The following is a 144179-nucleotide window of genomic DNA, read 5'->3' on the forward strand; positions in this document are numbered from 1 at the left end:
GAGCTAGCCAGATATGAGAGCAAGCGAGCGAGCCAGATTTGAAAGCGAGCGAGCCAGATATGCGAGCGAGCCAGATAAGAGAGCGAGCCAGACAAGAGAGCAAGCGAGCGAGCCAGATATGAGAGAAAGCGAGCGTGCCGGATATGAGAGCAAGCGAACAAGCCAGATATGAGAGCAAGCGAACGAGCCAGATTTGAGAGCGAGCAAGCCAGATATGCAAGCGAGCCATAAAAGAGAGCGAGACAGACAAGAGAGCAAGCGAGAGAGCAAGATATGAGAGCAAGCTAGCAAGCCAGATATGAGAGCGAGCCAGACAAGCGAGCGAGCCTGATATGAGAGCAAGCGAGCGAGCCAGATATGAGAGCAAGCAAGCCAGCCAGATGTGAGAGCGAGCGAGCCAGATATGTGAGCAAGCCATATAAGAGAGCGAGCCAAATATGAGAGCAAGAGAGCAAGCCAAATATGAGAGCAAGCGAGCGAGCCAGATTTGAGAGCAAGCGAGCAAGCCAGATATAAGAGCAAGCGAGCGAGCCAGATATAAGAGCGAGCCAGATAAGAGAGCGAGCCAGACAAGAAAGCAATCGAGCGAGCCAGATATGAGAGATAGCGAGCGAGCCAGATATGAGAGCAAGCGAGCAAGCCAGATATGAGAGCGAGCGAGCCAGACATGAGAGCGAGCCAGCCAGATATACGAGCGAGTGAGCCAGATAAGAGAGCGAGCCAGACAAGAGAGCAAGCGAGCGAGCCAGATGTGAGAGCGAGCGAGCCAGATATGCGAGCGAGCCATAAAAGAGAGCGAGACAGACAAGAGAGCAAGCGAGCGAGCCAGATATGAGAGCAAGCTAGCAAGCCAGATATGAGAGTGAGCCAGATAAGAGAGCGAGCCAGACAAGAGAGCAAGTGAGCGAGCCAGATATGAGAGCAAGTGAGCCAGCTAGATGTGAGAGCGAGCGAGCCAGGTATGCGAGCGAGCCAGATAAGAGAGCGTGCCAGACAAGAGAGCAAGCGAGCGAGACAGATATGAGAGCAAGCGAGCGAGCCAGATATGAGAGCAAGCGAGCGAGCCAGAAATGAGAGCAAGCGAGCCAGCCAGAAATGAGAGCAAGCGAGCCAGCCAGATGTGAGAGCGAGCGAGCCAGATATGCGAGCGAGCCAGATAACAGAGCGAGCCAGACAAGAGAGCAAGCGAGAAAGCCAGATATGAGAGCGAGCGAGCCAGACATGAGAGCAAGCGATCGAGCCAGATATGAGAGCGAGCGAGCCAGATAAGAGAGCAAGCCAGACAAGAGAGCAAGCGTGCGAGCCAGATATGCTAACGAGCAAGCCAGATAAGAGAGCGAGCTAGACAAGAGAGCAAGCGAGCGAGCCAGATATGAGAGCAAGCGAGCCAGCCACATATGAGAGCGAGCGAGCCAGATAAGAGAGCGAGCAAGACAAGAGAGCAAGCGAGCTAGCCAGATATGAGAGCAAGCGAGCGAGCCAGATATGAGAGCAAGCGAGCAAGCCAGATATGAGAGCAAGCGAGCGAGCCAGATTTGAGAGCGAGCAAGCCAGATATGCGAGCGAGCCATAAAAGAGAGCGAGACAGACAAGAGAGCAAGCGAGAGAGCCAGATATGAGAGCAAGCTAGCAAGCCAGATATGAGAGCGAACCAGACAAGTGAGCAAGCGAGCGAGCCAGATATGAGAGCAAGCAAGCCAGCCAGATGTGAGAGCGAGCGAGCCAGATATGCGAGCGAGCCAGATAAGAGAGCGAGCCAGACAAGAGAGCAAGCGAGCGTGCCAGATATGAGAGCAAGCGAGCGAGCCAGATGTGAGAGTGAGCGAGCCAGACATGAGCGCAAGCGAGCGAGCCAGATATGAGAGCAAGCGAGTGATCCAGATATGCGAGCGAGCCAGACAAGAGCGCAAGCGAGCAAGCCAGATATGAGAGCAAGCGAGTGAGCCAGATGTGAGAGCGAGCGAGCCAGATATGCGAGCGAGCCAGGTAAGAGAGCGAGCCAGACAAGAGGGCAAGCGAGCAAGCCAGATATGAGAGCAAGCGAGCGAGCCAGATGTGAGAGCGAGCGAGCCAGATATGCGAGCGAGCCAGATAAGAGAGCGAGCCAGACAAGAGAGCAAGCGAGCAAGCCAGATATGAGAGCAAGCGAGCGAGCCAGATGTGAGAGCGAGCGAGCCAGATAGGCGAGCGAGCAAATAAGAGAGCGAGCCAGACAAGAGAGCAAGTGAGCGAGCCAGATATGAGAGCAAGTGAGCGAGCCAGATGTGAGAGCGAGCGAGCCAGATATGCGAGCGAGCCAAATAAGAGAGCGAACCAGACAAGAGAGCAAGCGAGCGAGCCAGATATGAGAGCAAGCGAGCGAGACAGATATGAGAGCAAGCAAGCGAGCCAGATATGAGAGCGAGCTAGCCAAATATGCGAGCGAGCCAGATAAGATATGCGAGTGAGCCAGGCAAAAGAGAAAACGAGCTAGCCAGATATGAAAACAAGCGAGCAAACCAGATGTGAGAGCAAGCGAGCCAGATATGCGAGCGAGCCAGATATGCCAGCGAGCCAGATAAGAGAGCGAGCCAGACAAGAGAGCAAGCGAGCGAGCCAGATATGAGAGCAGGCGAGCGAGCCAGATATGAGTGCAAGCGAGCAAGCCAGATATGAGAGCGAGCCAGATAAGAGAGCGAACCAGACAAGAAAGCAAGCGAGCGAGACAGATATGTGAGCGAGCGATCCAGATATGAGAGCGAGCCAGACATGAGAGCAAGCGAGTGAGACAGATATGAGAGCGAGCTAGCCAGATATGCAAGCGAGCGAGCCAGATAAGAGAGCGAGCCAGACAAGAGCGCAAGCGAGCGAGCTAGTTATGAGAGCAAGCGAGTGAGCCAGATATGCGAGCGAGCGAGCAATTTAAGAGAGCGAGCTAGACAAGAGAGCAATCGAGCGAGCCAGATATGAGAGCAAGTGAGCAAGAAATGAGAGCAAGCGAGCGAACCAGATCTGAGAGCGAGCGAGCCAGACATGAGAGCAAGCGAGCGAGCCAGATATGAGAGCGAGCGAGCCAGACATGAGAGCAAGCGAGCGAGCCAGATATGAGAGTGAGCGGGCCAGACATGAGCGCAAGCGAGCGAGCCAGATATGAGAGCGAGCGAGCCAGACATGAGAGCAAGCGAGCGAGCCAGATATGAGAGTGAGCGAGCCAGATAAGAGAACAAGCCAAACAAGAGAGCAAGCGAGCGAGCCAGATATGCTAGCGAGCAAGCTAGATAAGAGAGCAAGCCAGATATGAGAGCAAGCGAGCGAGCCAGATGTGAGAGCAAGCAAGTGAGCCAGATGTGAGAGCAAGCGAGCAATTCAGATATGAGAGCGAGACAAATAAGAGAGCGAGCCAGACAAGAGAGCAAGCGAGCGAGCCAGATATGAGAGCAAGCGAGTGAGCCAGATGTGAGAGCAAGCGAGCAAGTCAGATATGAGAGCGAGACAGATAAGAGAGCGAACCAGACAAGAGAGCAAGCGAGCGAGCCAGATATGAGAGCGAGCGAGCCAGACATGAGAGCAAGCGAGCGAGCCAGATATGAGAGCGAGCGAGCTAGGCATGAGAGTAAGTGAGCGAGCCAGATATGAGAGCGAGCGAGCAAGATATGAGAGCGAGCGAGCCAGATATGCGAGCGAGCCACATAAGAGAGCGAGCCAGACAAGAGAGCAAGCGAGCGAGCCAGATGTGAGAGCGAGCGAGCCAGATATGCGAGTGAGCCATAAAAGAGAGCGAGACAGATAAGAGAGCAAGCGAGCGAGCCAGATATGAGAGCAAGATAGCAAGCCAGATATGAGAGCGAGCCAGATAAGAGAGCGAGCCAGATAAGAGAGCAAGCAAGCGAGCCAGATATGAGAGCAAGCGAGCCAGCCAAATGTGAGAGCGAGTGAGCCATATATGCGAGCGGGCCAGATAAGAGAGCGAGCCAGACAAGAGAGCAAGCGAGCGAGCCAGATGTGAGAGCGAGCGAGCCAGATATGCGAGCGAGCCATAAAAGAGAGCGAGACAGACAAGAGAGCAAGCGAGCGAGCCAGATATGAGAGCAAGCTAGCAAGCCAGATATGAGACCGAGCCAGATAAGAGAGCGAACCAGACAAGAGAGCAAGCAAGCGAGCAAGATAAGAGAGCGAGCGAGCCAGACATAAGAGCAAGCGAGCGATCCAGATATGAGAGCGAGCCAGACATGAGAGCAAGCGAGCGAGCCAGATATGAGAGCGAACGAGCCAGATAAGAGAGCAAGCCACACAAGAGAGCAAGCGAGCCAGATATGAGAGCAAGCGAGCGAGCCAGATGTGAGAGCGAGACAGACAAGAGAGCGAGTCAGACAAGAGAGCAAGCGAGCGAGCCAGATATGAGAACAAGAGAGCGAGCCAGATGTGAGAGCTAGCGAGCAAGATATGCGAGCCAGCCAGATAAGAGAGCGAGCCAGACAAGAGAGCAGCGAGCGAGCCAGATATTAGAGAGAGCGAGGCAGATAAGAGAGCGAGCCAGACAATTAAGCAAGCGAGCGAGCCAGATATGCGAGCCAGACATGAGAGTGAGCGAGCCAGATATGAGAGCAAGCGAGCGAGCCAGATATGAGAGCAAGAGAGCAAGCCAGATATGAGAGCGAGCGAGCCAGATAAGAGAGCGAGCAAGACAAGAGAGCAAGCGAGCTAGCCAGATAGAAGAGCAAGCGAGCGAGCCAGATTTGAGAGCGAGCGAGCCAGATATGCCAGTGAACCAGATAAGAGAGCGAGCAAGACAAGAGAGCAAGCGAGCGAGCCAGATATGAGAGCGAGCGAGAAAGATATGAGAGCAAGTGAGCAAGCCAGATATGAGAGCGAGCCAGATAAGAGAGCGAACCAGACAAGAGAGCAAGCGAGCGAGGCAGATATGAGAGCGAGCGAGCCAGATATTAGAGCAAGCGAGCGAGCCAGATATGTGAGCGAGCGAGCCAAACATGAGAGCAAGCGAGCGAGCCAGATTTGAGAGTGAGCGAGCCAGATATGCGAGTGAACCAGATAAGAGAGCAAGCCAGACAAGAGAGCAAGCGAGCGAGCCAGATATGAGAGCAAGCGAGCGAGACAGATATGAGAGCAAGTGAGCAAGCCAGATATGAAAGCATGCCAGATAAGAGAGCGAACCAGACAAGATAGCAAGCGAGCGAGACAGATATGAGAGCGAGCGAGCCAGACATGAGAGCAAGCGAGCAAGCCAGATATGTGAGCGAGCGAGCCAGATATGAGAGCAAGCGAGCGAGCCACATGTGAGAGCGAGACTGATAAGAGAGCAAGACAGACAAGAGAGCAAGCGAGCGAGACAGATATGAGAGCAAGCGAGCGAGCCAGATGTGAGAGCGAGCGAGCAAGATATGCGAGCGAGCCAGATAAGAGAGCAAGCCAGACTAGAGAGCAGCTAGTGAGCCAGATATGAGAGCAAGCGAGCAAGCCAGATGTGAGAGAGAGCGAGGCAGATAAGAGAGCGAGCCAGACAATTAAGCAAGCGAGCGAGCTAGATATGAGAGCAAGCGAGCGATCCAGATATGCGAGCGAGCCAGACATGAGAGCGAGCGAGCCAGATATGAGAGCAAGCGATCGAGCCAGATATTAGAGCAAGCGAGCCAGCCAGATATTAGAGCAAGCGAGCCAGCCAGATATGAGAGCAAGCGAGCCAGATAAGAGAGCGAGCCAGACAACAGAGCAAGCGAGCGAGCCAGATATGAGAGCGAGCGAGCCAGACATGAGAGCAAGCGAGCGAGCCAGATATGAGAGCGAGCGAGCCAGACATGAGAGCAAGCGAGCGAGCCAGATATGAGAGCGAGCGAGCCAGATAAGAGAACAAGCCAGACAAGAGAGCAAGCGAGCGAGCCAGATATGCTAGCGAGCAAGCCAGATAAGAGAGCGAGCCAGATATGAGAGCAAGCGAGCGAGCCAGATGTGAGAGCAAGCGAGTGAGCCAGATGTGAGAGCAAGCGAGCAATTCAGATATGAGAGTGAGACAGATAAGAGAGCGAGCAAGACAAGAGAGCAAGCGAGCGAGCCAGATATGAGAGCAAGCGAGTGAGCCAGATGTGAGAGCAAGCGAGCAAGTCAGATATGAGAGCGAGACAGATAAGAGAGCGAACCAGACAAGAGAGCAAGCGAGCGAGCCAGATATGAGAGCGAGCGAGCCAGACATGAGAGCAAGCGAGCGAGCCAGATATGAGAGCGAGCGAGCCAGGCATGAGAGTAAGTGAGCAAGCCAGATATGAGAGCGAGCGAGCAAGATATGAGAGCGAGCGAGCCAGATATGCGAGCGAGCCAGATAAGAGAGCGAGCCAGAGAAGAGAGCAAGCGAGCGAGCCAGATGTGAGAGCGAACGAGCCAGATATGCGAGTGAGCCATAAAAGAGAGCGAGACAGACAAGAGAGCAAGCGAGCGAGCCAGATATGAGAGCAAGCGAGCAAGTCAGATATGAGAGCGAGACAGATAAGAGAGCGAACCAGACAAGAGAGCAAGCGAGCGAGCCAGATATGAGAGCGAGCGAGCCAGACATGAGAGCAAGCGAGCGAGCCAGATATGAGAGCGAGCGAGCCAGGCATGAGAGTAAGTGAGCAAGCCAGATATGAGAGCGAGCGAGCAAGATATGAGAGCGAGCGAGCCAGATATGCGAGCGAGCCACATAAGAGAGCGAGCCAGACAAGAGAGCAAGCGAGCGAGCCAGATGTGAGAGCGAGCGAGCCAGATATGCGAGTGAGCCATAAAAGAGAGCGAGACAGACAAGAGAGCAAGCGAGCGAGCCAGATATGAGAGCAAGCTAGCAAGCCAGATATGAGAGCGAGCCAGATAAGAGAGCGAGCCAGACAAGAAAGCAAGCAAGCGAGCCAGATATGAGAGCAAGCGAGCCAGCCAGATGTGAGAGCGAGTGAGCCATATATTCAAGCGGGCCAGATAAGAGAGCGAGCCAGACAAGAGAGCAAGCGAGCGAGCCAGATGTGAGAGCGAGCGAGCCAGATATGCGAGCGAGCCATAAAAGAGAGCGAGACAGACAAGAGAGCAAGAGAGCGAGCCAGATATGAGAGCAAGCTAGCAAGCCAGATATGAGACCGAGCCAGATAAGAGAGCGAACCAGACAAGAGAGCAAGCGAGCGAGCAAGATAAGAGAGCGAGCGAGCCAGACATGAGAGCAAGCGAGTGATCCAGATATGAGAGCGAGCGAGCCAGACATGAGAGCAAGCGAGCGAGCCAGATATAAGAGCGAGCGAGCCAGATAAGAGAGCAAGCCACACAAGAGAGCAAGCGAGCCAGATATGAGAGCAAGCGAGCGAGCCAGATGTGAGAGCGAGACAGACAAGAGAGCGAGTCAGACAAGAGAGCAAGCGAGCGAGCCAGATATGAGAACAAGAGAGCGAGCCAGATGTGAGAGCTAGCGAGCAAGATATGCGAGCCAGCCAGATAAGAGAGCGAGCCAGACAAGAGAGCAGCGAGACAGCCAGATATTAGAGCAAATGAGCAAGCCAGATTTGAGAGAGAGTGAGGCAGATAAGAGAGCGAGCCAGACAATTAAGCAAGCGAGCGAGCCAGATATGCGAGCCAGACATGAGAGCGAGCGAGCCAGATATGAGAGCAAGCGAGCGAGCCAGATATGAGAGCAAGCGAGCCAGCCAGATATGAGAGCGAGCGAGCCAGACATGAGAGCGAGCAAGACAAGAGAGCAAGCGAGCTAGCCAGATAGAAGAGCAAGCGAGCGATCCAGATTTGAGAGCGAGCCAGCCAGATATGCCAGTGAACCAGATAAGAGAGCGAGCAAGACAAGAGAGCAAGCGAGCGAGCCAGATATGAGAGCGAGTGAGACAGATATGAGAGCAAGTGAGCAAGCCAGATATGAGAGCGAGCCAGATAAGAGAGCGAACCAGACAAGAGAGCAAGCGAGCGAGGCAGATATGAGAGCGAGCGAGCCAGACATTAGAGCAAGCGAGCAAGCTAGATATGTGAGCGAGCGAGCGAGCCCGATATGCGAGCAAGCGAGCCAAACATGAGAGCAAGCGAGCGAGCCAGATTTGAGAGTGAGCGAGCCAGATATGCGAGTGAACCAGATAAGAGAGCGAGCCAGACAAGAGAGCAAGCGAGCGAGCCAGATATGAGAGCAAGCGAGCGAGACAGATATGAGAGCAAGCGAGCAAGCCAGATATGAAAGCGTGCCAGATAAGAGAGCGAACCAGACAAGATAGCAAGCGAGCGAGACAGATATGAGAGCGAGCGAGCCAGACATGAGAGCAAGCGAGCAAGCCAGATATGTGAGCGAGCGAGCCAGATATGAGAGCAAGCGAGTGAGGCAGATATGAGAGCAAGCTAACGAGCCACATGTGAGAGCGAGACTGATAAGAGAGCGAGCCAGACAAGAGAGCAAGCGAGCGAGCCAGATATGAGAGTAAGCGAGCGAGCCAGATGTGAGAGCGAGCGAGCAAGATATGCGAGCGAGCCAGATAAGAGAGCAAGCCAGACTAGAGAGCAGCTAGTGAGAAAGATATGAGAGCAAGCGAGCAAGCCAGATGTGAGAGAGAGCGAGGCAGATAAGAGAGCGAGCCAGACAATTAAGCAAGCGAGCGAGCCAGATATGAGAGCAAGCGAGCGATCCAGATATGCGAGCGAGCCAGACATGAGAGCGAGCGAGCCAGACATGAGAGCAAGTGATCGAGCCAGATATTAGAGCAAGCGAGCCAGCCAGATATTAGAGCAAGCGAGCCAGCCAGATATGAGAGCAAGCGAGCCAGATAAGAGAGCGAGCCAGACAAGAGAGCAAGCGAGCGAGCCAGATATGAGAGCGAGCGAGCCAGACATGAGAGCAAGCGAGCGAGCCAGATATGAGAGCGAGCGAGCCAGACATGAGAGCAAGCGAGCGAGCCAGATATGAGAGCGAGCGAGCCAGATAAGAGAACAAGCCAGACAAGAGAGCAAGCGAGCGAGCCAGATATGCTAGCGAGCAAGCCAGATAAGAGAGCGAGCCAGATATGAGAGCAAGCGAGCGAGCCAGATGTGAGAGCAAGCGAGTGAGCCAGATGTGAGAGCAAGCGAGCAATTCAGATATGAGAGCGAGACAGATAAGAGAGCGAGCAAGACAAGAGAGCAAGCGAGCGAGCGAGCCAGATATGAGAGCAAGCGAGTGAGCCAGATGTGAGAGCAAGCGAGCAAGTCAGATATGAGAGCGAGACAGATAAGAGAGCGAACCAGACAAGAGAGCAAGCGAGCGAGCCAGATATGAGAGCGAGCCAGCCAGACATGAGAGCAAGCGAGCGAGCCAGATATGAGAGCGAGAGAGCCAGGCATGAGAGTAAGTGAGCAAGCCAGATATGAGAGCGAGCGAGCAAGATATGAGAGCGAGCGAGCCAGATATGCGAGCGAGCCAGATAAGAGAGCGAGCCAGACAAGAGAGCAAGCGAGCGAGCCAGATGTGAGAGCGAGCGAGCCAGATATGCGAGTGAGCCATAAAAGAGGGGGAGACAGACAAGAGAGCAAGCGAGCGAGCCAGATATGAGAGCAAGATAGCAAGCCAGATATGAGAGCGAGCCAGATAAGAGAGCGAGCCAGACAAGAGAGCAAGCAAGCGAGCCAGATATGAGAGCAAGCGAGCCAGCCAGATGTGAGAGCGAGTGAGCCATATATTCAAGCGGGCCAGATAAGAGAGCGAGCCAGACAAGAGAGCAAGCGAGCGAGCCAGATGTGAGAGCGAGCGAGCCAGATATGCGAGCGAGCCATAAAAGAGAGCGAGACAGACAAGAGAGCAAGCGAGCGAGCCAGATATGAGAGCAAGCTAGCAAGCCAGATATGATACCAAGCCAGATAAGAGAGCGAACCAGACAAGAGAGCAAGCGAGCGAGCAAGATAAGAGAGCGAGCGAGCCAGACATGAGAGCAAGCGAGTGATCCAGATATGAGAGCGAGCGAGCCAGACATGAGAGCAAGCGAGCGAGCCAGATATGAGAGCGAGTGAGCCAGATAAGAGAGCAAGCCACACAAGAGAGCAAGCGAGCCAGATATGAGAGCAAGCGAGCGAGCCAGATGTGAGAGCGAGACAGACAAGAGAGCGAGTCAGACAAGAGAGCAAGCGAGCGAGCCAGATATGAGAACAAGAGAGCGAGCCAGATGTGAGAGCTAGCGAGCAAGATATGCGAGCCAGCCAGACAAGAGAGCGAGCCAGACAAGAGCGCAAGCGAGCCAGATATGAGAGCAAACGAGCAAGCCAGATATGAAAGCGTGCCAGATAAGAGAGCGAACCAGACAAGATAGCAAGCGAGCGAGACAGATATGAGAGCGAGCGAGCCAGACATGAGAGCAAGCGAGCAAGCCAGATATGTGAGCGAGCGAGCCAGATATGAGAGCAAGCGAGTGAGCCAGATATGAGAGCAAGCGAGCGAGCCATATGTGAGAGCGAGACTGATAAGAGAGCAAGCCAGACAAGAGAGCAAGCGAGCGAGCCAGATATGAGAGCAAGCGAGCGAGCCAGATGTGAGAGAGAGCGAGCAAGATATGCGAGCAAGCCAGACTAGAGAGCAGCTAGTGAGCCAGATATGAGAGCAAGCGAGCAAGCCAGATGTGAGAGAGAGCGAGGCAGATAAGAGAGCGAGCCAGACAATTAAGCAAGCGAGCGAGCCAGATATGAGAGCAAGCGAGCGATCCAGATATGCGAGCGAGCCAGACATGAGAGCGAGCGAGCCAGATATGAGAGCAAGCGATCGAGCCAGATATTAGAGCAAGCGAGCCAGCCAGATATTAGAGCAAGCGAGCCAGCCAGATATGAGAGCAAGCGAGCCAGATAAGAGAGCGAGCCAGACAAGAGAGCAAGCGAGCGAGCCAGATATGAGAGCGAGCGAGCCAGACATGAGAGCAAGCGAGCGAGCCAGATATGAGAGCGAGCGAGCCAGACATGACAGCAAGCGAGCGCGCCAGATATGAGAGCGAGCGAGCCAGATAAGAGAACAAGCCAGACAAGAGAGCAAGCGAGCAAGCCAGATAAGAGAGCGAGCCAGATATGAGAGCAAGCGAGCGAGCCAGATGTGAGAGCAAGCGAGTGAGCCAGATGTGAGAGGAAGCGAGTGAGCCAGATGTGAGAGCAAGCGAGCAAGTCAGATATGAGAGCGAGACAGATAAGAGAGCGAACCAGACAAGAGAGCAAGCGAGCGAGCCAGATATGTGAGCGAGCGAGCCAGACATGAGAGCAAGCGAGCGAGCCAGATATGAGAGCGAGCGAGCCAGGCATGAGAGTAAGTGAGCAAGCCAGATATGAGAGCGAGCGAGCAAGATATGAGAGCGAGCGAGCCAGATATGCGAGCGAGCCAGATAAGAGAGCGAGCCAGACAAGAGAGCAAGCGAGCGAGCCAGATGTGAGAGCGAGCGAGCCAGATATGCGAGTGAGCCATAAAAGAGAGCGAGCCAGACAAGAGAGCAAGCGAGCGAGCCAGATATGAGAGCAAGCTAGCAAGCCAGATATGAGAGCGAGCCAGATAAGAGAGCGGGCCAGACAAGAGAGCAAGCAAGCGAGCCAGATATGAGAGCAAGCGAGCCAGCCAGATGTGAGAGCGAGTGAGCCAAATATTCAAGCGGGCCAGATAAGAGAGCGAGCCAGACAAGAGAGCAAGCGAGCGAGCCAGATGTGAGAGCGAGCGAGCCAGATATGCGAGCGAGCCATAAAAGAGAGCGAGACAGACAAGAGAGCAAGCGAGCGAGCCAGATATGAGAGCAAGCTAGCAAGCCAGATATGAGACCGAGCCAGATAAGAGAGCGAACCAGACAAGAGAGCAAGCGAGCGAGCAAGATAAGAGAGCGAGCGAGCCAGACATGAGAGCAAGCGAGTGATCCAGATATGAGAGCGAGCGAGCCAGACATGAGAGCAAGCGAGCGAGCCAGATATGAGAGCGAGCGAGCCAGATAAGAGAGCAAGCCACACAAGAGAGCAAGCGAGCCAGATATGAGAGCAAGCGAGCGAGCCAGATGTGAGAGCGAGACAGACAAGAGAGCGAGTCAGACAAGAGAGCAAGCGAGCGAGCCAGATATGAGAACAAGAGAGCGAGCCAGATGTGAGAGCTAGCGAGCAAGATATGCGAGCCAGCCAGATAAGAGAGCGAGCCAGACAAGAGCGCAAGCGAGCCAGATATGAGAGCAAACGAGCGAGCCAGATGTGAGAGCGAGCTTGCCAGATAGAAGAGCGAGCCAGATAGAAGAGCGAGCCAGACAAGAGAGCAAGCGAGTGAGCCAGATATGAGAGCAAGCGAGCGAGCCAGATATGAGAGCAAGCGAGCAAGCCAGATATGAGAGCGAGCCAAATAAGAGAGCGAACCAAACAAGAGAGCAAGCGAGCGAGCCAGATATGAGAGCAAGCTAGCAAGCCAGATGTGAGAGCGAGCGAGCCAGATATGCGAGCGAGCCAGATAAGAGAGCGAGCCAGACAAGGAAGCAAGCGAGCGAGCCAGATATGAGAGCAAGCGAGCAATCCAGATATGAGAGCGAGCGAGCCAGACATGAGAGCGAGCGAGCCAGATATGAGAGCAAGCGAGCGAGCCAGATATGAGAGCGAGCCAGATATGAGAGCGAGCGAGCCAGATTTGTGAGCGAGCGAGCCAGATATGAGAGCGAGCGAGACATGAGAGCAAGCGAGCGAGACATGAGAGTATGCGAGCGAGTCAGATATGAAAGCGAGCGAGCCAGATATGAAAGCAAGCGAGCCAGATATGCGTGCGAGCAAGCCAGATATGCGAGCGAGCGAGCCAAGTATGAGCGAGTCTGTGGAGGAGCATTGCTCGGGGCAACGGATCGAGATTTTTTTCCTGGAAAAAGGACATTGGCAGGCCGTTGCTGGGGGCAACCGACGTGGGCCACAACTGGTGGTCGCCAGAATGAAGCCGAGGTCCCGTGAGTTGTTGGTGGGCGGAATCCCACTGTGGGTGAACTTGGATTGTTGCCAGACTGTATCTCTGATTATGCCAGAAATAATTCCATTTGTGAAGTCCCGCTCGGAGCCCAGTAAGACTGTTCAAATTACCTTTGATACATGTTTTGGTAAGCCATATGATGGAGGTATGTGCGGAACTTACAGTGGAAATTGCACTGGGCAGAGACTTTCCGTATTTCTGGCAGCTGTGGGATGCTGAGAGTGCACCTCAGAGTTCACGCACAAAGGTTCCGGAAGTAGTAAGGACTGGGGGGGTCTCTACTGGACTGTGTGAATGGTGCTGTATATTGTGAACCCATGCAGGCTGATCATGTTTTTCTTGAAGCACTTATGTTAATGTGTTCCGATGTAAAGAGTACTGTCGCCACCTCGCACAGGACAAAAGAAAACCTTTGTGAGCTGGAAATAGAAGGTAAAAAGATGATGGTTTTGTTAGATCCAAAATTTGTAATAACTCTGGTAAAGACCAGCGGCAGAAAGCCAGACCCTGCTGTAGTGTATATACAAGCCGGTATCTGGGGTTATAAAACAGTTAATGTGTGTATTTCTACTCCCTATGGTACCATAAGTCATAAGGTTGCAATTGAGCCTACCTAAGAGTATGAAGCAGTGCTGGGGAAGGATTTTCCATTTTTTCCGCAGTTGTGGGAAGATAGTCAGGTGACTAGAGCAGGAACACCTGATAGGCTCACAACACTTGATTTACACCACATAGCAGGGGACAGTAACTCCACAGAGGCTGAGGACGGGGAGTGTCAGCAGACCCTAGGTATATCTCAGGTGGGAGTGTGCCAGACCACTAGGGGAGCTGAAGAACAGTCCGCGAGTCAAGATAAAGAGGTGACTGGAAAAGAAGCTACAGAGATGGCTGTGGAGAAACCAAAACTCCGGAAAAGAGTACCGGTGGAGCTGGGGGGCTGCACTTACGGTCACAGACAGAGTCCTAAGGTGAAAAAGATGTGGTGTCTGAACTAGAGAGAGGTCGTAACCAGGAGGGTCGAACCACTGGACCACATATTGTTGCAGACCCAGGAGCCCTACTAGTTTTTTCCAGGCCATGAAGAGACTGTGACAAGACAAAAGAAAAGTCAAGGCCAAGGAGCCAAGAGACAGTTCAGAGGAACTGTTTGGGAATCACCCGGATTCGCTGGTGCCCAGAGTCATTGAACAAACTTACCACAAAGGGATTGCCAGTCCGACGGGAGTGTTTAGCAAGAGTCTCCTGAGTTGCCAACGTGGTGGGAGAGGAAGAGGGCCAGGTGTCAGTGGCACCTGTTGTTGATGATAATAATGAGGCACAAGTGGCCACAACCCCGAAAAAGGGGGAGACTTCATCTAGAGATGGAGAAGAGCTGGGTCGAGTGTCTGACAGAGGACCAGAGGGTGTCTCAAGGTCTAACAGCGAGAATGAGGAGACAGCTGTCAGTAAAAGGTCTCGGAAAAGACGAGCTGGCCTTGAAAAAAAACTGGAGCAGATCCAGAATCTGGAAGAAACCCTGCAGATGGTTTCTGTGAAGTTGATGGAAAAAGAAAAAGAGGTACATTGCTTGACAGAGGAGAAGGACAAATCACTTGCTGACTTTAAGAAAGAGAAAGAAGCGAGGCTTCAGCTGGAAAAAGTCATGGATCACCACAGAAGTGAGTTTGTGGCTCTGCAGGATGAACTGTCCTTCTCCCAGGGTCTTGTGACCAGCAAGGAGAGTGAAGTGGAGAGTCTGGCCAAGCGGATGTCATTCCAGGAAGAAGAAGTGAGTCTTCTACATGGTGCATATCAGGCTCTGTGGAGTGATCACAAGGCTAGGCTGGTAGCCATGAAAAAAATAGAAAAAACGAAGAATGAAATGAAGATGGAAGTTGAGGCTCTTGCCAGCAATCTGGAGAAAGTCTCTAAAGCTAAGAGACAACTTGAGGAGGAAGTCAAGGCGAAGAATGCCCTTGCACATGCTCTTCAATCTGCTCGTCATGACAATGACTTGCTCCGTGAGCAGTATGAGGAGGCCCTGAAACAAGTTGAGACTCTGAAACATGAAAACAAGAACTTGCAACAGGAGATCTCAGATCTATCTGAACAGATTGGTGAGAGTGGAAAATGTATCAATGAGTTAGAGAAAACCAAGAAACAGTTGCTGGGCAGTGAGAAGATGAACTCTGCTAAACTCAAGAGTGAGCAGCTGAAATATATAAAGCTGGAAGATGACATGAAGATCTTAAAAGAGAGCCTGGAAGTGCAGAACGAAATGCGCAGAAGGTCCCACGTAGCTGCCTTGGTTTTGCTGGGAGCGCCACTCTACGAGCATGTGGCTGTTCTGGCGGACAATGAACAGTTGAGGAAACAATTGCTGTCTTCGGAAGATACTGTCAGGGACTTGAGAGAGTTACTTGACAGTGAGAGGATGAAGTCCGCTAAGCTCCAGTGTAAGCAGCGAAAATGTGAGAAAAAGGAAGAGGACCAGGAAGTCCTAAAAGAGAGCAGAGACCAAGCTATGGGGGAATTGGCTCAAGAAAGGCTTCTGGGGCAGAAGTTACGGGATACAGGGATGCTTTCTCTGAAGCCCGGTAAAAAGTCCTCTAATGCTAAGATTGAGGTGAAGCCCTGTAAGAAGTCCCCTGAAGCTAGGACTGAGCAGAAACCTGGTGTGAAATCCTCTGAAGTGGAGACTAAGGAGGAGTCAGGCGGGAAATCCTCTGAACCTGAGCAGACCAAAAATTCTGAAGGTAATGCTGAGGCAGAGAAATCTTCTGAAGCAGAAGCTAAACCAGAGTCAACCTCAAAAGCTATGAGTAAAGAGAATGGCACAACTGAAGCTACAGGTGAAGAGAAGAGTAATCCTGAAGAAGCTGCAGAGAAGAGCCAAACAGTAGGAGAAGCTGATTCTAGACAAGAATCTGAAGGAGCCAAAGACTCTGAAGCCAAACATGAGGAAGCTGGTGCCACTGAAGAGAAAGCTGGAAGGGATGAGGTGAAACCATGTGAGAAATGCACTGAAGTCAAAACTGTGGTGAAACCAGGTGGGAAGTACTCTATAGTTGAAACTGAGATGGACCCGTGTCAGAGGTCCTCTGAAGCTATAGAGAACAAGACAGTGGTTGGTGAAGCCACTGAGACCGAAAGATTCTCTGAAGCAGAGGCAGAGGTCTGGCAAGCCAGAAGAAGACAAAGGTTAGAAGCATCGGTCCTCTCTCTCCTTAATTTCAAGAACCCTGCCCACACCAGGGTGAAGAACCTAGTACTGGAGAGGTGTGACCGAGAGACTTGCAATTGGTGGCTGGTAAAAATCCGGAAAAAAAAAGTCAAGGACTTCAGAGACTGTGGGACAAAAGTTGACCAAGGAAAAGAAAAGGAAGTTGGACTCTGCCTTTTGAATAAAAGAGCTCCTTCCCGGTGGTCTGAGCAGAGGGGAGGGGAGGGGAGGGGGGGGGGATTTGTGGCAGTGTGGCAAGGGAAAGGCTGTATTTCCCTCGCTAACTCTGGAGCATGCTCCACCTGTGGACTGATTAATGAGGTATCAGGAAGGGGAAGTGTGTGTAAAAGAAAAGGAATCAGAATAGTTGGGGCTCTCCCTTGGAAACAGTATGCTGGCTGTTAGAGGGGGAGACACACAGACCCTGTTTAGGTAACACGTAGAAGGCGCTACGAGTGGTCCAAGAAGTGGTGTGAACTGTGAGTAACAGGTTGCAGGAGACACATGTTTATCTGGCTGAGGGAAGCTCACCAGTTCGTAGTCAGGGCATGCTGACATGTGTAGTCAGTGACCAGACGGTCTAGGACTTTATTTTGTTCCTGTCTATGTTTTGTTTTACCTGCAACCTGTGGAAATAAATCTGGCGAGGAGCCAGACTTGTATGCGGAACTGTGGTCTCTGGTGTTATTGTGAGGAACGTGTCCCATGGCAAGTGACCAGGACGATCCCAGAGCTAATCCCCAAGGAGGAATCATCACAATATCTATCTATATATATATATATATATATATATAGAGAGAGAGAGAGAGAGAGAGAGAGACAAAGAGAGAGAGAGAGAGATAGATACACATATGTGTGTATTGCTGGAGTTGCAAACATGGGTGCACTTGACAAACTCAGCTCGGCTATTCCCCATTGAAAGATTGTTGCACCCAGGACCCTTAGTACTGGGATATGCTACTCAATACCACTGGCATGGCCAGGTGTAAACAACATTTGACCTTTGTTGTGTATGTAACCATGGAGATTGTGATGTCGCCTAGGCCCACCAAAGAACAGCCTTGTCAGAAGCCGCACTGCCATGAGTAGAAGCAGCAGCACCATAGGTTGTCAAATAAGCTGGATTTAACCAAGACAAGTGAGTCCAATAGGATGCAGGTATGTCCTCTATCCTTACAGCTTCCCGTGGCTGTTGGTTTTATACCGTTTGGGGACAGCCAAGGAGGAGTCAGCAGGCAACACATGTAAGTGTGTGCTTGTGTGTGTGTGTTTCCTATGCAGATCCTAAACCCAGTATCACATGCAAGTAGGAGGCGAAAGAAAGGTTCCTGCCAAAGCCAGGTTATGGATTGCATTTAAAAATGCTCCATCAGAGTGAAATGGACTCCCATCTTCCTGCTTAGCAATAATGATATGGGTTTAGGGTCTGCTGTGTGTACTGGTGGGTGACTGCCACCCAGCCAGAGTGTGTATGGGAGGCTGCCAGCCAGCCTCCCTTCCTACAAGTAGTGATGGTGCATGTGAAGGGGTTCCTCCCCTTTCACAGTTATCACTTCTCGTCCTTCTTTTTGGCTGAGATCAAATGTGGTGTCTGTTTTTATCAGTTTAATATCTGATATGTCCCCTATCTGGTAGCATATATTAAGTGCACCACCAGGTTTCAGTGTTGGAAAGAAAGATTACCTGTTTATTTGCTGCTGCAGCTGCTTGCTGGCTAGTCCAGTGGGCCCTTACTGCAGGCAAAAGACAATAGGTTGTGCCGCTTGTGTCTGGCCCCTGTTGGAGCGACCAGGCACAGGACTGCTGCTGAATGTCCTCTTTAATTGAATAAGCTCAGCAACCTGCACACCTGTGCAGGTTGGACATGACATGATAGGTAGCTGTCTTTCAGGTAGTGGGAGCTGAATCTTGTTAATTGACATGGGGGTGTCATTGCTGTTGAGTGACCATGCATTGGTACTGTGGTATTGGAATAATAAAAACAAATGTTGCCAGCCAGCCATCCATTGCAATAATGGATAGGACATCAGCTATGAGGCATTTGTTTGTACAAACTGCTGCTCACAACTAATGTTGCAATATAGTGTCTCCATCTGCTGGTGGTATTGAATAAGCAATAGTGCAATGATAGGGTCTGAAAAAGAAGAAAAATAAGAAGCAGCAGCATAGGAAAAAAGGAGGAAAGAAGGAAAACATGGAGAGAAGAAAAAAAAGAAGGTAGAAAAAGGTGAAAACATGTTTAAAAAAGTATTTCCATCTCTATCTCTCTATATATATATATATTTAAAAGAAAAAAAAAAAAATATATATATATATATATATATATATATATATACAGAGAGAGAGAGAGAGAGAGAGAGAGATAAATATATATAGAGATAGATAGATAGATAGATACACATACATACATACATACATACATACATACATAAATGCATATGTGTGTATTGTTGGAGTTGCAAACATGGGTGCACTTGACAAACTCAGTGCGGCTATTCCCCATTGAAAGATTGTTGCATCCAGGACCCTTAGCACTGTGATATGCTACTCAATACCACTGGCATGGCCAGGTGTAAACAACATCTGACCTTTGTTGTGTATGTAACCATGGAGATTGTGATGTCACCTAGGCCCACCAAAGAACAGCCTTGTCAGAAGCAGCACTGCCATGAGCAGAAGCAGCAGCACCATAGGTTGTCAAATAAGCTGGATTTAACCAAGACAAGTGAGTCCAATAGGATGCAGGTATGTCCTCTATCCTTACAACTTCCCGTGGCTTTTGGTTTTATACCATTTGGGGACAGCCAAGGAGGCGTCAGCAGGCAACACAGGTAAGTGTGTGCTTGTGTGTGTTTCCTATGCAGATCCTAAACCCAGTATCGAATGCAAGTAGGAGGAGTAAGAAGGGTTCCTGCCAAAGCCAGGTTATGGATTGCATTTAAAAATGGTCCATCAGAGTGAAATGGACTCCCATCTTCCTGCTTAGCAATAATGATATGGGTTTAGGGTCTGCTGTGTGTACTGGTGGGTGACTGCCACCCAGCCAGAGTCAAGGCTGGACTGGGATAACGGGAAAATCCCCGGTGGGCCGATCACCTTGACTGCCAAATGGCCGGTGCATTGCCGTAGAACGAGATTTGCCATAGAATGAGATGGTCCGCCTCCATCACATCCTATTGGCTCACTCTTGTCACGTGACATATTTAAACGTCACGCATCGATGCGCACAGCAGTGTCAGTTTGGCTATCACAGGGAGAGGATCTCCTCTCCCTGTGATAGCTAAAGCTGCACGGAGCACTCATGGCCTCTGTGGCCCGACAGAAGTTCACACATGTACGCAGCTGATACGGCTGGCTCATATACACTTACTCTATTATTACATGTACTGTTGATCCACAGCGCTATCGGGATCCCGATGCCCGATGGCGCTGTCATCAGTGTGCGTCCCCGCTAGCGCCCCACGCCCGCATCTCTACTCCCCGTCCCATTAACGCTCAGGGAGCGGGGAACAGAAAGTAGAGCATCGGGCACAGGTAAAGTAGTACTGCGCATGTGCAGCACTACGCGAATAACTTAACCTGCGCCCGATGCTCTACTTTCTGTTCCCCGCTCCCTGAGCGTCAACGGGACGGGGAGTAGAGCTGCGGGCGTGGGGCGCTCGCGGGGACGCACACTGATGACAGCGCCTTCGGGCATCGGGATCCCGATAGCGCTGTGGATCAACAGTAAATGTATATGAGCCAGCCGTATGAGCTGCGTAAATGTGTGAACTTCTGTCGGGCCACAGAGGCCATGAGAGCTCCGTGCAGCTTCAGCTATCACAGGGAGAGGAGATCCTCTCCCTGTGATAGCCAAACTGACACTGCTGTGCGCATCGATGTGTGACGTTTAAATATGTCATGTGACAAGAGTGAGCCAATAGGATGTGATGGAGGCGGACCATCTCATTCTATGGCAATGCACCGGCCGCACCATGTTAAAGAAGACTTCTTGGCCCGGTGCATTGCCGTGGAATGAGATTTGCCATAGAATGAGATGGTCCACCTCCATCACATCCTATTGGCTCACTCTTGTCACGTGACATATTTAAACGTCACGCATCGATGCGCACAGTAGTGTCAGTTTGGCTATGACAGGGAGAGGATCTCCTCACCCTGTGATAGCTGAAGCTGTACGGAGCTCTCATGGCCTCTGTGGGCCGACAGAAGTTCACACATGTACGCAGCTCATACGGCTGGCTCATATACATTTACTCTATTATTACATGTACTGTTGATCCACAGCGCTATCGGGATCCCTATGCCCGATGGCGCTGTCATCAGTGTACGTCCCCGCGAGCGCCCCACGCCCGCAGCTCTACTCCCCGTCCCGTTAACGCTCAGGGAGCAGGGAACAGAAAATAGAGCATCGGGCACAGGTAAAGTAGTACTGCGCATGCGCAGCACTACGCAAATTACTTGACCTGCGCCCGATTCTCTACTTTCTGTTCCCCGCTCCCTGAGCGTTAACGGGACGGGGAGTAGAGCTGCGGGGGGCGGAGGACGGGGAGTAGAGCTGCGGGCGTGGGGCGCTCGCGGGGACGCACACTGATGACAGCGCTGTGGATCAACAGTAAATGTATATGAGGCAGCCGTATGAGCTACGTACATGTGTGAACTTCTGGCGGGCCACAGAGGCCATGAGAGCTCCGTACAGCTTCAGCTATCACAGGGTGAGGAGATCCTCTCCCTGTCATAGCCAAACTGACACTACTGTGCGCATCGATGCGTGACGTTTAAATATGTCACGTGACAAGAGTGAGCCAATAGGATGTGATGGAGGCGGACCATCTCATTCTATGGCAAATCTCATTCCACGGCAATGCACCGGCCCCTGACAGTGGTTGTCGCACGGCCGGCCGCAAGACTGGCCGTGCCGGAAGCAATGAGGCTTCCTGGGCTGACTGCAGCAGGCTGGCCAACTGACAGCAGAGGTGGCTCTAGCATAATAGGCCACCGCCTCAGTTCTCGCGTTAATGGGGGGCCTCGCTCAGGGACCCGACTAGCGCAAGTTGCTCCTCACTCTCCGGAAGACCGCCGGGATTGAAGTTTAATACAGCAGTTCCGGTTCCATCCTGCCTGCCGGTGGCGAGCCCCAGCGCTGCGCCCGACCAGCCCCTGCTGATCCTCTGCCACTTTAAGAGAAAGGGCTGCTGGGGCTGGTCGCCTGCTATAGAAACAGCTGCTGATCGGAGAAAGGGCTGCTGAAAGACCTCCTGAACCCCGCCACCCCCCCCCCCCCCACCTCAGAGAGAAAACAGACGAACTGTGCAGCAGGAACAGGGGCCCAGAATGAAAGGGGGCCCGCTGCCCTCTCCAGGTCCGGCCCCAGAGGCGAGCATTAGGCCACATACCACCGCATACTCCCCGACCACAGCAAGTTTGACAGCACCCGGATGGATGCTGCGTTCAACCACCCCTTGCAGGCGGCCCAGTGACGTCTCTAGGGGGGGGGGGGCAGAGGGGGCCACGGCCCCCCCTACATCATGATTGGCCCCCCCCACATCATGATTGGCCCCCCCCTTGTGCCCCCCTAGCAGCAGTAGGTCACTAGCAGCTCTCATGGCCCTCAGGGGGGTACAGCTAGTTCACCAGTAAGGGGCCCGAGCCCCCGCTGCACCCCCCGCCCCCCGGAGCCATTTACTCCGGCATCCTTTTATTTAATAAATCTTCAGCCAGCAGCCCTGTCACCACGCAGGGGCCGCGCTATGCAGACTGGGAAGAGCAGACAGGAAGCTCCTCCCCCTCTCTCACTCCCCTGTATGCTGCTGCTGGACCTTGTGGAGCAGGCCTGCTGTGTGTATACAGGCCCGGACACCACCAGTATGGAAGACTTACCTGCCCAGTGCCCACTGCTGATGCTGCCCTTTTAAAGTAAGTAACTTGCTTGGGGGAGAGGGGGAAAGTGGGAGGTAGTTCAGTGTTTCCCAACCAGGGGGCCTCCAGCTGTTGCAAAACTACAACTCCCAGCATTGCTTTGGCTTTATGAGCATACTGGGAGTTGTAGTTTTGCAACAGCTGGAGGCCCCCATGTTGGGGAACACTGATCTATCTATCTATCTATCTATCTATCTATCAATCAATCTCCTATCTATCTATCTATCTATCTATCTCATATCTATCCATCCATCTATCTATATCCATCTATTTATGCATCTATCTATCTAATATCTATCTATCAATCTCCTATCTATCTATCTATCTATCTATCTCATATCTATCCATCAATCTATCTATATCCATCTATTTATGCATCTATCTATCTTTCTCATATCTATCTATCTCTCATCTATCTATCTCATATCTATCTATCTATCTAACTCAGATAGATGAGAGATAGACGAGAGATAGCTAGATAGATATGAGAGATAGAAAGATAAATAGATGATATATAGATAGAGAGATGATATATAGAAAGATACATACGGTAAATAGATGGATAGATAGATGATAGACCGATAGATAGATGATAGATAGATATGATATAGACAGATAGATAGGAGATAGATGGATATGATATAGATAGATGGATATGATATAGATACATTTATATGATATAGATAGATAGGAGAAAGATAGATAGATCAGTTTCCCAACCAGGGGGCCTCCAGCTGTTGCAAAACTACAACTCCCAGCATTCCTTTGGCTTTATGAGCATACTGGGAGTTGTGGTTTTGCAACAGTTGGAGGCCCTCCTAGTTGGGAAACACTGATCTATCAATCATCTATCTATCTATCTATCTATCCATCTATCTCCTATCTATCTATCTATCTATCTATCTCATATCTATCTATCTATATCATATCTATCTCGTATATATATATAAACATATATATATATGAATATATATATATATATATATATATATATATATATCCATCTATCTATATCCATCTATCTATTTATGTATCTATCTATCTATCTCATATCTATCTATCTATATCATATCTATCTATCTATCTTTCTATTTATCTATCTATCTCATATATATCTCAGATAGATGAGAGATAGATGAAAGATAGATATGAGAGATAGATAGATAGATGATATATAGATAGATAGATACATAAATAGATGGATATATAGATAGATATGAGATAGATAGATAAATAGATGATAGATAGATAGATAGATGATATATATGATATAGATAGATATGAGATAGATAGATACATAGGAGATAGATGGATATGATAGATATAGATTGATATGATATAGATAGAATATAGAAATATAGATAGATAAAGAACAATATGATGCAGCACGCCACAAGTTTGCAGAAAATGGTGGTTTATTCCATCATGTGCATGGACTATGGACTATGCACATGATGGAATAAACCACCATTTTCTGAAAACTTGTGGCGTGTTGCATCATATTGTTCTTTGTCTGGATTGAGGAACCAGTGGACCCAGGTTCCAAGTATGCGGGCACCCCGACTTCCCTCTAATTTCTGGATTTTGGTTGTGCCGTTTTTATTTGTTTTAGATAGATAGCTAGAAAGAAATAGTATCTATCATCTATCTATCCATCTATCTATCTATCTCATATCTATTATCTATCTCATATCTATTATCTATCTCATATCTATTATCTATCTCATATCTATCATCTATCTATCTCATATCTATTATCTATCTCATATCTATCATCTATCCATCTATCTATATATCATCTATCTATCTACAAAACTAAAGATCCAGCGGCACTCCCAGATAAGGTGCAAAAACAAAGTGTTTTATTCCCCCATGTATGTGTGACGTTTCAATAGCATCCCGCCATCTTTATCATACGTACAGTTGTACATTCTGTAGTCTCTGTGACATCACTGTGCTTCTTATTAAAAACACAAAATTGGTCCCCAACAGCGGGAGTACCTGGGAAGTGATTCATATATTGAATCATGATTGGAGTAATACTAGGATATCTGGGATAGGCTGGATATGGATGTCGCTGACTGATGATGATAGGGAGATGGTCTATAAATACCCCCTGCCGCCATTTTGGAGTGTTGTTGGCGCATATTGCCTCTTGAGAACGCCGTGGTGACGGCGAAACATGTAGAGGCGGCAATTTTGTGTTTTTAATAAGTGTCACAATTGGGATGTTGGGCTTCTGCAGAGCCCCGAACACTGGAGTAATGTTGCTCCAATAACTATATTATTCTCCCTTGTGACACTGTATTTTTAATCATCACCTTCTGGATTTGTTATCTTTTAATATATACACAATTAAAAGTTATGTTTTAGTGGGGGAGTAATTTGAGGTGTTTTGCACCCCAGGCTGCGGCCTTGGGGTTTGGATAATTATATTGTTTTGGCCTCTTAGCCCCTTATTGGGTCAATTTGTAGTTTTTGATCACTGTGCTTCATAAACTGTGACATCACTGTGCTTCATCCTGTAATTTGATGTCACTGTGTATAACAACCCTGTAGTGACATCACAGTTTATTATTCTTGAATGCTGACTTCACTGTGTATATTTTCCCGGTAGAATGACATCACTGTATAGTTACCCTCTACTGTGACAACACTGCGTTTATTAACCCTGTAGTGGCAAAACTGTTTACTGTCCCTGTACAGAGACATTACTGTTTATATTAACTCTGAACTGTGCATATTTACCCTGTATTGTCACTCGCAGTGCAAGGTAAATATGTACAGTGATATTAGGGTATACAGGCTTAATATATACAGTGATGTCACAGTGCAGTGTAAGTATCAACAGTGATGTTGCAGTATAGAGATAACACACAGTGATGTTATAGTTCAGAGATAATATACACAGTGATGTCACAGTACAGGAATAATACACACAGTGATGTCACAGTACAGGGATAATGCACAGTGATGTCACAGCACAGGGATAATACACAGTGATGTCACAGTACAGGGATAATACACAGTGATGTCACAGTACAGGGATAATACACAGTGATGTCACAGTACAGGGATAATACACAGTGATGTCACAGTACAGAGATAATACACACAGTGATGTCACAGTACAGGAATAATAAACAGTGATGTCACAGTACAGGGATAATATACAGAGTGATGTCACAGTACAGGGATAATACAAAGTGATGTCACAGTACAGGGATAATATACAGAGTGATGTCACAGTACAGGGACAATACACAGTGATGTCACAGTACAGAGATAATACACAGTGATGTCACAGTACAGGGATAATACAAAGTGATGTCACAGTACAGGGATAATACACACAGTGATGTCACAGTACAGGGACAATACACAGTGATGTCACAGTACAGATATAATACACACAGTGATGTCACAGTACAGAGATAATACACACAGTGATGTCACAGTTCAGAGATAATACACACAGTGATGTCACAGTACAGGGATAATACACACAGTGATGTCACAGTACAGAGATAATACACAGTGATGTCACAGTACAGAGATAATACACACAGTGATGTCATATTACAGGGATAATACACAGAGTGATGGCACAGTACAGAGATAATACACAGTGACGTCACAGTACAGGGATAATACACAGTGATGTCACAGTACACAGATAATACACAGTGATGTCACAGTACAGGGATAATACAAAGTGATGTCACAGTACAGGGATAATACACACAGTGATGTCACAGTACAGGGACAATACACAGTGATGTCACAGTACAGATATAATACACACAGTGATGTCACAGTACAGAGATAATACACACAGTGATGTCACAGTTCAGAGATAATACACACAGTGATGTCACAGTTCAGAGATAATACACACAGTGATGTCACAGTACAGGGATAATACACACAGTGATGTCACAGTACAGAGATAATACACACAGTGATGTCACATTACAGGGATAATACACAGAGTGATGGCACAGTACAGAGATAATACACAGTGACGTCACAGTACAGGGATAATACACAGTGATGGCACAGTGCAGAGATAATACACAGTGATGTCACATTACAGGGATAATACACAGAGTGATGGCACAGTACAGAGATAATACACAGTGATGTCACAGTACAGGGATAATACACAGTGATGTCACAGTATAACCATCTCACAGCCGGACCACCATGTAATTTCAGCAGAAAACAAAGCAGGGCCCAATGTTCAAGTTTCGCCTAAGGCCTCACAAAGTCTAGAGCCACCTCTGGTCGGCCCTACCATGGGACCCGGTGGGACCATAAGTCCCAGGTGGCACTTTTCAGGGGCGGCATTTTGCTGCCCCCTTTTTTTTTGTGCCTAGTAGGTTCATGGTAGGGTTGGCGCCGCCGCTGCTCACTGTTCTAAAGCAGCTGCGGGGTATAATAGCGCAGCGGGCACTTTAGACAGTGAGTCTGCCTCCGGCCGACCGGGGTCTGACGAGGGACGTCGCACAAGTGACGTACTTCTGCAGACCCACTCAGGAGGACGTCAGTGACGTCACTCGTCAGGTCGCCGCTGGAGAGGAGAAGCGCTGTGCAGGGCAGGTAAGTTTGTCTGTGTGTGTGTCTGTGTCTGTCTGTGTGTTTGGGGGGGGGGGGGGTCTATGGCTACCTAATGTGAGCAGGGGTGTGGAAATTTAAAAAAAAACTACTTGTCCAAGGGACTAAAGCGGAACACAATCCACTTGTCCTGGTAGACAAAATAATTTCGACCAAAATAGTCTGATCCCCCCCCACTAGACCACCAGGGATGGATATAAGATTCCTTTAGACACTGCTGACAGCGATGATCTAATGGTTTAATAGGTGATCGCAGCATGCCAGGGTATTAGAGGTGGGAGAGCTGTAGCTCCTCTTACACCCGAGGCAACCACAGAAAAGTCTAGATGTAACTTTTTGATCACCATAAAAAATTTCTCATATGAAGTGAACAAAAATTAACAATTCTGGACTATTCTTTTACATTTACACCGTTCACCGTACGGTTTAATTAACATCATATTTTAATAGTCTGGATATTTCCACATGCAGAGACCCCACTTATGTTTATTTTTGTACATTATTTTTATTTAAAGAAAATTGGAAACTTTTATTAGGAAAGGGGCTTATTCACATATATACGCACTTTTTCAAATATTTTAATCACTATTTTTCAGTCTTCATAGGGACTTATGTGTTACTGGGGGGGGGGGGGTTCTGCTTCTCCAGTTTGTGTGGTGCATTTTGTGTCAGAAAATGCTGGAAGTTGCATTTAGTTACTAGATAACTACAACTCCCAGCATGCCCTGATGCAGCCTATGGTTGTTTGGGTGTTGCAGCATGTTGCACTGTATAGTAGTACAGTTAAGGTTATTGTGGAACATGCTGGGAGTTGTAGTTTTGGTTCATGTCAGCTGCAGAGCCATAGGCTGTGTCAGGGAATACTGGGAATTGCAGTTAGTAACTACAACCCCCAGCATGCCCTGATGCAGCCTATGGCTCTGCAGCTGACCCGAACCAACACTACAACTCCCAGCATGTTGCACTTTATAGTTCTACAGTTTAGGTTATGGTGCAACATGCTGGGAGTTGTAGTTTTGGTTCGGGTGTGTTTGCGTGCATCCGTGGGGCTCTTGGTCGGCGGGTGAGTATTAAGGGGGCGGGATTCTGGGGGTGCAATTCAGTGCGGGTGGCCAGAAGACACTAAAAATAAAAAGCTAGATGGCACAACTGGCGGTGGCGGCAGTGCCCCCCCCCCCCCCCACACATCATAAATTACATACACACATCACAGATACATCATACACATATACCCTCACACCATACATATACACCATACATATGCACACATCATACATACACCCGCCACTGCCCCCCCCACATCATAAATTACATACACACATCACAGATACATCATACACATATACACTTGCACCATACATATACACCATACATATGCACACATCATACATACACCCGCCACTGCCCCCCCACATCATAAATTACATACATCACAGATACATCATACACATATACACTCGCAGCATACATATACACCATACATATGCACACATCATACATACACCCGCCACTGCCCCCCCCCCACATCATAAATTACATACACACATCACAGATACATCATACACATATACACTCGTACCATACATATACACCATACATATGCACACATCATACATACATCCGCCACTGCCCCCCCCCACATCATAAATTACATACACACATCACAGATACATCATACACATATACACTCGCACCATACATATACACCATACATATGCACACATCATACATACACCCGCCACTGCCCCCCCCACATCATAAATTACATACACACATCACAGATACATCATACACATATACACTCGCACCATACATATGCACACATCATACATACACCCGCCACTGCCCCCCCCCACATCATAAATTACATACACACATCACAGATACATCATACACATATACACTCGCACCATACATATACACCATACATATGCACACATCATACATACACCCGCCACTGCCCCCCCCACATCATAAATTACATACACACATCACAGATACATCATACACATATACACTCGCACCATACATATACACCATACATATGCACACATCATACATACACCCGCCACTGCCCCCCCACATCATAAATTACATACACACATCACAGATACATCATACACATATACACTCGCACCATACATATACACCATACATATGCACACATCATACATACACCCGCCACTGCCCCCCCCCACATCATAAATTACATACACACATCACAGATACATCATACACATATACACTCGCACCATACATATACACCATACATATGCACACATCATACATACACCCGCCACTGCCCCCCCACATCATAAATTACATACACACATCACAGATACATCATACACATATACACTCGCACCATACATATACACCATACATATGCACACATCATACATACACCCGCCACTGCCCCCCACATCATATATTACATACACACATCACACACTTACGCTATACATATACACACACACACATCATACATACACCCACCACTGCCCCCACATCATATATTACATACACACATCACACACTATACATATACACACCCACACATCATACATACACCCACCACTGCCCCCACATCATATATTACATACACACATCACACACTATACATATACACACACACACATCATACATACACCCACCACTGCCCCCACATCATATATTACATACACACATCACACACTCACACTATACATATACACACACACACATCATACATACACCCACCACTGCCCCCACATCATATATTACATACACACATCACACAGACATCATACACACATCACACATACACTCACACTGTACATATACACACACACATCATACATACACCGCTGCCCACCCCACATCATACATCACATACATACACACATCGACAGACATCATACACACATCATACATCACATACATACACACATCATACACACATTATCCATTACATACATACATCACATACATACACACATCATGCACACATTATCCATTACAGACACACATCGACAGACATCATAAACACAGTATACGTTACATACACACATCACACATAGACAGACATTATACACACAGTATACATTACATACACACATCACACATAGACAGACATCATACACACAGTATACATTACATACACATCACACATAGACAGACATCATACACACAGTATACATTACATACACATCACACATAGACAGACATCATACACACAGTATACATTACATACACACATCACACATAGACATACATCATACACACAGTATACATTACATACACACATCACACATAGACATACATCATACACACATCATACATTACATACACATCACACATAGACAGACATCATACACACATTATACATTACATACACATCACACATAGACAGACATCACACACACAGTATACATTACATACACACATCACACATGGACAGACATCATACACACAGTATACATTACATACACACATCACACATAGACAGACATCATACACACATCATACATTACATACACATCACACACAGACATTATACACACATCATACATTACATACACATCACACACAGACCTTATACACACATCATACATTACATACACATCACACACAGACATTATACACACATCATACATTACATACACATCACACACAGACATTATACACACATCATACATTACATACACATCACACACAGACATTATACACACATCATACATTACATACATATCACACACAGACATTATACACACATCATACATTACATACACATCACACACAGACATTATACACACATCATACATTACATACACATCACACATTATACATTACATACACATCACACATTATACATTACATACACATCACACATAGACATCATACACACATTATACATTACATACACATCACACACAGACATTATACACACATTATACATTACATACACATCACACACAGACATTATACACACATTATACATTACATACACATTGACATCATACACACATTATACATTACATACACATCATACATAGGCATCATACACACATTATACATTACATACACATCACACATAGACATCATACACACATTATACATTACATACACATCACACATAGACATCATACACACATTATACATTACATACACATCACACATAGACATCATACACACATTATACATTACTGGAGGGGCAAGCTGTGCATAACTAGCTTGCCCCCTGACTGGTGAGCAGTTAAGGGGTTAAGAAATATACAGGCAATGTTTTTTAGCCCCCTCCCCCGCCTGTAAAAACTTGTTGCTAACTATAGTGGTATGTCCCATGGGTGGGGGGGAAGGAGTGCACCAATCAGGGGTCTAATAGTTTCCCGGGCTTTCAGGGGCCCTCCCCTGGGTATTTATAGCTGTGGTGCCTCCCTTCCCCCCTCAATCTGCCCAGGACCCGGAGTTTTGACTGCTGGCTGGTATGTGTCTGCCCCTTATTTGTGGCCTGGATGGAGCAGGAGGGTGAGGGCTGGCATGCTCCCTTGTGGCTGAGCTGGCCTCCCCTCCTGTTGCACCCTTGGCGGGTTCAGGAGGCTGGCGGACCTCTTATCAGTCCTGCCCTCCTTTCCCACTGTAATCCCTTTGAGCCCTGTCCCGTTCTTTTGCCCTCTCCCCTGCCTGTACTTTGATCCCTCTCTCCGGGGTGCTCCTGGAGCAGGCTCTGATTACCTACTTGCCCCGTCCGTCTCTTTTTTCCCCCCTGTTGCGGCCCTCTTCGTCTGCCTCCCCCCCCCCCCTGTTGCGGTCCTTACCATAACCCCCCCCCCCCCCTCCCGCCTGTTTGTCCCCTCCGCTCTGGAGGTGGCGGCCCCTGGGTGGCTGCTGCTGTTTTAACCCCCTTTAACGTTTGCGCAAATGGACGTTTATTAACGTCCATTTGCGCGTCCCCAGCTATAATCCGCGCTCACATAGTGAGTGCGCATTATAGCTGTTGGGTCCCAGTTGCTATTAGCGACCAGGACCCCTGATAATGCCAGACATCGCCGATCTGGCAGATGTCCGGCATCACCTTTTCAGACGCGGCGATCAAAGTCATCGCCGTGTCTGAAAATGTAATTGAACGCATCCCGGCTGCTCAGCGGGCTGATCGGGACCATCGCGATAAAATCGCGATGTCCCGATCAGCTGGGATGCAGCAGGAGGGTCACTCACCTGCCTCCTGCGCGTCCGCTCCTCAATTGATTGCTCCAAGCCTGAAATTCAGGCTTGAGCAATCAATCATTGATAACACCGATCATTGCCATGTTACTACATGGCAAGTGACCGGTGTCAGGTTCAGTGTGTGCAGTGTTATAGCTCCTAGGGGAGCTATAGCATTGCAAAAAAAAAAAAAAAAAAAAACTGTTGAAGTATTTGAATAGTTAAGTTAATAAAGATCTTTTAACCCTTGCAATTTTACACGTTTGATCACCCCCCTTTTCCCCATCATAAAATAAATAAATAAAAAATAAAATTAATAATAATAAAAAAGAAAAAAAAAAAAAAAAGAAAATAAAAATATCATAATAGTAATGATAAAAAATTAAAATTTATAAATAAAATAATAATACATAAAATACTGTATATTACAACAACATACACATGTGTGGTATCGCCGCGTGCCTACATGTCCGTAGTATAAAAAAATAAATAAATTAATTAATTAATTAAAAAAATTAATAAATAAATATAGTCATTTAAGGCGCTCCGTCTATGGCGTACGTGTATAATAAAAAAAAAAAACAAAAAAAAAAAACATTACAAATTTATTAATTAATGAATAAAATACATAAATAAGTAATATTACTTGAATAAATAAATTTCACAGTCCAAAATAGCGTATTTTTGACCCCTTTTTATACCGTAAATATGAAAAACAGCGATCTCAAACTCTGATCGAAACGACAATGGTACTGCGGACAGCTTCAGATCACAACGACAACTATATGAGCCCTCATACCGTCCCCACTCCTTTGCCCGGCTCCTTACCCCCACCACACTAGCACTCCCCCCCTGCCCACTGCTGCTGCTGCCCCCCCCCTTTTTCCTCGTGCTCTTCCAGTGCTCCCCATGGTTCTTGCAGCCACTGCGCCCCCCCCACGCCTCCCCATCACCTCTCTGCCCCGAGTTCCCAACCCCCCCCCCCCTTCCCCCACTGCTGCCGCTGCTGTCCTCCTTCCTCCTGCCTCTCCAATGCCCCCCGTGGAGGGGTAGGGAGTGCTCCCCTGATTTCGTGTTGCTCTTCCCCCCTCTGGGGCCGGATGGGGGCATAGACGTATTTGTCGCCGCTCTCGCTCTGGTCCTGGGGGGCGGCACAGGCGGTGTTTTTTGGGCCTTCTGTTCACCTGCGGGGAGTAGGTGTTTCGGTTCTTCCCGCAGGGTTCTCCCTCGGAGTCCTCTACTGCTGTTTTCCCAGCATGGTTTCCGGCGCCGTTCCGGGCGGCGGCCGAGTGCCCGCGACCCGGCGGTCTCCAGCGTGCCTTGTCCCACGCCTGCGGCGGTGGTGAAGTGGTTCCTCCCTCTGTTGTGCTTCTCCATTTTCTGGAATTGGTGAGTGTTCTGATGTGGGGCTTTGCCCCTTCCCTGGTTTGTGTGCTTATGGCTACGTCTGTGTAGTGTTCGTCCTTTTGTTCCCGTGTGTTTGTTGAGTTTGGGTCTCGGATATGGGTGTATATCTGTGTTGGTCTCTGGTTGTGAGTTGGGTACGTCTCTTCTTGACGGGGTGCTTTGGTAGGGTATCATTTTCTGCGGTGCGCGCTTGGGTGTGTGGTCTTTTGGCCTTACGCTCTAGGTGGCCGGGGTTTTGCTGACTTAGCTCCCGTAGGCATGTTCCTTTTCCTGAATCGGTGGCTGCCACCCAGTCACGGTTTTGTTTCTTTGGGTTTTCTCCCCCTTTGTTTGGTTTATCTCTCCATCTTAAGTTGTAGTCTCTCTCCGCTGCTCCATTGTCCTAGTATATTTGTCTGCTGTTTTTTCCTGTTTCGCCCAATCTCATGTAGGCATGGGACTCCTGTATGTCGTGCTGGGTGCTTTGGCTGATGTGGCGGAGGGTAGGTTTCGCTTGAGTGTCTGGGGGTAGGTTTTGCTTGTGTCTCCGTTTGTCTTGCCTGTGTGGTTTCTTCTGTTCGTGGTGGTATTCCGGAGGGTGATTCTCCTGTGCTCTACACTTGTTGGGGTGTGGTTTGTTGCTGCAAGGCTGACATGCAAATTTGTGAAGCGTCCATATTTTGTGCTCGCTTCGGCAGCATGTATGTTAAAATTGGAACGATTTTGAGGAGATTAGCATGTCTTCCGCATGCCTTGTTGGCGTTGGTTTGCTGCTTTCCTATGGTCAGGGAGTAATTGCGTTTTCTCTGTTTTGGTTTCTTCAGGGCTCGCTATGTGCCCCGGTTCCGGTCCTTGCTGGTTTACTGAATGGGTGGAATGTGGTTCAGGGCGGAGTTTTTTCCTGCAGGTTGTCTCTGGCCGCCGAGGGTGTGTGGTATCTGTGCCCCCGCATATGTGCCCCTGGTGCACTAAGGGCTGACGTTCCGGTTGGTTGGGGTTTTTTCAGGCGTGATGCAGTGGACAGGCCTGCTTTCAGTCCCCCGTTGCAGCTCATGGGGAGCTCGCTCTGTTCCCGGGTGTGGCTGGTTTGGTTGGTTGTTGGTGTGGTGTTTTGGTTTTCCAGTGGTGCTGCAGGGTGGTTTACTACTGGGTGTCTTTATAGTCAGTGGGTTTCTGCCATGCTTGGGTTTTTTGTTTGCGCTTTTTCCTTTGGTGTTGGTTGTGGGACTTTGGGTGCTTGCTTCGGCAGTTCATGTTCTAGGATTGTAACGGTACTGTGTGGGTTGGCGTGGCCCCTGTGCTTGATTGCGCTATAATTTGGTGATGCTTTTCTTTTTTGGGTGTGATTTGAGTGATCGGGGGCGTTTTGTCGGTCTGACATTTGGGGCGTTGTTATTATTTCTTTCTTTCGGCTTTCTTCCTGCGCTCGGCTTGTTGCACCTAGTGCTTCGCTGTTTGGAGATAAGGTTTATTTTGCGGCTGTACTCCCTGGGGTCGGTATTGGGTGTTGACGCTTTGTCCCGTTCTCTGGCAGTGGTTCCGGAGGTTGCTCCCTCGGGTGGAGTCGGAAGGTTTGCTCATGTGGCTGTGGAATGGGAGACCACCTCGGGTTCGGGTCCCGGGGTAGGACTGAGTGATACAGTTGTGGTTAAATTTTCGGCCTGTGGGTCATCGTGGAGATTGGTGTATTTCTTGGTCCGCTTTAGTGGCTCCTGCGACTTGGTCGCACTCACGGTGAGGCGCTTGCGAGTAGTTGGGGTTGGTGTGGAGGCCGGGATGTCTACAGTCAAGGAGGGTCCCGAAGGTTCCAAATGTGTCTGTGGATAGGGGTTTTGTTTTTTGTACCTACAAGGTTCTGCTGTTTGACTTCCTATTTCGTTTTGATAGGCTGTGATAAAAGAAGTTAACTGCTGTGTCTCCTATCCAAGGAGGTTCGAGATTTGGGCTGTATTCTGCATGTATCCAATTAACATTCTTAGTATGTGACGCTGGGTATCTTCACCTGTTCGTGTGAATCACCTACTACTCAGTGCAAAAAAAAAAAAGGGTGCTTTCCCACTGTGCTGCGATCCAGTGGGGTGAGGTTGCCGCATGGCGGGGGGTGATTTTTCTTTTCTGCTTTGCGGTTGGTGGGATGTTGGTGTATACCTAGGGGCTGGGCCCGTGAGCGGGTGGCCTTGCTGTCGGCGACCGTTTTTTCCTATCAGTTTTTGGGTCGCTTGGTGGCGGCTGTGGGTCGGATTTTTGGTTGTCGCTTTTGCGTCGTTTTTTCTGATCCGAGGTTTTGCGCTGGCTTTTTTCGGGGCTAGGTGGATGGGGCACTTTCTTTCTCCTCGTCTCCTTCCATGACACATGGGTGTCTGATGTGTTTTTTGGGTGCCTATTTTGTGCGTTTTCAGGTCCGTCGGTCCGAGATTGCTTAGGCGATCTGGGACACACAGCTTGTGCTGCATGAGGGTCCACGAATGACTGTTTTTTCCGGTTGTCGTCCTATTGTTGACTGGACTGCGGTGGGGGCCTCCCCCCCCCCTTTTTCTTTTATGCTCCCCACCCTCGATTGTCTGTTTTGGGTTTTGGCTTCTCTTTGTAGGAGGGGGTGTTGTGAGTTTGGGATTCACTCTCTTTTTGTGTCGGTGTCGGCGGAGAGGGCTCAGTTTCCGGAGAGGGTAGCGCAGCGCGTGGGGCGCGGGGGATCTGCATGTTGCGTTGCTATTTTCGCCCAGTTTGATGTTTCCCACATGTGTTTTTGTTTTGCGAGCGGCTTTCCGCAAGGTGGTGCGAGTGCTGCGGCACTCTTCGGTGTATGGGCGAGTCTGAGAAATGAGTTCACACAAGAGTTAGTGAATACAAAAAAAAAAAAATAAAAAAAAAAATAAAAAAACATAGGACCTGGCAGCAGGTACCTCGGATTTCCTGGAGAGGTTATGTGTTGGGCGAATTTCCTGGAGAGGAAATGTGTTGGGCGACTTTCCTGGAGAGGAAATGTGTTGGGTGTGTTCGGGGGGCTGAGTTGGCCCCAGGTGTTGGCTATCCAGTATCTCTTGGGTGGGGGTCGGAGCCCAGTGTAGGGCTAACTGGTCTCCTCCGTGGCGGTAAGAAGACGGTGAAAGCGGGGTCAACCCGGGGTAGACCTCCACACAGGACAGTGTGGCAGCACCTCTCGGGTTGGCAAGAAGCCAATCGGTGTCTTTGTTACAGTTAAATTGTTATTTATATAAGTAATTTTATAAATAAAGCTTTGGCCGATCCCCACCCACGGAAAAGTTGAATTGTTGTTGTGTCAGTTATTATTTAATTAATTATTGTAGTAAGGGGGAGGGGTAGTTATAGCCTGCTCGGAGCTAATTGGGTCTCAACAGTCTGGAGGGGCAAGCTGTGCATAACTAGCTTGCCCCCTGACTGGTGAGCAGTTAAGGGGTTAAGAAATATACAGGCAATGTTTTTTAGCCCCCTCCCCCGCCTGTAAAAACTTGTTGCTAACTATAGTGGTATGTCCCATGGGTGGGGGGGAAGGAGTGCACCAATCAGGGGTCTAATAGTTTCCCGGGCTTTCAGGGGCCCTCTCCTGGGTATTTATAGCTGTGGTGCCTCCCTTCCCCCCTCAATCTGCCCAGGACCCGGAGTTTTGCCCTCCCTCCCTCCCTTTTTGTATCTCTGTTTATTGTAAGTCACAGCTTGGCGGTAAGAAGACGGTGAAAGCGGGTCAACCCGGGGTAGACCTCCACACAGGACAGTGTGGCAGCACCTCTCGGGTTGGCAAGAAGCCAATCGGTGTCTTTGTTACAGTTAAATTGTTATTTATATAAGTAATTTTATAAATAAAGCTTTGGCCGATCCCCACCCACGGAAAAGTTGAATTGTTGTTGTGTCAGTTATTATTTAATTAATTATTGTAGTAAGGGGGAGGGGTAGTTATAGCCTGCTCGGAGCTAATTGGGTCTCAACAGTCATACACATCACACATATACATCATACACACATTATACATTACATACACATGACACACAGACAGACATACACACATCATACATTACATACACATCACACACAGACATTATACACACATTATACATTGCATACACATCACACATAGACATCATACACACATTATACATTACATACACATCACACATAGACATCATACACACATTATACATTACATACACATCACACATTATACATTACATACACATCACAAATAGACATCATACACACATTATACATTACATACACATCACACACAGACATTATACACACATCATACATTACATACACATCACACACAGACAGACATTATACACACATCATACCTTACATACACATCACACACAGACATTATACACACATTATACATTACATACACATCACATACAGACAGACATCATACACATCATACATTACATACACATCACACACAGACATTATACATTACATACACATCACACATAGACATCATACACACATTATACATTACATACACATCACACATAGACATAATACACACATTATACATTACATACACATCACACATAGACATCATACACACATTATACATTACATACACATAACTCAGACATCATACACACATTATACATTACATACACATCACACATAGACATCATACACACATTATACATTACATACACATCACACAGACATCATACACACATTATACATTACATACACATCGACATCATACACACATTATACATTACATACACATCACACACAGACAGACATCATACACACATCATACATTACATACACATCACACATTATACACACATTATACATTACATACACATCACACATAGACATCATACACACATTATACATTACATACACATCACACACAGACATTATACACACATACACTCACACCATACATATACAACCACCCTTCCTGTCCCCGCCACCTGCATTCTCTGCCTCCTCACCTGAGCCACCATGAGTGGACATCAGAGCTGTAGTCCCGGCCGGTGTGAGGTTACATGGGTTTGAAAATCTCCCCTCACACCGGACGTCCTCTCCTCTCTCCCCTCACCCGCTCTGTTTTCCCCGTACAAACATGCAACCTCCCCGTGGTGGATTAGGTCCTGTGAAGAAAGAGCAGGGGGAGGGATAGAGCTGTGTGCGGGGGAGGAGCTGTGTGCCGAGCTGTGGACATCCTTTCTCTCCTCCTGTCTTCTTTTGTTATGTGTAGCTGCGTCCTCCATCCTCCGGGAGGATTAGATAAGGGGGCGTGGCTCAATTATGTAATGCGAACGTGCGACCTCGGACTCTGCGGTCAGCTGGGGGCCCCCGCTGCCCCCTCCATACTTGCATCCGCTCCTGCGCCTCACACCGGCAGTAAAGAAAAATATTGGGGAAGTTGGTCTGTCCCTGCTAGCCCGATACAGGCCTAAATCTATAAACAATTCACCTGCCCGGCGCCCAAAACTACTTGTCCTGGGCGTCGGGCAATAGAATTTCCACATCCCTGTGTGAGGAATCTATGCTACCTAATGTGGATAAACTATGTTACCTAATGCGGGGAATCTGTGCTATCTAATGTGGGGAAACTATGCTACCTAATGTGGGGAAACTATGCTACCTAATGTGGGGAAACTATGTTGCCTAATGTGGGGAATATGTGCTACCTAATGTGTGGAAACTATGCTACCTAATGTGGAGAAACAATGTTACCTAATGTGGGGAATCTGTGCTACCTAATGTGGGGAAACTATGCTACCTAATGTGGGGAAACTATGCTACCTAATGTGGGGAAACTATGTTACCTAATGTGGGGAATCTGTGCTACCTAATGTGGGCAAACTATGCTACCTAATGTGGGGAAACTATGTTACCTAATGTGGGGAATCTGTGCTACCTGATGTGATGAAACTATGCTACCTAATGTGGGGAAACTATGTTACCTAATGTGGGGAATCTGTGCTATTTAATGTGGGGAAACTATGCTACCTAATTTGGGGAAACTATGTTACCTAATGTGGGGAAACTATGCTACCTAATGTGGGGAAACTGCTACCTAATGTAGGGAATATATGCTACCTAATGTGGGGAAACTGCTACCTAATATAGGGAATATATGCTACCTAATGTGGGGAAACTATGCTACTTAATGTGAGGAAACTATGCTACCTAATGTGGGGAATCTATGCTACCTAATGTTGGGAATCTATGCTACCTAATGTGGGGGGGCTTGAATGAGCTGCTTCATATGGGAGGCCTTAATAAATAATTAGAAACTTATACAGGGGGGGGGGTCCTCCCGAGCAAGTGACATATGGGAGTCCACCTGAGTAAGTGACACATGGAGGGGGGGGTCCTGAACAATTGATGTTTTTTTTTGGGGGGGGGGGGGCCCAGGCACATTCTTTGCACAAGGGCCCTCTGCTGTCTGTGTCCGCCCCTGCCTCACACCCTCTGTGGCTCTGCCTCCCCAACTGTAAGAGGAGCTCCAGGATCCCCCTGTAACGGTGCCGGCATCTTTGTAAAAAGCAGCAGGTCAGTAGGAGGTCAGCCCGTCCTGAAGTCCCAGTGACTGTGGCCGGGCCTGGCAGTATGCATGATGTAATGTCAGTCTGTGCTGTGCCCTATGACCTGTCTGGCCTATACTATATACAAAGTAGTATATGCAGTATGATGCAGCCGGAGGGCACAGCACAGACATTGGTATAGAGTGATATACTGCTAAGCTGTGTGAGGTACCTGCTATATATATATATATAGCACCCAGGGCAGTGGGTACAGCTCAGTGTCCTCTGAACTGGCTAGCCCATACTACACAATGTGGGCATACTGGGAGTTATAGTTTTGCCACAGCTGGAGGCACCCTGGTTAAGAATCAATGAGAGAGTGCCTAAAAACCTCCATCTCATTGTTTCTCAACCAGGGTGCCTCCAGCTGTTGCAAAACTACACCTCCCAGCATGCCTTTGGCAATGTAGACATGGTGGGAGTTGTAGTTTTGCCATAGCTAGAGGCACCCTGATTAAAGGATAAGTTTCATGCTCAAAAACATTTCCCCTATCCGAAGTTTTAGATTGCGGGAGGTCCAACCACTGGTGCCCCCTGCGATCACTTGTTTGGAGCCCCCATGCACTAGCACAAGTGCGCGGCTCTCCCATAGAACTATATGGAGGGGGCGTGGCGGCCTCCGCTTCAGGCGAAGGTCGTGATGCGCTCCTGTGCTAGTGCACGGGGGCTCCAAACAGGAGATCGCAGGGGGCCCCAGCAGTCGGACCCCCCCCCCCCCCTCGCAATCTAAAGCTTAAGGGGAAAGATTTTGAGCATGAGACTTTTCCTTTAAGAGACAATGAGATGTGCCTATTTACCTCCATCTTATTGTTTCTCAACCAGGGTGCCTCCAGCTGTTGCAAAACTATGTATCTATCTCATATGTATCTATCCATCTCTCTCATATCGATCTCTATCTCATATCTATCTATCTCCTATCTATCTCCTATCTATCTATCATATCTATCTATCTATCTATCATGTCATATCTGTCTATCTATCTCATATCTATCTATCTATCTATCTCATATCTATCTCATCTCCATCTATCTATCTCATATCTATCTATCTATCTCATATCTATCTATCTATCTATCTCATATCTATCTCATATATATCTATCTATCTATCTCATATCTATCTGTCTATCTATCTATCTATCTCATATCTATCTATCTATCTCATATCTATCTATCTCATATCTATCTATCTATCTCATATCTATCTATCTATCTATCTATCTCCTATCTATCTATCTATCTCATATCTATCTATCTATCTATCATCTCCTATCTATCTATCTATCTATCATATCATATCTATCTATCTATCTATCTATCTCATATCTATCTATCTACCTATCTCATATATATCTATCTCATATCTATCTATCTATTTCCTATCTATCTATCTATCATCTCATATCTATCTATCTATCTATCTCATATCTATCTCTATATCTATCTCATATCTATCTGTCTCATATCTATCTATCTCATATCTATCTATCTCATATCTATCTCATATTTATCTCATATCTATCTATCTCATATCTATCTCATATCTATCTATCTATCTCATATCTATCTATCTATCTCATATCTATCTACCTATCTATCTATCTATCTATCTATCTATCTCATATCTATCTATCTATCTATCATCTCATATCTATCTATCTATCTCCTATATATCTATCTATCTATCTCCTATCTATCTATCTATCTCCTATCTATCTATCTATCTATCTATCTATCTATCTATCTATCTATCTCCTATCTATCTATCTATCTCCTATCTATCTATCTATCTATCTCCTATCTATCTATCTCATATCTATCTATCTCATATTTATCTATCTATCTCATATCGATCTATCTCATATCTATCTATCTATCTCATATCTATCTATCTATCTCATATCGATCTCTCCATCTCATATCTATCTATCTCATATCTATCTATCTATCTCATATCTATGTATCTACCATCTCTCTCTCATAACTATCTATCTATCTATCTATCTCATATATATCTATCTCTCTCATATCTATCTATATCATATCTATCTATCTCATATCTTTTTATATTCTATCTATCTATATATCTCATATCTATCTATATTCTATCTATCTATATCTATCTATCTCATATCTATCTATCTCATATTTATCTATCTATCTCATATCGATCTATCTCATATCTATCTATCTATCTCATATCTATCTATCTATCTCATATCGATCTCTCCATCTCATATCTATCTATCTCATATCTATCTATCTATCTATCTCATATCTATGTATCTACCATCTCTCTCTCATATCTATCTATCTATCTATCATATCTCTCTCATATCTATCTCATATCTATCTATTTATCTATCTATCTCATATCTATCTATCTATCTCATATCTATCTATATTCTATCTATCTATATCTATCTATCTCATATCTATCTATTTATTTATCTATCTCATATCTATCTCATATCTATCTATCTATCTATATCATATCAATCTACTATCTATCTATCTATCTATCTATCTAGTCCAAATAAAAGCAGCACCTCCAGACAATACTTCAGACTTGTAGATGGTGCAAGCACTTAGGGGGAGATTTATTAAAACCTGTGCAGAGGAAAAATTGCCCAGTTGCCCATAGCAACCAATCAGATCGCTCCTTTCATTTTTCACCAACGTTTCGGTGATCTCTCATCATCACCATTTTCAAGACTTGAAAATGGTGATGAGAGATTACCGAAACATTGTCTACTGCATCATGGAAGAAAACACTGCTAGTTTGATTCACGGATATTGGTGTGCTGCATATATTTACTTTATCTATCTATCTATCTGTCTATCTATCTCTCTCATATCTATCTATCTATCTATCTATCTCATATCTATCACCTATTTATCTATCTATCTCATATCTATCTGTCTATCTATCTATCTCATGTCTCTCTTATATCTATCTCATATCTATCTGTCTATCTATCTATCTCATATCTCTCTTATATCTATCTCATATCTATCTGTTTATCTATCTATCTCATATCTATCTATCTATCTATCTATCTATCTATCTATCTATCTAGACAAAGAATAAGTCAGCCAGCACTTTAGTTGATACCAAACTATTATATGGACCTGGCCTACAGGTGCATGCTACTAGGCTAGATATACAGCAACAGAAGAATGCAGCAGCACACTGCCAGCACAAAGATATAGGTGCAACATGAATATGCAGTTAAAACATGAAGAGCTATTCAGCTATGGTGTAATAGATGCAAATGTGAAACTATGAAATAGTGAGGCACTTAGCTCGCAAATTTGTCTCCGCCGGCGGTCAAATAGCTTGGACCGTCCCACCGCGATAAGGTGGCCTCCTTGGGACGGACCCTACACTGTGAATATGCCTCTGTGTGAACAGTTCAGTAAGCATGTCAGGGTCTGGAACATCCAAGACACCTTATATACACACCTGATAGAGGTGGGTGGGGTGCCAAGGGAGGCCACCTTATCGCGGTGGGACGGTCCAAGCTATTTGACCGCCGGCGGAGACAAATTTGCGAGCTAAGGGGGAGATGTATCATTGCATTTAGACCATTTTTCACGTCTACAAATTTTGCGCAATTGCGCTTTTTTTGCATAGAGCTGCGTTTTTTTTGGTGGACAGTTTTCTAAAGTTGTCACCAGTTTGGTCTACAGTACACCACCTAATCCAGTGGACTGGTATTTATCAATTGCGCAAAAAAAAAGTAGATGTTTTTTTTGCGCAATTGCGCTTTTTTGCAAGAAAAGTAGTCTAAACCTAAGAGTGCTAGCAAGGACTCGTAGAAAATGGCAGACGGTGGAAGATGCAGGTGGGGGATGCAGGAGCCGTCTCTCAGCACTGCAGTACTACAACTACTCCCATCATGGGACAGAATTTGTCCCATAATGGGAGTAGTTGTAGTACTGCAGCACTGAGAGACGCACATCCCCCGTCTGTGGTACTCTATTGTGACTGTTAGGACTAATACTCCAATCATGGACAGACTCTGTCCATTATGGGAGTTGTAGTCCTGGGGCTGAAGGACAGATCGCAGCAGGTCATTCTCCAGAGACCCGCTGCAATCTGCATTTATTAACTTAAAAAGCCGGCGGTACATGCGGCTCTACTGCGCTACCCCCGGCTCCCGTATGCAGATGTCACAATTCATAATCCCCGCCTCCGGGAGAGGGGAGCTCTGATTGGTGGAAAGCTATTCACCACTATACACCAATCAGAGCTCCTGTCTTCTGGTGGGGATTATGAATTGTGACAGGTCTATACAGGGGAGCGAGTGGAGCCGCTTCTACTGTATATAATTGTTATGTGTATTTCCCCCCCAGACTAATACTGACCCCTTCTATAGTGAGCGCTGGGACCGCTGTGTGATTGACAGGTCCCCAGCGCAAGTGTCCGGCCCCACTGACCTTTATATGTTATAAATCTTTATGATACACACTGCCCGTCCTCCTCTTCATTCTTCTGATACCGGAGACGCGCGGCTTCTGCTTTCACTATAGTCAGAGCGCCCCCTACCGTTGTCTGGCCCCAGCCCCGTGGAGTGTGGAGGCAGGGAGGGGGTGCTCTGTCTATAGACTATGATACAGAAGCCGCGCGTCTCCGGTATCAGAAGAATGAAGAGGAGGACGGGCAGTGTGTATCATAAAGATTTATTACATATAAAGGTCAGTGGGGCCGGACACTTGCGCTGGGGACCTGTCAATCACACAGCGGTCCCAGCGCTCACTATAGAAGGGGTCAGTATTAGTCTGGGGGGGGGGGTACAGTACACATAACAATTATATACTGTAGAAGCGGGTCCACCTGCTCCCCTGTATAGACCTGTCACAATTCATAATCCCCGCCAGAAGACAGGAGCTCTGATTGGTGTATAGTGGTGAATAGCTTTCCACCAATCAGAGCTCCGGTCTCCCGGCGGCGGGGATTATGAATCGTGACATCTGTATACAGGAGGCGGCGGGGAGTGCAGTGTTGCCACATGTACCGCTGGCTTTTTAAGTTAGTAAATGCAGATCGCAGCGGGTCTCTGGAGAATGACCTGCTGCGATCTGTCCTTCAGCCCGAGGACTACAACTCCCATCATGGACAGAGCCTGTCCATGATGGGAGTAGTAGTCCTAACAGTCACAATACAGTTTCACAGCTGGGGGATGTGTAAGAGCCATCCCTCAGCACTGTGGTACCACAACTACTCCCATCATGGGACATAACATTTCCCATGATGGGAGTAGTAGTCCAAGGGCAGACTGACGGATCTCAGGGGTCGCACTCTTGAGACCCCTTGCAACTTCTCCGCCCCTGCCCCCTAGTGATGACATCATTAGGGGGCGGAGCTTCACAGTCCAGGCCTGAAGCCAGGGTGGTAAGTATGGCTCTGTTCTCATTATGCGTTTTGCATAATGGGAACAGAGCCTTTCTGGCAGTGTGTTCCCAAACAGGGAGACTCCAGCTGTTGTTTACCTATAGCCCCCATGATGGCAGTTGTAGTTTAGCAACAATTGGAGGCTCCCTCTTTAGGAACACACTGCATTATGTGCGCTCTCCCCAGGGGAGAGCGCCAAAAATGTACTGACCCATTTTTCGTGTTTTTATTGTCATTTCAGATAAGTGAATGCAGAGGACTACCTGAGATTCGGTGGAGTGTGACGATGACTAGCATTTTTTTTATGTCAATAAAAGGGTTAACGAGGGCTGTGGGGGAGTGTTTTTTTAAATACATTTTTTATTTCATGTGTTGTGTTTTTTATAATTGAAATTTCAGGCTTAGTAGTGGAAGCCGTATTGTAGACGGAATCTATTACTAAGCTGGCCTTAGCCCCGAAAACAGCTAGCACTAACCCCCAATTATTACCCCACAATTATCACCGCCACAGGGGTGCCGGGAAGAGCCGGTACCAACAGGCCCGGAGCATCAAAAATAGCGCTCCTTGGCATAGGCGGTAACAGGCTGGGGTTATTTAGGCTGGGGAGGGCCAGTAACAATGGTCCTTGCCCATTCTGGTAATGTCAGGCTGTTGCTGATTGGTTGGTGTCTGATTGACACTGAAAATATGGGGAAGCCTATGTGTTGTTTTTTTTTTGTAATAAAAAAAAAGTGTGTGGTTCCCCATATTTTCAGTGTCAGTCAGATACCAACCAATCACAACAGCCTGACGTTACCAGTGTGGGCGAGGACCATTGTTACTGGCTCTCCCCAACCTAAATAACCCCAGCCAGGAGTGCTATTTTTGACACTCCAGGCCTGTTGGTACTGGCTCTTCCCGGCAACCCTGTGGCGGTGGGTAACGGGGTAATAATAGGGGGTTAGTGCTAGCTGTTTTTGTGGCTAACGCTAAGCCAGGCATTGAAAAAAAAAAAAAACACTCCCCACACAGCCCCCATTAAACCTTTTATTGACATTAAAAAAAAGCTGGTCATCATCGCAATACACTGAATCTGACGTAGTCCTCCCCATTCACGTATCTGAAATGAGAAAAAAAAAAAGGTTAGGACATCATTTGCGATCTCACATGGTGAGTGCGCCCATACTGCAGTGTGTAACAGGGAGCCTCCAACTGTTCTTGTCTGCCTACTGTATCCTGTATATACAGTCATCTATAGATGGCTGTATATACAGGAGAGCGCACAAAGATTTAACTCAGAGCTGCAGTGTGGGTTAATTCTTTCCTTGCTGGGCTCCTGTATAGTATACATGGATACACTATGCCCCCTGTATACTATACAGCGGGCGGAGGTAAGTAGTGATGCTCTCCACCCTGTGTATGTATATGCTATACATCACTCCTCACCTCCTTACACTCCGTGGGGCTGGCGCTCTGCATCCGACCCATGGAGTAGTACCTGCAGTGAAAAAAATGCACACAGGGTACAAAAATGTTTGTTTCCGCACACCAGCAAAAATGCAAGAAAAAACACAAGGGGAGAGATTAATCAAAACCTATGTAGAGGAAGAGTGGTGCAGTTGCCCATAGCAACCTATCAGATTGCTCCTTTCATTTTTGTAAAGAAGCAATCTGATTGGTTGTCATGGGCAACTGCACTACTCTTTCTCTGTACAGTTTTTGATAAATCTCCCCCCCAAAAAACCTCAGTGAAATCCTGAAAAACAATAGAACAAAAGCCCAGCGTCCAGGATACACCACTATTCCTGTGAGGTGTAGATCAGGTCTACAAATAGAACTTTGTGGAGATTTAGACCATTGCACGAAATTTATCATGGGGCTTGCACAAGTTTGATAAATTTGGAGAAATTGCTCCAAATTTAGACCAACCAAAATGATCTACAAAAAACGTCTACCAACAACAACATTGATACATCTCCCCCTAAGTGCCTCACTATTTCATAGTTTCACATTTGCATCTATTACACCATAGCTGTATAGCTCTTCATGTTTTAACTGCATATTCATGTTGCACCTTTATCTTTGTGCTGGCAGTGTCCTGCTGCATTCTTCTGTTGCTGTATATCTATCTATCTATCTATCTCATATCTATCTGTCTATCTATCTATCTCATATCTATCTATCTATCTATCTATCTTTCTAGAAAAATAAAGCCAGTGCAGTACTCCATAAAGTGAAAAACGGGGTGATTTATTCCATCAAAAAAAACGTTACCTAATGGGGGCATTACCTACCTGATGAAACTACCTACTGGGGGCATTACCTATCTGGGGGCACTACCTACTGGGGGCATTACCTTCTACATACCTACTGGGGGCCTTACCTACTACATGCTTACTGGGGGCAATAAATACGACCTACCTGGAGGCATCAACTACTACCTACTGGGGATATTACCTACCTGGAGGCATCACCTACTAGGTACATTATCGATCTGCTTGGGTATCCTATCTTATAGGGGTATTCCCTACCTACCCACTGTGGGCTTTACCTGTGTGATGGGGGAAACGATGTAAAGGGACCTGTCTACCCCCTTGAGTGACCAACTGCCTAAAGGAGGGGGGGCTACCTACTCTTCCCCCCAACCCACTTTTCTACCCACTATACTGAGCGCTATAAGCGCTGGAAAAGTGCAGAGTCTTAAATGTTTGTTTGGCAGGTTCTGTGGAGTTGTGGCTGGAAGAAATAGTCATGACGGTCTGGGCCGGATGGATAAGAAAAGGAAATTGACTGACACCGATCAGAGAAGACGTCACCTGATGTAACTTTATGTAATCTCTTATATGGTCTGTAGAGCCTGTGTAGAGCTGAGGCACTAACTTCTGTGTAAAGGGGTTTATTCAGTATTTTTATGGTAATATTATCCTGTTACTATGTGGAGGTAATGTGTAGTCATAGTGTGGTACAATTATTTGAACCTTGTATAGAGCTGTTGTTGGTTATACTGGTCTGTGGTCTATGGTCTATTTATCAACTGCTGGTTTGGTGTATGTTGAGTAACTTATACAAAGTAAGAGATTATTATTATTATTATTATTGTCTTCTATTCTTTAAAGTAAACATTTTTGGATTATTCTTAGTTCTGACCCAGTTGCATGGAATAATGGTCTACTGTAGTGTTTTCCAACCAGGGTGCCTCCAGCTGTTGCAAAACTACATTTTCCAGCATGCCCAAGCAGCCAAAAGCTGTCTGGACATGCTGGAGGCACCCTGGTTGGGAAAAGCTGGTCTACAATAAAGCTATTGAAGTGCAAAGTTCATATTCATATTTATGTATGTGTTTTAAAATGAATGCTTTCCCCTTTTATGAACAAGTATATAATTACGATATGCCATGAGCTTGAAAAATTACGCAATATGGGGCTGGTATGCAACTTTTTCCAGGGCTGGTTTTTATCCCCAGTCCGGCCCTGCCCGTGGCTGTTGGTTTTATACCGTTTGGGGACAGCCAAGGAGGCGTCAGCAGGCAACACAGGTAAGTGTGTGCTTGTGTGTGTGTGTGTGTGTTTCCTATGCAGATCCTAAACCCAGTATCAAATGCAAGTAGGAGGAGTAAGAAGGGCTCCTGCCAAAGCCAGGTTATGGATTGCATTTAAAAATGGTCCATCAGAGTGAAATGGACTCCCATCTTCCTGCTTAGCAATAATGATATGGGTTTAGGGTCTGCTGTGTGTACTGGTGGGTGACTGCCACCCAGCCAGAGTGTGTATGGGAGGCTGCCAGCCAGCCTCCCTTCCTACAAGTAGTGATGGTGCATGTGAAGGGGACAGCGTTGGTTCCTCCCCTTTCACAGTTAGCACTTCTCATCCTTCCTTTTGGCTGGTATCAAATGTGGTGTCTGTTTATATCAGTTTAATATCTGATATGTCCCCTATCTGGTAGCATATATTAAGTGCACCACCAGGTTTCAGTGTTGGAAAGAAAGATTACCTGTTTATTTGCTGCTGCTTGCTGGCTAGTCCAGTGGGCCCCTACTGCAGGCAAAAGACAATATGTGGTGCCTATGTGCCTAGGTGGATAGGACATCAGCTATGAGGCATTTGTTTGTACAAACTGCTGCTCACAACTAATGTTGTAATATAGTGTCTCCATCTGCTGGTGGTATTGAATAAGCAATAGTGCAATGATAGGGTCTGAAAAAGAAGAAAAATAAGAAGCAGCAGCATAGGAAAAAAGGAGGAAAGAAGGAAAACATGGAGAGAAGAAAAAAAAGAAGGTAAAAATGAGGTGAAAACATGTTTAAAAAAGTATTTCCATCTCTCTCTCTCTCTATATATGTATATACATATATATATATATATATATATTTAAAAGAAAAAAAATTATATATATATATACATAGAGAGAGAGATAAATATATATAGAGATATATGGGTGGATAGATAGATAGATAGATAGATACACATACATACATACATACATACATATGTGTGTATTGTTGGAGTTGCAAACATGGGTGCACTTGACAAACTCAGTGCGGCTATTCTCCATTGAAAGATTGTTGCATCCAGGACCCTTAGCACTGTGATATGCTACTCAATACCACTGGCATGGCCAGGTGTAAGCAACATCTGACCTTGGTTGTGTATGTAACCATGGAGATTGTGATGTCGCCTAGGCCCACCAAAGAACAGCCTTGTCAGAAGCAGCACTGCCATGAGCAGAAGCAGCAGCACCATAGGTGGTCAAATAAGCTGGATTTAACCAAGACAAGTGAGTCCAATAGGATGCAGGTATGTCCCCTATCCTTACAGCTTCCCGTGGCTGTTGGTTTTATGCCGTTTGGGGACAGCCAAGGAGGCGTCAGCAGGCAACACAGGTAAGTGTGTGCTTGTGTGTGTGTGTGTGTGTGTGTGTTTCCTATGCAGATCCTAAACCCAGTATCAAATGCAAGTAGGAGGAGTAAGAAGGGTTCCTGCCAAAGCCAGATTATGGATTGCATTAATAAATGGTCCATCAGAGTGAAATGGACTCCCATCTTCCTGCTTAGCAATAATGATATGGGTTTAGGGTCTGCTGTGTGTACTGGTGGGTGACTGCCACCCAGCCAGAGTGTGTATGGGAGGCTGCCAGCCAGCCTCCCTTCCTACAAGTAGTGATGGTGCATGTGAAGGGGACAGCGTTGGGTCCTCCCCTTTTCCAGTTATCACTTCTCATCCTTCCTTTTGGCTGGTATCAAATGTGGTGTCTGTTTATATCAGTTTAATATCTGATATGTCCCCTATCTGGTTGCATATATTAAGTGCACCACCAGGTTTTAGTGTTGGAAAGAAAGATTACCTGTTTATTTGCTGCTGCTGCAGCTGCTTGCTGGCTAGTCCAGTGGGCCCCTACTGCAGGCAAGAGACAATAGGTGGTGCCTATGTGCCTAAGTGGATAGGACATCAGCTATGAGGCATTTGTTTGTACAAACTGCTGCTCACAACTAATGTTGTAATATAGTGTCTCCATCTGCTGGTGGTATTGAATAAGCAATAGTGCAATGATAGGGTCTGAAAAGAAGAAAAATAAGAAGCAGCAGCATAGGAAAAAAGGAGGAAAGAAGGAAAACATGGAGAGAAGAAAAAAAAGAAGGTAAAAATGAGGTGAAAACATGTTTAAAAAAGTATTTCCATCTCTCTCTCTTTCTATATATGTATATACATATATATATATTTAAAAGAAAAAAAAATTATATATATATATATATATATAAATATACATATATATATATATAGAGAGAGAGAGAGAGAGATAAATATATATAGAGATAGATGGGTGGATAGATAGATAGATAGATAGATACACATACACACATACACACATACACATACACACATACATACATACATATGTGTGTATTGTTGGAGTTGCAAACATGGGTGCACTTGACAAACTCAGTGCGGCTATTCTCCATTGAAAGATTGTTGCATCCAGGACCCTTAGCACTGTGATATGCTACTCAATACCACTGGCATGGCCAGGTGTAAGCAACATCTGACCTTTGTTGTGTATGTAACCATGGAGATTGTGATGTCGCCTAGGCCCACCAAAGAACAGCCTTGTCAGAAGCAGCACTGCCATGAGCAGAAGCAGCAGCACCATATGTGGTCAAATAAGCTGGATTTAACCAAGACAAGTGAGTCCAATAGGATGCAGGTATGTCCCCTATCCTTACAGCTTCCCGTGGCTGTTGGTTTTATGCCGTTTGGGGACAGCCAAGGAGGCGTCAGCAGGCAACACAGGTAAGTGTGTGCTTGTGTGTGTGTGTGTGTGTTTCCTATGCAGATCCTAAACCCAGTATCAAATGCAAGTAGGAGGAGTAAGAAGGGTTCCTGCCAAAGCCAGATTATGGATTGCATTAATAAATGGTCCATCAGAGTGAAATGGACTCCCATCTTCCTGCTTAGCAATAATGATATGGGTTTAGGGTCTGCTGTGTGTACTGGTGGGTGACTGCCACCCAGCCAGAGTGTGTATGGGAGGCTGCCAGCCAGCCTCCCTTCCTACAAGTAGTGATGGTGCATGTGAAGGGGACAGCGTTGGTTCCTCCCCTTTTCCAGTTATCACTTCTCATCCTTCCTTTTGGCTGGTATCAAATGTGGTGTCTGTTTATATCAGTTTAATATCTGATATGTCCCCAATCTGGTAGCATATATTAAGTGCACCACCAGGTTTCAGTGTTGGAAAGAAAGATTACCTGTTTATTTGCTGCTGCTGCAGCTGCTTGCTGGCTAGTCCAGTGGGCCCCTACTGCAGGCAAGAGACAATAGGTGGTGCCTATGTGCCTAAGTGGATAGGACATCAGCTATGAGGCATTTGTTTGTACAAACTGCTGCTCACAACTAATGTTGTAATATAGTGTCTCCATCTGCTGGTGGTATTGAATAAGCAATAGTGCAATGATAGGGTCTGAAAAGAAGAAAAATAAGAAGCAGCAGCATAGGAAAAAAGGAGGAAAGAAGGAAAACATGGAGAGAAGAAAAAAAAAGAAGGTAAAAATGAGGTGAAAACATGTTTAAAAAAGTATTTCCATCTCTCTCTCTATATGTATATATGTATATACATATATATATATATATATATATATATATATATATATTTAAATGAAAAAAAATATATATATATACATATATATATAGAGAGAGAGAGAGAGAGATAAATATATATAGAGATAGATGGGTGGATAAATAGATAGATAGATAGATAGATAGATAGATACACATACATACATACATACATATGTGTGTATTGTTGGAGTTGCAAACATGGGTGCACTTGACAAACTCAGTGCGGCTATTCCCCATTGAAAGATTGTTGCATCCAGGACCCTTAGCACTGTGATATGCTACTCAATACCACTGGCATGGCCAGGTGTAAACAACATCTGACCTTAGTTGTGTACGTAACCATGGAGATTGTGATGTTGCCTAGGCCCACCAAAGAACAGCCTTGTCAGAAGCAGCACTGCCATGAGCAGAAGCAGCAGCACCATAGGTTGTCAAATAAGCTTGATTTAACCAAGACAAGTGAGTCCAATAGGATGCAGGTATGTCCTCTATCCTTACAGCTTCCCGTGGCTGTTGGTTTTATACCGTTTGGGGACAGCCAAGGAGGCGTCAGCAGGCAACACAGGTAAGTGTCCCTTGTGTGTGTGTGTGTGTGTTTGTGTGTGTGTTTCCTATGCAGATCCTAAACCCAGTATCAAATGCAAGTAGGAGGAGTAAGAAGGGTTCCTGCCAAAGCCAGGTTATGGATTGCATTTAAAAATGGTCCATCAGAGTGAAATGGACTCCCATCTTCCTGCTTAGCAATAATGATATGGGTTTAGGGTCTGCTGTGTGTACTGGTGGGTGACTGCCACCCAGCCAGAGTGTGTATGGGAGGCTGCCAGCCAGCCTCCCTTCCTTCCTACAAGTAGTGATGGTGCATGTGAAGGGGACAGCGTTGGTTCCTCCCCTTTCACAGTTATCACTTCTCATCCTTCCTTTTGGCTGGTATCAAATGTGGTGTCTGTTTATATCAGTTTAATATCTGATATGTCCCCTATCTGGTAGCATATATTAATTGCACCACCAGGTTTCAGTGTTGGAAAGAAAGATTACCAATTTTTTTGCTGTTGTTGCAGCTGCTTGCTGGCTATTCCACTGGGCCCCTACTGCAGGCAAAAGACAATAGGTGGTGCCTATGTGCCTAGGTGGATAGGACATCAGCTATGAGGCATTTGTTTGTACAAACTGCTGCTCACAACTAATGTTGTAATATAGTGTCTCCATCTGCTGGTGGTATTGAATAAGCAATAGTGCAATGATAGGGTCTGAATAATAAGAAGCAGCAGCATAGGAAAAGAGGAGGAAAGAAGGAAGGTAAAAATGAGGTGAAAACATGTTTAAAAAAGTATTTCCATCTCTCTCTCTTTCTCTATATGTATATACATATATATATATTTAAAAGAAAAAAAATATATATATATATATAAATATATATATATATATATATATAGAGAGAGAGAGAGATAAATATATATAGAGATAGATGGGTGGATAGATAGATAGATAGATAGATAGATATAGATATAGATACACATACATACATACAAACATACATACATACATACGTGTGTATTGTTGGAGTTGCAAACATGGGTGCACTTGACAAACTCAGTGCGGCTATTCCCCATTGAAAGATTGTTGCATCCAGGACCCTTAGCACTGTGATATGCTACTCAATACCACTGGCATGGCCAGGTGTAAACAACATCTGACCTTTGTTGTGTATGTAACCATGGAGATTGTGATGTCGCCTAGGCCTACCAAAGAACAGCCTTGTCAGAAGCAGCACTGCCATGAGCAGAAGCAGCAGCACCATAGGTGGTCAAATAAGCTGGATTTAACTAAGACAAGTGAGTCCAATAGGATGCAGGTATGTCCTCTATCCTTACAGCTTCCCGTGGCTGTTGGTTTTATACCGTTTGGGGACAGCCAAGGAGGCGTCAGCAGGCAACACAGGTAAGTGTGTGCTTGTGTGTGTGTGTGAGTGTGTTTCCTATGCAGATCCTAAACCCAGTATCAAATGCAAGTAGGAGGAGTAAGAAGGGTTCCTGCCAAAGCCAGGTTATGGATTGCATTTAAAAATGGTCCATCAGAGTGAAATGGACTCCCATCTTCCTGCTTAGCAATAATGATATGGGTTTAGGGTCTGCTGTGTGTACTGGTGGGTGACTGCCACCCAGCCAGAGTGTGTATGGGAGGCTGCCAGCCAGCCTCTCTTCCTACAAGTAGTGATGGTGCATGTGAAGGGGACAGCGTTGGTTCCTCCCCTTTCACAGTTATCACTTCTCATCCTTTCTTTTGGCTGGTATCAAATGTGGTGTCTGTTTATATCAGCTTAATATCTGATATGTCCCCTTTCTGGTAGCATATATTAAGTGCACCACCAGGTTTCAGTGTTGGAAAGAAAGATTACCTGTTTATTTGCTGCAGCTGCTTGCTGGCTAGTCCAGTGGGCCCCTACTGCAGGCAAAAGACAATAGGTGGTGCCTATGTGCCTAGGTGGATAGGACATCAGCTATGAGGCATTTGTTTGTACAAACTGCTGCTCACATCTAATGTTGTAATATAGTGTCTCCATCTGCTGGTGGTATTGAATAAGCAATAGTGCAATGATAGGGTCTGAAAAAGAAGAAAAATAAGAAGCAGCAGCATAGGAAAAAAGGAGGAAAGTAGGAAAACATGGAAAGAAGAAAAAAAAGAAGGTAAAAATGAGGTGAAAACATGTTTCAAAAAGTATTTCCATCTCTCTCTCTCTCTATATATATATATGTATAAACATATATATATATATATATATATATATATATATTTAAAAGGAAAAAAAATTATATATATATATATATATATATATACATATATAGTGAGAGAGAGAGAGATAAATATATATAGAGATAGATGGGTGGATATATAGATGGATAGATAGATAGATAGATAGATAGATAGATACACATACATACATACATACATACATACATTCATACATACATACATATGTGTGTATTGTTGGAGTTGCAAACATGGGTGCACTTGACAAACTCAGTGCGGCTATTCCCCATTGAAAGATTGTTGAATCCAGGACCCTTAGCAGTGTGATATGCTACTCAATACCACTGGCATGGCCAGGTGTAAACAACATCTGACCTTTGTTGTGTATGTAACCATGGAGATTGTGATGTCGCCTAGGCCCACCAAAGAACAGCCTTGTCAGAAGAAGCAGCACCATAGGTTGTCAAATAAGCTGGATTTAACCAAGACAAGTGAGTCCAATAGGATGCAGGTATGTCCTCTATCCTTACAGCTTCCCGTGGCTGTTGGTTTTATACCGTTTGGGGACAGCCAAGGAGGCGTCAGCAGGCAACACAGGTAAGTGTGTGCTTGTGTGTGTGTGTGTGTGTTTCCTATGCAGATCCTAAACCCAGTATCAAATGCAAGTAGGAGGAGTAAGAAGGGTTCCTGCCAAAGCTAGGTTAAGGATTGCATTTAAAAATGGTCCATCAGAGTGAAATGGACTCCCATCTTCCTGCTTAGCAATAATGATATGGGTTTAGGGTCTGCTGTGTGTACTGGTGGGTGACTGCCACCCAGCCAGAGTGTGTATGGGAGGCTGCCAGCCAGCCTCCCTTCCTACAAGTAGTGATGGTATATGTGAAGGGGACAGCGTTGGTTCCTCCCCTTTCACAGTTATCACTTCTCATCCTTCCTTTTGGCTGATATCAAATGTGGTGTCTGTTTATATCAGTTTAATATCTGATATGTCCCCTATCTGGTAGCATATATTAAGTGCACCACCAGGTTTCAGTGTTGGAAAGAAAGATTACCTGTTTATTTGCTGCTGGTGCAGCTGCTTGCTGGCTAGTCCAGTGGGCCCCTACTGCATGCAAAAAACAATAGGTGGATAGGACATCAGTTATGAGGCATTTGTTTGTACAAACTGCTGCTCACAACTAATGTTGTAATATAGTGTCTCCATCTGCTGGTGGTATTGAATAAGCAATAGTGCAATGATAGGGTCTGAAAGAGAAGAAAAATAAGAAGCAGCAGCATAGGAAAGAAGGAAAACATGGAGAGAAGAAAAAAAAGAAGGTAAAAATGAGGTGAAAACATGTTTAAAAAAGTATTTCCATCTCTCTCTCTCTCTATATATGTATATACATATATATATATATATATATATATATATTTAAAAGGAAAAAAAAAAATATATATATATAGAGAGAGAGAGAGAGAGATAAATATATAAAGAGATAGATGGGTGGATAGATAGATAGATAAATAGATACACATACATACATATGTGTGTATTGTTGGAGTTGCAAACATGGGTGCACTTGACAAACTCAGTGCGGCTATTCCCCATTGAAAGATTGTTGCATCCAGGACCCTTAGCACTGTGATATGCTACTCAATACCAATGGCATGGCCAGGTGTAAACAACATCTGACCTTTGTTGTGTATGTAACCATGGAGATTGTGATGTCGCCTAGGCCCTCGCCTAGGCCCAGCAAAGAACAGCCTTGTCAGAAGCAGCACTGCCATGAGCAGAAGAAGCAGCACCATAGGTTGTCAAATAAACTGGATTTAACCAAGACAAGTGAGTCCAATAGGATGCAGGTATGTCCTCTATCCTTACAGCTTCCCGTGGCTGTTGGTTTTATACCGTTTGGGGACAGCCAAGGAGGCGTCAGCAGGCAACACAGGTAAGTGTGTGCTTGTGTGTGTGTGTGTGTTTCCTATGCAGATCCTAAACCCAGTATCAAATGCAAGTAGGAGGAGTAAGAAGGGTTCCTGCCAAAGCCAGGTTATGGATTTCATTTAAAAATGGTCCATCAGAGTGAAATGGACTCCCATCTTCCTGCTTAGCAATAATGATATGGGTTTAGGGTCTGCTGTGTGTACTGGTGGGTGACTGCCACCCAGCCAGAGTGTGTATGGGAGGCTGCCAGCCAGCCTCCCTTCCTACAAGTAGTAATGGTGCATGTGAAGGGGACAGCGTTGGTTCCTCCCCTTTCACAGTTATCACTTCTCATCCTTCCTTTTGGCTGGTATCAAATGTGGTGTCTGTTTGTATCAGTTTAATATCTGATATGTTCCCTATCTGGTAGCATATATTAAGTGCATCACCAGGTTTCAGTGTTGGAAAGAAAGAATACCTGTTTATTTGCTGCAGCTGCTTGCTGGCTAGTCCAGTGGGCCCCTACTGCAGGCAAAAGACAATAGGTGGTGCCTATGTGCCTAGGTGGATAGGACATCAGCTATGAGGCATTTGTTTGTACAAACTGCTGCTCACAACTAATGTTGTAATATAGTGTCTCCATCTGCTGGTGGTATTGAATAAGCAATAGTGCAATGATAGGGTCTGAAAAGAAGAAAAATAAGAAGCAGCAGCATAGGAAAAAAGGAGGAAAGAAGGAAAACATGGAGAGAAGAAAAAAAAAGAAGGTAAAAATGAGGTGAAAACATGTTTAAAAAAGTATTTCCATCTCTCTCTCTCTCTCTCTCTATATATATATGTATAAACATATATATATATATATATATATATATATATATATTTAAAAGGAAAAAAAATTATATATATATATATATACATATATAGTGAGAGAGAGAGAGATAAATATATATAGAGATAGATGGGTGGATATATAGATGGATAGATAGATAGATAGATAGATAGATAGATACACATACATACATACATACATACATTCATACATACATACATATGTGTGTATTGTTGGAGTTGCAAACATGGGTGCACTTGACAAACTCAGTGCGGCTATTCCCCATTGAAAGATTGTTGAATCCAGGACCCTTAGCAGTGTGATATGCTACTCAATACCACTGGCATGGCCAGGTGTAAACAACATCTGACCTTTGTTGTGTATGTAACCATGGAGATTGTGATGTCGCCTAGGCCCACCAAAGAACAGCCTTGTCAGAAGAAGCAGCACCATAGGTTGTCAAATAAGCTGGATTTAACCAAGACAAGTGAGTCCAATAGGATGCAGGTATGTCCTCTATCCTTACAGCTTCCCGTGGCTGTTGGTTTTATACCGTTTGGGGACAGCCAAGGAGGCGTCAGCAGGCAACACAGGTAAGTGTGTGCTTGTGTGTGTGTGTGTGTGTGTGTTTCCTATGCAGATCCTAAACCCAGTATCAAATGCAAGTAGGAGGAGTAAGAAGGGTTCCTGCCAAAGCTAGGTTAAGGATTGCATTTAAAAATGGTCCATCAGAGTGAAATGGACTCCCATCTTCCTGCTTAGCAATAATGATATGGGTTTAGGGTCTGCTGTGTGTACTGGTGGGTGACTGCCACCTAGCCAGAGTGTGTATGGGAGGCTGCCAGCCAGCCTCCCTTCCTACAAGTAGTGATGGTATATGTGAAGGGGACAGCGTTGGTTCCTCCCCTTTCACAGTTATCACTTCTCATCCTTCCTTTTGGCTGATATCAAATGTGGTGTCTGTTTATATCAGTTTAATATCTGATATGTCCCCTATCTGGTAGCATATATTAAGTGCACCACCAGGTTTCAGTGTTGGAAAGAAAGATTACCTGTTTATTTGCTGCTGGTGCAGCTGCTTGCTGGCTAGTCCAGTGGGCCCCTACTGCATGCAAAAAACAATAGGTGGATAGGACATCAGTTATGAGGCATTTGTTTGTACAAACTGCTGCTCACAACTAATGTTGTAATATAGTGTCTCCATCTGCTGGTGGTATTGAATAAGCAATAGTGCAATGATAGGGTCTGAAAGAGAAGAAAAATAAGAAGCAGCAGCATAGGAAAGAAGGAAAACATGGAGAGAAGAAAAAAAAGAAGGTAAAAATGAGGTGAAAACATGTTTAAAAAAGTATTTCCATCTCTCTCTCTCTCTATATATGTATATACATATATATATATATATATATATATATTTAAAAGGAAAAAAAAAAATATATATATATAGAGAGAGAGAGAGAGAGATAAATATATAAAGAGATAGATGGGTGGATAGATAGATAGATAAATAGATACACATACATACATATGTGTGTATTGTTGGAGTTGCAAACATGGGTGCACTTGACAAACTCAGTGCGGCTATTCCCCATTGAAAGATTGTTGCATCCAGGACCCTTAGCACTGTGATATGCTACTCAATACCAATGGCATGGCCAGGTGTAAACAACATCTGACCTTTGTTGTGTATGTAACCATGGAGATTGTGATGTCGCCTAGGCCCTCGCCTAGGCCCAGCAAAGAACAGCCTTGTCAGAAGCAGCACTGCCATGAGCAGAAGAAGCAGCACCATAGGTTGTCAAATAAACTGGATTTAACCAAGACAAGTGAGTCCAATAGGATGCAGGTATGTCCTCTATCCTTACAGCTTCCCGTGGCTGTTGGTTTTATACCGTTTGGGGACAGCCAAGGAGGCGTCAGCAGGCAACACAGGTAAGTGTGTGCTTGTGTGTGTGTGTGTGTTTCCTATGCAGATCCTAAACCCAGTATCAAATGCAAGTAGGAGGAGTAAGAAGGGTTCCTGCCAAAGCCAGGTTATGGATTTCATTTAAAAATGGTCCATCAGAGTGAAATGGACTCCCATCTTCCTGCTTAGCAATAATGATATGGGTTTAGGGTCTGCTGTGTGTACTGGTGGGTGACTGCCACCCAGCCAGAGTGTGTATGGGAGGCTGCCAGCCAGCCTCCCTTCCTACAAGTAGTAATGGTGCATGTGAAGGGGACAGCGTTGGTTCCTCCCCTTTCACAGTTATCACTTCTCATCCTTCCTTTTGGCTGGTATCAAATGTGGTGTCTGTTTGTATCAGTTTAATATCTGATATGTTCCCTATCTGGTAGCATATATTAAGTGCATCACCAGGTTTCAGTGTTGGAAAGAAAGATTACCTGTTTATTTGCTGCAGCTGCTTGCTGGCTAGTCCAGTGGGCCCCTACTGCAGGCAAAAGACAATAGGTGGTGCCTATGTGCCTAGGTGGATAGGACATCAGCTATGAGGCATTTGTTTGTACAAACTGCTGCTCACAACTAATGTTGTAATATAGTGTCTCCATCTGCTGGTGGTATTGAATAAGCAATAGTGCAATGATAGGGTCTGAAAAGAAGAAAAATAAGAAGCAGCAGCATAGGAAAAAAGGAGGAAAGAAGGAAAACATGGAGAGAAGAAAAAAAAAGAAGGTAAAAATGAGGTGAAAACATGTTTAAAAAAGTATTTCCATCTCTCTCTCTTTCTATATATGTATATACATATATATATATTTAAAAGAAAAAAAAATTATATATATATATATATATATATATAAATATATATATACATATATATATATATATATAGAGAGAGAGAGAGAGAGAGAGATAAATATATATAGAGATAGATTGGTGGATAGATAGATAGATAGATAGATAGATACACATACACACATACACATACACACATACATACATACATATGTGTGTATTGTTGGAGTTGCAAACATGGGTGCACTTGACAAACTCAGTGCGGCTATTCCCCATTGAAAGATTTTTGCATCCAGGACCCTTAGCACTGTGATATGCTACTCAATACCACTGGCATGGCCAGGTGTAAGCAACATCTGACCTTGGTTGTGTATGTAACCATGGAGATTGTGATGTCGCCTAGGCCCACCAAAGAACAGCCTTGTCAGAAGCAGCACTGCCATGAGCAGAAGCAGCAGCACCATAGGTTGTCAAATAAGCTGGATTTAACCAAGACAAGTGAGTCCAATAGGATGCAGGTATGTCCCCTATCCTTACAGCTTCCCGTGGCTGTTGGTTTTATGCCGTTTGGGGACAGCCAAGGAGGCGTCAGCAGGCAACACAGGTAAGTGTGTGCTTGTGTGTGTGTGTGTGTGTTTCCTATGCAGATCCTAAACCCAGTATCAAATGCAAGTAGGAGGAGTAAGAAGGGTTCCTGCCAAAGCCAGATTATGGATTGCATTAATAAATGGTCCATCAGAGTGAAATGGACTCTCATCTTCCTGCTTAGCAATAATGATATGGGTTTAGGGTCTGCTGTGTGTACTGGTGGGTGACTGCCACCCAGCCAGAGTGTGTATGGGAGGCTGCCAGCCAGCCTCCCTTCCTACAAGTAGTGATGGTGCATGTGAAGGGGACAGCGTTGGTTCCTCCCCTTTTCCAGTTATCACTTCTCATCCTTCCTTTTGGCTGGTATCAAATGTGGTGTCTGTTTATATCAGTTTAATATCTGATATGTCCCCTATCTGGTAGCATATATTAAGTGCACCACCAGGTTTCAGTGTTGGAAAGAAAGATTACCTGTTTATTTGCTGCTGCTGCAGCTGCTTGCTGGCTAGTCCAGTGGGCCCCTACTGCAGGCAAGAGACAATAGGTGGTGCCTATGTGCCTAAGTGGATAGGACATCAGCTATGAGGCATTTGTTTGTACAAATTGCTGCTCACAACTAATGTTGTAATATAGTGTCTCCATCTGCTGGTGGTATTGAATAAGCAATAGTGCAATGATAGGGTCTGAAAAGAAGAAAAATAAGAAGCAGCAGCATAGGAAAAAAGGAGGAAAGAAGGAAAACATGGAGAGAAGAAAAAAAAAGAAGGTAAAAATGAGGTGAAAACATGTTTAAAAAAGTATTTCCATCTCTCTCTCTATATGTATATATGTATATACATATATATATATATATATATATATATATATTTAAATGAAAAAAAAAAATATATATATATATATACATATATATATAGAGAGAGAGAGAGAGATAAATATATATAGAGATAGATGGGTGGATAAATAGATAGATAGATACACATACATACATACATACATATGTGTGTATTGTTGGAGTTGCAAACATGGGTGCACTTGACAAACTCAGTGCGGCTATTCCCCATTGAAAGATTGTTGCATCCAGGACCCTTAGCACTGTGATATGCTACTCAATACCACTGGCATGGCCAGGTGTAAACAACATCTGACCTTTGTTGTGTACGTAACCATGGAGATTGTGATGTCGCCTAGGCCCACCAAAGAACAGCCTTGTCAGAAGCAGCACTGCCATGAGCAGAAGCAGCAGCACCATAGGTTGTCAAATAAGCTGGATTTAACCAAGACAAGTGAGTCCAATAGGATGCAGGTATGTCCTCTATCCTTACAGCTTCCCGTGGCTGTTGGTTTTATACCGTTTGGGGACAGCCAAGGAGGCCTCAGCAGGCAACACAGGTAAGTGTGTGCTTGTGTGTGTGTGTGTGTGTTTGTGTGTGTGTTTCCTATGCAGATCCTAAACCCAGTATCAAATGCAAGTAGGAGGAGTAAGAAGGGTTCCTGCCAAAGCCAGGTTATGGATTGCATTTAAAAATGGTCCATCAGAGTGAAATGGACTCCCATCTTCCTGCTTAGCAATAATGATATGGGTTTAGAGTCTGCTGTGTGTACTGGTGGGTGACTGCCACCCAGCCAGAGTGTGTATGGGAGGCTGCCAGCCAGCCTCCCTTCCTTCCTACAAGTAGTGATGGTGCATGTGAAGGGGACAGCGTTGGTTCCTCCCCTTTCACAGTTATCACTTATCATCCTTCCTTTTGGCTGGTATCAAATGTGGTGTCTGTTTATATCAGTTTAATATCTGATATGTCACCTATCTGGTAGCATATATTAATTGCACCACCAGGTTTCAGTGTTGGAAAGAAAGATTACCAATTTTTTTGCTGTTGTTGCAGCTGCTTGCTGGCTATTCCAGTGGGCCCCTACTGCAGGCAAAAGACAATAGGTGGTGCCTATGTGCCTAGGTGGATAGGACATCAGCTATGAGGCATTTGTTTGTACAAACTGCTGCTCACAACTAATGTTGTAATATAGTGTCTCCATCTGCTGGTGGTATTGAATAAGCAATAGTGCAATGATAGGGTCTGAAAAATAAGAAGCAGCAACATAGGAAAAAAGGAGGAAAGAAGGAAGGTAAAAATGAGGTGAAAACATGTTTAAAAAAGTATTTCCATCTCTCTCTCTTTCTCTATATGTATATACATATATATATATATTTAAAAGAAAAAAAAAATATATATATATATATATATATATATATATAAATATATATATATATATATATAGAGAGAGAGAGAGAGAGAGATAAATATATATAGAGATAGATGGGTGGATAGATAGATAGATAGATAGATAGATATAGATATAGATATAGATACACATACATACATACATACATACATACATACATACGTGTGTATTGTTGGAGTTGCAAACATGGGTGCACTTGACAAACTCAGTGCGGCTATTCCCCATTGAAAGATTGTTGCATCCAGGACCCTTAGCACTGTGATATGCTACTCAATACCACTGGCATGGCCAGGTGTAAACAACATCTGACCTTTGTTGTGTATGTAACCATGGAGATTGTGATGTCGCCTAGGCCCACCAAAGAACAGCCTTGTCAGAAGCAGCACTGCCATGAGCAGAAGCAGCAGCACCATAGGTGGTCAAATAAGCTGGATTTAACTAAGACAAGTGAGTCCAATAGGATGCAGGTATGTCCTCTATCCTTACAGCTTCCCGTGGCTGTTGGTTTTATACCGTTTGGGGACAGCCAAGGAGGCGTCAGCAGGCAACACAGGTAAGTGTGTGCTTGTGTGTGTGTGTGTGTGTTTCCTATGCAGATCCTAAACCCAGTATCAAATGCAAGTAGGAGGAGTAAGAAGGGTTCCTGCCAAAGCCAGGTTATGGATTGCATTTAAAAATGGTCCATCAGAGTGAAATGGACTCCCATCTTCCTGCTTAGCAATAATGATATGGGTTTAGGTTCTGCTGTGTGTACTGGTGGGTGACTGCCACCCAGCCAGAGTGTGTATGGGAGGCTAACAGCCAGCCTCTCTTCCTACAAGTAGTGATGGTGCATGTGAAGGGAACAGCGTTGGTTCCTCCCCTTTCACAGTTATCACTTCTCATCCTTTCTTTTGGCTGGTATCAAATGTGGTGTCTGTTTATATCAGCTTAATATCTGATATGTCCCCTTTCTGGTAGCATATATTAAGTGCACCACCAGGTTTCAGTGTTGGAAAGAAAGATTATCTGTTTATTTGCTGCAGCTGCTTGCTGGCTAGTCCAGTGGGCCCCTACTGCAGGCAAAAGACAATAGGTGGTGCCTATGTGCCTAGGTGGATAGGACATCAGCTATGAGGCATTTGTTTGTACAAACTGCTGCTCACATCTAATGTTGTAATATAGTGTCTCCATCTGCTGGTGGTATTGAATAAGCAATAGTGCAATGATAGGGTCTGAAAAAGAAGAAAAATAAGAAGCAGCAGCATAGGAAAAAAGGAGGAAAGTAGGAAAACATGTAGAGAAGAAAAAAAAGAAGGTAAAAATGAGGTGAAAACATGTTTAAAAAAGTATTTCCATCTCTCTCTCTCTCTCTCTATATATATATATATGTATAAACATATATATATATATATATATTTAAAAGGAAAAAAATTATATATATATATATATATACATATATAGTGAGAGAGAGAGAGATAAATATATATAGAGATAGATGGGTGGATATATAGATAGATAGATAGATAGATAGATACACATACATACATACATACATACATTCATACATACATACATATGTGTGTATTGTTGGAGTTGCAAACATGGGTGCACTTGACAAACTCAGTGCGGCTATTCCCCATTGAAAGATTGTTGCATCCAGGACCCTTAGCACTGTGATATGCCACTCAATACCACTGGCATGGCCAGGTGTAAACAACATCTGACCTTTGTTGTGTATGTAACCATGGAGATTGTGATGTCGCCTAGGCCCACCAAAGAACAGCCTTGTCAGAAGCAGCACTGCCATGAGCAGAAGTAGCAGCACCATAGGTTGTCAAATAAGCTGGATTTAACCAAGACAAGTGAGTCCAATAGGATGCAGGTATGTCCTCTATCCTTACAGCTTCCCGTGGCTGTTGGTTTTATACCGTTTGGGGACAGCCAAGGAGGCGTCAGCAGGCAACACAGGTAAGTGTGTGCTTGTGTGTGTTTCCTATGCAGATCCTAAACCCAGTATCAAATGCAAGTAGGGGAAGTAAGAAGGGTTCCTGCCAAAGCCAGGTTAAGGATTGCATTAAAAAATGGTCCATCAGAGTGAAATGGACTCCCATCTTCCTGCTTAGCAATAATGATATGGGTTTAGGGTCTGCTGTGTGTACTGGTGGGTGACTGCCACCCTGCCAGAGTGTGTATGGGAGGCTGCCAGCCAGCCTCCCTTCCTACAAGTAGTGATGGTGCATGTGAAGGGGACAGCGTTGGTTCCTCCCCTTTCACAGTTATCACTTCTCATCCTTCCTTATGGCTGGTATCAAATGTGGTGTCTGTTTATATCAGTTTAATATTTGATATGTCCCCTATCTGGTAGCATATATTAAGTGCACCACCAGGTTTCAGTGTTGGAAAGAAAGATTACCTGTTTATTTTGCTGCTGGTGCAGCTGCTTGCTGGCTAGTCCAGTGGGCCCCTACTGCAGGCAAAAGACAATAGGTGGTGCCTATGTGCCTAGGTGGATAGGACATCAGTTATGAGGCATTTGTTTGTACAAACTGCTGCTCACAAATAATGTTGTAATATAGTGTCTCCATCTGCTGGTGGTATTGAATAAGCAATGGTGCAATGATAGGGTCTGAAAAAGAAGAAAAATAAGAAGCAGCAGCATAGGAAAAAAGGAGGAAAGAAGGAAAACATGGAGAGAAGAAAAAAAGAAGGTAAAAATGAGGTGAAAACATGTTTAAAAAAGTATTTCCATCTCTCTCTCTATATGTATATACATATATATATATATATATATATTTAAAAGAAAAAAAATTATATATATATATATATATATATATATATATATACATATATACAGAGAGAGAGAGAGAGATAAATATATATAGAGATAGATGGGTGGATAGATAGATAGATAGATAGACATACATACATACATACATACATATGTGTGTATTGTTGGAGTTGCAAACATGGGTGCACTTGACAAACTCAGTGCGGCTATTCCCCATTGAAAGATTGTTGCATCCAGGACCCTTAGCACTGTGATATGCTACTCAATACCACTGGCATGGCCAGGTGTAAACAACATCTGACCTTTGTTGTGTATGTAACCATGGAGATTGTGATGTCGCCTAGGCCCACCAAAGAACAGCCTTGTCAGAAGAAGCAGCACCATAGGTTGTCAAATAAGCTGGATTTAACCAAGACAAGTGAGTCCAATAGGATGCAGGTATGTCCTCTATCCTTACAGCTTCCCGTGGCTGTTGGTTTTATACCGTTTGGGGACAGCCAAGGAGGCGTCAGCAGGCAACACAGGTAAGTGTGTGCTTGTGTGTGTGTGTGTGTTTCCTATGCAGATCCTAAACCCAGTATCAAATGCAAGTAGGAGGAGTAAGAAGGGTTCCTGCCAAAGCTAGGTTAAGGATTGCATTTAAAAATGGTCCATCAGAGTGAAATGGACTCCCATCTTCCTGCTTAGCAATAATGATATGGGTTTAGGGTCTGCTGTGTGTACTGGTGGGTGACTGCCACCCAGCCAGAGTGTGTATGGGAGGCTGCCAGCCAGCCTCCCTTCCTACAAGTAGTGATGGTATATGTGAAGGGGACAGCGTTGGTTCCTCCCCTTTCACAGTTATCACTTCTCATCCTTCCTTTTGGCTGATATCAAATGTGGTGTCTGTTTATATCAGTTTAATATCTGATATGTCTCCTATCTGGTAGCATATATTAAGTGCACCACCAGGTTTCAGTGTTGGAAAGAAAGATTACCTGTTTATTTGCTGCTGTTGCAGCTGCTTGCTGGCTAGTCCAGTGGGCCCCTACTGCATGCAATAAACAATAGGTGGATAGGACATCAGTTATGAGGCATTTGTTTGTACAAACTGCTGCTCACAACTAATGTTGTAATATAGTGTCTCCATCTGCTGGTGGTATTGAATAAGCAATAGTGCAATGATAGGGTCTGAAAAAGAAGAAAAATAAGAAGCAGCAGCATAGGAAAAAAGGAGGAAAGAAGGAAAACATGGAGAGAAGAAAAAAAAGAAGGTAAAAATGAGGTGAAAACATGTTTAAAAAAGTATTTCCATCTCTCTCTCTCTATATGTATATACATATATATATATATATATATATATATATATATTTAAAAGGAAAAAAAAAATATATATATAGAGAGAGAGAGAGAGAGAGATAAATATATAAAGAGATAGATGGGTGGATAGATAGATAGATAGATACACATACATACATATGTGTGTATTGTTGGAGTTGCAAACATGGGTGCACTTGACAAACTCAGTGCGGCTATTCCCCATTGAAAGATTGTTGCATCCAGGACCCTTAGCACTGTGATATGCTACTCAATACCAATGGCATGGCCAGGTGTAAACAACATCTGACCTTTGTTGTGTATGTAACCATGGAGATTGTGATGTCGCCTTGGCCCTCGCCTAGGCCCAGCAAAGAACAGCCTTGTCAGAAGCAGCACTGCCATGAGCAGAAGAAGCAGCACCATAGGTTGTCAAATAAACTGGATTTAACCAAGACAAGTGAGTCCAATAGGATGCAGGTATGTCCTCTATCCTTACAGCTTCCCGTGGCTGTTGGTTTTATACCGTTTGGGGACAGCCAAGGAGGCGTCAGCAGGCAACACAGGTAAGTGTGTGCTTGTGTGTGTGTATGTGTGTGTGTGTGTGTGTGTTTCCTATGCAGATCCTAAACCCAGTATCAAATGCAAGTAGGAGGAGTAAGAAGGGTTCCTGCCAAAGCCAGGTTATGGATTTCATTTAAAAATGGTCCATCAGAGTGAAATGGACTCCCATCTTCCTGCTTAGCAATAATGATATGGGTTTAGGGTCTGCTGTGTGTACTGGTGGGTGACTGCCACCCAGCCAGAGTGTGTATGGGAGGCTGCCAGCCAACCTCCCTTCCTACAAGTAGTAATGGTGCATGTGAAGGGGACATCGTTGGTTCCTCCCCTTTCACAGTTATCACTTCTCATCCTTCCTTTTGGCTGGTATCAAATGTGGTGTCTGTTTGTATCAGTTTAATATCTGATATGTCCCCTATCTGGTAGCATATATTAAGTGCATCACCAGGTTTCAGTGTTGGAAAGAAAGATTACCTGTTTATTTGCTGCAGCTGCTTGCTGGCTAGTCCAGTGGGCCCCTACTGCAGGCAATAGACAATAGGTGGTGCCTATGTGCCTAGGTGGATAGGACATCAGCTATGAGGCATTTGTTTGTACAAACTGCTGCTCACAAATAATGTTGTAATATAGTGTCTCCATCTGCTGGTGGTATTAAATAAGCAATAGTGCAATGATAGGGTCTGAAAAAGAAGAAAAATAAGAAGCAGCAGCATAGGAAAAAAGGAGGAAAGAAGGAAAACATGGAGAGAAGAAAAAAAAGAAGGTAAAAATGAGGTGAAAACATGTTTAAAAAAGTATTCCCATCTCTCTCTCTCTCTCTCTTTCTCTCTATGTACATACATATATATATATATATATATATATATATATATATATTTAAAAGAAAAAAAAAATATATATATACATATATATATATATAGAGAGAGATAAATATATATAAAGATAGATGGGTGGATAGATAGATAGATAGATAGATAGATACACATACACACATACACACATACACACATACATACATACATACATATGTGTGTATTGTTGGAGTTGCAAACATGGGTGCACTTGACAAACTCAGTGCGGCTATTCCCCATTGAAAGATTGTTGCATCCAGGACCCTTAGCACTGTGATATGCTACTCAATACCACTGGCATGGCCAGGTGTAAACAACATTTGACCTTTGTTGTGTATGTAACCATGGAGATTGTGATGTCGCCTAGGCCCACCAAAGATCAGCCTTGTCAGAAGCAGCAGCACCCTAGGTTGTCAAATAAGCTGGATTTAACCAAGACAAGTGAGTCCAATAGGATGCAGGTATGTCCTCTATCCTTACAGCTTCCCGTGGCTGTTGGTTTCATACCGTTTGGGGACAGCCAAGGAGGCGTCAGCAGGCAACACAGGTAAGTGTGTGCTTGTGTGTGTGTGTGTGTGTGTGTGTGTTTCCTATGCAGATCCTAAACCCAGTATCAAATGCAAGTAGGAGGAGTAAGAAGGGTTCCTGCCAAAGCCAGGTTATGGATTGCATTTAAAAATGGTCCATCAGAGTGAAATGGACTCCCATCTTCCTGCTTAGCAATAATGATATGGGTTTAGAGTCTGCTGTGTGTACTGGTGGGTGACTGCCACCCAGCCAGAGTGTGTATGGGAGGCTGCCAGCCAGCCTCCCTTCCTACAAGTAGTGATGGTGCATGTGAAGGGGACAGCGTTGGTTCCTCCCCTTTCACAGTTATCACTTCTCATCCTTCCTTTTGGCTGGTATCAAATGTGGTGTCTGTTTATATCAGTTTAATATCTGATATGTCCCCTATCTGGTAGCATATATTAAGTGCACCACTAGGTTTCAGTGTTGGAAAGAAAGATTATTTGTTTATTTACTACTGCTGCTGCAGCTGCTTGCTGGCTAGTCCAGTGGGCCCCTACTGCAGGCAAAAGACAATAGGTGGTGCCGCTTGTGTCTGGCCCCTGTTGGAGCGACCAGGCACAGGACTGCTGCTGCTGCTGAATGTTCTCTTTAATTGAATAAGCTCAGCAACCAGCACACCTGTGCAGGTTGGACATGACATGATAGGTAGAAGTCTTTCAGGTAGTGGGTGTTGAATCTTGTATGATGAGGTTTCTAGGAGGGGGTGTGTTATGCAGATTAGGGTGGATGGAGAGAGATCTGAGAAAGCCGTATGCTTTGGTGAGTCCTGGTTGGTATGGGTTTGTTGAGGTGTTCATGAGAAAGTTTGGTTTGATAGGTGTGAGACAGGATGTGTTAAAGGAGAAGAAGAGTATGGTGAAGTGTATTAGGGAGAAGGAAGTTCAGTGTAATATTAATATGGTGAGAGAATAGAATGTGAGTAAAGTGTGGAAGAGTTTGGAGACAGATGGTATGACTAATAGACAGAGAGAGATTGTATGGCAGAGTTTGCATGGTGCATTGCCAGTGAGAGAGGTACAGAAGAGTCGGGGGATTGGAAGAAGTGAGAGATGTCCGAGAGAGGGTTGTGGAGGGAATGAGATTATTATGCATTTGTTTTGGAATTGTGATAGAGCGCAAGAAGTGTGGAAGGGAATTGGTCCGTTGGCTAAAGAATTGATGGGGGTAAGAAAGTGGTCTTTTGAAGTGATTATGTTTGGTCTGGGGGTGGTAGGTGGGAGGAAGGAGAGAATGTTATATGTGTTGTTAGCAATAATTAAGGAGGTATTGTGGGATGTTAGGAATTTGTATATACCGTATTTATCGTCGTATAACACGCCTAAAGTCTATGTGCGTGTTATACGCCGATACCACCCCAGGAAAGGCAGGGGGAGAGAGGCCGTCGCTGCCCGCTTCTCTCCCCCTGCCTTCCCTGGGGTCTAGAGCCCTGCTGCCGGCCCTTCTCACCCCCTGGCTATCAGCGCCGCTGCCCGTTCTGTCCCCCTGACTATCGGTACCGGCGAGAGAAGGGGCAGCGGCACCCATTGCCTCCCCCCATCCCCGGTGGCATAATTACCTGGGTCGGGTCCGCGCTGCTGCAGACCTCCGGCGTGCGTCCCCTTCGTCATTGCTATGCGCTGCATGGCGCGGCGCATGACGTCAGTGCGCCGCGCTATTCATAGCAACGACGCAGGGGCTGCACGCCGGAGGCCTGCAGCAGCGCGGATGCGACCCAGGTAATTATGCCACCGGGGATGGGGGGAGGCAATGGGGCAGTGGCGCCGGCAATGGGTGCCGCTGCCCCTTCTCTCCCCTGGCTGTCGGCGCCGCTTCTCTCCCCCTGGCTATCGGCGCCGGCAATGGGGCGCCAGTACCGATAGTCAGGGGGACAGAACGGGCAGCGGCGCCGATAGCCAGGGGGAGAGAAGGGCCGGCAGCAGGGCTCTAGAACCCAGGAAAGGCAGGCGGAGAGAAGCGGGCAGCGACGGCCTCTCTCGCCCTGCATTTCCTGGGGGTGTATCGGGGTATACACGCGCACACACGCACCCTCATTTTACCATGGATATTTGGGTAAACAACTTTTTTAACCCAAATATCCTTGGTAAAATGAGGGTGCGTGGTATACCCCGATAAATACGGTATTTAAGAAGAAGGATGTGTCGGTTGAATAGTGTATGAGAATGATATTAGATAGATTGCATACTGTATATTTGTGGGATAATATATCACTGGGAAATTATTCTTCAATAAGAACACCCCTTTCCCCATGAGACTTCTCACTAATAGGGTGTATTGATAAAGATGCCCTTGGAGAGAGAAATTATGCTATATATGCGAAGTTAAGGAACATCCAATAAGGCAGCGATGCAAAAATAATATATAACTTTTATTCTGATTCTGTATCTAAAATACGAAAATTGTAAAAGTCCATAACTGGCAGTATAATTGGTCAACACAGGACCGTGCTCAAAAGATGGGTATAGGGTAACAGGTGAGTACCTATATCTAAATAGTCCTACCTCATCCTAGGACTATCCCTCACTACGTTTAGTGTGGGTGAGGGTGGGGTTTAGTGATTTCCACTCGCAGGTGGTTGGCTAATTATTCTCTCATACTCCTGTCCAACGCGTTTCTCCCACTTGTTTTAGGGGTTCATCAGGGAACCGAGGAGGAGATACTAGGCTACCAGTATATAATCATATCACACCAGGGTACATAGAAATAGGTATATATGGACTAAGTTCAAATCAGTAGATAGTCAAGATCAATAGATGGTCTAATACCGACCAGATAAACAATAAATAGAAGAGATAGATGTGTCAGTCAGTCACTGGCAAGTTGGAACCACAGTTGATGTCCAGATTGGTAAGTTTGCAGTCCGAAACAGTCATTCGGAGTGCTGTATACACCGTCAAAGAGTCCAAAGTCAGTCTAATAACCACAAGCCACCATATCATAACTTTAAATTCAGTAAAACATAAAGATTATTTATATGTAACACCACAGCCATATATGTGTCATCACATCCATGTAGGTTCCAATATTGGCAATAGCATAGAGTGGTTGTTACTTCCACACATAAATATAGTGCCACTCAGGTTCTATGCATATGTAGATGAACTTGGTTTTGAATAACCATGTATGAAGGCTTGGGTGGTTAATTCTCCTGTGTAGACTGGCGGTGTTTATTGTTTATACTCTGGACCATGTGATCCCAGCAAATGATAATGCCCTGGTGGATGTACTGACAGATTGCCATCTAAGGTCTAATTAGACCTTCCACTTTGGGGCCCTATCCTTGGCCTCTAGGTGCTTGGACATCACTGGATGTGATGGGATCACATGGTCCAGAGTATAAACAATAAACACCGCCAGTCTACACAGGAGAATTAACCACCCAAGCCTTCATACATGGTTATTCAAAACCAAGTTCATCTACATATGCATAGAACCTGAGTGGCACTATATTTATGTGTGGAAGTAACAACCACTCTATGCTATTGCCAATATTGGAACCTACATGGATGTGATGACACATATATGGCTGTGGTGTTACATATAAATAATCTTTATGTTTTACTGAATTTAAAGTTATGATATGGTGGCTTGTGGTTATTAGACTGACTTTGGACTCTTTGACGGTGTATACAGCACTCCGAATGACTGTTTCGGACTGCAAACTTACCAATCTGGACATCAACTGTGGTTCCAACTTGCCAGTGACTGACTGACACATCTATCTCTTCTATTTATTGTTTATCTGGTCGGTATTAGACCATCTATTGATCTTGACTATCTACTGATTTGAACTTAGTCCATATATACCTATTTCTATGTACCCTGGTGTGATATGATTATATACTGGTAGCCTAGTATCTCCTCCTCGGTTCCCTGATGAACCCCTAAAACAAGTGGGAGAAACGCGTTGGACAGGAGTATGAGAGAATAATTAGCCAACCACCTGCGAGTGGAAATCACTAAACCCCACCCTCACCCACACTAAACGTAGTGAGGGATAGTCCTAGGATGAGGTAGGACTATTTAGATATAGGTACTCACCTGTTACCCTATACCCATCTTTTGAGCACGGTCCTGTGTTGACCAATTATACTGCCAGTTATGGACTTTTACAATTTTCGTATTTTAGATACAGAATCAGAATAAAAGTTATATATTATTTTCGCATCGCTGCCTTATTGGATGTTCCTTAACTTCGCATATATTTGTGGGATAAGAAGAGATTTGGAGAGGATGATGCGGAGGGGACTTGGAAGTTTTTAAAATGGAGACACGTGGTGAGGGTATGAGGGTGGTGTGTTGTTATGCTATGTACTTTGTTTTTGGGTGTATTTTGTTATATGTTGATAAAGTAACCTAATGAGTTTGGTGAATTGTGACTAAGTTCAGTAAATCTGAGAGGCAAACGTGAAGTAAACCTGAACGATTAAGTTTTAATTCAAACCTGAAGGTTTAAAAAAAAAAAAATAAAATAAAAAAGTCTGTTTTTATCAGTTTAACCCCTTCAGGACGGAGCCCATTTTGGCCTTAAGGACCGGAGCGTTTTTTGCACATCTGACCACTGTCACTTTAAACATTAATAACTCTGGAATGCTTTTAGTTATCATTCTGATTCCGAGATTGTTTTTTCGTGACATATTCTACTTTAACATAGTGGTAAATTTTTGTCGATACTTGCATCCTTTCTTGGTGAAAAATCCGTAAATTTGATGAAAAATTTGAAAATTTAGCATTTTTCTAACTTTGAAGCTCTCTGCTTGTAAGGAAAATGGATATTACGAATACATTTTTTTTGGTTCACATATACAATATGTCTACTTTATGTTTGCATCATAAAATTGACGTGTTTTTTCTTTTGGAAGACACCAGAGGGCTTCAACGGTCAGCAGCAATTTTCCGATTTTTCACAAAATTTTCAAACTCAGTATTTTTCAGGGACCAGTTCAGGTTTGAAGTGGATTTGAAGGGTCTTCATATTAGAAATACCCCATAAATTACCCCATTATAAAAACTACACCCCCCAAAGTATTCAAAATGACATTCAGTCAGCGTTTTAACCCTTTAGGTGTTTCACACGAATAGCAGCAAAGTGAAGGAGAAAATTCACAATCTTCATTTTTTACACTCACATGTTCTTGTAGACCCAATTTTTGAATTTTTACAAGGGGTAAAAGGACAACATTTTTACTTGTATTTGTAGCCCAATTTCTCTCGAGTAAGGACATACCTCATATGTCTATGTAAAGTGTTCGGCGGGCGCAGTAGAGGGCTCAGAAGGGAAGGAGCGACAAGGGGATTTTGGAGAGTACGTTTTTCTGAAATGGTTTTTGGGGGGCATGTTACCTTTAGGAAGCCCTTATGGTGCCAGAACAGCAAAAAAAAAAAACACATGGCATACCATTTTGGAAACTAGACCCCTCGGGGAATGTAACATGGGATAAAGTGAACCTTAATACCCCACAGGTGTTTCACGACTTTTGCAAATGTAAAAAATAAATAAAAAATTTTACCTAAAATGCTTGTTTTCCCCCAAAAATTTTATTTTTAAAAAGGGTAATAGCAGAAAATACCCCTAAAAATTTGAAGCCCAATTTCTCCCGATTCAGAAAACACCCCATATGGGGGGTGAAAAGTGCTCTGCTGGCGCACTACAGGTCTCGGAAGAGAAGGAGTCACATTTGGCTTTTTGAACGCAAATTTTTCTCTGGGGGCATGCCGCATTTAGGAAGCCCCTATGGTGCCAGGACAGCAAAAAAAAAACCCACATGGCATACCATTTTGGAAACTACACCCCTCGGGGAACGTAACAAGGGGTTAAGTGAACCTTTATACCCCACAGGTGTTTCACGACTTTTGCATATGTAAAAAAAAAAAATTTTTTTTTACCTAAAATGGTTGTTTTCCCAAAAATTGTACATTTTTAAAAAGGGTAAAAGCAGAAAATACCCCCCAAAATTTGTAACACAATTTCTCCCGAGTACGGCTATACCCCATATGTGACCCTTAACTGTTGCCTTGAAATACGACAGGGCTTCAAAGTGAGAGCGCCATGCGCATTTGAGGCCTAAATTAGGGATTGCATAGGAGTGGACATAGGGGTATTCTACGCCAGTGATTCCCAAACAGGGTGCCTCCAGCTGTTGCAAAACTCCCAGCATGCCTGGACAGTCAACGGCTGTCCGACAATACTGGGAGTTGTTTTGCAACAGCTGGAGGCTCCGTTCTGGACACAGTGGCGTACCAGACGTTTTTCATTTTTATTGGGGAGGGGAGGGGGGCTGTGTAGGGGTATGTGTATACGTAGTGTTTTTTACTTTTTATTTTATTTTTTGTGGTAGTGTAGTGTAGTGTTTTTAGGGTACAGTCACACGGGCGGGGGTTCACAGTAGTTTCTCGCTGGCAATTTGAGCTGCAGCAGAAAGTTTGCGGCAGCTCAAATTTGCAGCCAGATACTTACTGTAATCCTCCGCCCATGTGAGTGTACCCTGTACGTTCACATTGGGGGGGACATCCAGCTGTTGCATAACTACAACTCCCAGCATGCCCGTTGGCTGTCGGTGACTGCTGAGAGTTGCAGTTTTGCAACAACTGTAGGCACACTGGTTATGTATCACTGAGTTTGTGACCTAACTCAGTGTTTCACAACCAGTGTGCCTCCAGCTGTTGCAAAACTACAACTCCCAGCATGTACGGTGCATGGTGTACGGTGACTGCTGAGAGTTGTAGTTTGCAACAGCTGGAGGCACACCGGTCGTGAAACACTGAGTTAGGTAAAAAAAAACTCTGAGTTTCACAACCAGTGTGCCTTCAGCTGTTGCAAAACTACAACTCTCAGCAGTCACCGACAGCCAACGGGCATGCTGGGAGTTGTAGTTATGCAACCAGCAGATGCACCACTACAACTCCCAGCATGCACTTTAGCTGTTTGTGCAAGCTGGGAGTTGTAGTTATACAACAGCTGAATGTACACTTTTCCATAGAAAGAATGTGCCTCCAGCTGTTGCAAAACCATAAGTCCCAGCATGCCCATAAGGCAATGCTGGGAGTTGTGGTGGTCTGCCTCCTGCTGTTGCATAACTACAGCTCCCAGCATGCCCTTTTTGCATGCTGGGAGCTGTTGCTAAGCAACAGCAGGAGGCTGTCACTCACCTCCAACGATCCAGACGCTGCAGGTCAGTCCCGCCGCTGCAGCTGCTCCTGGGGCCCCGATCCCAACAGGGGCGCCGGGGATCGGGGTCCCCAGCACCCGGGGTGCACGTCCCGCACCCGCTCACGTCCTCCGGAAGAGGGGCGGAGCGGGTGCGGGAGTGACACCCGCAGCAGGCGTCCTGATTGGTCGGCCGGTAATCCGGCCGACGAATCAGGGCGATCGTGAGGTGGCACCAGTGCCACATCACCCCTGCAGGCTCTGGCTGTTCGGGGCCGTCAGAGACGGCCCCGAACAGCCAGTAATTCCGGGTCATCGGGTCACTGGATACCCGATTGACCCGGAATCGCCGCAGATCGCTGGACTGAATTTTCCAGCGATCTGCGGCGATCGCCGACATGGGGGGGCATAATGACCCCCCTGGGCGATATGCCGGGATGCCTGCTGAACGATTTCAGCAGGCATCCGGCTCCGGTCCCCAACCGGCTAGCGGTGGGGGCCGGAATTCCCACGGGCGTATGGATACGCCCTCGGTCCTTAAGGACTCGGGATGCAGGACGTATCCATACGCCCTATGTCCTGAAGAGGTTAATATATGATCTGTCACCTATCTGATACCATAGATTAAGTGCACCACCAGGTTTCAGTGTTGGAAAGAAAGATTACCTGTTTATTTGCTGCTTCAGCTGCTTGCTGGCTAGTCCAGTGGGCCCTTACTGCAGGCAAAAGACAATAGGTGGTGCCGCTTGTGTCTGGCCCCTGTTGGAGCGACCAGGCACAGGACTGCTGCTGCTGCTGCTGAATGTCCTCTTTAATGGAATAAGCTCAGCAACCAGCACACCTGTGCAGGTTGGACATGACATGATAGGTAGCTGTCTTTCAGGTAGTGGGTGCTGAATCTTGTTAATTGACATGGGGGTGTCATTGCTGTTGATTGACCATGCATTGGTACTGTGGTATTGGAATAATAAAAACAAATGTTGCCAGCCAGCCATCCATTGCAATAATGGATAGGACATCAGCTATGAGGCATTTGTTTGTACATACTGCTGCTCACAACTAATGTTGTAATATAGTGTCTCCATCTGCTGGTGGTATTGAATAAGCAATAGTGCAATGATAGGGTCTGAAAAAGAAGAAAAATAAGAAGCAGCAGCATAGGAAAAAAGGAGGAAAGAAGGAAAACATGGAGAGAAGAAAAAAAAGAAGGTAAAAAAAGGTGAAAACATGTTTAAAAACGTGTTTCCATCTCTCTATCTCTCTCTCTCTCTCTCTCTCTTTCTATATATATATATATATATATATATATATATATATATATATCTATCTATCTATATATATATATAAATGTAGAGGGTAGGCAGCACAACCACGTATTCTGCAAGTCTTGGGGTGCAGGCAAGGATAGCAGTCCCAATCGCATACAGCTCAGATAATCCAAGATGCAGAAAATATAGCAGCACACCCAGTAGTAAAGTGCAAAAATTGGGATTTATTGACCCATATCAGATGCGACGTTTCGACGGCATCCCGCCATCTTTTTCAAGCATGTATATATATAAAATTTAGATGAAGGGGAGCACCTTGCTCAAGGATTCCAGAGCTTCAGGAACAGACCAATTCCCAAGTAATATCAAAAGCAAAGTAGAAGCGGCACTCCAAAATATCAATAAAGCGTGGATTTATTCACACATCTGTGCAGAAAGCGACGTTTCGGCTCGACAATAGAGCCTTTCTCAAGCATGCTTGAGAAAGGCTCTATTGTCGAGCCGAAATGTCGCTTTCTGCACAGATGTGTGAATAAATCCACGCTTTATTGATATTTTGGAGTGCCGCTTCTACTTTGCTTTTGATATATATATATATATATATATATATATATATAAAAAAAGAAAATAAAAAATATATATATATATAGAGAGAGAGAGATAAATATATATATAGAGATAGATAGATAGATACACATACATACACATAGGCGTGCGCACGGGGTGTGCCGGGTGTGCCCAGGCACACCTTAATCCATTGGCGTTGCGACCCGGGTGCGGCCCGCACCGGGTGACACCAAGACGCTCCGCAGCACCCCCCATCTGTGCCCGACCGTCCTTCACCAGCCCAGACCCCCGCCCCCCCCCCCGCTGTGCGGTGCGCCTGTCCGTCAGGCGCACCGCACAGCGCTGCCTCCTGCTCCTGTTTGTGCCCCGCTCCGCTCTGGCTCACCTTCAGTTGGTCCGGTCATGTGATGGCGCGTTACTGCCGTCACATGACCATCAGGACGTCACGCTGTATTCAAGGACGCCGGCCCCAGAGCGTGACGTGACGGTACGCGGTTCGCAGGATTACCGCGCTGAGTGAGTGAATGTTCTTTCAACCTGCCTACTGGGTCTGGGGGGATAGGGTTAATCTGGGGGGTACTTCATTCCTACAGGGGGGGAGAGGGGGTTAAACTGGGGGGTTCTACCATCCTACTGGGGGGGAGGGGGTAAGCAGGGGGTACTACCTTCTAACAGGGTGGGGGGGATAGGGTTAATCTGGGGGTACTGCATTCCTACAGGTGGGGAGGGGGTTAATCTGGTGCCCCGAGTAGGCAGGTAGTACCCCCAGATTAACCCCCTCCCCCCAGTAGGATGGTAGTACCCCCAGATTAAACCCCCCCCCCCAGTAAGAAGGTAGTACCCTCATATTAACCCCCTATTCCTGCCAGTAGGAAGGTAGCACCCCCAGATGCTGGTGGCCTCCATGTCTATTTTGTAGGGAACTGTACTGCACCTAATGTGGCGAATTATACTGCACCTAATGTGGGAACTATACTGCACCTAATGTGGGAACTATACTGCACCTAATGTGGGGGAACATACTTCACCTAATGTGGGAACTATACTGCCAACCTAATGTGGGGGAACTATACTGCACCTAATGTGGGGAACTATACTGCACCTAATGTGGGGAACTATACTGCACCTAATGTGGGGGAACTATACTGCACCTAATGTGGGGGAACTATACTGCACCTAATGTGGGGAACTATACTGCACGTAATGTGGCAAATTATACCGCACCTAATGTGGGGGAACATACTGCACCTAATGTGGGAACTATACTGCACCTAATGTGGGGAACTATACTGCCAACCTAATGTGGGGGAACTATACTGCACCTAATGTGGGGAACTATACTGCACCTAATGTGGGGAACTATACTGCACCTAATGTGGGAACTATACTGCACCTAATGTGGGGGAACATACTGCACCTAATGTGGGAACTATACTGCCAACCTAATGTGGGGGAACTATACTGCACCTAATGTGGCGAACTATACTGCACCTAATGTGGGGAACTATACTGCACCTAATGTGGGGGAACTATACTGCACCTAATGTGGGGGAACTATACTGCACCTAATGTGGGGAACTATACTGCACGTAATGTGGCAAATTATACCGCACCTAATGTGGGGGAACATACTGCACCTAATGTGGGAACTATACTGCACCTAATGTGGGGAACTATACTGCCAACCTAATGTGGGGGAACTACACTGCACCTAATGTGGGGAACTATACTGCACCTAATGTGGGGAACTATACTGCACCTAATGTGGGGGAACTATACTGCACCTAATGTGGGGAACTATACTGCACCTAATGTGGGGGAACTATACTGCACCTAATGTAGGGGAACTATACTGCCAGCCTAATGTGGGGGAACTATACTGCACCTAATGTGGGGAACTATGCTGCACGTAATGTGGCAAATTATACTGCACCTAATGTGGGGGAACATACTGCACCTAATGTGGGAACTATACTGCACCTAATGTGGGGAACTATACTGCCAACCTAATGTGGGGGAACTATACTGCATCTAATGTGGGGAACTATACTGCACCTAATGTGGGGAACTATACTGCACCTAATGTGGGGGAACTATACTGCACCTAATGTGGGGGAACTATACTGCACCTAATGTGGGGGAACTATACTGCACCTAATGTGGGGAACTATACTGCACCTAATGTGGGGGAACTATACTGCACCTAATGTAGGGAACTATACTGCCAGCCTAATGTGGGGGAACTGTACTGCACCTAATGTGGGGGAACTGTACTGCACCTAATGTTTGGGAACTGTACTGCACCTAATGTGGGGAAACTGTACTGCACCTAATGTGGGGGAACTGTACTGCACCTAATGTGGGGGGAACTATACTGCACCTAATGTGGGGTAACTATACTGCACCTAATGTAGGGGAACTATACTGCCAGCCTAATGTGGGGGAACTGTACTGCACCTAATGTGGGGGAACTGTACTGCACCTAATGTGGGGGAACTGTACTGCACCTAATGTGGGGGAACTGTACTGCACCTAATGTGGGGGAACTGTACTGCACCTAATGTGGGGGGAACTATACTGCACCTAATGTGGGGAACTATACTGCCAACCTAATGTGGGGAAACTGTACTGCACCTAATGTGGGGGAAGTATACTGCACCTAATGTGGGGAACTATACTGCACCTAATGTGGGGGAACTATACTGCACCTAATGTGGGGGAACTATACTGCCAACCTAATGTGGGGAACTATACTGCCAACCTAATGTGGTGGGACTTACACTGCACCTAGTGTGGCGGGACTTATACTGCACCTAATGTGGGGGAACTATACTGCACCTAATGTGGGGGAACTATAGTAACTGTGTGCATATATATATATATATATATATATATATATATACACGCGCAGCGTGAGTTTGTGCTTTAGGGTGCACACCCTAATGCAATAGGCTGCGCACGCCTATGTACATACATACATACATATGTGTGTATTGATGGAGTTGCAAACAACATGGGTGCACTTGACAAACTCAGCACAGCTATTCTCCATTGTAAGATTGTTGCATCCAGGACCCTTAGCACTGTGATATGCTACTCAATACCTTTGGCGTGGCCAGGTGTAAATAACATCTCACCTTTGTTGTGTAAGTAACCATGGAGATTGTGATGTCGCCTAGGCCCACCAAAGAACAGCCTTGTCAGAAGCAGAGCCAGACATGAGAGCAAGCAAGCGAGCCAGAAATGAGTTCAAGCTAGCAAGCCAGATATGAACGCGAGCAAGACATGAGAGCAAGCGAGCGAGCCAGATATGCGAGCGAGACATATAAGTGAGCGAGCCAGACAAGTGAGCAAGAGAGCGAGTCAGATATGAGAACGAGCTAGCCAGATATGCGAGCGAGCAAGCCAGATAAGAGAGCGAGCAGGACAAAAGAGATAGCGAGTAAGCCAGATATGAGAGAAAGCGAGCGAGCCAGATATGAGAACTAGCGAGCCAGTTATGATAGCAAGCGAGCAAGCCAGATATGCGAGCGAGCCAGACAAGAGAGAAAGCGAGCCAGATATGATAGCAAGCGAGCAAGCCAGATATGAGAGCAAGCCAGATAAGAGCGCGAACCAGACAAGAGAGAAAGCGAGCGAGACAGATATGAGAGCGAGCGAGCCAGATATGAGAGCGAGCCAGACATGAAAGCAAGCGAGCAAGCCAGATATGAGAGCGAGCGAGCTAGACATGAGAGCAAGCGAGCGAGCCAGATATGAGAGCGAGCCAGACATGAGAGCAAGCGAGCCAGATATGAGCTCAAGCGAGCGAGCCAGATATGAGAGCAAGTGAGTGAGCCAGATATGCGAGCGAGCCAGACAAGAGCGCAAGCGAGCGAGCCAGATATGAGAGCAAGCGAGTGAGCCAGATATGCGAGCGAGCAAGCCATATAAGAGAGCAAGCTAGACAAGAGAGCAAGCGAGCGAACCAGATATGAGAGCAAGCGAGCCAGAAGTGAGCACAAGCGAGCGAGCCAGATATGAGAGCGAGCAAGCCAGACATGAGAGCAAGCGAGCGAGCAAGATATGAGAGCGAGCGAGCCAGATATTCGAGCGAGACAAATAAGAGAGCGAGCCAGACAAGAGAGCAAGCGAGCAAGCCAGATATGCGAGCCAGATAAGAGAATGAGCCAGACAAGAGAGCAAGCGAGCGAGCCAGATATGAGAGCAAGCGAGCGAGCCAGATGTGAGAGCGAGACAGATAAGAGAGCGTGCCAGACAAGAGAGCAAGCGAGCGAGCCAGATATGAGAGCAAGCGAGCAAGCCAGATGTGAGAGAGAGCGAGGCAGATAAGAGAGCGAGCCAGACAAGAGAGCAAGCGAGCCAGATATGAGAGCAAGCGAGCGAGACAGATAAGAGAGCGAGCCAGATAAGAGAGCAAGCGAGCGAGCCAGATATGAGAGCAAGCGAGCGATCCAGATATGAGAGCGAGCGAACCAGACATGAGAGCGAGCCAGATATGAAAGCAAGCGAGCGAGCCAGATATGCGAGTGAGCAAGCCAGATAAGAGAGTGAGCCAGATATAAGAGCAAGCGAGAGAGCCAGATGTGAGAGCAAGCGTGCCAGATATGCGAGCGAGCCATATAAGAGAGCGAGAGACAAGAGAGCAAGCGAGCGAGCCAGATATGAGAGCAAGCGAGCGAGCCAGATGTGAGAGCGATGGATTATGGAGAGAAAAAGGAGGCCCTTAGGTCCGGCGCTGCTTGGTCCACAAAGGTTCAGTCGAAATAGTGATGGAGGTTAAAAGTGGTTTATTTAAAATTATAAATTAAACAAATGTCCAAATGCATGCGAGCAATAACGCGTTTCGGGATTAGCATATCCCTTCTTCAGATTGCAGATGTGTAGAAGATGACAAGCATGAACCTTTAAATAGACGGTGAAAAAGCGCCAAATCGATGTTCAAGGTCAGGGGGCGTGTGTTCATACCGGAACGGGATCGGGGAACATTACTACTTAAAATCATGTAACGTCTTACGATACAAAAGAATTATGAATATGTGGATTATACAGATTAATACTGATATGATCACAACAGGATTTAAATGCGCATATGTATTATTTTATACTTATTGGGCTATGAATGACGTCAGTCATGTTGGAGAAAGACCCAAAAGGAGGCTTGGGACGCAAGACAGCGTAACCCATAGGGAGGCTTAGAGTGTACCAAACCAATAGGGTATCAGGACATGTCAAGACAGGGTTAGTATGAATGAATAAAACCTATGTTTGGTTGAAAAAACAGCATAGAATCGCATGACATGTTTAGAGGACTAATCTAAATTTAAAAAAGGAGCTGTGATGCGTATGTAGCCAATCAGGCAAAAGAGGGGGGTGTGGCTAGAAATCAATAGCCAATCGGTTGGCAGCACGGCGTATGCTCTTGACGAGGATGTAAACAAAAGGTCATCTGGGGGATAGCAACCAGTTTGGAGTGGATTGGGTGATGCGGAAAATTCAAGGTAAGTGTTGTACTGGGAATACCCAATCTGATTGTAAGTCAGGATGATAAAGACTAGTTAGACCGGAGAATGTGTAGTTGAATACTATGGTTATGAGAGACAATGTAGTGCTATTCCAACTTAAGTTACATGTTCGATATACTCATTGAGACCTGATGGTTGTAAACTTTGGAAACGGAATATCCAGTAGTTTTCCCGGCGGTGTAAACTCGTGTATCTTTGATTGGTATCTTCTGTGATGTGTTCTATTGGGGTAATTCGAAAGTCTGAAAAACGGCAATCATGCACCACCGCAGCGTGCCTTGACACACTGTGGAGACTATCCATTTGTTACATTAGATCTATGTTTATTTAAGCGGCAGCGCAGGGTTTGGATGGTGCGTCCTATGTATTGGAGGGAACAGGAACATTCCAACAGGTAGATGGTGAATGACGTATTACAATTCATGAAGGTTTTTATGTTGAATATCTCCTGGGTTATATTAGATTTGAATGTTTTTTTAGCATGGCTAATAGAATGGCAGCATTTGCATCTTGCGGTGTTACAACGATAGCTACCTGTTATCGGGGGCATAGAAGGGAGTATAGAAGTTGCAATTTTAAGATTCTTTAGGCGACTGGGGGCTAAAATATTTTTAAGGGATTTGTTTTTCCGGTAAATGACATGTGGGTTGGGTGTAATGATATCCTTTAGGTACGGGTCTAGTTTGAGGGTATTCCAATGTTTTTTTAGAATCTTGTTGATGTTTTTATGGTCACTTGTGTAGGTGGTTATGAAGTTGCAGGAAAAACCAGTATTTTTTCGGGAAGCATTTTTTGTTTCTGAAGATAGTAGACAGGTCTGTTGGTCTAGAGCTCTTGCTTTCTGGCAACTGTTTGAAATTAAGGATATTGGGTAGCCTTTAGATTTAAATCTCTTGGTTAGGATTTTACTTTGCAGGGTGTAATCTGACAATTGTGTACAATTTCTTCTTATCCGCTTGTATTGACCATACGGAATATTATTTAACCATTTGTGGAAGTGGGAACTACTGTAATCCAAATAGCTGTTGCTATCAACTGATTTGAAGTAGGTTTTGGTGTTGATGGAATTATCAGGGTTGTGAAAGACGATAACATCCAAGAATTCTGCATTATTAGAGTAAATGTTGTGAGTGAAGTGGAGATTCCGAGTGTTATTGTTCAGATCAAGAATGAATGTGTTAAGAGAGTTAAGGTCGGTATCCCAGATGATGAATATATCATCAATAAACCTTTTGTAAATAATGCAGTGATGGAATAGAGGGTGTGTATAGATAAACAGCTGTTCAAAATGACTCATAAAAAGATTTGCCAGACTGGGTGCGAAACGCGTGCCCATCGCTGTGCCTTGTTCCTGTTTATAGATGCGATTATTGAATGAAAAGTAATTGTGGTGAAGTATAAATTTGATACTATTTAGGAGGAACTTTTTTTGTGCAGTTGGCATTGTGGGATCTGAGTCTAAGAAAAAAGATACAGCCTGTATGCCTTGGTCATGATCTATTATTGTGTACAGAGATGTTATGTCCATTGTTAAAAAGCAATAGGAGTCTTTCCAGGGGATACTAATTGTGGAATTTATGAAGTCGGTGGTGTCACGGAGATAGGAAGGTGAAGTGATGACAAGAGGCTGTAATAAAATATCTATATACTGGAAAAGGTTGGAGGTGAGAGAATTGATTCCTGAAATGATGGGACGTCCTGATGTGAGAGCGAGCCAGATAAGAGAGCGAGCCAGACAAGAGAGCAAGCAAGCGAGCCAGATATGAGAGCAAGCGAGCGAGACAGATGTGAGAGCGGGCGATCCAGATATGCGATCGAGCCAGATAAGAGAGCGAGCCAGACAAGAGAGCAAGCGAGCCAGCCAGATATGAGAGCAAGCGAGCAAGCCAGATGTGAGAGAGAGCGAGGCAGATAAGAGAGCGAGCCAGACAAGGAAGCAAGCGAGCGAGCCAGATATGAGAGCAAGCGAGCGATCCAGATATGAGAGCGAGCGAGCCAGACATGAGAGCGAGCCAGATATGAAAGCAAGCGAGCGATCCAGATATGCGAGCGAGCAAGCCAGATAAGAGAGTGAGCCAGATATAAGAGCAAGCGAGAGAGCCAGATGTGAGAGCAAGCGTGCCAGATATGCGAGCGAGCCATATAAGAGAGCGAGAGAGACAAGAGAGCAAGTGAGCTAGCCAGATGTGAGAGCGAGCGAGCCAGATATGCGAGCAAGCGAGCCAGATAAGAGAGCGAGCCAGATATAAGAGCAAGCGAGCGAGCCAGATATGAGAGCAAGTGAGCCAGACATGAGGGCAAGCGAGTGAACCAGATATGAGAGTGAGCGAGCCAGACATGAGAGAAAGCGAGCGAGCCAGATATGAGAGTGAGCAAGCCAGACATGAAAGCAAGCGAGCGAGCCAGATATGAGAGCGAGCCATATATGAGAGCGAGCGAGCCAGACACAAGTGCAAGCGAGCGAGACAGATATGAGAGCGAGCCAGATAAGAGAGTGAACCAGACAAGAGAGCAAGCGAGCGAGCCGGATATGAGAGGGAGCGAGCCAGACATGAGAGCAAGCGAGCGAGCCAGATATGAGAGCGAGCGAGCCAGCCATAAGAGCAAGCGAGCGAGCCAGATATGAGAGCAAGCGAGCCAGACATGAGAGCAAGCGAGCCAGACAAGAGCGCAAGCGAGCGAGCCAGATATGAGAGCAAGCGAGTGAGCCAGATATGCGAGCCATATAAGAGAGCGAGCCAGACAAGAGAGCAAGCGAGCGAGCCAGATATGAGAGCGAGTGAGCCAGACATGAGAGCAAGTGAGCGAACCAGATATGAGAGTGAGCGAGCCAGACATGAGAGCAAGCGAGCAAGCCAGATATGAGAGCCAGCGAGCCAGACATGAGAGCAAGCAAGCCAGATAAGAGAGCAAGCGAGCGAGCCAGATATGAGAGCAAGCGAGCGAACCAGATATGAGAGCAAGCGAGCAAGCCAGATATGAGAGCGTGCCATATAAGAGAGCGAACCAGACAAGAGAGCAAGCGAGCGAGACAGATATGAGAGCGAGCGAGCCAGACATGAGAGCAAGCGAGCAAGCAAGATATGTGAGCGAGCGAGCGAGACATGAGAGCAAGCAAGCCAGATAAGAGAGCAAGCGAGCGAGCCAGATATGAGAGCAAGCGAGCAAGCCAGATATGAGAGCGAGCGAGCCTGACATGAGAGCAAGCGAGCGAGCCAGATATGTGAGCGAGCGAGCGAGACATGAGAGCAAGCGAGCGAGCCAGATATGAGAGCGAGCTAGCCAGATATGCAAGTGAACCAGATAAGGGAGCGAGCCAGAAAAGAGAGCAAGCGAGCGAGCCAGATATGAGAACAAGCGAGCGAGGCAGATTTGAGAGCGAGCGAGCCAGATATGTGAGTGAACCAGATAAGAGAGCGAGCCAGACAAGAGAGCAAGCGAGCGAGCCAGATATGAGAGCAAGCAAGCGAGCCAGATATGAGAGCAAGAGAGCTTGCCAGACAAGACAGCAAGCGAGCGAGCCAGATATGAGAGCAAGAGAGCGAGCCAGAAATGAGAGCAAGCGAGCGAACCAGATATGAGAGCAAGCGAGCAAGCCAGATATGAGAGCGTGCCAGATAAGAGAGCGAACCAGACAAGAGAGCATGCGAGCGAGACAGATATGAGAGCGAGCGAGCCAGACATGAGAGCAAGCGAGTAAGCCAGATATGTGAGCGAGCGAGACATGAGAGCAAGCGAGCGAGCCAGATATGAGAGCGAGCGAGCCAGATATGCTAGTGAACCAGATAAGAGAGTGAGCCAGACAAGAGAGCAAGCGAGCGAGCCAGATTTGAGAGCGAGCGAGCCAGATATGTGAGTGAACCAGATAAGAGAGCGAGCCAGACAAGAGAGCAAGCGAGCGAGCAAGATATGAGAGCAAGCGAGCGAGCCAGATATGAGAGCAAGAGAGCATGCCAGACAAGACAGCAAGCGAGCGAGACAGATATGAGAGCAAGAGAGCGAGCCAGAAATGAGAGCAAGCCACATATGAGAGCGTGCCAGATAAGAGAGCGAACCAGACAAAAGAGCAAGCAAGCGAGACAGATATCAGAGCAAGAGAGCGAGCCAGAAATGAGAGCAAGCGAGCCAGATATGAGAGCAAGCCAGATATGAGAGCGTGCCAGATAAGAGAGCGAACCAGACAAGAGAGCAAGCGAGCGAGACAGATATGAGAGCGAGCGAGCCAGACATGAGAGCAAGCCAGATATGTGAGCAAGCGAGCCAGACATGAGAGCAAGCGAGCGAGCCAGATATGAAAGCGAGCGAGCCAGATATGAGAGCAAGTGAGCGAGCCAGATATTAGAGCAAGCGAGTGAGCCAGATATGCGAGCGAGCCATATAAGAGAGCGAGCCAGACAAGAGAGCAAGCGAGCGAGCCAGATATGAGAGCGAGTGAGCATGACATGAGAGCAATTGAGCGAACCAGATATGAGAGCAAGCAAGCCAGACAATAGAGCAAGCGAGCGAGCCAGATATGAGAGTGAGCGAGCCAGGCATGAGAGTAAGCGAGCAAGATATGAGAGCGAGCGAGCCAGATATGCGAGCGAGCGAGCCAGATATGAGAGTGAGCCAGACAAGAGAGCAAGCGAGTGAGCCAGATGTGAGAGCGAGCGAGCCAGATATGCGAGCGAGCCATATAAGAGAGCGAGAGACAAGAGAGCAAGCGAGCTAGCCAGATATGAGAGCAAGCGAGCGAGCCAGATGTGAGAGCGATGGATTATGGAGAGAAAAAGGAGGCCCTTAGGTCCGGCGCTGCTTGGTCCACAAAGGTTCAGTCGAAATAGTGATGGAGGTTAAAAGTGGTTTATTTAAAATTATAAATAAAACAAATGTCCAAATGCATGCGAGCAATAACGCGTTTCGGGATTAGCATATCCCTTCTTCAGATTGCAGATGTGTAGAAGAATGACGTCAGTCATGTTGGAGAAAGACCCAAAAGGAGGCTTGGGACGCAAGACAGCGTAACCCATTGGGAGGCTTAGAGTGTACCAAACCAATAGGGTATCAGGACATGTCAAGACAGGGTTAGTATGAATGAATAAAACCTATGTTTGGTTGAAAAAACAGCATAGAATCGCATGACATGTTTAGAGGACTAATCTAAATTTAAAAAAGGAGCTGTGATGCGTATGTAGCCAATCAGGCAAAAGAGGGGGGTGTGGCTAGAAATCAATAGCCAATCGGTTGGCAGCACGGCGTATGCTCTTGACGAGGATGTAAACAAAAGGTCACCTGGGGGATAGCAACCAGTTTGGAGTGGATTGGGTGATGCGGAAAATTCAAGGTAAGTGTTGTACTGGGAATACCCAATCTGATTGTAAGTCAGGATGATAAAGACTAGTTAGACGGGAGAATGTGTAGTTGAATACTATGGTTATGAGAGACAATGTAGTGCTATTCCAACTTAAGTTACATGTTCGATATACTCATTGAGACCTGATGGTTGTAAACTTTGGAAACGGAATATCCAGTAGTTTTCCCGGCGGTGTAAACTCGTGTATCTTTGATTGGTATCTTCTGTGATGTGTTCTATTGGGGTAATTCGAAAGTCTGAAAAACGGCAATCATGCACCACCGCAGCATGCCTTGACACACTGTGGAGACTGTATCCATTTGTTACATTAGATCTATGTTTATTTAAGCGGCAGCGCAGGGTTTGGATGGTGCGTCCTATGTATTGGAGGGAACAGGAACATTCCAACAGGTAGATGGTGAATGACGTATTACAATTCATGAAGGTTTTTATGTTGAATATCTCCTGGGTTATATTAGATTTGAATGTTTTTTTAGCATGGCTAATAGAATGGCAGCATTTGCATCTTGCGGTGTTACAACGATAGCTACCTGTTATCGGGGGCATAGAAGGGAGTATAGAAGTTGCAATTTTAAGATTCTTTAGGCGACTGGGGGCTAAAATATTTTTAAGGGATTTGTTTTTCCGGTAAATGACATGTGGGTTGGGTGTAATGATATCCTTTAGGTACGGGTCTAGTTTGAGGGTATTCCAATGTTTTTTTAGAATCTTGTTGATGTTTTTATGGTCACTTGTGTAGGTGGTTATGAAGTTGCAGGAAAAAACAGTATTTTTTCGGGAAGCATTTTTTGTTTCTGAAGATAGTAGACAGGTCTGTTGGTCTAGAGCTCTTGCTTTCTGGCAACTGTTTGAAATTAAGGATATTGGGTAGCCTTTAGATTTAAATCTCTTGGTTAGGATTTTACTTTGCAGGGTGTAATCTGACAATTGTGTACAATTTCTTCTTATCCGCTTGTATTGACCATACGGAATATTATTTAACCATTTGTGGAAGTGGGAACTACTGTAATCCAAATAGCTGTTGCTATCAACTGATTTGAAGTAGGTTTTGGTGTTGATGGAATTATCAGGGTTGTGAAAGACGATAACATCCAAGAATTCTGCATTATTAGAGTAAATGTTGTGAGTGAAGTGGAGATTCCGAGTGTTATTGTTCAGATCAAGAATGAATGTGTTAAGAGAGTTAAGGTCGGTATCCCAGATGATGAATATATCATCAATAAACCTTTTGTAAATAATGCAGTGATGGAATAGAGGGTGTGTATAGATAAACAGCTGTTCAAAATGACTCATAAAAAGATTTGCCAGACTGGGTGCGAAACGCGTGCCCATCGCTGTGCCTTGTTCCTGTTTATAGATGCGATTATTGAATGAAAAGTAATTGTGGTGAAGTATAAATTTGATACTATTTAGGAGGAACTTTTTTTGTGCAGTTGGCATTGTGGGATCTGAGTCTAAGAAAAAAGATACAGCCTGTATGCCTTGGTCATGATCTATTATTGTGTACAGAGATGTTATGTCCATTGTTAAAAAGCAATAGGAGTCTTTCCAGGGGATACTAATTGTGGAATTTATGAAGTCGGTGGTGTCACGGAGATAGGCAGGTGAAGTGATGACAAGAGGCTGTAATAAAATATCTATATACTGGGAAAGGTTGGAGGTGAGAGAATTGATTCCTGAAATGATGGGGCGTCCTGATGTGAGAGCGAGACAGATAAGAGAGCGAGCCAGACAAGAGAGCAAGCGAGCGAGCCAGATATGAGAGCAAGCGAGCGAGACAGATGTGAGAGCGGGCGATCCAGATATGCGATCGAGCCAGATAAGAGAGCGAGCCAGACAAGAGAGCAAGCGAGCCAGCCAGATATGAGAGCAAGCGAGCAAGCCAGATGTGAGAGAGAGCGAGGCAGATAAGAGAGCGAGCCAGACAAGGAAGCAAGCGAGCGAGCCAGATATGAGAGCAAGCGAGCGATCCAGATATGAGAGCGAGCGAGCCAGACATGAGAGCGAGCCAGATATGAAAGCAAGCGAGCGATCCAGATATGCGAGCGAGCAAGCCAGATAAGAGAGTGAGCCAGATATAAGAGCAAGCGAGAGAGCCAGATGTGAGAGCAAGCGTGCCAGATATGCGAGCGAGCCATATAAGAGAGCGAGAGAGACAAGAGAGCAAGTGAGCTAGCCAGATGTGAGAGCGAGCGAGCCAGATATGCGAGCGAGCGAGCCAGATAAGAGAGCGAGCCAGATATGAGAGCAAGCGAGCGAGCCAGATATGAGAGCAAGTGAGCCAGACATGAGGGCAAGCGAGTGAACCAGATATGAGAGTGAGCGAGCCAGACATGAGAGCAAGCGAGCGAGCCAAATATGAGAGTGAGCAAGCCAGACATGAAAGCAAGCGAGCGAGCCAGATATGAGAGCGAGCGAGCCATATATGAGAGCGAGCGAGCCAGACACGAGTGCAAGCGAGCGAGACAGATATGAGAGCGAGCCAGATAAGAGAGTGAACCAGACAAGAGAGCAAGCGAGCGAGCCGGATATGAGAGGGAGCGAGCCAGACATGAGAGCAAGCGAGCGAGCCAGATATGAGAGCGAGCCAGCCATAAGAGCAAGCGAGCGAGCCAGATATGAGAGCAAGCGAGCCAGACATGAGAGCAAGCGAGCCAGACAAGAGCGCAAGCGAGCGAGCCAGATATGAGAGCAAGCGAGTGAGTCAGATATGCGAGCCATATGAGAGAGCGAGCCAGACAAGAGAGCAAGCGAGCGAGCCAGATATGAGAGCGAGTGAGCCAGACATGAGAGCAAGTGAGCGAACCAGATATGAGAGTGAGCGAGCCAGACATGAGAGCAAGCGAGCAAGCCAGATATGAGAGCCAGCGAGCCAGACATGAGAGCAAGCAAGCCAGATAAGAGAGCAAGCGAGCGAGCCAGATATGAGAGCAAGCCAGATATGAGAGCAAGCGAGCGAACCAGATATGAGAGCAAGCGAGCAAGCCAGATATGAGAGCGTGCCAGATAAGAGAGCGAACCAGACAAGAGAGCAAGCGAGCGAGACAGATATAAGAGCGAGCGAGCCAGACATGAGAGCAAGCCAGATATGTGAGCGAGCGAGCGAGACATGAGAGCAAGCAAGCCAGATAAGAGAGCAAGCAAGCGAGCCAGATATGAGAGCAAGCGAGCAAGCCAGATATGAGAGCAAGCGAGCGATCCAGATATGAGAGCGAGCGAGCCTGACATGAGAGCAAGCGAGCGAGCCAGATATGTGAGCGAGCGAGCGAGACATGAGAGCAAGCGAGCAAGCCAGATATGAGAGCGAGCTAGCCAGATATGCAAGTGAACCAGATAAGAGAGCGAGCCAGAAAAGAGAGCAAGCGAGCGAGCCAGATATGAGAACAAGCGAGCGAGCCAGATTTGAGAGCGAGCGAGCCAGATATGTGAGTGAACCAGATAAGAGAGCGAGCCAGACAAGAGAGCAAGCGAGCGAGCCAGATATGAGAGCAAGCAAGCGAGCCAGATATGAGAGCAAGAGAGCTTGCCAGACAAGACAGCAAGCGAGCGAGCCAGATATGAGAGCAAGAGAGCGAGCCAGAAATGAGAGCAAGCGAGCGAACCAGATATGAGGGCAAGCGAGCAAGCCAGGTATGAGAGCGAACCAGACAAGAGAGCATGCGAGCGAGACAGATATGAGAGCGAGCGAGCCAGACATGAGAGCAAGCGAGCAAGCCAGATATGTGAGCGAGCGAATGAGACATGAGAGCAAGCGAGCCAGATATGAGAGCAAGCCAGATATGCGAGTGAACCAGATAAGAGAGTGAGCCAGACAAGAGCAAGCGAGCGAGCCAGATTTGAGAGCGAGCAAGCCAGATATGTGAGTGAACCAGATAAGAGAGCGAGCCAGACAAGAGAGCAAGCGAGCAAGATATGAGAGCAAGCGAGCGAGCCAGATATGAGAGCAAGAGAGCATGCCAGACAAGACAGCAAGCGAGCGAGACAGATATGAGAGCAAGAGAGCGAGCCACAAATGAGAGCAAGCCAGATATGAGAGCGTGCCAGATAAGAGAGCGAACCAGACAAAAGAGCAAGCAAGCGAGACAGATATGAGAGCAAGAGAGCGAGCCAGAAATGAGAGCAAGCGAGCCAGATATGAGAGCAAGCCAGATATGAGAGCGTGCCAGATAAGAGAGCGAACCAGACAAGAGAGCAAGCGAGCGAGACAGATATGAGAGCGAGCGAGCCAGACATGAGAGCAAGCGAGCAAGCCAGATATGTGAGCAAGCGAGCCAGACATGAGAGCAAGCGAGCGAGCCAGATATGAAAGCGAGCGAGCCAGATATGAGAGCAAGTGAGCGAGCCAGATATTAGAGCAAGCGAGTGAGCCAGATATGCGAGCGAGCCATATAAGAGAGCGAGCCAGACAAGAGAGCAAGCGAGCGAGCCAGATATGAGAGCGAGTGAGCATGACATGAGAGCAATCGAGCGAACAAGATATGAGAGCAAGCAAGCCAGACAATAGAGCAAGCGAGCGAGCCAGATATGAGAGTGAGCGAGCCAGGCATGAGAGTAAGCGAGCAAGATATGAGAGCGAGCGAGCCAGATATGCGAGCGAGCGAGCCAGATATGAGAGTGAGCCAGACAAGAGAGCAAGCGAGTGAGCCAGATGTGAGAGCGAGCGAGCCAGATATGCGAGTGAGCCATAAAAGAGAGCGAGACAGACAAGAGAGCAAGCGAGCAAGCCAGATATGAGAGCAAGCGAGCAAGCCAGATATGAGAGCGAGCCAGACAAGAGAGCGAGCCAGACAAGAGAGCAAGCGAGCGAGCCAGATATGAGAGCAAGCGAGCCAGCCAGATGTGAGAGCGAGCGAGCCAGATATGCGAGCGAGCCAGATAAGAGAGCGAGCTGGACAAGAGAGCAAGCAAGCGAGCCAGATATGAGAGCGAGCGAGCCAGATATGAGAGCAAGCGAGCGAGCCAGATATGAGAGCAAGCTAGCGAGCCAGATTTGAGAGCGAGCGAGCCAGATATGCGAGTGATCCAGATAAGAGAGCGAGCCAGACAAGAGAGCAAGCGAGCGAGCCAGATATGAGAGCAAGCGAGCGAGACAGATATGAGAGCAAGCGAGCAAGCCAGATATGAGAGCGTGCCAGATAAGAGAGCGAACCAGACAAGAGAGCAAGCGAGCGAGACAGATATTAGAGCGAGCGAGCCAGACATGAGAGCAAGCGAGCAAGCCAGATATGTGAGCAAGCGAGCCAGATATGAGAGCAAGCGAACCAAACATCAGAGCAAGCGAGCGAGCCAGATATGAGAGCGAGCTAGCCAGATGAGCGAGCGAGCCAGATAAGAGAGCGAGCCAGACAAGAGCGCAAGCGAGCGAGCCAGATATAAGAGCAAGCGAACGAGCCAGATATGAGAGCAAGCGAGTGAGCCAGAGATGCGAGCGAGCGGGCCATATAAGAAAGCGAGCCAGATATGAGAGCGAGCTAGCCAGATGAGCGAGCGAGCCAGATAAGAGAGCGAGCGAGTCAGATATGAGAGTGAGCGAGCCAGGATTGAGAGTAAGCGAGCGAGCCAGATATGAGAGCGAGCGAGCCAGACATGAGAGCAAGCGAGCGAGCCAGACATGGGAGCAAGCGAGCGAGCCAGATATGAGAGCGAGCGAGCCAGACATGAGAGCAAGCGAGCGAGACAGATATGAGAGCGAGCGAGCCAGATAAGAGAGTGAGCCAGACAAGAGAGCAAGCGAGTGAGCCAGATATGAGAGCAAGCGAGCGAGCCAGATTTGAGAGCGAGCGAGCCATATATGTGAGTGAACCAGATAAGAGAGCGAGCCAGATAAGAGAGCAAGCGAGCGAGCCAGATATGAGAGCAAGAGAGCATGCCAGACAAGACAGCAAGCGAGCGAGCCTGATATGAGAGCGAGCGAGCCAGACAAGAGAGCGAGCGAGCCAGCCAGATATGAGAGCGAGCGAGCCAGACAAGATAGCAAGCGAGCCAGCCAGATATGAGAGCAAGCAAGGGAGCCAGATATGAGAGCAAGCTAGCAAGTCAGATATGAGAGCGAGACAGATAAGAGAGCGAACCAGACAAGAGAGCAAGCGAGTGAGCCAAATATGAGAGCGAGCGAGCCAGATATGAGAGCAAGCGAGCCAGCCAGATGTGAGAGCTAGCGAACAAGATATGCGAGCGAGCCAGATAAGAGAGCGTTCCAGATAAGAGAGCGAACCAGACAAGAGAGCAAGCGAGCGAGACAGATATGAAAGCGAGCGAGCCAGACAAGATAGCAAGCGAGCGAGCCAGATATGAGAGCAAGCGAGCGGGCCAGATATGGGAGCAAGCGAGCAAGGCAGATATGAGAGCGTGCCAGATAAGAGAGCGAGCCAAACAAGAGAGCAAGCGAGCGAGCCAGATATGAGAGCGAGTGAGCCAGACATGAGAGCAAGAGAGCGAGCCAGATATGAGAGCGAGCGACCCAGGCATCAGAGTAAGTGAGCGAGCCAGATATGAGAGCGAGCGAGCCAGACATGAGAGCGAGCGAGTAAGATGTGAGAGCGAGCGAGCCAGATATGCGAGCGAGCCAGATAAGAGAGCGAGCTGGACAAGAGAGCAAGCAAGCGAGCCAGATATGAGAGCGAGCGAGCCAGATATGAGAGCAAGCGAGCGAGCCAGATATGAGAGCAAGCTAGCGAGCCAGATTTGAGAGCGAGCGAGCCAGATATGCGAGTGATCCAGATAAGAGAGCGAGCCAGACAAGAGAGCAAGCGAGCGAGCCAGATATGAGAGCAAGCGAGCGAGACAGATATGAGAGCAAGCGAGCAAGCCAGATATGAGAGCGTGCCAGATAAGAGAGCGAACCAGACAAGAGAGCAAGCGAGCGAGACAGATATTAGAGCGAGCGAGCCAGACATGAGAGCAAGCGAGCAAGCCAGATATGTGAGCAAGCGAGCCAGATATGAGAGCAAGCGAACCAAACATCAGAGCAAGCGAGCGAGCCAGATATGAGAGCGAGCTAGCCAGATGAGCGAGCGAGCCAGATAAGAGAGCGAGCCAGACAAGAGCGCAAGCGAGCGAGCCAGATATAAGAGCAAGCGAACGAGCCAGATATGAGAGCAAGCGAGTGAGCCAGAGATGCGAGCGAGCGGGCCATATAAGAAAGCGAGCCAGATATGAGAGCGAGCTAGCCAGATGAGCGAGCGAGCCAGATAAGAGAGCGAGCGAGTCAGATATGAGAGTGAGCGAGCCAGGATTGAGAGTAAGCGAGCGAGCCAGATATGAGAGCGAGCGAGCCAGACATGAGAGCAAGCGAGCGAGCCAGACATGGGAGCAAGCGAGCGAGCCAGATATGAGAGCGAGCGAGCCAGACATGAGAGCAAGCGAGCGAGACAGATATGAGAGCGAGCGAGCCAGATAAGAGAGTGAGCCAGACAAGAGAGCAAGCGAGTGAGCCAGATATGAGAGCAAGCGAGCGAGCCAGATTTGAGAGCGAGCGAGCCATATATGTGAGTGAACCAGATAAGAGAGCGAGCCAGATAAGAGAGCAAGCGAGCGAGCCAGATATGAGAGCAAGAGAGCATGCCAGACAAGACAGCAAGCGAGCGAGCCTGATATGAGAGCGAGCGAGCCAGACAAGAGAGCGAGCGAGCCAGCCAGATATGAGAGCGAGCGAGCCAGACAAGATAGCAAGCGAGCCAGCCAGATATGAGAGCAAGCAAGGGAGCCAGATATGAGAGCAAGCTAGCAAGTCAGATATGAGAGCGAGACAGATAAGAGAGCGAACCAGACAAGAGAGCAAGCGAGTGAGCCAAATATGAGAGCGAGCGAGCCAGATATGAGAGCAAGCGAGCCAGCCAGATGTGAGAGCTAGCGAACAAGATATGCGAGCGAGCCAGATAAGAGAGCGTTCCAGATAAGAGAGCGAACCAGACAAGAGAGCAAGCGAGCGAGACAGATATGAAAGCGAGCGAGCCAGACAAGATAGCAAGCGAGCGAGCCAGATATGAGAGCAAGCGAGCGGGCCAGATATGGGAGCAAGCGAGCAAGGCAGATATGAGAGCGTGCCAGATAAGAGAGCGAGCCAAACAAGAGAGCAAGCGAGCGAGCCAGATATGAGAGCGAGTGAGCCAGACATGAGAGCAAGAGAGCGAGCCAGATATGAGAGCGAGCGACCCAGGCATCAGAGTAAGTGAGCGAGCCAGATATGAGAGCGAGCGAGCCAGACATGAGAGCGAGCGAGTAAGATATGAGAGCGAGCGAGCCAGATATGCGAGCGAGCGAGCCAGATAAGAGAGCGAGCCAGACAAGAGAGCAAGCGAGCGAGCCAGATGTGAGAGCGAGCGAGCCAGATATGCGAGCGAGCCATTAAAGAGAGCGAGACAGACAAGAGAGCAAGCGAGCGAGCCAGATAAGAGAGCAAGCCAGACAAGAGAACAAGCGAGCGAGCCAGATATAAGAGCAAGCGAGCCAGCCAGATGTGAGAGCGAGCGAGCCAGATATGAGAGCGAGCCAGATAAGAGAGAAATCGAGCGAGCAAGATATGAGAGCAAGCGAGCAAGCCAGATATGAGAGCGAGCCAGATAAGAGAGCGAACCAGACATGAGAGCAAGCGAGCGAACCAGATATGAGAGCGAGCGAGCCAGACATGAGAGCAAGCGAGCGAGCCAGATATGAGAGCGAGCAAGCCAGATAAGAGAGCGAGCCAGACAAGAGAGTAAGCGAGCGAGCCAGATATGAGAGCAAGCGAGCGAGCCAGATGTGAGAGCGAGACAGATAAGTGAGCAAGCCAGACAAGAGAGCAAGCGAGCGAGCCAGATATGCTAGCGAGCAAGCCAGATAAGAGAGCGATCCAGACAAGAGAGCAAGCGAGCGAGCCAGATATGAGAGCAAGCGATCGAGCCAGATGTGAGAGCGAGACAGATAAGAGAGCCAGCCAGACAAGAGAGCAAGCGAGCGAGCCAGATATGAGAGCAAGCCTGACAAGAGTGCAAGCGAGCGAGCCAGATATGCTAGCGAGCAAGCCAGATAAGAGAGCGAGCCAGACAAGAGAGCAAGCGAGCGAGCCAGATATGAGAGCAAGCGAGCGAGCCAGATGTGAGAGCGAGACAGATAAGAGAGCCAGCCAGACAAGAGAGCAAGCGAGCGAGCCAGATATGAGAGCAAGAGAGCAAGCCAGATGTGAGAGCTAGCGAGCAAGATATGCGAGCGAGCCAGATAAGAGAGCGAGCCAGACAAGAGAGCAGAGAGCGAGCCAGATATGAGAGCAAGCGAGCAAGCCAGATGTGAGAGAGAGCGAGGCTGATAAGAGAGCGAGCCAGACAATTAAGCAAGCGAGCGAGCCAGATATGAGAGCAAGCGAGCGATCCAGATATGCGAGCGAGCCAGACATGAGAGCGAGCAAGCCAGATATGAGAGGAAGCGAGCGAGCCAGATATGAGAGCAAGCGAGCCAACCAGATATGAGAGCGAGCGAGCCAGATAAGAGAGCATGGCAGACAAGAGAGCAAGCGAGCGAGCCAGATATGCGATCGAGCCATACATGAGAGCGAGCGAGCCAGATATGAGAGCAAGCGAGCGAGCCAGATATGAGAGCAAGCGAGACAGCCAGATATGAGAGCGAGCCAGATAAGAGAACGAGCAAGACAAGAGAGCAAGCGAGCTAGCCAGATATGAGAGCAAGCGAGCGAGCCAGATTTGAGAGCGAGCAAGCCAAATATGCAAGTGAACCAGATAAGAGATTGAGCCAGACAAGAGAGCAAGCGAGCAAGCAAGATATGAGAGCAAGCGAGCAAGCCAGATATGAGAGCAAGCGAGCAAGCCAGATATGAGAGCGTTCCAGATAAGAGAGCGAACCAGACAAGAGAGCAAGCGAGCGAGACAGATATGAGAGCGAGCGAGTCAGACAAAATAGCAAGCGAGCGAGCCAGATATGGGAGCAAGCGAGCGAGCCAGATATGAGAGCGAGCGAGCCAGACATGAGAGCAAGCGAGCGAGACAGATATGAGAGCGAGCGAGCCAGATAAGAGAGTGAGCCAGACAAGAGAGCAAGCGAGTGAGCCAGATATGAGAGCAAGCGAGCGAGCCAGATTTGAGAGCGAGCGAGCCATATATGTGAGTGAACCAGATAAGAGAGCGAGCCAGATAAGAGAGCAAGCGAGCGAGCCAGATATGAGAGCAAGAGAGCATGCCAGACAAGACAGCAAGCGAGCGAGCCTGATATGAGAGCGAGCGAGCCAGACAAGAGAGCGAGCGAGCCAGCCAGATATGAGAGCGAGCGAGCCAGACAAGATAGCAAGCGAGCCAGCCAGATATGAGAGCAAGCAAGGGAGCCAGATATGAGAGCAAGCTAGCAAGTCAGATATGAGAGCGAGACAGATAAGAGAGCGAACCAGACAAGAGAGCAAGTGAGTGAGCCAAATATGAGAGCGAGCGAGCCAGATATGAGAGCAAGCGAGCCAGCCAGATGTGAGAGCTAGCGAACAAGATATGCGAGCGAGCCAGATAAGAGAGCGTTCCAGATAAGAGAGCGAACCAGACAAGAGAGCAAGCGAGCGAGACAGATATGAAAGCGAGCGAGCCAGACAAGATAGCAAGCGAGCGAGCCAGATATGAGAGCAAGCGAGCGGGCCAGATATGGGAGCAAGCGAGCAAGGCAGATATGAGAGCGTGCCAGATAAGAGAGCGAGCCAAACAAGAGAGCAAGCGAGCCAGATATGAGAGCGAGTGAGCCAGACATGAGAGCAAGAGAGCGAGCCAGATATGAGAGCGAGCGACCCAGGCATCAGAGTAAGTGAGCGAGCCAGATATGAGAGCGAGCGAGCCAGACATGAGAGCGAGCGAGTAAGATATGAGAGCGAGCGAGCCAGATATGCGAGCGAGCGAGCCAGATAAGAGAGCAAGCCAGACAAGAGAGCAAGCGAGCGAGCCAGATGTGAGAGCGAGCGAGCCAGATATGCGAGCGAGCCATTAAAGAGAGCGAGACAGACAAGAGAGCAAGCGAGCGAGCCAGATAAGAGAGCAAGCCAGACAAGAGAACAAGCGAGCGAGCCAGATATAAGAGCAAGCGAGCCAGCCAGATGTGAGAGCGAGCGAGCCAGATATGAGAGCGAGCCAGATAAGAGAGAAATCGAGCGAGCAAGATATGAGAGCAAGCGAGCAAGCCAGATATGAGAGCGAGCCAGATAAGAGAGCGAACCAGACAAGAGAGCAAGCGAGCGAGCCAGACATGAGAGCAAGCGAGCGAACCAGATATGAGAGCGAGCGAGCCAGACATGAGAGCAAGCGAGCGAGCCAGATATGAGAGCGAGCGAGCCAGATAAGAGAGCAAGCCTGACAAGAGTGCAAGCGAGCGAGCCATATATGCTAGCGAGCAAGCCAGATAAGAGAGCGAGCCAGACAAGAGAGCAAGCGAGCGAGCCAGATATGAGAGCAAGCGAGCGAGCCAGATGTGAGAGCGAGACAGATAAGTGAGCAAGCCAGACAAGAGAGCAAGCGAGCGAGCCAGATATGCTAGCGAGCAAGCCAGATAAGAGAGCGATCCAGACAAGAGAGCAAGCGAGCGAGCCAGATATGAGAGCAAGCGATCGAGCCAGATGTGAGAGCGAGACAGATAAGAGAGCCAGCCAGACAAGAGAGCAAGCGAGCGAGCCAGATATGAGAGCAAGCCTGACAAGAGTGCAAGCGAGCGAGCCAGATATGCTAGCGAGCAAGCCAGATAAGAGAGCGAGCCAGACAAGAGAGCAAGCGAGCGAGCCAGATATGAGAGCAAGCGAGCGAGCCAGATGTGAGAGCGAGACAGATAAGAGAGCCAGCCAGACAAGAGAGCAAGCGAGCGAGCCAGATATGAGAGCAAGAGAGCAAGCCAGATGTGAGAGCTAGCGAGCAAGATATGCGAGCGAGCCAGATAAGAGAGCGAGCCAGACAAGAGAGCAGAGAGCGAGCCAGATATGAGAGCAAGCGAGCAAGCCAAATGTGAGAGAGAGCGAGGCTGATAAGAGAGCGAGCCAGACAATTAAGCAAGCGAGCGAGCCAGATATGAGAGCAAGCGAGCGATCCAGATATGCGAGCGAGCCAGACATGAGAGCGAGCAAGCCAGATATGAGAGGAAGCGAGCGAGCCAGATATGAGAGCAAGCGAGCCAGCCAGATATGAGAGCGAGCGAGCCAGATAAGAGAGCATGGCAGACAAGAGAGCAAGCGAGCGAGCCAGATATGCGATCGAGCCATACATGAGAGAGAGCGAGCCAGATATGAGAGCAAGCGAGCGAGCCAGATATGAGAGCAAGCGAGACAGCCAGATATGAGAGCGAGCCAGATAAGAGAACGAGCAAGACAAGAGAGCAAGCGAGCTAGCCAGATATGAGAGCAAGCGAGCGAGCCAGATTTGAGAGCGAGCAAGCCAAATATGCAAGTGAACCAGATAAGAGATTGAGCCAGACAAGAGAGCAAGCGAGCAAGCAAGATATGAGAGCAAGCGAGCAAGCCAGATATGAGAGCAAGCGAGCAAGCCAGATATGAGAGCGTTCCAGATAAGAGAGCGAACCAGACAAGAGAGCAAGCGAGCGAGACAGATATGAGAGCGAGCGAGTCAGACAAAATAGCAAGCGAGCGAGCCAGATATGAAAGCGAGCGAGCCAGACATGAGAGCAAGCGAGCAAGCCATATATGCGAGCGAGCGTGCCAGATAAGAGAGCGAACCAGACAAGAGAGCAAGCGAGCGAAACAGATATGAGAGTAAGCGAGCCAGACATGAGAGCAAGCGAGCAAGCCAGATATGTGAGCAAGCGAGCCAGATATGAGAGGAAGCGAGCCAAACATGAGAGCAAGTGAGCGAGCCAGATATGAGAGCGAGCTAGCCAGATTTGCGAGCGAGCAAGCAAGATAAGAGAGTGAGCCAGACAAGAGCGCAAGTGAGCGAGCTAGATATAAGAGCAAGCGAGCAAGCCAGATATGAGAGCAAGCGAGTGAGCTAGATATGCGAGCGAGCGAGCCATATAAGATAGCAGGCCAGACAAGAGAGCAAGCGAGCGAGCCAGATATGTGAGCAAGCGAGCGAGCCAGATGTGAGAGCGAGCCAAATGTGAGAGCGAGCCAGACTAGAGAGCAGCGAGCAAGCCAGATATGAGAGCAAGCGAGCAAGCCAGATGTGAGAGAGAGCGAGGCAGATAAGAGAGCGAGCTAGACAATCAAGAAAACGAGCGAGCCAGATATGAGAGCAAGCGAGCGAGCCAGATATGAGAGCAAGCGAGCGAGCCAGACATGAGAGCAAGCGAGCCAGCCAAATATGAGAGCGAGCCAGATAAGAGAGCGAGCAAGACAAGAGAGCAAGCGAGCTAGCCAGATATGAGAGCAAGCGAGCGAGCCAGATTTGAGAGCGAGCGAGCCAGATATGCGAGTGAACCAGATAAGAAAGCGAGCCAGACAAGAGAGCAAGCGAGCGAGCCAGATATTAGAGCAAGCGAGCCAGACATGAGAGCAAGCGAGCGAGCCAGATATGAGAACGAGCAAGCCAGACAGGAGAGCAAGCGAGCGAGCCTGATATGAGAGCGAGTGAGCCAGACATCAGAGTAAGTGAGCTAGCCAGATATGCGAGCGAGCGAGCCAGTTATGAGAGCGAGCGAGCCAGACATGAGAGCAAGTGAGCGAGCCAGATATGCGAGCGAGCGAGCCAGATAAGAGAGCGAGCCAGACAAGAGAGCAAACGAGCGAGCCAGATATGCGAGCAAGCGAGCGAGCAAGTTGTGAGAACGAGCCAGATAAGAGAGCGAGCAAGACAAGAGAGCAAGCGTGTGAGCCAGATATGAGAGCGAGTGAGCCAGACATGAGAGCAAGCGAGCGAGTAAGATATGAGAGTGAGCGAGCCAGATATGCGAGCGAGCGAGCCAGATAAGAGAGCGAGCAAGACAAGAGAGCGAGCTAGCCAGATATGAGAGCAAGCGAGCGAGCCAGATTTGAGAGCGAGCGAGCCAGATATGCGAGTGAACCAGATAAGAGAGCGAGCCAGACAAGAGAGCAAACGAGCGAGCCAGATATGAGAGCGAGCGAGCCAGACATGAGAGCAAGCGAGCGAGCCAGATATGAGAGCGAGCGAGCCAGATAAGAGAGCAAGCGAGCGAGCCAGATATGCTAGCGCGCAAGCCAGATTAGAGAGCGAGCCAGACAAGAGAGCAAGCGAGCGAGCCAGATATGAGAGCAAGCGAGCGAGCCAGATGTGAAAGCGAGACAGATAAAAGTGCGAGCCAGACAAGAGAGCAAGCGAGTGAGCCAGATATGAGAGCAAGCGAGCGAGCCAGATGTGAGAGCAAGCGAGCAAGCCAGATGTGAGAGCGAGACAGATAAGAGAGCGAACCAGACAAGAAAGCAAGCGAGCGAGCCAGATATGAGAGCGAGCGAGCCAGATAAGAGAGCAAGCCAGACAAGAGAGCAAGCGAGCCAGATATGAGAGCAAGCAAGCGAGCCAGATGTGAGAGCGAGACAGATAAGAAAGCGAGCCAGACAAGAAAGCAAGCGAGCGAGCTAGATATGAGAGCAAGCGAGCCAGCCAGAAATGAGAGCGTGCGAGCAAGAAATGCGAGCGAGCCAGATAAGAAAGCAAGCCAGACTAAAGAGCAGCGAGCAAGCCAGATATTAGAGCAAGCCAGATATGAGAGCGAGACAGATAAGAGAGCGAACCAGACAAGAGAGCAAGCGAGCGAGCCAGATATGAGAGCGAGCGAGCCAGATATGAGAGCGAGCGAGCCAGATAAGAGAGCAAGCCAGACAAGAGAGCAAGCGAGTGAGCCAGATATATGAGCAAGCGAGCGAGCCACATGTGAGAGCGAGCCAGATAAGAGAGCAAGCCAGACAAGAGAGCAAGCGAGCCAGATATGAGAGCAAGCGAGCGAGCCAGATGTGAGAGCGAGACAGATAAGAAAGCGAGCCAGACAAGAAAGCAAGCGAGCGAGCTAGATATGAGAGCAAGCGAGCCAGCCAGAAATGAGAGCGTGCGAGCAAGAAATGCGAGCGAGCCAGATAAGAAAGCAAGCCAGACTAAAGAGCAGCGAGCAAGCCAGATATTAGAGCAAGCCAGATATGAGAGCGAGACAGATAAGAGAGCGAACCAGACAAGAGAGCAAGCGAGCGAGCCAGATATGAGAGCGAGCGAGCCAGATATGAGAGCGAGCGAGCCAGATAAGAGAGCAAGCCAGACAAGAGAGCAAGCGAGTGAGCCAGATATATGAGCAAGCGAGCGAGCCACATGTGAGAGCGAGACAGATAAGAGAGTGAGCCAGACAAGAGAGCAAGCGAGCGAGCCAGATATGAGAGCAAGCGAGCGAGCCAGATGTGAGAGCGAGCGAGCAAGATATGCAAGCGAGCCAGATAAGAGAGCGAGCCAGACTAGAGAGCAGCGAGTGAGCCAGATATGAGAGGAAGCGAGCCAAACATGAGAGCAAGCGAGCGAGCCAGATATGAGAGCGAGTTAGCCAGATTTGCGAGCGAGCAAGCCAGATAAGAGAGCGAGCCAGACAAGAGCGCAAGTGAGCGAGCTAGATATAAGAGCAAGCGAGCGAGCCAGATATGAGAGCAAGCGAGTGAGCCAGATATGCGAGCGAGCGAGCCATATAAGATAGCAGGCCAGACAAGAGCGCAAGTGAGCGAGCTAGATATAAGAGCAAGCGAGCGAGCCAGATATGAGAGCAAGCAAGCCAGCCAGATATGAGAGCGAGCGAGCCAGATAAGAGAGCGAGCAAGACAAGAGAGCCAGCGAGCTAGCCAGATATTAGAGCAAGCGAGCGAGCCAGATTTGAGAGTGAGCGAGCCAGATATGCGAGTGAACCAGATAAGAGAGCGAGCCAGACAAGAGAGCAAGCGAGCGAGCCAGATATGAGAGCAAGCGATCGAGACAGATATGAGAGCAAGCGAGCAAGCCAGATATGAAAGCGTGCCAGATAAGAGAGCGAACCAGACAAGAGAACAAGCGAGCGAGACAGATATGAGAGCGAGCGAGCCAGACATGAGAGCAAGCAAGCAAGCCAGATATGTGAGCGAGCGAGCCAGATATGAGAGCAAGCGAGTGAGCCAGATATGAGAGCAAGCGAGCGAGCCACATGTGAGAGCGAGACTGATAAGAGAGCGAGCCAGACAAGAGAGCAAGCGAGCGAGCCAGATATGAGAGCAAGCGAGCGAGCCAGATGTGAGAGCGAGCGAGCAAGATATGCGAGCGAGCCAGATAAGAGAGCGAGCCAGACTAGAGAGCAGCGAGTGAGCCAGATATGAGAGCAAGCGAGCAAGCCAGATGTGAGAGAGAGCGAGGCAGATAAGAGAGCAAGCCAGACAATTAAGCAAGCGAGCGAGCCAGATATGAGAGCAACGAGCGATCCAGATATGCGAGTGAGCCAGACATAAGAGCGAGCGAGCCAGATATGAGAGCAAGCGAGCGAGCCAGATATTAGAGCAAGCGAGCCAGCCAGATATGAGAGCGAGCGAGCCAGATAAGAGAGCAAGCCAGACAAGAGAGCAAGCGAGCGAGCCAGATATGAGAGCGAGCGAGCCAGACATGAGAGCAAGCGAGCGAGCCAGATATGAGAGCGAGCGAGCCAGACATGAGAGCAAGCGAGCGAGACAGATATGAGAGCGAGCGAGCCAGATAAGAGAGCAAGCCAGACAAGAGAGCAAGCAAGCGAGCCAGATATGCTAGCGAGCAAGCCAGATAAGAGAGCGAGCCAGACAAGAAAGCAAGCGAGCGAGCCAGATATGATAGCAAGCGAGTGAGCCAGATGTGAGAGCAAGCGAGCAAGTCAGATATGAGAGCGAGACAGATAAGAGAGCGAGCCAGTCAAGAGAGCAAGCGAGCGAGCCAGATATAAGAGCGAGCGAGCCAGACATGAGAGCAAGCGAGCGAGCCAGATATGAGAGCAAGCGAGCCAGACATGAGAGCAAGCGAGCGAGCCAGATATGAGAGCGAGCGAGCCAGATAAGAGAGCAAGCCAGACAAGAGAGCAAGCGAGCGAGCCAGATATGCTAGCGAGCAAGCCAGATAAGAGAGCGAGCCAGATATGAGAGCAAGCAAGCGAGCCAGATGTGAGAGCAAGCGAGTGAGTCAGATGTGAGAGCAAGTGAGCAAGTCAGATATGAGAGCGAGACAGATAAGAGAGCGAGCCAGACAAGAGAGCAAGCGAGCGAGCCAGATATGAGAGCAAGCGAGTGAGCCAGATGTGAGAGCAAGCGAGCAAGTCAGATATGAGAGCGAGACAGATAAGAGAGCGAACCAGACAAGAGAGCAAGCGAGCGAGCCAGATATGAGAGCGAGCGAGCCAGACATGAGAGCAAGCGAGCGAGCCAGATATGAGAGCGAGCGAGCCAGGCATGAGAGTAAGTGAGCGAGCCAGATATGAGAGCGAGCGAGCAAGATATTAGAGCGAGCAAGCCAGATATGCGAGCGAGCCAGATAAGAGAGCGAGCCAGACAAGAGAGCAAGCGAGCGAGCCAGATGTGAGAGCGAGCGAGCCAGATATGCGAGTGAGCCATAAAAGAGAGCGAGACAGACAAGAGAGCAAGCGAGCGAGCCAGATATGAGAGCAAGCTAGCAAGCCAGATATGAGAGCGAGCCAGATAAGAGAGCGAGCCAGACAAGAGAGCAAGCGAGCCAGATATGAGAGCAAGCGAGCCAGCCAGATGTGAGAGCGAGTGAGCGATATATGCGAGCGAGCCAGATAAGAGAGCGAGCCAGACAAGAGAGCAAGCGAGCGAGCCAGATGTGAGAGCGAGCGAGCCAGATATGCGAGTGATCCATAAAAGAGAGCGAGACAGACAAGAGAGCAAGCGAGCGAGCCAGATATGAGAGCAAGCTAGCAAGCCAGATATGAGAGCGAGCCAGATAAGAGAGCGAGCCAGACAAGAGAGCAAGCGAGCCAGATATGAGAGCAAGCGAGCCAGCCAGATGTGAGAGCGAGTGAGCGATATATACGAGCGAGCCAGATAAGAGAGCGAGCCAGACAAGAGAGCAAGCGAGCGAGCCAGATGTGAGAGCGAGCGAGCCAGATATGCGAGCGAGCCATAAAATAGAGCGAGACAGACAATAGAGCAAGCGAGCGATCCAGATATGAGAGCAAGCTAGCAAGCCAGATATGAGACCGAGCCAGATAAGAGAGTGAACCAGACAAGAGAGCAAGCGAGCGAGCAAGATAAGAGAGCGAGCGAGCCAGACATGAGAGCAAGCGAGCGATCCAGATATGAGAGCGAGCGAGCCAGACATGAGAGCAAGCGAGCGAGCCAGATATGAGAGCGAGCGAGCCAGATAAGAGAGCAAGCCACACAAGAGAGCAAGCGAGCCAGATATGAGAGCAAGCGAGCGAGCCAGATGTGAGAGCAAGACAGACAAGAGAGCGAGTCAGACAAGAGAGCAAGCGAGCGAGCCAGATATGAGAACAAGAGAGCGAGCCAGATGTGAGAGCTAGCGAGCAAGATATGCGAGCCAGCCAGATAAGAGAGCGAGCCAGACAAGAGAGCAGCGAGCGAGCCAGATATTAGAGCAAGCGAGCAAGCCAGATTTGAGAGAGAGCGAGGCAGATAAGAGAGCGAGCCAGACAATTGAGCAAGCGAGCGAGCCAGATATGCGAGCGAGCCAGACATGAGAGCGAGCGAGCCAGATATGAGAGCAAGCGAGCGAGCCAGATGTGAGAGCGAGCGAGCCAGATATGCGAGCGAGCCAAATAAGAGAGCGAGCCAGACAAGAGAGCAAGCGAGCGAGCCAGATATGAGAGCAAGCGAGCGAGACAGATATGAGAGCAAGCGAGCGAGCCAGATATGAGAGCGAGCTAGCCAGATATGCGAGCGAGCCAGATAAGAGAGTGAGCCAGGCAAGAGAGAAAACGAGCTAGCCAGATATGAGAAAAAGCGAGCAAACCAGATGTGAGAGCAAGCGAGCCAGATATGCGAGCGAGCCTGTTATGGACATGAAAATGACATACATTTTATTTGCTATATTTTGTGATTCTAGTCCTAGAAGGCCGCATGGAGTTTAGACAAAAGAAAAGATGGAGGATCATCTTTATAGCAGGGGGTCTCCAAGGCATGCTTACAGGGGCTTTTGTAACATTAGACAGACCACCTGGGGGCTGGCTGGGGGGCGGAGAACATCTAATAAAAAGGCCATTCAAAGGGGGCAAGGGGCTCTCTTTCTATTGCGGGGCTGGATACCAACACACCTGGCCATTCAACTTCCTGTTTGGCCTGAATCCTGAAACAAAGGACTGCAGCCTACTCCCATGCCTGTCTTTGTTGCTCATACTTGCTGTAAAGGGTCCCCGAAGCTAAGTATTTCAGTATTATATTCTCTGTGTGTTTCATTTAGTATAGTTGTATCTTTTAAGGAAAATCCACACATATAGCCAATTATAGGATTTCTACTGTAAATGTAGTATATGTGTTTCCTTACATTGCGGATTTAAACTTCTAGGTATTAGCAATATCTTTTCTCTTCTCTCTCTCTCTTTTAGAGTGTGTTTAGTTTACAACTGTGTATTAAACATCGTTATTTTCTGCCAGTGTTTGGATGTGTAGTGTTGATTTGTGCATTGGATATTAGGATATAACTCTTCCAAAATTCCTAAATAGGTTGGTCTGTGGGGTGTTTATGAATGCATTTGGTCTCCGGTAGTACTGCTCAGTTAAGTGTCTATGCACCTGGTCTGTGAATATATTGTATTCACAACACCGCACGGTGGCAGCCATTTTTGTCGGACATTTTGTGTCCCAGATGCATGGTCTGCAGATTTTAACTGGTCGTGTGACCCTTGGAGCCAGATATAATTCAACCCCAGAGCCACGAACCACAACAGAGCCAGATAAGAGAGCGAGCCAGACAAGAGAGCAAGCGAGCGAGCCAGATATGAGAGCAGGCGAGCGAGACAGATATGAGTGCAAGCGAGCAAGCCAGATATGAGAGCGAGCCAGATAAGAGAGCGAACCAGACAAGAGAGCAAGCGAGCGATAAAGATATGTGAGTGAGCGATCCAGATATGAGAGCGAGCGAGCCAGATATGAGAGCAAGCGAGCGAGACAGATATGAGAGCGAGCTAGCTAGATATGCAAGCGAGCGAACCAGATAAGAGAGCGAGCCAAACAAGAGCGCAAGCGAGCGAGCCAGTTATGAGAGCAAGCGAGCGAGCCAGATGTGAGAGCGAGCGAGCCAGACATGCGAGTAAACCAAATAAGAGAGCGAGCCATACAAGAGAGCAAGCGAGCCAGATATGAGAGCAAGCGAGCGAGACAGATATGAGAGCAAGCGAGCGAGCCAGATATGAGAGCGAGCTAGCCAGATATGCGAGCGAGCCAAATAAGAGAACGAGCCAGACAAGAGAGCAAGCGAGCGAGCCAGATATGAGAGCAAGCGAGCGAGACAGATATGAGAGCAGGCGAGCGAGCCAGATGTGAGAGCGAGTGAGCCAAATAAGAGAGCGAGCCAGACAAGAGAGCAAGCGAGCGAGCCAGATATGAGAGCAAGCGAGCGAGCCAGATATGAGATCAAGCGAGCGAGCCAGATATGAGAGCGAGCTAGCCAGATATGCAAGCGAGCCAGATAAGAGAGTGAGCCAGACAAGAGAGAAAACGAGCTAGCCAGATATGAGAACAAGCGAGCAAACCAGATGTGAGAGCAAGCGAGCCAGATATGCGGGCGAGCCAGATATGCGGGCGAGCCAGATATGCGAGCGAGCCAGATAAGAGCGCGAGCCAGACAAGAGAGCAAGCGAGCGAAACAGATATGTGAGCGAGCGATCCAAATATGAGAGCAAGCGAGCCAGACATGAGAGCAAGCGAGCAAGACAGACATGAGAGCGAGCTAGCCAGATATGCAAGCGAGCGAGCCAGATAAGAGAGCGAGCCAGACAAGAGCGCAAGCGAGCGAGCCAGATATGAGAGCAAGCGAGTGAGCCAGATATGCGAGCGAGCCATTTAAGAGAGCGAGCCAGACAAGAGAGCAATCGAGCGAGCCAGATATGAGAGCGTGTGAGCAAGAAATGAGAGCAAGCGATCGAACCAAATCTGAGAGCGAGCGAGCCAGACATGAGAGCAAGCGAGCGAGCCAGATATGAGAGCGGGCCAGCCAGACATGAGAGCAAGCGAGCAAGCCAGATATGAGAGTGAGCGAGCCAGACATGAGCGCAAGCAAGCGAGCCAGATATGCAAGCGAGCGAGCCAGATAAGAGAGCGAGCCAGACAAGAGCGCAAGCGAGCGAGCCAGATATGAGAGCAAGCGAGTGAGCCAGATATGCGAGCGAGCCATTTAAGAGAGCGAACCAGACAAGAGAGCAATCGAGTGAGCCAGATATGAGAGCGTGTGAGCAAGAAATGAGAGCAAGCGAGCGAACCAAATCTGAGAGCGAGCGAGCCAGACATGAGAGCAAGCGAGCGAGCCAGATATGAGAGCGGGCCAGCCAGACATGAGAGCAAGCGAGCAAGCCAGATATGAGAGTGAGCGAGCCAGACATGAGCGCAAGCAAGCGAGCCAGATATGAGAGCAAGCGAGCCAGATATGAGAGCAAGCGAGCGAGACAGATATGAGAGCGAGCTAGCTAGATATGCAAGCGAGCGAACCAGATAAGAGAGCGAGCCAGACAAGAGCGCAAGCGAGCGAGACAGTTATGAGAGCAAGCGAGCGAGCCAGATGTGAGAGCGAGCGAGCCAGACATGCGAGTAAACCAAATAAGAGAGCGAGCCATACAAGAGAGCAAGCGAGCCAGATATGAGAGCAAGCGAGCGAGACAGATATGAGAGCAAGCGAGCGAGCCAGAAATGAGAGCGAGCTAGCCAGATATGCGAGCGAGCCAAATAAGAGAACGAGCCAGACAAGAGAGCAAGCGAGCGAGCCAGATATGAGAGCAAGCGAGCGAGACAGATATGAGAGCAGGCGAGCGAGCCAGATGTGAGAGCGAGTGAGCCAAATAAGAGAGCGAGCCAGACAAGAGAGCAAGCGAGCAAGCCAGATATGAGAGCAAGCGAGCGAGCCAGATATGAGAGCAAGCGAGCGAGCCAGATATGAGAGCGAGCTAGCCAGATATGCAAGCGAGCCAGATAAGAGAGTGAGCCAGACAAGAGAGAAAACGAGCTAGCCAGATATGAGAACAAGTGAGCAAACCAGATGTGAGAGCAAGCGAGCCAGATATGCGGGCGAGCCAGATATGCGGGCGAGCCAGATATGCGAGCGAGCCAGATAAGAGCGCGAGCCAGACAAGAGAGCAAGCGAGCGAAACAGATATGTGAGCGAGCGATCCAAATATGAGAGCAAGCGAGCCAGACATGAGAGCAAGCGAGCAAGACAGACATGAGAGCGAGCTAGCCAGATATGCAAGCGAGCGAGCCAGATAAGAGAGCGAGCCAGACAAGAGCGCAAGCGAGCGAGCCAGATATGAGAGCAAGCGAGTGAGCCAGATATGCGAGCGAGCCATTTAAGAGAGTGAGCCAGACAAGAGAGCAATCGAGCGAGCCAGATATGAGAGCGTGTGAGCAAGAAATGAGAGCAAGCGAGCGAACCAAATCTGAGAGCGAGCGAGCCAGACATGAGAGCAAGCGAGCGAGCCAGATATGAGAGCGGGCGAGCCAGACATGAGAGCAAGCGAGCAAGCCAGATATGAGAGTGAGCGAGCCAGACATGAGCGCAAGCAAGCGAGCCAGATATGAGAGCAAGCGAGTGATCCAGATATGCGAGCGAGCCAGACAAGGGCGCAAGCGAGCAAGCCAGATATGAGAGCAAGCGAGCGAGCCAGATGTGAGAGCGAGCGAGCCAGATATGCGAGCGAGCCAGATAAGAGAGCGAGCCAGACAAGAGAGCAAGCGAGCGAGCCAGATATGAGAGCGAGCGAGCCAGACATGAGAGCAAGCGAGCGAGCCAGATATGAGAGCGAGCGAGCCAGATAAGAGAGCAAGCCAGACAAGAGAGCAAGCGAGTGAGCCAGATATGAGAGCGAGCGAGCCAGATATGCTAGCGAGCCATAAAAGAGAGCAAGACAAACAAGAAAGCAAGCGAGCGAGCCAGATATGTGAGCGAGCGAGACATGAGAGCAAGCGAGCGAGCCAGATATGAGAGCGAGCTAGCCAGATATGCGAGTGAACCAGATAAGAGAGCGAGCCAGACAGAGCAAGCGAGCGAGCCAGATATGAGAGCAAGCGAGCGAGCCAGATTTGAGAGCAAGAGAGCATGCCAGACAAGACAGCAAGCGAGCGATCCAGATATGAGAGCAAGAGAGCGAGCCAGAAATGAGAGCAAGCGAGCTAACCAGATATGAGAGCAAGCGAGCAAGCCAGATATGAGAGCGAGCGAGCCAGACATGAGAGCAAGCGAGCAAGCCAGATATGTGAGCGAGCGAGACATGAGAGCAAGCGAGCGAGCCAGATATGAGAGCGAGCTAGCCAGATATGCGAGTGAACCAGATAAGAGAGCGAGCCAGACAAGAGAGCAAGCAAGCGAGCCAGATATGAGAGCAAGCGAGCGAGCCAGATATGAGAGCAAGAGAGCATGCCAGACAAGACAGCAAGCGAGCGAGACAGATATGAGAGCAAGCGAGTGAACCAGATATGAGAGTGAGCGAGCCAGACATGAGAGCAAGCGAGCGAGCCAGATATGAGAGCGAGCAAGCCAGACATGAGAGCAAGTGAGAGAGCCAGATATTATAGCGAGCGAGCCTGATATGCGAGCAAGCGAGCCAGATATGAGAGCGAGAGAGTCAGACAAGAGAGCAAGCGAGCGGGCCAGATATGAGAGCAAGCGAGGAATCCAGATATGAGAGCATGCGAACGATCCAGATATGAGAGCGAGCAAGCCAGATAAGAGAGCAAGCGAGCGAGCCAGATATGAGAGCAAGCGAGCAAGCCAGATATGAGAGCAAGCGAGCGATCCAGATATGAGAGCGAGCGAGCATGACATGAGAGCAAGCGAGCGAGTAAGATATGAGAGCGAGCGAGCCAGATATGCGAGCAAGCGAGCCAGATAAGAGAGCGAGCCAGACAAGAGAGCAAGCGAGCGAACCAGATATGAAAGCGAGCGAGCCAGACAGGAGAGCAAGTGAGCGAGCCAGATATGAGAGCAAGCGAGCCAGCCAGATATGAGAGCGAGCGAGCCAGATAAGAGCTCGAGCAAGACAAGAGAGCAAACGAGCTAGCCAGATATGAAAGCAAGCAAGCTAGCCAGATATGAGAGAAAGCGAGCGAGCCAGATTTGAAAGTGAGCGAGCCAGATATGCGAGCGAGCCAGATAAGAGAGCGAGCCAGACAAGAGAGCAAGCGAGCGAGCCAGATATGAGAGCAAGCGAGCGAGCCGGATATGAGAGCAAGCGATCAAGCCAGATATGAGAGCAAGCGAGCAAGCCAGATATGAGAGCGAGCTAGCCTGATATGCGAGCGAGCCAGATAAGAGAGTGAGCCAGGCAAGAGAGAAAACGAGCTAGCCAGCTATGAGAACAAGCGAGCAAACCAGATGTGAGAGCAAGCGAGCCAGATATGCGAGCGAGACAGATATGCGAGCGAGCCAGATAAGAGAGCGAGCCAGACAAGAGAGTAAGCGAGCGAGCCAGATATGAGAGCAGGCGAGCGAGACAGATATGAGTGCAAGCGAGCAAGCCAGATATGAGAGCGAGCCAGATAAGAGAGCGAACCAGACAAGAGAGCAAGCGAGCGAGACAGATATGAGAGCGAGACAGATATGAGAGCGAGCGAGCCAGACATGAGAGCAAGCGAGCGAGCCAGATATGAGAGAGAGCTAGACAGATATGCGAGCGAGCGAGCCAGATAATAGAGCGAGCCAGACAAGAGCGCAAGCAAGCGAGCCAGATATAAGAGCAAGCGAGTGAGCCAGATATGCGAGCGAGCGAGCCATATAAGAGAGCGAGCCAGACAAGAGAGCAAGCGAGCGAGCCAGATATGAGAGCGAGTGAGCCAGACATGAGAGCGAGCGAGCCAGATAAGAGAGCGAGCCAGACAAGAGCGCAAGCGAGCGAGCCAGATGTGAGAGCGAGCGAGCGAGCCAGATATGCGAGCAAGGCATATAAGAGAGCGAGCCAGACAAGAGAGCAAGCGAGCGAGCCAGATATGAGAGCAAGCGAGCAAGCCAGATAAGAGAGCGAGCGAGACAAGAGAGCAAGCAAGCGAGCCAGATATGAAAGCAAGTGAGCGAGCCAGATGTGAGAGCAAGCGAGTCAGATATGCGAGCGAGCCAGATAAGAGAGCGAGCCAGACAAGAGAGCAAGCCAGCGAGCCAGATATGAGAGCGAGCGAGCGAGCCAGATATGAGTGCAAGCGAGCAAGCCAGATATGAGAGTGAGCCAGATAAGAGAGCGAACCAGACAAGAGAGCAAGCAAGCGAGACAGATATGAGAGCGAGCCTGATATGAGAGCAAGCGAGCAAGCCAGGTATGAGAGCGAGCGAGCCAGACATGAGAGCAAGCGAGCGAGCCAGATATGAGAGGGAGCGAGCCAGATATGAGAGCGAGCGAGCCAGACATGAGAGCGAGCTAGCCAGATATGCGAGCGAGCCAGCCAGAGAGCAAGCGAGCGAGCCAGATATGAGAGCAGGCGAGCGAGACAGATATGAGTGCAAGCGAGCGAGCCAGATGTGAAAGCGAGCGAGCCAGATATGCGAGCAAGGCATATAAGAGAGCGAGCCAGACAAGAGAGCAAGCGAGCGAGCCAGATAAGAGAGCAAGCGAGCAAGCCAGATAAGAGAGCGAGCGAGACAAGAGAGCAAGCAAGCGAGCCAGATATGAAAGCAAGTGAGCGAGCCAGATGTGAGAGCGAGCGAGTCAGATATGCGAGCGAGCCAGATAAGAGAGCGAGCCAGACAAGAGAGCAAGCGAGCGAGCCAGATATGAGAGTGAGCGAGCCAGATATGAGTGCAAGCGAGCAAGCCAGATATGAGAGCGAGCCAGATAAGAGAGCGAACCAGACAAGAGAGCAAGCGAGCGAGCCAGATATGAGAGCGAGCGAGCCAGATATGAGAGCGAGCGAGCCAGACATGAGAGCGAGCTAGCCAGATATGCGAGCGAGCCAGCCAGAGAGCAAGCGAGCGAGCCAGATATGAAAGCAAGCGAGCAAGCCAGATATGAGAGCGAGCCAGATAAGAGAGCGAACCAGACAAGAGAGCAAGCGAGCGAGACAGATATGAGAGCGAGACAGATATGAGAGCGAGCGAGCCAGACATGAGAGCAAGCGAGCGAGCCAGATATGAGAGAGAGCTAGCCAGATATGCGAGCGAGCCAGATAAGAGAGCGAGCCAGACAAGAGCGCAAGCAAGCGAGCCAGATATAAGAGCAAGCGAGTGAGCCAGATATGCGAGCGAGCGAGCCATATAAGAGAGCGAGCCAGACAAGAGAGCAAGCGAGCGAGCCAGATATGAGAGCGAGTGAGCCAGACATGAGAGTGAGCGAGCCAGATAAGAGAGCGAGCCAGACAAGAGCGCAAGCGAGCGAGCCAGATGTGAGAGCGAGCGAGCCAGATATGCGAGCAAGGCATATAAGAGAGCGAGCCAGACAAGAGAGCAAGCGAGCGAGCCAGATATGAGAGCAAGCGAGCAAGCCAGATAAGAGAGCGAGCGAGACAAGAGAGCAAGCAAGCGAGTCAGATATGAAAGCAAGTGAGCGAGCCAGATGTGAGAGCGAGCGAGTCAGATATGCGAGCAAGCCAGATAAGAGAGCAAACCAGACAAGAGAGCAAGTGAGCGAGACAGATATGAGAGCGAGCCTGATATGAGAGCAAGCGAGCAAGCCAGGTATGAGAGCGAGCCAGATATGAGAGCGAGCGAGCCAGACATGAGAGCGAGCTAGCGAGATATGCGAGCGAGCCAGCCAGATAAGAGAGCGAGCCAGACAAGAGCGCAAGCGAGCCAGATATGAGAGCAAACGAGCGAGCCAGATGTGAGAGCGAGCTTGCCAGATAGAAGAGCGAGCCAGACAAGAGAGTAAGCGAGCGAGCCAGATATGAGAGCAAGCGAGCGAACCAGATATGAGAGCAAGAGAGCATGCCAGACAAGACAGCAAGCGAGCGAGCCAGATATGAGAGCAAGAGAGTGAGCCAGAAATGAAAGCAAGCGAGCAAGCCAGATATGAGAGCGTGCCAGATAAGAGAGCGAACCAGACAAGAGAGCAAGCGAGCGAGCCAGATATGAGAGCAAGCGAGCGAGCCAGATGTGAGAGCGATCGAGCAAGATATGCAAGCGAGCTAGATAAGATCGCGAGCCATACAAGAGAGCAGCGAGCAAGCCAGATATGAGAGCAAGCGAGCAAGCCAGATGTGAGAGAGAGCGAGGCAGATAAGAGAGCGAGCCAGACAATTAAGCAAGCGAGCGAGCCAGATATGAGAGCAAGCGAGCGAGCCAGATATGAGAGCAAGCGAGCCTGCCAGATATTAGAGCGAGCGAGCCAGATAAGAGAGCGAGCAAGACAAGAGAGCAAGCGAGCGAGCCAGATATGAGAGCAAGCGAGCGAGCCAGATATGAGAGCAAGCGAGCCTGCCAGATATTAGAGCGAGCGAGCCAGATAAGAGAGCGAGCAAGACAAGAGAGCAAGCGAGCGAGCCAGATATGAGAGCAAGCGAGCGAGCCAGATATGAGAGCAAGTGAGAAAGCCCAATATGAGAGTGTGCCAGATAAGAGAGCTAACAAGACAAGAGAGCAAGCGAGCGAGACAGATATGAGAGCGAGCGAGCCAGACAAGAGAGCAAGCGAGCCAGATATGAAAGCCAGCGAGCGAGCCAGATATGAGACCGTGCCAGATAAGAGAGCGAGCCAGACAAGAGAGCAAGCGAGCGAGCCAGATATGAGAGCGAGTGAGCCAGACATGAGAGCAAGCGAGCGAACCAGATATGAAAGCGAGCGAGCCAGACATGAGAGCAAGCGAGCGAGCTAGATATGAGGGCGAGCGAGCCAGGCATCAGAGTAAGTGAGCGAGCCAGATATGAGAGCGAGCGAGCCAGACATGAGAGCGAGCGAGTAAGATATGAGAGCGAGCGAGCCAGATATGCGAGCAAGCGAGCCAGATAAGAGAGCGAGCCAGACAAGAGAGCAAGCGAGCGAACCAGATATGAAAGCGAGCGAGCCAGACAGGAGAGCAAGTGAGCGAGCCAGATATGAGAGCAAGCGAGCCAGCCAGATATGAGAGCGAGCGAGCCAGATAAGAGCTCGAGCAAGACAAGAGAGCAAACGAGCTAGCCAGATATGAAAGCAAGCAAGCTAGCCAGATATGAGAGAAAGCGAGCGAGCCAGATTTGAAAGTGAGCGAGCCAGATATGCGAGCGAGCCAGATAAGAGAGCGAGCCAGACAAGAGAGCAAGCGAGCGAGCCAGATATGAGAGCAAGCGAGCAAGCCAGATATAAGAGCGAGCGAGCCAGACGTGAGAGCGAGCGAGTAAGATATGAGAGCGAGCAAACCAGATATGCGAGCGAGCGAGCCAGATAAGAGAGCGAGCCAAACAAGAGAGCAAGCGAGCGAGCCAGATGTGAGAGCGAGCGAGCCAGATATGCGAGCGAGCCATAAAAGAGAGCGAGACAGACAAGAGAGCAAGCGAGCGAGCCAGATATGAGAGCAAGCTAGCAAGCCAGATATGAGAGCGAGCCAGATAAGAGAGCGAGCCAGACAAGAGAGGAAGCGAGCGAGCCAGATATGAGAGCAAGCAAGCAAGCCAAATATGAGAGTGAGCCAGATAAGAGAGCGAACCAGACAAGAGGGCAAGCGAGCGAGACAGATATGAGAGCGAGCGAGCCAGATATGAGAGCGAGCGAGCCAGACATGAGAGCAAGTGAGCGAGCCAGATATGAGAGCAAGCGAGCGATCCAGATATGAGAGCGAGCGAGCCAGACATGAGAGCAAGCGAGCCATATGTGAGAGTGAGCAAGCCAGATATGCGGGAGAGCCAGATAAAAGAGCGAGCCAGACAAGAGCGCAGGCGAGCGAGCCAGATATGAGAGCAAGCAAGTGAGCCAGATATGCGAGCAAGTGAGCCATATAAGTGAGCGAGCCAGACAAGAGAGCAAGCGAGTGAGCCAGATTTGAGAGCAAGTGAGCCAGATATGAGAGCAAGCGAGCGAGACAGATATGAGAGGCAGCAAGCCAGATATGAGAGCGAGCGAGCCAGATATGAGAGCAATCGAGCCATCCAGATATGAGAGCGAGCGAGCCAGACATGAGAGCAAGCGAACGAGCCAGATGTGAGAGCAAGTGAGCGATCCAGATATGAGAGCGAGCAAGCCAGACATGGGAGCAAGCGAGCGCGCCAGATGTGAGAGTGAGTGAGCCAGATATGCGGGCGAGCCAGATAAGAGAGCGAGCCAGACAAGAGCGTTAGCGAGCGAGCCAGATATGAGAGCAAGCGAGTGAGCCAGATATGCGAGCGAGTGAGCCATATAAGTGAGCGAGCCAGACAACAGAGCAAGCGAGCGAGCCAGATATGAGAGCGAGTGAGCCAGACATGAGAGCAAGTGAGTGAGCCAGATATGAGAGTGAGCGAGCCAGACATGAGAGCAAGCGAGCGAGCCAGATATGAGAGCGAACGAGCCAGAAAAGGGAGCAAGCCAGACAAGAGAGCAAGCGAGCGAGCCAGATATGAGAGCAAGCGAGCGAGCCAGATGTGAGAGCGAGCCAGATAAGAGATCGAGCCAGACAAGAGAGCGAGCGAGCAAGATATGAGAGCAAGCGAGCGAGCCAGATGTGAGAGCGAGCGAGCCAGATATGCGAGCAAACCAGATAAGAGAGCGAGCCAGATATGAGAGCAAGCGAGCGAGCCAGATGTGAGAGCGAGCAAGCCAGATATGAGAGCGAGCCATATAAGAGAGCGAGACAGACCAGAGAGCAAGCGAGCGAGCCAGATATGAGAGCGAGCCAGACATGAAAGCAAGCGAGCAAGCCAGATATGAGAGCGAGCGAGCTAGACATGAGAGCAAGCGAGCGAGCCAGATATGAGAGCGAGCCAGACATGAGAGCAAGCGAGCCAGATATGAGCTCAAGCGAGCGAGCCAGATATGAGAGCAAGTGAGTGAGCCAGATATGCGAGCGAGCCAGACAAGAGCGCAAGCGAGCGAGCCAGATATGAGAGCAAGCGAGTGAGCCAGATATGCGAGCGAGCAAGCCATATAAGAGAGCAAGCTAGACAAGAGAGCAAGCGAGCGAACCAGATATGAGAGCAAGCGAGCCAGAAGTGAGCACAAGCGAGCGAGCCAGATATGAGAGCGAGCAAGCCAGACATGAGAGCAAGCGAGCGAGCAAGATATGAGAGCGAGCGAGCCAGATATTCGAGCGAGACAAATAAGAGAGCGAGCCAGACAAGAGAGCAAGCGAGCAAGCCAGATATGCGAGCCAGATAAGAGAACGAGCCAGACAAGAGAGCAAGCGAGCGAGCCAGATATGAGAGCAAGCGAGCGAGCCAGATGTGAGAGCGAGACAGATAAGAGAGCGTGCCAGACAAGAGAGCAAGCGAGCGAGCCAGATATGAGAGCAAGCGAGCAAGCCAGATGTGAGAGAGAGCGAGGCAGATAAGAGAGCGAGCCAGACAAGAGAGCAAGCGAGCCAGATATGAGAGCAAGCGAGCGAGACAGATAAGAGAGCGAGCGAACCAGACATGAGAGCGAGCCAGATATGAAAGCAAGCGAGCGAGCCAGATATGCGAGTGAGCAAGCCAGATAAGAGAGTGAGCCAGATATAAGAGCAAGCGAGAGAGCCAGATGTGAGAGCAAGCGTGCCAGATATGCGAGCGAGCCATATAAGAGAGCGAGAGACAAGAGAGCAAGCGAGCGAGCCAGATATGAGAGCAAGCGAGCGAGCCAGATGTGAGAGCGATGGATTATGGAGAGAAAAAGGAGGCCCTTAGGTCCGGCGCTGCTTGGTCCACAAAGGTTCAGTCGAAATAGTGATGGAGGTTAAAAGTGGTTTATTTAAAATTATAAATTAAACAAATGTCCAAATGCATGCGAGCAATAACGCGTTTCGGGATTAGCATATCCCTTCTTCAGATTGCAGATGTGTAGAAGATGACAAGCATGAACCTTTAAATAGACGGTGAAAAAGCGCCAAATCGATGTTCAAGGTCAGGGGGCGTGTGTTCATACCGGAACGGGATCGGGGAACATTACTACTTAAAATCATGTAACGTCTTACGATACAAAAGAATTATGAATATGTGGATTATACAGATTAATACTGATATGATCACAACAGGATTTAAATGCGCATATGTATTATTTTATACTTATTGGGCTATGAATGACGTCAGTCATGTTGGAGAAAGACCCAAAAGGAGGCTTGGGACGCAAGACAGCGTAACCCATAGGGAGGCTTAGAGTGTACCAAACCAATAGGGTATCAGGACATGTCAAGACAGGGTTAGTATGAATGAATAAAACCTATGTTTGGTTGAAAAAACAGCATAGAATCGCATGACATGTTTAGAGGACTAATCTAAATTTAAAAAAGGAGCTGTGATGCGTATGTAGCCAATCAGGCAAAAGAGGGGGGTATGGCTAGAAATCAATAGCCAATCGGTTGGCAGCACGGCGTATGCTCTTGACGAGGATGTAAACAAAAGGTCATCTGGGGGATAGCAACCAGTTTGGAGTGGATTGGGTGATGCGGAAAATTCAAGGTAAGTGTTGTACTGGGAATACCCAATCTGATTGTAAGTCAGGATGATAAAGACTAGTTAGACCGGAGAATGTGTAGTTGAATACTATGGTTATGAGAGACAATGTAGTGCTATTCCAACTTAAGTTACATGTTCGATATACTCATTGAGACCTGATGGTTGTAAACTTTGGAAACGGAATATCCAGTAGTTTTCCCGGCGGTGTAAACTCGTGTATCTTTGATTGGTATCTTCTGTGATGTGTTCTATTGGGGTAATTCGAAAGTCTGAAAAACGGCAATCATGCACCACCGCAGCGTGCCTTGACACACTGTGGAGACTATCCATTTGTTACATTAGATCTATGTTTATTTAAGCGGCAGCGCAGGGTTTGGATGGTGCGTCCTATGTATTGGAGGGAACAGGAACATTCCAACAGGTAGATGGTGAATGACGTATTACAATTCATGAAGGTTTTTATGTTGAATATCTCCTGGGTTATATTAGATTTGAATGTTTTTTTAGCATGGCTAATAGAATGGCAGCATTTGCATCTTGCGGTGTTACAACGATAGCTACCTGTTATCGGGGGCATAGAAGGGAGTATAGAAGTTGCAATTTTAAGATTCTTTAGGCGACTGGGGGCTAAAATATTTTTAAGGGATTTGTTTTTCCGGTAAATGACATGTGGGTTGGGTGTAATGATATCCTTTAGGTACGGGTCTAGTTTGAGGGTATTCCAATGTTTTTTTAGAATCTTGTTGATGTTTTTATGGTCACTTGTGTAGGTGGTTATGAAGTTGCAGGAAAAAACAGTATTTTTTCGGGAAGCATTTTTTGTTTCTGAAGATAGTAGACAGGTCTGTTGGTCTAGAGCTCTTGCTTTCTGGCAACTGTTTGAAATTAAGGATATTGGGTAGCCTTTAGATTTAAATCTCTTGGTTAGGATTTTACTTTGCAGGGTGTAATCTGACAATTGTGTACAATTTCTTCTTATCCGCTTGTATTGACCATACGGAATATTATTTAACCATTTGTGGAAGTGGGAACTACTGTAATCCAAATAGCTGTTGCTATCAACTGATTTGAAGTAGGTTTTGGTGTTGATGGAATTATCAGGGTTGTGAAAGACGATAACATCCAAGAATTCTGCATTATTAGAGTAAATGTTGTGAGTGAAGTGGAGATTCCGAGTGTTATTGTTCAGATCAAGAATGAATGTGTTAAGAGAGTTAAGGTCGGTATCCCAGATGATGAATATATCATCAATAAACCTTTTGTAAATAATGCAGTGATGGAATAGAGGGTGTGTATAGATAAACAGCTGTTCAAAATGACTCATAAAAAGATTTGCCAGACTGGGTGCGAAACGCGTGCCCATCGCTGTGCCTTGTTCCTGTTTATAGATGCGATTATTGAATGAAAAGTAATTGTGGTGAAGTATAAATTTGATACTATTTAGGAGGAACTTTTTTTGTGCAGTTGGCATTGTGGGATCTGAGTCTAAGAAAAAAGATACAGCCTGTATGCCTTGGTCATGATCTATTATTGTGTACAGAGATGTTATGTCCATTGTTAAAAAGCAATAGGAGTCTTTCCAGGGGATACTAATTGTGGAATTTATGAAGTCGGTGGTGTCACGGAGATAGGAAGGTGAAGTGATGACAAGAGGCTGTAATAAAATATCTATATACTGGAAAAGGTTGGAGGTGAGAGAATTGATTCCTGAAATGATGGGACGTCCTGATGTGAGAGCGAGCCAGATAAGAGAGCGAGCCAGACAAGAGAGCAAGCAAGCGAGCCAGATATGAGAGCAAGCGAGCGAGACAGATGTGAGAGCGGGCGATCCAGATATGCGATCGAGCCAGATAAGAGAGCGAGCCAGACAAGAGAGCAAGCGAGCCAGCCAGATATGAGAGCAAGCGAGCAAGCCAGATGTGAGAGAGAGCGAGGCAGATAAGAGAGCGAGCCAGACAAGGAAGCAAGCGAGCGAGCCAGATATGAGAGCAAGCGAGCGATCCAGATATGAGAGCGAGCGAGCCAGACATGAGAGCGAGCCAGATATGAAAGCAAGCGAGCGATCCAGATATGCGAGCGAGCAAGCCAGATAAGAGAGTGAGCCAGATATAAGAGCAAGCGAGAGAGCCAGATGTGAGAGCAAGCGTGCCAGATATGCGAGCGAGCCATATAAGAGAGCGAGAGAGACAAGAGAGCAAGTGAGCTAGCCAGATGTGAGAGCGAGCGAGCCAGATATGCGAGCAAGCGAGCCAGATAAGAGAGCGAGCCAGATATAAGAGCAAGCGAGCGAGCCAGATATGAGAGCAAGTGAGCCAGACATGAGGGCAAGCGAGTGAACCAGATATGAGAGTGAGCGAGCCAGACATGAGAGAAAGCGAGCGAGCCAGATATGAGAGTGAGCAAGCCAGACATGAAAGCAAGCGAGCGAGCCAGATATGAGAGCGAGCCATATATGAGAGCGAGCGAGCCAGACACAAGTGCAAGCGAGCGAGACAGATATGAGAGCGAGCCAGATAAGAGAGTGAACCAGACAAGAGAGCAAGCGAGCGAGCCGGATATGAGAGGGAGCGAGCCAGACATGAGAGCAAGCGAGCGAGCCAGATATGAGAGCGAGCGAGCCAGCCATAAGAGCAAGCGAGCGAGCCAGATATGAGAGCAAGCGAGCCAGACATGAGAGCAAGCGAGCCAGACAAGAGCGCAAGCGAGCGAGCCAGATATGAGAGCAAGCGAGTGAGCCAGATATGCGAGCCATATAAGAGAGCGAGCCAGACAAGAGAGCAAGCGAGCGAGCCAGATATGAGAGCGAGTGAGCCAGACATGAGAGCAAGTGAGCGAACCAGATATGAGAGTGAGCGAGCCAGACATGAGAGCAAGCGAGCAAGCCAGATATGAGAGCCAGCGAGCCAGACATGAGAGCAAGCAAGCCAGATAAGAGAGCAAGCGAGCGAGCCAGATATGAGAGCAAGCGAGCGAACCAGATATGAGAGCAAGCGAGCAAGCCAGATATGAGAGCGTGCCATATAAGAGAGCGAACCAGACAAGAGAGCAAGCGAGCGAGACAGATATGAGAGCGAGCGAGCCAGACATGAGAGCAAGCGAGCAAGCAAGATATGTGAGCGAGCGAGCGAGACATGAGAGCAAGCAAGCCAGATAAGAGAGCAAGCGAGCGAGCCAGATATGAGAGCAAGCGAGCAAGCCAGATATGAGAGCGAGCGAGCCTGACATGAGAGCAAGCGAGCGAGCCAGATATGTGAGCGAGCGAGCGAGACATGAGAGCAAGCGAGCGAGCCAGATATGAGAGCGAGCTAGCCAGATATGCAAGTGAACCAGATAAGGGAGCGAGCCAGAAAAGAGAGCAAGCGAGCGAGCCAGATATGAGAACAAGCGAGCGAGGCAGATTTGAGAGCGAGCGAGCCAGATATGTGAGTGAACCAGATAAGAGAGCGAGCCAGACAAGAGAGCAAGCGAGCGAGCCAGATATGAGAGCAAGCAAGCGAGCCAGATATGAGAGCAAGAGAGCTTGCCAGACAAGACAGCAAGCGAGCGAGCCAGATATGAGAGCAAGAGAGCGAGCCAGAAATGAGAGCAAGCGAGCGAACCAGATATGAGAGCAAGCGAGCAAGCCAGATATGAGAGCGTGCCAGATAAGAGAGCGAACCAGACAAGAGAGCATGCGAGCGAGACAGATATGAGAGCGAGCGAGCCAGACATGAGAGCAAGCGAGTAAGCCAGATATGTGAGCGAGCGAGACATGAGAGCAAGCGAGCGAGCCAGATATGAGAGCGAGCGAGCCAGATATGCTAGTGAACCAGATAAGAGAGTGAGCCAGACAAGAGAGCAAGCGAGCGAGCCAGATTTGAGAGCGAGCGAGCCAGATATGTGAGTGAACCAGATAAGAGAGCGAGCCAGACAAGAGAGCAAGCGAGCGAGCAAGATATGAGAGCAAGCGAGCGAGCCAGATATGAGAGCAAGAGAGCATGCCAGACAAGACAGCAAGCGAGCGAGACAGATATGAGAGCAAGAGAGCGAGCCAGAAATGAGAGCAAGCCACATATGAGAGCGTGCCAGATAAGAGAGCGAACCAGACAAAAGAGCAAGCAAGCGAGACAGATATCAGAGCAAGAGAGCGAGCCAGAAATGAGAGCAAGCGAGCCAGATATGAGAGCAAGCCAGATATGAGAGCGTGCCAGATAAGAGAGCGAACCAGACAAGAGAGCAAGCGAGCGAGACAGATATGAGAGCGAGCGAGCCAGACATGAGAGCAAGCCAGATATGTGAGCAAGCGAGCCAGACATGAGAGCAAGCGAGCGAGCCAGATATGAAAGCGAGCGAGCCAGATATGAGAGCAAGTGAGCGAGCCAGATATTAGAGCAAGCGAGTGAGCCAGATATGCGAGCGAGCCATATAAGAGAGCGAGCCAGACAAGAGAGCAAGCGAGCGAGCCAGATATGAGAGCGAGTGAGCATGACATGAGAGCAATTGAGCGAACCAGATATGAGAGCAAGCAAGCCAGACAATAGAGCAAGCGAGCGAGCCAGATATGAGAGTGAGCGAGCCAGGCATGAGAGTAAGCGAGCAAGATATGAGAGCGAGCGAGCCAGATATGCGAGCGAGCGAGCCAGATATGAGAGTGAGCCAGACAAGAGAGCAAGCGAGTGAGCCAGATGTGAGAGCGAGCGAGCCAGATATGCGAGCGAGCCATATAAGAGAGCGAGAGACAAGAGAGCAAGCGAGCTAGCCAGATATGAGAGCAAGCGAGCGAGCCAGATGTGAGAGCGATGGATTATGGAGAGAAAAAGGAGGCCCTTAGGTCCGGCGCTGCTTGGTCCACAAAGGTTCAGTCGAAATAGTGATGGAGGTTAAAAGTGGTTTATTTAAAATTATAAATAAAACAAATGTCCAAATGCATGCGAGCAATAACGCGTTTCGGGATTAGCATATCCCTTCTTCAGATTGCAGATGTGTAGAAGAATGACGTCAGTCATGTTGGAGAAAGACCCAAAAGGAGGCTTGGGACGCAAGACAGCGTAACCCATTGGGAGGCTTAGAGTGTACCAAACCAATAGGGTATCAGGACATGTCAAGACAGGGTTAGTATGAATGAATAAAACCTATGTTTGGTTGAAAAAACAGCATAGAATCGCATGACATGTTTAGAGGACTAATCTAAATTTAAAAAAGGAGCTGTGATGCGTATGTAGCCAATCAGGCAAAAGAGGGGGGTGTGGCTAGAAATCAATAGCCAATCGGTTGGCAGCACGGCGTATGCTCTTGACGAGGATGTAAACAAAAGGTCACCTGGGGGATAGCAACCAGTTTGGAGTGGATTGGGTGATGCGGAAAATTCAAGGTAAGTGTTGTACTGGGAATACCCAATCTGATTGTAAGTCAGGATGATAAAGACTAGTTAGACGGGAGAATGTGTAGTTGAATACTATGGTTATGAGAGACAATGTAGTGCTATTCCAACTTAAGTTACATGTTCGATATACTCATTGAGACCTGATGGTTGTAAACTTTGGAAACGGAATATCCAGTAGTTTTCCCGGCGGTGTAAACTCGTGTATCTTTGATTGGTATCTTCTGTGATGTGTTCTATTGGGGTAATTCGAAAGTCTGAAAAACGGCAATCATGCACCACCGCAGCATGCCTTGACACACTGTGGAGACTGTATCCATTTGTTACATTAGATCTATGTTTATTTAAGCGGCAGCGCAGGGTTTGGATGGTGCGTCCTATGTATTGGAGGGAACAGGAACATTCCAACAGGTAGATGGTGAATGACGTATTACAATTCATGAAGGTTTTTATGTTGAATATCTCCTGGGTTATATTAGATTTGAATGTTTTTTTAGCATGGCTAATAGAATGGCAGCATTTGCATCTTGCGGTGTTACAACGATAGCTACCTGTTATCGGGGGCATAGAAGGGAGTATAGAAGTTGCAATTTTAAGATTCTTTAGGCGACTGGGGGCTAAAATATTTTTAAGGGATTTGTTTTTCCGGTAAATGACATGTGGGTTGGGTGTAATGATATCCTTTAGGTACGGGTCTAGTTTGAGGGTATTCCAATGTTTTTTTAGAATCTTGTTGATGTTTTTATGGTCACTTGTGTAGGTGGTTATGAAGTTGCAGGAAAAAACAGTATTTTTTCGGGAAGCATTTTTTGTTTCTGAAGATAGTAGACAGGTCTGTTGGTCTAGAGCTCTTGCTTTCTGGCAACTGTTTGAAATTAAGGATATTGGGTAGCCTTTAGATTTAAATCTCTTGGTTAGGATTTTACTTTGCAGGGTGTAATCTGACAATTGTGTACAATTTCTTCTTATCCGCTTGTATTGACCATACGGAATATTATTTAACCATTTGTGGAAGTGGGAACTACTGTAATCCAAATAGCTGTTGCTATCAACTGATTTGAAGTAGGTTTTGGTGTTGATGGAATTATCAGGGTTGTGAAAGACGATAACATCCAAGAATTCTGCATTATTAGAGTAAATGTTGTGAGTGAAGTGGAGATTCCGAGTGTTATTGTTCAGATCAAGAATGAATGTGTTAAGAGAGTTAAGGTCGGTATCCCAGATGATGAATATATCATCAATAAACCTTTTGTAAATAATGCAGTGATGGAATAGAGGGTGTGTATAGATAAACAGCTGTTCAAAATGACTCATAAAAAGATTTGCCAGACTGGGTGCGAAACGCGTGCCCATCGCTGTGCCTTGTTCCTGTTTATAGATGCGATTATTGAATGAAAAGTAATTGTGGTGAAGTATAAATTTGATACTATTTAGGAGGAACTTTTTTTGTGCAGTTGGCATTGTGGGATCTGAGTCTAAGAAAAAAGATACAGCCTGTATGCCTTGGTCATGATCTATTATTGTGTACAGAGATGTTATGTCCATTGTTAAAAAGCAATAGGAGTCTTTCCAGGGGATACTAATTGTGGAATTTATGAAGTCGGTGGTGTCACGGAGATAGGCAGGTGAAGTGATGACAAGAGGCTGTAATAAAATATCTATATACTGGGAAAGGTTGGAGGTGAGAGAATTGATTCCTGAAATGATGGGGCGTCCTGATGTGAGAGCGAGACAGATAAGAGAGCGAGCCAGACAAGAGAGCAAGCGAGCGAGCCAGATATGAGAGCAAGCGAGCGAGACAGATGTGAGAGCGGGCGATCCAGATATGCGATCGAGCCAGATAAGAGAGCGAGCCAGACAAGAGAGCAAGCGAGCCAGCCAGATATGAGAGCAAGCGAGCAAGCCAGATGTGAGAGAGAGCGAGGCAGATAAGAGAGCGAGCCAGACAAGGAAGCAAGCGAGTGAGCCAGATATGAGAGCAAGCGAGCGATCCAGATATGAGAGCGAGCGAGCCAGACATGAGAGCGAGCCAGATATGAAAGCAAGCGAGCGATCCAGATATGCGAGCGAGCAAGCCAGATAAGAGAGTGAGCCAGATATAAGAGCAAGCGAGAGAGCCAGATGTGAGAGCAAGCGTGCCAGATATGCGAGCGAGCCATATAAGAGAGCGAGAGAGACAAGAGAGCAAGTGAGCTAGCCAGATGTGAGAGCGAGCGAGCCAGATATGCGAGCGAGCGAGCCAGATAAGAGAGCGAGCCAGATATGAGAGCAAGCGAGCGAGCCAGATATGAGAGCAAGTGAGCCAGACATGAGGGCAAGCGAGTGAACCAGATATGAGAGTGAGCGAGCCAGACATGAGAGCAAGCGAGCGAGCCAAATATGAGAGTGAGCAAGCCAGACATGAAAGCAAGCGAGCGAGCCAGATATGAGAGCGAGCGAGCCATATATGAGAGCGAGCGAGCCAGACACGAGTGCAAGCGAGCGAGACAGATATGAGAGCGAGCCAGATAAGAGAGTGAACCAGACAAGAGAGCAAGCGAGCGAGCCGGATATGAGAGGGAGCGAGCCAGACATGAGAGCAAGCGAGCGAGCCAGATATGAGAGCGAGCCAGCCATAAGAGCAAGCGAGCGAGCCAGATATGAGAGCAAGCGAGCCAGACATGAGAGCAAGCGAGCCAGACAAGAGCGCAAGCGAGCGAGCCAGATATGAGAGCAAGCGAGTGAGTCAGATATGCGAGCCATATGAGAGAGCGAGCCAGACAAGAGAGCAAGCGAGCGAGCCAGATATGAGAGCGAGTGAGCCAGACATGAGAGCAAGTGAGCGAACCAGATATGAGAGTGAGCGAGCCAGACATGAGAGCAAGCGAGCAAGCCAGATATGAGAGCCAGCGAGCCAGACATGAGAGCAAGCAAGCCAGATAAGAGAGCAAGCGAGCGAGCCAGATATGAGAGCAAGCCAGATATGAGAGCAAGCGAGCGAACCAGATATGAGAGCAAGCGAGCAAGCCAGATATGAGAGCGTGCCAGATAAGAGAGCGAACCAGACAAGAGAGCAAGCGAGCGAGACAGATATAAGAGCGAGCGAGCCAGACATGAGAGCAAGCGAGCAAGCCAGATATGTGAGCGAGCGAGCGAGACATGAGAGCAAGCAAGCCAGATAAGAGAGCAAGCAAGCGAGCCAGATATGAGAGCAAGCGAGCAAGCCAGATATGAGAGCAAGCGAGCGATCCAGATATGAGAGCGAGCGAGCCTGACATGAGAGCAAGCGAGCGAGCCAGATATGTGAGCGAGCGAGCGAGACATGAGAGCAAGCGAGCAAGCCAGATATGAGAGCGAGCTAGCCAGATATGCAAGTGAACCAGATAAGAGAGCGAGCCAGAAAAGAGAGCAAGCGAGCGAGCCAGATATGAGAACAAGCGAGCGAGCCAGATTTGAGAGCGAGCGAGCCAGATATGTGAGTGAACCAGATAAGAGAGCGAGCCAGACAAGAGAGCAAGCGAGCGAGCCAGATATGAGAGCAAGCAAGCGAGCCAGATATGAGAGCAAGAGAGCTTGCCAGACAAGACAGCAAGCGAGCGAGCCAGATATGAGAGCAAGAGAGCGAGCCAGAAATGAGAGCAAGCGAGCGAACCAGATATGAGGGCAAGCGAGCAAGCCAGGTATGAGAGCGAACCAGACAAGAGAGCATGCGAGCGAGACAGATATGAGAGCGAGCGAGCCAGACATGAGAGCAAGCGAGCAAGCCAGATATGTGAGCGAGCGAATGAGACATGAGAGCAAGCGAGCCAGATATGAGAGCAAGCCAGATATGCGAGTGAACCAGATAAGAGAGTGAGCCAGACAAGAGCAAGCGAGCGAGCCAGATTTGAGAGCGAGCGAGCCAGATATGTGAGTGAACCAGATAAGAGAGCGAGCCAGACAAGAGAGCAAGCGAGCAAGATATGAGAGCAAGCGAGCGAGCCAGATATGAGAGCAAGAGAGCATGCCAGACAAGACAGCAAGCGAGCGAGACAGATATGAGAGCAAGAGAGCGAGCCACAAATGAGAGCAAGCCAGATATGAGAGCGTGCCAGATAAGAGAGCGAACCAGACAAAAGAGCAAGCAAGCGAGACAGATATGAGAGCAAGAGAGCGAGCCAGAAATGAGAGCAAGCGAGCCAGATATGAGAGCAAGCCAGATATGAGAGCGTGCCAGATAAGAGAGCGAACCAGACAAGAGAGCAAGCGAGCGAGACAGATATGAGAGCGAGCGAGCCAGACATGAGAGCAAGCGAGCAAGCCAGATATGTGAGCAAGCGAGCCAGACATGAGAGCAAGCGAGCGAGCCAGATATGAAAGCGAGCGAGCCAGATATGAGAGCAAGTGAGCGAGCCAGATATTAGAGCAAGCGAGTGAGCCAGATATGCGAGCGAGCCATATAAGAGAGCGAGCCAGACAAGAGAGCAAGCGAGCGAGCCAGATATGAGAGCGAGTGAGCATGACATGAGAGCAATCGAGCGAACAAGATATGAGAGCAAGCAAGCCAGACAATAGAGCAAGCGAGCGAGCCAGATATGAGAGTGAGCGAGCCAGGCATGAGAGTAAGCGAGCAAGATATGAGAGCGAGCGAGCCAGATATGCGAGCGAGCGAGCCAGATATGAGAGTGAGCCAGACAAGAGAGCAAGCGAGTGAGCCAGATGTGAGAGCGAGCGAGCCAGATATGCGAGTGAGCCATAAAAGAGAGCGAGACAGACAAGAGAGCAAGCGAGCAAGCCAGATATGAGAGCAAGCGAGCAAGCCAGATATGAGAGCGAGCCAGACAAGAGAGCGAGCCAGACAAGAGAGCAAGCGAGCGAGCCAGATATGAGAGCAAGCGAGCCAGCCAGATGTGAGAGCGAGCGAGCCAGATATGCGAGCGAGCCAGATAAGAGAGCGAGCTGGACAAGAGAGCAAGCAAGCGAGCCAGATATGAGAGCGAGCGAGCCAGATATGAGAGCAAGCGAGCGAGCCAGATATGAGAGCAAGCTAGCGAGCCAGATTTGAGAGCGAGCGAGCCAGATATGCGAGTGATCCAGATAAGAGAGCGAGCCAGACAAGAGAGCAAGCGAGCGAGCCAGATATGAGAGCAAGCGAGCGAGACAGATATGAGAGCAAGCGAGCAAGCCAGATATGAGAGCGTGCCAGATAAGAGAGCGAACCAGACAAGAGAGCAAGCGAGCGAGACAGATATTAGAGCGAGCGAGCCAGACATGAGAGCAAGCGAGCAAGCCAGATATGTGAGCAAGCGAGCCAGATATGAGAGCAAGCGAACCAAACATCAGAGCAAGCGAGCGAGCCAGATATGAGAGCGAGCTAGCCAGATGAGCGAGCGAGCCAGATAAGAGAGCGAGCCAGACAAGAGCGCAAGCGAGCGAGCCAGATATAAGAGCAAGCGAACGAGCCAGATATGAGAGCAAGCGAGTGAGCCAGAGATGCGAGCGAGCGGGCCATATAAGAAAGCGAGCCAGATATGAGAGCGAGCTAGCCAGATGAGCGAGCGAGCCAGATAAGAGAGCGAGCGAGTCAGATATGAGAGTGAGCGAGCCAGGATTGAGAGTAAGCGAGCGAGCCAGATATGAGAGCGAGCGAGCCAGACATGAGAGCAAGCGAGCGAGCCAGACATGGGAGCAAGCGAGCGAGCCAGATATGAGAGCGAGCGAGCCAGACATGAGAGCAAGCGAGCGAGACAGATATGAGAGCGAGCGAGCCAGATAAGAGAGTGAGCCAGACAAGAGAGCAAGCGAGTGAGCCAGATATGAGAGCAAGCGAGCGAGCCAGATTTTAGAGCGAGCGAGCCATATATGTGAGTGAACCAGATAAGAGAGCGAGCCAGATAAGAGAGCAAGCGAGCGAGCCAGATATGAGAGCAAGAGAGCATGCCAGACAAGACAGCAAGCGAGCGAGCCTGATATGAGAGCGAGCGAGCCAGACAAGAGAGCGAGCGAGCCAGCCAGATATGAGAGCGAGCGAGCCAGACAAGATAGCAAGCGAGCCAGCCAGATATGAGAGCAAGCAAGGGAGCCAGATATGAGAGCAAGCTAGCAAGTCAGATATGAGAGCGAGACAGATAAGAGAGCGAACCAGACAAGAGAGCAAGCGAGTGAGCCAAATATGAGAGCGAGCGAGCCAGATATGAGAGCAAGCGAGCCAGCCAGATGTGAGAGCTAGCGAACAAGATATGCGAGCGAGCCAGATAAGAGAGCGTTCCAGATAAGAGAGCGAACCAGACAAGAGAGCAAGCGAGCGAGACAGATATGAAAGCGAGCGAGCCAGACAAGATAGCAAGCGAGCGAGCCAGATATGAGAGCAAGCGAGCGGGCCAGATATGGGAGCAAGCGAGCAAGGCAGATATGAGAGCGTGCCAGATAAGAGAGCGAGCCAAACAAGAGAGCAAGCGAGCGAGCCAGATATGAGAGCGAGTGAGCCAGACATGAGAGCAAGAGAGCGAGCCAGATATGAGAGCGAGCGACCCAGGCATCAGAGTAAGTGAGCGAGCCAGATATGAGAGCGAGCGAGCCAGACATGAGAGCGAGCGAGTAAGATGTGAGAGCGAGCGAGCCAGATATGCGAGCGAGCCAGATAAGAGAGCGAGCTGGACAAGAGAGCAAGCAAGCGAGCCAGATATGAGAGCGAGCGAGCCAGATATGAGAGCAAGTGAGTGAGCCAGATATGCGAGCGAGCCAGACAAGAGCGCAAGCGAGCGAGCCAGATATGAGAGCAAGCGAGTGAGCCAGATATGCGAGCGAGCAAGCCATATAAGAGAGCAAGCTAGACAAGAGAGCAAGCGAGCGAACCAGATATGAGAGCAAGCGAGCCAGAAGTGAGCACAAGCGAGCGAGCCAGATATGAGAGCGAGCAAGCCAGACATGAGAGCAAGCGAGCGAGCAAGATATGAGAGCGAGCGAGCCAGATATTCGAGCGAGACAAATAAGAGAGCGAGCCAGACAAGAGAGCAAGCGAGCAAGCCAGATATGCGAGCCAGATAAGAGAACGAGCCAGACAAGAGAGCAAGCGAGCGAGCCAGATATGAGAGCAAGCGAGCGAGCCAGATGTGAGAGCGAGACAGATAAGAGAGCGTGCCAGACAAGAGAGCAAGCGAGCGAGCCAGATATGAGAGCAAGCGAGCAAGCCAGATGTGAGAGAGAGCGAGGCAGATAAGAGAGCGAGCCAGACAAGAGAGCAAGCGAGCCAGATATGAGAGCAAGCGAGCGAGACAGATAAGAGAGCGAGCGAACCAGACATGAGAGCGAGCCAGATATGAAAGCAAGCGAGCGAGCCAGATATGCGAGTGAGCAAGCCAGATAAGAGAGTGAGCCAGATATAAGAGCAAGCGAGAGAGCCAGATGTGAGAGCAAGCGTGCCAGATATGCGAGCGAGCCATATAAGAGAGCGAGAGACAAGAGAGCAAGCGAGCGAGCCAGATATGAGAGCAAGCGAGCGAGCCAGATGTGAGAGCGATGGATTATGGAGAGAAAAAGGAGGCCCTTAGGTCCGGCGCTGCTTGGTCCACAAAGGTTCAGTCGAAATAGTGATGGAGGTTAAAAGTGGTTTATTTAAAATTATAAATTAAACAAATGTCCAAATGCATGCGAGCAATAACGCGTTTCGGGATTAGCATATCCCTTCTTCAGATTGCAGATGTGTAGAAGATGACAAGCATGAACCTTTAAATAGACGGTGAAAAAGCGCCAAATCGATGTTCAAGGTCAGGGGGCGTGTGTTCATACCGGAACGGGATCGGGGAACATTACTACTTAAAATCATGTAACGTCTTACGATACAAAAGAATTATGAATATGTGGATTATACAGATTAATACTGATATGATCACAACAGGATTTAAATGCGCATATGTATTATTTTATACTTATTGGGCTATGAATGACGTCAGTCATGTTGGAGAAAGACCCAAAAGGAGGCTTGGGACGCAAGACAGCGTAACCCATAGGGAGGCTTAGAGTGTACCAAACCAATAGGGTATCAGGACATGTCAAGACAGGGTTAGTATGAATGAATAAAACCTATGTTTGGTTGAAAAAACAGCATAGAATCGCATGACATGTTTAGAGGACTAATCTAAATTTAAAAAGGAGCTGTGATGCCGTGCTAGCCAACCGAAGGGGGCTATTGATTTCTAGCTAGAAATCAATAGCCAATCGGTTGGCAGCACGGCGTATGCTCTTGACGAGGATGTAAACAAAAGGTCATCTGGGGGATAGCAACCAGTTTGGAGTGGATTGGGTGATGCGGAAAATTCAAGGTAAGTGTTGTACTGGGAATACCCAATCTGATTGTAAGTCAGGATGATAAAGACTAGTTAGACCGGAGAATGTGTAGTTGAATACTATGGTTATGAGAGACAATGTAGTGCTATTCCAACTTAAGTTACATGTTCGATATACTCATTGAGACCTGATGGTTGTAAACTTTGGAAACGGAATATCCAGTAGTTTTCCCGGCGGTGTAAACTCGTGTATCTTTGATTGGTATCTTCTGTGATGTGTTCTATTGGGGTAATTCGAAAGTCTGAAAAACGGCAATCATGCACCACCGCAGCGTGCCTTGACACACTGTGGAGACTATCCATTTGTTACATTAGATCTATGTTTATTTAAGCGGCAGCGCAGGGTTTGGATGGTGCGTCCTATGTATTGGAGGGAACAGGAACATTCCAACAGGTAGATGGTGAATGACGTATTACAATTCATGAAGGTTTTTATGTTGAATATCTCCTGGGTTATATTAGATTTGAATGTTTTTTTAGCATGGCTAATAGAATGGCAGCATTTGCATCTTGCGGTGTTACAACGATAGCTACCTGTTATCGGGGGCATAGAAGGGAGTATAGAAGTTGCAATTTTAAGATTCTTTAGGCGACTGGGGGCTAAAATATTTTTAAGGGATTTGTTTTTCCGGTAAATGACATGTGGGTTGGGTGTAATGATATCCTTTAGGTACGGGTCTAGTTTGAGGGTATTCCAATGTTTTTTTAGAATCTTGTTGATGTTTTTATGGTCACTTGTGTAGGTGGTTATGAAGTTGCAGGAAAAAACAGTATTTTTTCGGGAAGCATTTTTTGTTTCTGAAGATAGTAGACAGGTCTGTTGGTCTAGAGCTCTTGCTTTCTGGCAACTGTTTGAAATTAAGGATATTGGGTAGCCTTTAGATTTAAATCTCTTGGTTAGGATTTTACTTTGCAGGGTGTAATCTGACAATTGTGTACAATTTCTTCTTATCCGCTTGTATTGACCATACGGAATATTATTTAACCATTTGTGGAAGTGGGAACTACTGTAATCCAAATAGCTGTTGCTATCAACTGATTTGAAGTAGGTTTTGGTGTTGATGGAATTATCAGGGTTGTGAAAGACGATAACATCCAAGAATTCTGCATTATTAGAGTAAATGTTGTGAGTGAAGTGGAGATTCCGAGTGTTATTGTTCAGATCAAGAATGAATGTGTTAAGAGAGTTAAGGTCGGTATCCCAGATGATGAATATATCATCAATAAACCTTTTGTAAATAATGCAGTGATGGAATAGAGGGTGTGTATAGATAAACAGCTGTTCAAAATGACTCATAAAAAGATTTGCCAGACTGGGTGCGAAACGCGTGCCCATCGCTGTGCCTTGTTCCTGTTTATAGATGCGATTATTGAATGAAAAGTAATTGTGGTGAAGTATAAATTTGATACTATTTAGGAGGAACTTTTTTTGTGCAGTTGGCATTGTGGGATCTGAGTCTAAGAAAAAAGATACAGCCTGTATGCCTTGGTCATGATCTATTATTGTGTACAGAGATGTTATGTCCATTGTTAAAAAGCAATAGGAGTCTTTCCAGGGGATACTAATTGTGGAATTTATGAAGTCGGTGGTGTCACGGAGATAGGAAGGTGAAGTGATGACAAGAGGCTGTAATAAAATATCTATATACTGGAAAAGGTTGGAGGTGAGAGAATTGATTCCTGAAATGATGGGACGTCCTGATGTGAGAGCGAGCCAGATAAGAGAGCGAGCCAGACAAGAGAGCAAGCAAGCGAGCCAGATATGAGAGCAAGCGAGCGAGACAGATGTGAGAGCGGGCGATCCAGATATGCGATCGAGCCAGATAAGAGAGCGAGCCAGACAAGAGAGCAAGCGAGCCAGCCAGATATGAGAGCAAGCGAGCAAGCCAGATGTGAGAGAGAGCGAGGCAGATAAGAGAGCGAGCCAGACAAGGAAGCAAGCGAGCGAGCCAGATATGAGAGCAAGCGAGCGATCCAGATATGAGAGCGAGCGAGCCAGACATGAGAGCGAGCCAGATATGAAAGCAAGCGAGCGATCCAGATATGCGAGCGAGCAAGCCAGATAAGAGAGTGAGCCAGATATAAGAGCAAGCGAGAGAGCCAGATGTGAGAGCAAGCGTGCCAGATATGCGAGCGAGCCATATAAGAGAGCGAGAGAGACAAGAGAGCAAGTGAGCTAGCCAGATGTGAGAGCGAGCGAGCCAGATATGCGAGCAAGCGAGCCAGATAAGAGAGCGAGCCAGATATAAGAGCAAGCGAGCGAGCCAGATATGAGAGCAAGTGAGCCAGACATGAGGGCAAGCGAGTGAACCAGATATGAGAGTGAGCGAGCCAGACATGAGAGAAAGCGAGCGAGCCAGATATGAGAGTGAGCAAGCCAGACATGAAAGCAAGCGAGCGAGCCAGATATGAGAGCGAGCCATATATGAGAGCGAGCGAGCCAGACACAAGTGCAAGCGAGCGAGACAGATATGAGAGCGAGCCAGATAAGAGAGTGAACCAGACAAGAGAGCAAGCGAGCGAGCCGGATATGAGAGGGAGCGAGCCAGACATGAGAGCAAGCGAGCGAGCCAGATATGAGAGCGAGCGAGCCAGCCATAAGAGCAAGCGAGCGAGCCAGATATGAGAGCAAGCGAGCCAGACATGAGAGCAAGCGAGCCAGACAAGAGCGCAAGCGAGCGAGCCAGATATGAGAGCAAGCGAGTGAGCCAGATATGCGAGCCATATAAGAGAGCGAGCCAGACAAGAGAGCAAGCGAGCGAGCCAGATATGAGAGCGAGTGAGCCAGACATGAGAGCAAGTGAGCGAACCAGATATGAGAGTGAGCGAGCCAGACATGAGAGCAAGCGAGCAAGCCAGATATGAGAGCCAGCGAGCCAGACATGAGAGCAAGCAAGCCAGATAAGAGAGCAAGCGAGCGAGCCAGATATGAGAGCAAGCGAGCGAACCAGATATGAGAGCAAGCGAGCAAGCCAGATATGAGAGCGTGCCATATAAGAGAGCGAACCAGACAAGAGAGCAAGCGAGCGAGACAGATATGAGAGCGAGCGAGCCAGACATGAGAGCAAGCGAGCAAGCAAGATATGTGAGCGAGCGAGCGAGACATGAGAGCAAGCAAGCCAGATAAGAGAGCAAGCGAGCGAGCCAGATATGAGAGCAAGCGAGCAAGCCAGATATGAGAGCGAGCGAGCCTGACATGAGAGCAAGCGAGCGAGCCAGATATGTGAGCGAGCGAGCGAGACATGAGAGCAAGCGAGCGAGCCAGATATGAGAGCGAGCTAGCCAGATATGCAAGTGAACCAGATAAGGGAGCGAGCCAGAAAAGAGAGCAAGCGAGCGAGCCAGATATGAGAACAAGCGAGCGAGGCAGATTTGAGAGCGAGCGAGCCAGATATGTGAGTGAACCAGATAAGAGAGCGAGCCAGACAAGAGAGCAAGCGAGCGAGCCAGATATGAGAGCAAGCAAGCGAGCCAGATATGAGAGCAAGAGAGCTTGCCAGACAAGACAGCAAGCGAGCGAGCCAGATATGAGAGCAAGAGAGCGAGCCAGAAATGAGAGCAAGCGAGCGAACCAGATATGAGAGCAAGCGAGCAAGCCAGATATGAGAGCGTGCCAGATAAGAGAGCGAACCAGACAAGAGAGCATGCGAGCGAGACAGATATGAGAGCGAGCGAGCCAGACATGAGAGCAAGCGAGTAAGCCAGATATGTGAGCGAGCGAGACATGAGAGCAAGCGAGCGAGCCAGATATGAGAGCGAGCGAGCCAGATATGCTAGTGAACCAGATAAGAGAGTGAGCCAGACAAGAGAGCAAGCGAGCGAGCCAGATTTGAGAGCGAGCGAGCCAGATATGTGAGTGAACCAGATAAGAGAGCGAGCCAGACAAGAGAGCAAGCGAGCGAGCAAGATATGAGAGCAAGCGAGCGAGCCAGATATGAGAGCAAGAGAGCATGCCAGACAAGACAGCAAGCGAGCGAGACAGATATGAGAGCAAGAGAGCGAGCCAGAAATGAGAGCAAGCCACATATGAGAGCGTGCCAGATAAGAGAGCGAACCAGACAAAAGAGCAAGCAAGCGAGACAGATATCAGAGCAAGAGAGCGAGCCAGAAATGAGAGCAAGCGAGCCAGATATGAGAGCAAGCCAGATATGAGAGCGTGCCAGATAAGAGAGCGAACCAGACAAGAGAGCAAGCGAGCGAGACAGATATGAGAGCGAGCGAGCCAGACATGAGAGCAAGCCAGATATGTGAGCAAGCGAGCCAGACATGAGAGCAAGCGAGCGAGCCAGATATGAAAGCGAGCGAGCCAGATATGAGAGCAAGTGAGCGAGCCAGATATTAGAGCAAGCGAGTGAGCCAGATATGCGAGCGAGCCATATAAGAGAGCGAGCCAGACAAGAGAGCAAGCGAGCGAGCCAGATATGAGAGCGAGTGAGCATGACATGAGAGCAATTGAGCGAACCAGATATGAGAGCAAGCAAGCCAGACAATAGAGCAAGCGAGCGAGCCAGATATGAGAGTGAGCGAGCCAGGCATGAGAGTAAGCGAGCAAGATATGAGAGCGAGCGAGCCAGATATGCGAGCGAGCGAGCCAGATATGAGAGTGAGCCAGACAAGAGAGCAAGCGAGTGAGCCAGATGTGAGAGCGAGCGAGCCAGATATGCGAGCGAGCCATATAAGAGAGCGAGAGACAAGAGAGCAAGCGAGCTAGCCAGATATGAGAGCAAGCGAGCGAGCCAGATGTGAGAGCGATGGATTATGGAGAGAAAAAGGAGGCCCTTAGGTCCGGCGCTGCTTGGTCCACAAAGGTTCAGTCGAAATAGTGATGGAGGTTAAAAGTGGTTTATTTAAAATTATAAATAAAACAAATGTCCAAATGCATGCGAGCAATAACGCGTTTCGGGATTAGCATATCCCTTCTTCAGATTGCAGATGTGTAGAAGAATGACGTCAGTCATGTTGGAGAAAGACCCAAAAGGAGGCTTGGGACGCAAGACAGCGTAACCCATTGGGAGGCTTAGAGTGTACCAAACCAATAGGGTATCAGGACATGTCAAGACAGGGTTAGTATGAATGAATAAAACCTATGTTTGGTTGAAAAAACAGCATAGAATCGCATGACATGTTTAGAGGACTAATCTAAATTTAAAAAAGGAGCTGTGATGCGTATGTAGCCAATCAGGCAAAAGAGGGGGGTGTGGCTAGAAATCAATAGCCAATCGGTTGGCAGCACGGCGTATGCTCTTGACGAGGATGTAAACAAAAGGTCACCTGGGGGATAGCAACCAGTTTGGAGTGGATTGGGTGATGCGGAAAATTCAAGGTAAGTGTTGTACTGGGAATACCCAATCTGATTGTAAGTCAGGATGATAAAGACTAGTTAGACGGGAGAATGTGTAGTTGAATACTATGGTTATGAGAGACAATGTAGTGCTATTCCAACTTAAGTTACATGTTCGATATACTCATTGAGACCTGATGGTTGTAAACTTTGGAAACGGAATATCCAGTAGTTTTCCCGGCGGTGTAAACTCGTGTATCTTTGATTGGTATCTTCTGTGATGTGTTCTATTGGGGTAATTCGAAAGTCTGAAAAACGGCAATCATGCACCACCGCAGCATGCCTTGACACACTGTGGAGACTGTATCCATTTGTTACATTAGATCTATGTTTATTTAAGCGGCAGCGCAGGGTTTGGATGGTGCGTCCTATGTATTGGAGGGAACAGGAACATTCCAACAGGTAGATGGTGAATGACGTATTACAATTCATGAAGGTTTTTATGTTGAATATCTCCTGGGTTATATTAGATTTGAATGTTTTTTTAGCATGGCTAATAGAATGGCAGCATTTGCATCTTGCGGTGTTACAACGATAGCTACCTGTTATCGGGGGCATAGAAGGGAGTATAGAAGTTGCAATTTTAAGATTCTTTAGGCGACTGGGGGCTAAAATATTTTTAAGGGATTTGTTTTTCCGGTAAATGACATGTGGGTTGGGTGTAATGATATCCTTTAGGTACGGGTCTAGTTTGAGGGTATTCCAATGTTTTTTTAGAATCTTGTTGATGTTTTTATGGTCACTTGTGTAGGTGGTTATGAAGTTGCAGGAAAAAACAGTATTTTTTCGGGAAGCATTTTTTGTTTCTGAAGATAGTAGACAGGTCTGTTGGTCTAGAGCTCTTGCTTTCTGGCAACTGTTTGAAATTAAGGATATTGGGTAGCCTTTAGATTTAAATCTCTTGGTTAGGATTTTACTTTGCAGGGTGTAATCTGACAATTGTGTACAATTTCTTCTTATCCGCTTGTATTGACCATACGGAATATTATTTAACCATTTGTGGAAGTGGGAACTACTGTAATCCAAATAGCTGTTGCTATCAACTGATTTGAAGTAGGTTTTGGTGTTGATGGAATTATCAGGGTTGTGAAAGACGATAACATCCAAGAATTCTGCATTATTAGAGTAAATGTTGTGAGTGAAGTGGAGATTCCGAGTGTTATTGTTCAGATCAAGAATGAATGTGTTAAGAGAGTTAAGGTCGGTATCCCAGATGATGAATATATCATCAATAAACCTTTTGTAAATAATGCAGTGATGGAATAGAGGGTGTGTATAGATAAACAGCTGTTCAAAATGACTCATAAAAAGATTTGCCAGACTGGGTGCGAAACGCGTGCCCATCGCTGTGCCTTGTTCCTGTTTATAGATGCGATTATTGAATGAAAAGTAATTGTGGTGAAGTATAAATTTGATACTATTTAGGAGGAACTTTTTTTGTGCAGTTGGCATTGTGGGATCTGAGTCTAAGAAAAAAGATACAGCCTGTATGCCTTGGTCATGATCTATTATTGTGTACAGAGATGTTATGTCCATTGTTAAAAAGCAATAGGAGTCTTTCCAGGGGATACTAATTGTGGAATTTATGAAGTCGGTGGTGTCACGGAGATAGGCAGGTGAAGTGATGACAAGAGGCTGTAATAAAATATCTATATACTGGGAAAGGTTGGAGGTGAGAGAATTGATTCCTGAAATGATGGGGCGTCCTGATGTGAGAGCGAGACAGATAAGAGAGCGAGCCAGACAAGAGAGCAAGCGAGCGAGCCAGATATGAGAGCAAGCGAGCGAGACAGATGTGAGAGCGGGCGATCCAGATATGCGATCGAGCCAGATAAGAGAGCGAGCCAGACAAGAGAGCAAGCGAGCCAGCCAGATATGAGAGCAAGCGAGCAAGCCAGATGTGAGAGAGAGCGAGGCAGATAAGAGAGCGAGCCAGACAAGGAAGCAAGCGAGTGAGCCAGATATGAGAGCAAGCGAGCGATCCAGATATGAGAGCGAGCGAGCCAGACATGAGAGCGAGCCAGATATGAAAGCAAGCGAGCGATCCAGATATGCGAGCGAGCAAGCCAGATAAGAGAGTGAGCCAGATATAAGAGCAAGCGAGAGAGCCAGATGTGAGAGCAAGCGTGCCAGATATGCGAGCGAGCCATATAAGAGAGCGAGAGAGACAAGAGAGCAAGTGAGCTAGCCAGATGTGAGAGCGAGCGAGCCAGATATGCGAGCGAGCGAGCCAGATAAGAGAGCGAGCCAGATATGAGAGCAAGCGAGCGAGCCAGATATGAGAGCAAGTGAGCCAGACATGAGGGCAAGCGAGTGAACCAGATATGAGAGTGAGCGAGCCAGACATGAGAGCAAGCGAGCGAGCCAAATATGAGAGTGAGCAAGCCAGACATGAAAGCAAGCGAGCGAGCCAGATATGAGAGCGAGCGAGCCATATATGAGAGCGAGCGAGCCAGACACGAGTGCAAGCGAGCGAGACAGATATGAGAGCGAGCCAGATAAGAGAGTGAACCAGACAAGAGAGCAAGCGAGCGAGCCGGATATGAGAGGGAGCGAGCCAGACATGAGAGCAAGCGAGCGAGCCAGATATGAGAGCGAGCCAGCCATAAGAGCAAGCGAGCGAGCCAGATATGAGAGCAAGCGAGCCAGACATGAGAGCAAGCGAGCCAGACAAGAGCGCAAGCGAGCGAGCCAGATATGAGAGCAAGCGAGTGAGTCAGATATGCGAGCCATATGAGAGAGCGAGCCAGACAAGAGAGCAAGCGAGCGAGCCAGATATGAGAGCGAGTGAGCCAGACATGAGAGCAAGTGAGCGAACCAGATATGAGAGTGAGCGAGCCAGACATGAGAGCAAGCGAGCAAGCCAGATATGAGAGCCAGCGAGCCAGACATGAGAGCAAGCAAGCCAGATAAGAGAGCAAGCGAGCGAGCCAGATATGAGAGCAAGCCAGATATGAGAGCAAGCGAGCGAACCAGATATGAGAGCAAGCGAGCAAGCCAGATATGAGAGCGTGCCAGATAAGAGAGCGAACCAGACAAGAGAGCAAGCGAGCGAGACAGATATAAGAGCGAGCGAGCCAGACATGAGAGCAAGCGAGCAAGCCAGATATGTGAGCGAGCGAGCGAGACATGAGAGCAAGCAAGCCAGATAAGAGAGCAAGCAAGCGAGCCAGATATGAGAGCAAGCGAGCAAGCCAGATATGAGAGCAAGCGAGCGATCCAGATATGAGAGCGAGCGAGCCTGACATGAGAGCAAGCGAGCGAGCCAGATATGTGAGCGAGCGAGCGAGACATGAGAGCAAGCGAGCAAGCCAGATATGAGAGCGAGCTAGCCAGATATGCAAGTGAACCAGATAAGAGAGCGAGCCAGAAAAGAGAGCAAGCGAGCGAGCCAGATATGAGAACAAGCGAGCGAGCCAGATTTGAGAGCGAGCGAGCCAGATATGTGAGTGAACCAGATAAGAGAGCGAGCCAGACAAGAGAGCAAGCGAGCGAGCCAGATATGAGAGCAAGCAAGCGAGCCAGATATGAGAGCAAGAGAGCTTGCCAGACAAGACAGCAAGCGAGCGAGCCAGATATGAGAGCAAGAGAGCGAGCCAGAAATGAGAGCAAGCGAGCGAACCAGATATGAGGGCAAGCGAGCAAGCCAGGTATGAGAGCGAACCAGACAAGAGAGCATGCGAGCGAGACAGATATGAGAGCGAGCGAGCCAGACATGAGAGCAAGCGAGCAAGCCAGATATGTGAGCGAGCGAATGAGACATGAGAGCAAGCGAGCCAGATATGAGAGCAAGCCAGATATGCGAGTGAACCAGATAAGAGAGTGAGCCAGACAAGAGCAAGCGAGCGAGCCAGATTTGAGAGCGAGCGAGCCAGATATGTGAGTGAACCAGATAAGAGAGCGAGCCAGACAAGAGAGCAAGCGAGCAAGATATGAGAGCAAGCGAGCGAGCCAGATATGAGAGCAAGAGAGCATGCCAGACAAGACAGCAAGCGAGCGAGACAGATATGAGAGCAAGAGAGCGAGCCACAAATGAGAGCAAGCCAGATATGAGAGCGTGCCAGATAAGAGAGCGAACCAGACAAAAGAGCAAGCAAGCGAGACAGATATGAGAGCAAGAGAGCGAGCCAGAAATGAGAGCAAGCGAGCCAGATATGAGAGCAAGCCAGATATGAGAGCGTGCCAGATAAGAGAGCGAACCAGACAAGAGAGCAAGCGAGCGAGACAGATATGAGAGCGAGCGAGCCAGACATGAGAGCAAGCGAGCAAGCCAGATATGTGAGCAAGCGAGCCAGACATGAGAGCAAGCGAGCGAGCCAGATATGAAAGCGAGCGAGCCAGATATGAGAGCAAGTGAGCGAGCCAGATATTAGAGCAAGCGAGTGAGCCAGATATGCGAGCGAGCCATATAAGAGAGCGAG

The 144179-nt window shown here is 47.7% G+C and overlaps 3 non-coding genes and 7 pseudogenes across 3 annotated transcripts; all 10 read left to right on the top strand.

The window, feature by feature from the left end:
• The first annotated feature begins 17660 nt into the window (after positions 1 to 17660).
• On the top strand, positions 17661 to 17768 carry LOC130359823 (U2 spliceosomal RNA; annotated as a pseudogene).
• Positions 17769 to 51740: 33972 nt separating this feature from the next.
• On the top strand, positions 51741 to 51843 carry LOC130360017 (U2 spliceosomal RNA; annotated as a pseudogene).
• A 1302-nt stretch (positions 51844 to 53145) lies between these two features.
• LOC130360007 (U2 spliceosomal RNA) lies at positions 53146 to 53344 on the top strand. Its single transcript, XR_008890518.1, has one exon. It is a non-coding gene; the product is annotated as a U2 spliceosomal RNA (small nuclear RNA).
• Positions 53345 to 55905: 2561 nt separating this feature from the next.
• Positions 55906 to 56013, top strand: LOC130360040 (U2 spliceosomal RNA; annotated as a pseudogene).
• A 1229-nt stretch (positions 56014 to 57242) lies between these two features.
• LOC130359993 (U2 spliceosomal RNA) lies at positions 57243 to 57435 on the top strand. Its single transcript, XR_008890514.1, has one exon. It is a non-coding gene; the product is annotated as a U2 spliceosomal RNA (small nuclear RNA).
• Positions 57436 to 58640: 1205 nt separating this feature from the next.
• Positions 58641 to 58748, top strand: LOC130360041 (U2 spliceosomal RNA; annotated as a pseudogene).
• A 1227-nt stretch (positions 58749 to 59975) lies between these two features.
• On the top strand, positions 59976 to 60078 carry LOC130359996 (U2 spliceosomal RNA; annotated as a pseudogene).
• Positions 60079 to 62767: 2689 nt separating this feature from the next.
• Positions 62768 to 62875, top strand: LOC130359966 (U2 spliceosomal RNA; annotated as a pseudogene).
• Positions 62876 to 66892: 4017 nt separating this feature from the next.
• On the top strand, positions 66893 to 67000 carry LOC130360032 (U2 spliceosomal RNA; annotated as a pseudogene).
• A 2638-nt stretch (positions 67001 to 69638) lies between these two features.
• On the top strand, positions 69639 to 69824 carry LOC130360011 (U2 spliceosomal RNA). The gene has a single exon (XR_008890520.1). It is a non-coding gene; the product is annotated as a U2 spliceosomal RNA (small nuclear RNA).
• The last annotated feature ends 74355 nt before the right edge of the window (positions 69825 to 144179 follow it).

Source organism: Hyla sarda, chromosome 2 (genome assembly GCF_029499605.1).
Source record: "Hyla sarda isolate aHylSar1 chromosome 2, aHylSar1.hap1, whole genome shotgun sequence".
Taxonomy (NCBI): domain Eukaryota; kingdom Metazoa; phylum Chordata; class Amphibia; order Anura; family Hylidae; genus Hyla; species Hyla sarda.